At 41.5% G+C, this 144,179-nt stretch overlaps 7 protein-coding genes, 1 long non-coding RNA gene and 1 other non-coding gene across 9 annotated transcripts; 6 read left to right on the top strand and 3 right to left on the bottom strand.

Annotated features, from left to right (window-relative positions):
- Positions 1-12,020: 12,020 nt before the first annotated feature.
- LOC134218473 (uncharacterized) lies at positions 12,021-26,112 on the top strand. Its single transcript, XM_062697488.1, has 4 exons — positions 12,021-12,618; positions 22,357-22,510; positions 22,592-22,713; positions 22,771-26,112. Exons 1-4 carry the CDS (start codon positions 12,184-12,186, stop codon positions 23,767-23,769), a joined length of 1,710 nt encoding a protein of 569 aa, XP_062553472.1. The 5' UTR covers positions 12,021-12,183; the 3' UTR covers positions 23,770-26,112.
- A 10,841-nt stretch (positions 26,113-36,953) lies between these two features.
- LOC134218472 (uncharacterized) lies at positions 36,954-38,442 on the top strand. Its single transcript, XM_062697487.1, has 2 exons — positions 36,954-37,095; positions 37,158-38,442. The coding sequence occupies exons 1-2, from the start codon at positions 37,093-37,095 to the stop codon at positions 38,340-38,342; spliced, it is 1,188 nt and encodes a 395-aa protein (XP_062553471.1). The 5' UTR covers positions 36,954-37,092; the 3' UTR covers positions 38,343-38,442.
- Positions 38,443-51,486: 13,044 nt separating this feature from the next.
- On the top strand, positions 51,487-53,657 carry LOC134214274 (cytochrome P450 302a1, mitochondrial). The gene is made up of 7 exons (XM_062693680.1): positions 51,487-51,690; positions 51,768-51,850; positions 51,903-52,146; positions 52,210-52,394; positions 52,475-52,990; positions 53,060-53,382; positions 53,453-53,657. The coding sequence occupies exons 1-7, from the start codon at positions 51,605-51,607 to the stop codon at positions 53,567-53,569; spliced, it is 1,554 nt and encodes a 517-aa protein (XP_062549664.1). The 5' UTR covers positions 51,487-51,604; the 3' UTR covers positions 53,570-53,657.
- A 19,641-nt stretch (positions 53,658-73,298) lies between these two features.
- LOC134214273 (general transcription factor IIE subunit 2) lies at positions 73,299-74,629 on the bottom strand. Its single transcript, XM_062693678.1, has 3 exons — positions 74,428-74,629; positions 74,250-74,348; positions 73,299-74,188 (listed from the first exon to the last, which is right to left on the bottom strand). The coding sequence occupies exons 1-3, from the start codon at positions 74,487-74,489 to the stop codon at positions 73,462-73,464; spliced, it is 888 nt and encodes a 295-aa protein (XP_062549662.1). The 5' UTR covers positions 74,490-74,629; the 3' UTR covers positions 73,299-73,461.
- Positions 74,630-77,492: 2,863 nt separating this feature from the next.
- On the bottom strand, positions 77,493-96,118 carry LOC134214272 (uncharacterized). Its single transcript, XR_009979721.1, has 4 exons — positions 95,945-96,118; positions 95,649-95,888; positions 95,145-95,362; positions 77,493-77,887 (listed from the first exon to the last, which is right to left on the bottom strand). It is a non-coding gene; the product is annotated as an uncharacterized LOC134214272 (long non-coding RNA).
- Positions 96,119-103,280: 7,162 nt separating this feature from the next.
- LOC134208928 (large ribosomal subunit protein eL14) lies at positions 103,281-105,950 on the top strand. The gene is made up of 4 exons (XM_062684889.1): positions 103,281-103,325; positions 103,400-103,552; positions 103,759-103,953; positions 105,562-105,950. The coding sequence occupies exons 1-4, from the start codon at positions 103,281-103,283 to the stop codon at positions 105,796-105,798; spliced, it is 630 nt and encodes a 209-aa protein (XP_062540873.1). The 3' UTR covers positions 105,799-105,950.
- An 8,710-nt stretch (positions 105,951-114,660) lies between these two features.
- On the top strand, positions 114,661-114,736 carry Trnaa-agc (transfer RNA alanine (anticodon AGC)). Its single transcript has one exon. It is a non-coding gene; the product is annotated as a tRNA-Ala (tRNA).
- Positions 114,737-115,069: 333 nt separating this feature from the next.
- LOC134214271 (retinaldehyde-binding protein 1-like) lies at positions 115,070-116,356 on the bottom strand. The gene is made up of 2 exons (XM_062693677.1): positions 115,562-116,356; positions 115,070-115,411 (listed from the first exon to the last, which is right to left on the bottom strand). Exons 1-2 carry the CDS (start codon positions 116,246-116,248, stop codon positions 115,148-115,150), a joined length of 951 nt encoding a protein of 316 aa, XP_062549661.1. The 5' UTR covers positions 116,249-116,356; the 3' UTR covers positions 115,070-115,147.
- A 13,065-nt stretch (positions 116,357-129,421) lies between these two features.
- Positions 129,422-130,914, top strand: LOC134214270 (clavesin-2-like). Its single transcript, XM_062693676.1, has 2 exons — positions 129,422-130,236; positions 130,314-130,914. The coding sequence occupies exons 1-2, from the start codon at positions 129,436-129,438 to the stop codon at positions 130,545-130,547; spliced, it is 1,035 nt and encodes a 344-aa protein (XP_062549660.1). The 5' UTR covers positions 129,422-129,435; the 3' UTR covers positions 130,548-130,914.
- The last annotated feature ends 13,265 nt before the right edge of the window (positions 130,915-144,179 follow it).

Genomic DNA, 144,179 nt, shown 5'->3' with positions numbered 1-144,179 from the left:
TGTTCGAAAGGCTTCAAATCACGACTTTAGTGTTACCCTTGGAGCAAATTTGCACGACACGCCGAAATTAAACTAAAGCATACTGCTTGACCGTCGTGTTAATCGCTCGACGGTCAGCATTCTTTTGCGAGGGACATTGCAATGCTTTTGAACCAACAAGATCTTCAAGAGCCCAGTCAAAAACTGGTATACCTACCAATCACAGTTTAACATCACGTCATTTGAGAGACATAAGTGCAGCATGTTAACAGTTTGATGCAGATTCGAAACAACTTTTACTTTTCCAGAGACGACATAATCAAATTTAACGATATAAGAAAAGAAAAAACCGGATGATTTTCGATTCTAGGTAAATTTATTAAAATTAGACTGTTTTAATGATGCCCAATCAATCTCTATCGGTAACGTACATTATTCTTCAGAAAACAGCGATTTAGTATTTTTATATTCCAAAATTAGGGTTTCGTTCCACATTGGAGCGCCTGCTGTAGCAATGCTGCAACGACCTTCAGCACAACGAGTAGGAAACCTACCATCGGTCGTTTCAAATCGCTAGGTAGGAGAGCAAGCGCCATAAATCACTTCTTCCGCGTGGTTTCGCTTGTTCGCACATACAATGATTGGGCTGATCTTTTTCCCTACGTAGTTACGGTTCTTAATTGGGTGTCAAAGCGTTTACGGTGCACTGGCTTACCGGATTGAATCGATGAATGTATAATTTATGCTAAATTATGGCAAAACTGTAATCCACGCAAATAACTTTCTTGGAGCGCATGGCCTACGCATTTAGGCAATCGGTAGTTAAATATATTCACGAATGAAACAATAACAATAGCAATAGATTGCCTACGAAATAAGATCAGAGCCTGGTATATTTGGAGCTAATCATTTGAGGAAAACATTTGAATTTGTTGTTCCGACATTAATTGTTTCATGCATGCTCATGCTAAATACTCGCAAATGAATAATTATTATTATTTGGAGCAACTCCTAGAGGAACATTTTATCTACTCTCTCGTTTTTAGATTTCTTCGATACAGATCAATAGTTTTTGACGAAACTCAACGCCCTGGGGCACTTCCAGTTCAATTTGCGATTTCTTGGAAGCCGCCCTTTTGAAAGGAGGCTTCCGAGCCTCTTGAAAGGAGGCTTCCGAGCCTCTTGAAAGGAGGCTTCCGAGCCTCTTGAAAGGAGGCTTCCGAGCCTCTTGAAAGGAGGCTTCCGAGCCTCTTGAAAGGAGGCTTCCGAGCCTCTTGAAAGGAGGCTTGCGAGCCTCTTGAAAGGAGGCTTCTTAGCCTTTTGAATGAAGGCTTCTGAGGCTCTTGAAAGGAGACTTCCGAGCCTCTTGAATGGAGGCTTTCGAGCCTGTTGAAAGGAGGCTTCCGAGCCTCTTGAAAGGAGGCTTCAGAGCCTCTTGAAAAGAGGCTTCCAGCCTCTTGAAAGGAGGCTTCTGAGCCTCTTGAAAGGAGGCTTCCAGCCTCTTGAAAGGAGGCTTCTGAGCCTCTTGAAAGGAGGCTTCTGAGCCTCTTGAAAGGAGGCTTCTGAGGCCTCTTGAAAGGAGGCTTCTGAGCCTCTTGAAAGGAGGCTTCTGAGCCTCTTGAAAGGAGGCTTCTGAGCCTCTTGAAAGGAGGCTTCTGAGCCTCTTGAAAGGAGGCTCTGAGCCTCTTGAAAGGAGGCTTCCGAGCCTCTTGAAAGGAGGCTTCCGAGCCTCTTGAAAGGAGGCTTCCGAGCCTCTTGAAAGGGGGCTTTCGAGCCTCTTGAAAGGGGGCTTTCGAGCCTCTTGAAAGGGGGCTTTCGAGCCTCTTGAAAGGGGGCTTCCGAGCCTCTTGAAAGGGGGCTTCTGAGCCTCTTGAAAGGAGACTCCTGAGCCTCTTGAAAGGAGTCTTCCGAGCCTCTTGAAAAGAGTTATCCGAGCCTCTTGAAAGAAGGCTTCCGAACCTCTTGAAAGGGGGCTTCCGAGCCTCTTGGAAGGGGGCTTTCGAGCCTCTTGAAAGGGGGCTTTCGAGCCTCTTGAAAGGGGGCTTCCGGGCTCTTGAAAGGAGGCTCTGAGCCTCTTGAAAGGAGGCTTCCGAGCCTCTTGAAAGGAGGCCTGAGCCTCTTGAAAGGAGGCTTCTGAGCCTCTTGAAAGGAGGCTTCTGAGCCTCTTGAAAGGAGGCTTCTGAGCCTCTTGAAAGGAGGCTTCTGAGCCTCTTGAAAGGAGGCTTCTGAGCCTCTTGAAAGGAGGCTTCCGAGCCTCTTGAAAGGAGGCTTCTGAGCCTCTTGAAAGGAGGCTTGAGCCTCTTGAAAGGAGGCTCTGAGCCTCTTGAAAGGAGGCTTCTGAGCCTCTTGAAAGGAGGCTTCCGAGCCTCTTGAAAGGAGGCTTCCTGAGCCTCTTGAAAGGAGGCTTGAGCCTCTTGAAAGGAGGCTTGAGCCTCTTGAAAGGAGGCTTCCAGGCCTCTTGAAAGGAGGCTTCTGAGCCTCTTGAAAGGAGGCTTCTGAGCCTCTTGAAAGGAGGCTTCCGAGCCTCTTGAAAGGAGGCTTCCGAGCCTCTTGAAAGGAGGCTTCCGAGCCTCTTGAAAGGAGGCTTCCGAGCCTCTTGAAAGGAGGCTTCCGAGCCTCTTGAAAGGAGGCTTCCGAGCCTCTTGAAAGGAGGCTCCTGAGCCTCTTGAAAGGAGGCTTCCGAGCCTCTTGAAAGGAGGCTTCCGAGCCTCTTGAAAGGAGGCTTCCGAGCCTCTTGAAAGGAGGCTTCCGAGCCTCTTGAAAGGAGGCTTCCGAGCCTCTTGAAAGGAGGCTTCCCAGCCTCTTCAAAGGAGGCTTCCCAGCCTCTTCAAAGGAGGCTTCCGAGGAAGTTTACCCCGCTTTAAAGAGGGGTGCCAAGACTCTTGCATCGGAGCAAGTCAGTTTGTCGACAAAAAGCCATTATGTCTCTCAAAAGGGGCTTCTTAACCTTTAGGCCCGATGCCCACGTAGCGTCTTTTCAACGCAACGTGCACGCAGCGTTGAAATAACGCAAGTGTGCATCGATGCAATGACGCTTTATTACCACTTTTTCCCGATGCAGACCTGCGTCTTTTTAACGTAACGTAAAACTAATTTTTGTTCAGATTATTTGTTTTCACTTAATTCATTGATCTCAAAAGGTTCTGACGACGCCACTTTAGAAACTCTGGGAAATTCCTACCTCAAGAATTCATTCTACAGAAATCCTCCGGAATACTCATACAGAAATTTTTAGGAAAGGTCCAAAAGATCATGACATTTCCTCTGGTACAAAGATTGGAGAATCCTTCTTCTTAAGATGAATTCTTCCTTCAGGAATTTTGAAGAATCCATCCTCCGAGGATCCTGGCGAATTACTCACCTTAGCCCAGAAATTACTTTAGGAATTTCTCTCTTACGAATATGAGGAAATTCCTTCTCCTTGTGTTCTGAAGAATTCTTCGGCAGGACTTCTAAAAAGTTCCTTCTACAAGAAGCCCTATAGGGGGTCCCGTAGCGTAGTTGGCTACACGTTCGCCTTACAAGCGGATGGTCATGGGTTCGATTCCCAGCCCCTCCACCAAACCCTCGTCAGTCGCCGGATGCGCAGCCCATGCGGTAGCGTATTGGGGAACGCGTCATACCGTACGGCTGCCTGATGACGACTGACAAATTGTTCTTCTCGGAGGCATTCCTCCAACGGACCCGGCTTAATGGCAACCGAACAATGCAACGATCATTGGATGCACGACATGGACAAACGGACACAATGGACTCACGATGAGATGGACTGGCAACGACAACAATAATGAGCAATGGAAATCTAAAAATAGATTCTGTGTGGATTCTGTACGGCAGAATACCACAGTAGATCTCGGCACAGTAGCGGTTAAGTAACACAGAGTGCCTAACAAATAAAGGAAGGAATAAAAAAAAAAAAGAAGCCCTATAAAATTTTTATCCACGAATTCTGGAGGGGTTTTATTCTCTCAGATTTTTAATTCACTCCATTCCATATCTATGAGTATTAGGGATTCACTTATCAAGAAGTTCTGAGGAATGAATAATACGTGTTTTAGAATTTCTAGATAGGATAGACCTGGAAAATTTCCTTCATCAGTTCCTGAACATTTCTGTAGGATTTTCACGAATTTTATCATGGGATGTTTTTCGTTGGCATCCACCATTTGTAAATGGCCGTATCGCAGTAGCACTTCCACAGTTATTAATTGTTTTTAAGTCGATTCAACATTTTTGCATTATTGTGTCATAAAACTAACACGATGATGTTTAATTGCATAGGGAAGTACCAAAGCAGCCTACAACGTACCATGAATTGAAACCAGTTACCTTATGTATGGCCTTGCTTTGTAGCCGCCAGACTAAGGAAGGCATAATTCGAGATTTTTGCTTGTACTTTCATTACACACCCTACCGGACGATTACTGAAGAAATTCACTGAAGGAAACTGTAAGAACATTCCTGATAAAATATTTGAAGGAACCTGAAATAAATCTTCTCATGGTATTCCTGAAGGAATACTTAACAGTCACAATGGTCGGATTCGTAAAATTTCACGACATAAATCGATAACTCGAAAACCATCAGTGCTAGAGTTTTGACGTCTTCAGAAGAAATGATGTACAAGAAGAGATCAATTTTTGGTGTAGGTTGTCATTAGGGTGGCCTTTCGGTGAATTTTTTTTGGAAATATATTTTTTTACCCTTTTGAGTTAGGAGTTCATATAATTCTACAAAGTTGTAGATAATTTAATTCTAAGCATTTTTGCTTAATAAACATTTATTTCATCTGATATAGGTAATGTTTTATGTCAAAATTACTAAATTTAGATAGGGTGGTCCCGAAAAAAATAGTTTTAGCGTCCACTTTCATCAATTTAGAATATTTTCAAAAACTGTCTTAGCATCGCTTTACGGTCTTTGGATGGCGCATCTTTTGGTTACATAAGACAGCTGATAGCTTCATGTTCAAGCATATTATAAGCGTTTTTTCATAAAAAAGTTATATTTTTCTGAGCATTCTACTGCAGCTAGTAGCAAATATTAGCAAAAATTTCAATCGTAATCTGAAAGTATACATGCAGGCCCAACAAATCCATAGTATTTCATTTGTCCATGTTTATCCACTTTTGTTTGATAATCATATTGATTTTTGTATGAAAAATCAGCTATTCCATGGGAATCACAAATACCATATCTCTGATTTTCGCAATATTTGGTACAATAATTCTTTTTTGAAAATAAATAAACTCACTTTTTAATTTTTTCCGATTTCGATTTGGAAAAAATTATTTTTTTAAACATAATTTTTGAACTACTGGACCAATTATCAATGCTCATGGAATCACATGTAGTCATTGGCGACCCTCACTTAGAAACTGTGAAAATGAAATTATTCTGTGAATTAGCCATGAAAAACCAACTTGAATTTTATGATTTTGTATTTCGCCGCAAAAGTAGCGCACTTAAGCATTTATTTCATGAAAACACCTTGAAAATCGTTCCAGTAGTTAAAATGCCAAAATGAATTTTTCGACTTCTTTTCCACACGAGTTGATTTAAAATATTTTAGATAAAGAACGATTCTTTCTGGGCTTTGTGGCCGTGCGTTTAGCGTCGTCAATTGTCTAGAGGCAGACCGCATCGTGCTTTCGTGCTGTGCGGTTCTTTCTCTCTTTGCGGAAGGAAGTTTTTAATACTACCCGAAGCTATTTTAATTTCAACGGTGCTTCTTAGCGCTATTTGTACCCACTGATCCCGTTACGATCTTTGCAAGGACCCGTGCCTTCGTTTTACGTTGGACCCGTTTGCGGAAGTAAAATTCCGACAAGCGGTGGTAATCCTGCAGGGACACCGTTCTGGGAAAAAACCTCTTAGAAGGTCACGTCTCCACGCTCAGCAATGAGTATTAACAAAAACAAGTGGAAGGGGAAATCTCTGAATTCTCCACTTCCTTTAACGAAACAAGGTTTCAAGACCGTCCTGCCCAAGCGCGGAAAAATAGAAGGAAGCTGGAGAATTCAGATATTCCTTCTAACTCTAATATCGGAAATAATTCTTCTCCAATCGAACTGAGCAATCAGTTCGATTTGATTAATGATGATATTGAGCAAATCGAATCTACCTCTAGCCCAGGTGATTCGATTCATGCGAAAAGCAAAGGATTCCGCCAATTGTGGTATCTGTTGCCGAGTTTTCTGGCTTCCGGAATGAGATTTTGAGTAACCTTCAGGGGATCAAGGTTTCATTTCAGATTGCTAGGAAGGGTGACTGCCGCGTTTTGCCGGGATCCTTTGACGATCGCAAACGTCTTCTTCACTATTTAACTGAGAAGCGCCACAAATTCTTCACATACGACGACAAAACTGAGCGATTGTTCAAAGTCGTCTTGAAAGGTCTCCCCAGTGATGACAAATCACTGGATGAGATTAAATTGATATTTCTCAATTACTTGGATTTTCACCAGTCCAAGTAATTAAGATGAAAAAGAAATCTCACTCTGGTACTTCCCAGAGGGCATTTCTCAAGAATTTTATTTAGTTCATTTTAACAAAAGTGAACTAAATAATATGAAAAAGTTGGAAAAGGCCTGTATTATGTCCCATGTCCGTGTTACATGGGAACATTTCCGCAGACCTGGGGAAATTTCCAAAACCCTACCCAGTGCCGTAAGTGCCAAAAGTGGGGTCATGGAACCAAACATTGTCACATGGATGCTAAATGCATGATTTGTGGTGGAACCTCTCACGCCAAGGACGCATGTCCTGTGAGAGAAGATTCCAATAAATTTAAATGTGCAAATTGTGGGGGCAATCATAAATCCAATTTCTGGGAATGCCCTTCACGCAAAAAAGTTTTGAATTCCCGTGCAAAATTGATGACGGGAAATTCCAATCGGATCCCAGATTCGACGGGTAGAAATTTTTCAAACGCTCAAATTTCGAAACCAGTTACCGGTCGAGCAATTCATACCCACCACAATTCACAAACAAATTTTGCCGCTCGTCAACGGGTAGCAAGCACTTCAGTAAATTCCAATTTTTCCAATGTACCTACGTATGCAAACATCGCTGCTGGTAGACCAAATTTCTCTTCTCAAAATGAGGTTTATACCCATGTCCCAACGGAAAATAACGGTCATGTTGCCGATTCAGGTAGCATAACTGCTTCCGATTTTGATTTTTTAACTGAACAATTGCATCACATGATTGATGCAATGTTCAAAGCAAATACCATTCCTGAAGCTATTCAGGTTGGTATAAAGTACACACAAAAAATTGTTATCGGACTCCGTTTCAATGGATCCAAATAATTGTGTGAAAGTTCTAAATTGGAATGCCCGCTCTCTAAAGGGTAAGGAAGATGAATTATTCAACTTCCTTTCAGTTCATAATGTGCATATTGCCATTATAACTGAAACGTATTTAAAACCAGGACTCTCCATTAAAAGAGATCCAAACTATTTTATCTACAGAAATGATCGTCTTGACAGCGCCTGTGGTGGGGTCGCCATTGTCATTAATAGACGTATCAAACATAAATTATTGATACGGGAGTTTCTGTTGTAACAAATTTTGGACAATTTTCCTTCATTGCAGCCTACTTGCCTTTCCAATGCAATGGGCAGCAACAGAATTTGTTGAAAGCTGATCTTCAAATTCTGACTCGCAACAAATCAAAATTCTTCGTAATTGGTGACTTCAATGCCAAACACCGTTCATGGAATAATGCTCAAAGCAATTCCAATGGTAAAATTTTATTTGAAGATTGTTCTGCGGGATATTATACTATTCAATATCCCAATGGACCAACTTGTTTTTCTTCCAGTCGAAATCCTTCTACAATTGATTTAGTTTTAACGGATTCAAGTCAGCTGTGTGGCCAATTGGTAACTCATGCTGACTTTGACTCTGATCACCTTCCTGTGACGTTTGAAATCTCACAAGAAGCCATTTATAATCCAATCAGCTCTACTTTTAATTATCATAGAGCTGATTGGGATTTATATAAAACGTATATCGAAAGGAATTTTGATGTTGATATTCCTCTCGATACCAAAAGTGATATTGACAATGCTCTCGTATCTTTGACAAATTTAATTGTCGAAGCCAGAGGCATTGCAATTCCGAAATGTGAAGTTAAATTCAACTCCATTATTATTGACGACGATCTTCAGCTACTGATCCGTCTTAAAAATGTGAGAAGAAGGCAATACCAAAGAACTCGCGATCCCGCGTTGAAAGTTATTTGGCGAGATTTGCAAAATGAAATTAGAAAACGTTTCGCTATTCTGAGAAATACCAACTTTGAGAATAATGTCTCGAAGTTGGATCCCAGTTCGAAACCCTTTTGGAAATTAACGAAAATTCTTAAAAAACCTCAAAAGCCTATTCCAGCGCTTAAAGAGGGAAATAAAATTTTATTAACAAATGGCGAAAAGGCTCAAAAACTTGCTCAGCAGTTCGAGAGTGCCCATAATTTTAGTCTAGGTCTCACTAGTCCAATTGAGGATCAGGTTACACGGAGCTTCGAAGACATTCTCAATCAAGAGAATGTTTTTGACCCTTCGTTGGGAACCAATTTGGATGAAGTGAGATCTATTACTAGAAAATTTAAAAATATGAAAGCCCCGGGTGATGATGGTATTTTCTACATACTTATCAAAAAACTTCCTGAGAGCTCTTTATCCTTTTTGGTTAATTTATTTAACAAATGTTTTCAATTGGCATACTTTCCAGATAAATGGAAAAACGCCAAAGTTGTTCCAATTTTGAAGCCGGATAAAAATCCAACTGAGGCTTCCAGTTATCGCCTAATCAGTTTGCTTTCTTCAATAAGCAAACTGTTTGAAAAGATTATTTTAAATAGAATGATGGTTCATATTAATGACAATTCTATTTTTGCTGATGAGCAATTTGGTTTTCGCCATGGGCATTCAACCACTCATCAGTTATTAAGAGTTACGAACTTAATTCGGCTCAACAAATCTGAAGGATATTCGACTGGAGTTGCTCTTCTTGATATAGAGAAAGCATTTGACAGTGTTTGGCATGAAGGTTTGATTGTAAAATTGATGAATTTTAATTTTCCTCTGTACATCATTAAACTGATCCAAAATTATTTATCAGATCGCTCGCTGCAGGTAAACTATCAGAATACTAAATCTGATAGATTACCTGTAAGGGCTGGTGTCCCCCAAGGCAGCATACTGGGGCCCATATTGTATAACATTTTTACATCTGACTTACCTGATTTACCACCAGGGTGTCAAAAATCTTTGTTTGCAGATGACACGGGCCTCTCAGCCAAAGGGCGAAGCCTTCGTGTCATTTGTAGTAGATTGCAAAAAAGTTTGGATATTTTCTCCACTTACTTGCAAAAATGGAAAATCTCCCTGAATGCGTCCAAAATTCAGCAGTTTTCCCACATAAGCCGAGAGCTTCTTATTTGAAACCTTCTAGCAGACATATTGTCACTATGAATGGGGTTCCAATTAATTGGTCTAGCGAAGCTAAATATTTAGGACTTTAACTTTTAAAAATCACATTGAAGGCCTTCAAGCCAAATGTAACAAATATATTAAGTGCCTATATCCACTTATAAACAGAAAATCAAAACTTTGTCTTAAGAACAAACTTTTGATTTACAAACAAATTTTTAGACCTGCCATGTTGTATGCTGTGCCAATATGGGCTAGTTGCTGCAATACCAGAAAGAAGGCACTCCAGAGGATTCAAAATAAAATTTTGAAAATGATTCTGAAGTTGCCTCCGTGGTATAGTACCAATGAACTTCATAGAATTTCTAATATTGAGACATTGCAACAAATGTCCAACAAAATAATTTCCAATTTTAGACAAAAATCGTTGCAATCTTCTATTGCAACGATTAACTCCTTGTACCCTTAGTATAAAATAGGTTAAGTTTAGTTTAAGTTGAAAACATTGTAAATCCTACATGGTTCAATTCAACCAGAGGAAAAAATTCCAACTGCCAGAGGCAATTGAAATGTATTAATAATAACTAAAAGCGTAACATAGCAAATAAGGATGATAGTGTTAAGAAAACACGGAACACCTAGTCTAAGAGATGAATGCATGTATTAGATAATTAGCAAATAAAATTAGTTAAAAAAAAAAAAAAAAAAAAAAAAAAAAAAAATTGTCTAGAGGCATGGACTACGAAGGGTGGACTCGATTCCCGCCTCGGTAAAAAGGAAACTTTCCGTGATCGAAAAATTCTCCACCCCAATGGGTATTATGTGTCCTGTCAGTTGTCTAGGTGTTAAGTGTTCAGTCTGTACGACCCCTGGTCGAAGACGGTGTACTTGTCTTTTATTCTGCCAAATATTGTGAAAATCCAAAAGATGATATATGTGTTTCACCCTAATTTTTCGTACAAAAATAATACTATCGTCAAACAAAAGTGGACAAAGATGTACAAATGAAATACTATGGATTTGATGGGCCTGCATGTATATTTTCAGATTACGATTGAAATTTTTGCTAATATTTGCTACTAGCTGCAGTAGAATGCTCAGAAAAATATCACTTTTTCATGAAAAAACGCTAATAATATGCTTGAAATGAAGGTATCAACCATCTTATGTGACAAAAAGATGCGTCATGCAAAGATCGTGAAGCGATGCTAAGACAGTTTTTGAAAATATTCTGAATTGATGAAAGTGAAAGCTAAAAACTATTTTTCCGTCACCCACCGACGAAATGTTTGAAAGATAATTTTGAGCCGCCGCCGCCGCCGATAGCGACCGTTGCGTGGCGCCTGCTAAGTCGGCGCCGCTATTGCATTCACGCCACTGGTTCAAAGCAGATCGGCGCACAGATCTATCCCAGACGAGTGATTTACAGCTCGCCCACTGGAAATCCGTCGATGCTTCGGACCGCTAGTGCAAAAAAAAAACAATATACTGCTAGAAATCAAGTCCTTACTATATAGAGATGAGCCAGCCTAGGGCTGAAAATCTCTTTAATAAAGATAAAAAAAAGTCCTTACTATTTATTCCTTTTAGTTTTAAACTTGAAATTCTTCCGTAAAAAAATCAATGAATTTAAAAAAAACTTCTACAGAATGTTACGATGTTATTAAAATGATTCTGAGCCGTTCTAAAATGCTCAGCAATAATATTCAATTAGATTTTACATAAATATTCTTCTACAAACGCCTTATAAAAATATAGAAACTCATCCAATCCTCAATGGTACATTGGTCGTTTTCAGATTAGACATATGCAATCTGCTTCAATTAACACACTCCCCCATCTTGAGTGACGGTTTGCTAGACTTCCAATAATCACCAGCCGGATTACCATTCGGTGGTTGATGGTTTGTATCAAACACAATGCCTCCAACGCTACATAACTTGTTCGCATTCACACGCGCTCAAAAGCATCAAATTGGCCGTATCAAGCGATTGAATTGTTCACCACATAACAGCTGTTCTGCGAGCCCACTACATATTATAATAAGTACGATGCATTGTGATGCATTTGCTTTTATCTTTATTGGGCATTTTGCCTAACCAATCGCATCCATCGATTAACGTTTCGTTCATTCTTATTCCACCGCATGAAGGCCTGCAAGGGTGGTGCCCCCGAGGCGTTCCAGTCCAGCGTGCCGACCTTGCCACTGCGATTGAAATGAAGCTCAACACGTGCCGTTTACCGGTGGCGTTGGGTTACCATGGGAAACGTGCAGCCAGCCCCGGTGCCTGCCACACGTCATCGCACTATGGAACCGATAGAGCTAAAAAGGACTGATACCACAAGGAATTGAATACATTACATTGGTATCAAAGTTTATTTATTTAGTTATGATTCAATAGTCAAAGCTTGGTGTAGAATCAGACTGAGGAAAGCATCTCATCTAATGCGAATACTTCTTATACACGTAACAGAAACATGCAATCCAATTAAAATACAGTCTACTTATAAAAACCTATCAATCGTTTTTCAATATCAGCTTGATTACCAAAGATATTCCAAATAGAATCATTTCAACCAAGAAAAACTGAATGGATTTTTTTCTTTCATTTGCAATATCTGACCCATAGTGCAATGTCATGGTTACGTGGGTGATTGACTCTCTATCCGTTGTTTATGTCCGTTGTTTATTTGGATAGATCGATTTCGGAAGCACAAACCAATTTCAGCATTCTCGCCTAACCTTAGATTAAAGTCAATTTAGCATGAGCTCTTCCGGAATGTCCTCAACAACTCCCGGTAAAGGGCCAAAGAAGAAACCACTGCCCTATTTTATGCAGCGATCGGAAGACACGGTTCTCCCGTCGTTTCAGAATCGCCGCACCTTGGCGGACCACGTGAAGGACAACATGCTATGCGCCGGGCGAAAGTCGTACTTCCAGCGCATTGTTTACGTGGGTCGACATCCAAAAATTTCGGCCATGTCAATCCGCGACCAGTTTTTGAAGGTGATCAAAGAGATGCAAGAGAAGACCACTGTCGACATCAAGCTATTTGGGCTAATGATCAACTTCGATGGGTACTCGATGCACATGGTTGAAAGTGCAGAGGAGACCATCGGCGAGTACATGCGATATCTGGCTGCCAGCGATCTCTTTGAATGTAGCCGAGTGGTGTTGGTGTATAACAACATTAATCAGGTAAGTGTGAAAGCATTAAAGCACTTGTTTTTTAATGCGGATATGTTGCAATGCCGAGGGGATGGTGCTCATAACGAATGTGTGTTACCGTTTCTATTGAAGAGATTTTTTCGCAAATTGGTTTGGAGATTCGCCGATTATTTGAATGATTTGACATTGACCGTGATCGACACGAAGGATCCCAACGTGGTTCAGAAAACCATAAACGGTTTCATGGTGCAGCTGTACACGCTCTGCAAAATGGTGCGAGCCGAGGAGTTGGACGAAAGTAATTGCATGAATTAAACGTTCGAAGGATTTTCTAATACTTTATTTTTTAGGATCAGCCTTCAAGTCACTTTACCTAGATGAAAACTATGAAGAGCACACACCAGATGCAGCGGTATTAGAGTACCTTTTGAATGTGAAATGTCTGTTTACTGTACAAGAATATGGACAATTTTATGGGGTCATACCGGACGTTTCAACTTTCAAGGATAAGGTTTGGCCCATACCACACGATTTGACACCCTACGATGTGTTTGATATTGGGAAGTATGAAATTAATATCACTTTTGGGAATTGAATTTTGTATTCAAACATCGTGAAAATGATTGTATGTGTAAATCATTATCGTATAATGTATTGCTGAAAACATATTTTTGTAGTATGTTTATCCGAAATCCAAATTACAATTTTAGTGCTTGAAAGATGTGTTTTCGTTTTTTTTTTTTCGATGAAGTAATTGTAAAACATTACTTTTGCACTCTGAACTAAACTCTTCTAGGCGATTGCCAGCTAAAGTCTAAGTCGTAGATCTAGCAATGACGAAGCTGTGCTGTAATTTCTGAAGATTTTTTTTTTCAATAATCTACTAAGCAAATTTCTAGACGATAAGATACAATTAAAATTTCGTAGCGTTTAAAACTGCTTGACTATTATTTGACGGATTAATCACTACCACTTAACTCATTAAATTATAGTTTTTACTATTGACACCAACTTATCAATGAACCGATACGCCATAATTGCCCCACCATTTCCTAAAGTCTGGCACCGCCAGTGATGATCTGATGTTAATGCGTTCAAAAGATATCTCGTATGCGGCAATGACTAACTGCGAGGAAGGCAATTTTACCGCTAGCTGGATCAAGCACGGTTCATGCAAGTAGGGTAGAATATGAGATCAGGCCGTTTAAATAAATTTAAATTTCTAATCCAGAAACAGATTGAAGAGATCAATTGCATGTGTAATCTGGGAGAGACACAGTTTCTTTTAACCCTTTCAGGCCCACGAGGTGAAATATGACCCCAACAGAAAAAAAGGATGTATAAAATCGCATGATGGATAAAAGTATATTGGTAGATGGTTAAAAGCGGATTGTACTGTTTTGAGAAAAAATATTTTTATTCAAACGTATCTGGAGAGCTACTGTGATGTACGAAAAACTATTTTAAATCTTCCTTGGGCGTCATAGGCCACCCAGACTATCCTTGAGCTCAGGACTTGAAATCTACAGCTGCAAAAAAAGCTTTTTCTCGTTACTCAAAGTTTATATGAGTATTCAACCATGAACACGGTCCACGAACACACATCCTATACAAGGTAAGAAGAATATCGCAAAGTGTTCTGGGATATTGCGGATTATTCAAACTATTCTTGAGTTCGGGACTTGAGATCTACAGCTGCAAGAAAATCTTTTTTTCAGTACTCAAAGCTTCAATATGCATTCAGTTATATCCATTATACCTCCTGGGAGGTCATCAGATATCGTAAGATAGTTTTGATATATTCTGCATCATCTAAACTTTTCAGGACTACAGCTGCTTTGAAGGCTTCTTTCGTTGCTCAAAGCTTCGTTATGTAACCAACAACGTGCTTAACATCTTTTGTAAGACCAAAAGACATTGTAAGTTGTAAGATAGTTTTTGTATATTCTGAATTGTCCGAATTTTGCTTGAGGTCAGGACATGCGATCAACAGTTTTGATTGAACCGTCTAAGACGAATTAAGTACTCTCCATTTAACTCCACCAATTATTTTCGATATCTTTGCAGATACGTATTTCGACCACAACAGTGTGGTCGTCTTCAGTGTCTCGTACTTGACTCGAGTCACAGTTGTGGTCGAAATACGTATCTGCAAAGATATCGATAATAATTGGTGGAATTAAATGGAGAGTACTTAATTCGTCTTAGACGGTTGAATACATTCCACTAAAAGAGCTTAATATATTTTTCTGAGTTTTGATTGTATTTTTATGAAAAACGATACTGAAGGCTGAAAACACATGTTTGGAGCATCAGAGTATTTATGAAATATGCAAAAAATTCCACTGCCTACCGGTGATTGTAGTGTTTTTCGCAACTCAAAGTTTTGATACGTGTTAATTCATTTCCATTACATCTCCTAGAAGTTATTTTCCTTGTAAATATATATTAGCTGATTGTTTGGATATACTGTACTGCCGTGAATCGCATATCTGTCCCATCTTCGCTGGGTTTCCTATGCATATGGGACAAATATGCGATTCATGGCAGTGTAGGTCTTTAAAAGTTTTTCGTTACATAAATTTTATATATGTTTTCATTCATGTATTACATCTCCTGGAAGGTCAACAGGTATCTGAAGACAGTTTTGGAATATTGTAGGTCATCAAAACTGCCTTTTAGCACAGATCCTACGATCTTAAGGACACTCCTCACGGAATCCAGATTTAGAAGTGCTCGCGTTTTCAAAGGCACACCACTCAATACGGAAGCAACGCACAACTATCATTTTTATTATTTCTGCTTTGTTACGTCGCAGCATGCATGAAATAATAAAAATTACAATTGTGCGTTACTTCCGTAGTAACACGGCATACAAAAAAAAAAAGATTGTACCCCGTTTGGCATAGTCATTTCGCATAATGTCGTTTGGCATAATGGCCGTTTGGCATAACGGCCGTTTGGCATAATGGTCGTTTGGCATAAGGTCATTTGGCATAATTGTCATTTGCGCTGTGTAATGGATAAGTAAGATTTGTTGAGCCATTCAGTTACGTGGTTTCCTTCATATGGGCATTACAGGATAATAGGGAACAGAATTGTACAGCGTGACAAATTAAGAATAAAGAAGCTTCCTGTCAAAACGGGACCATTTGAAATGATGACGCATTTACCAGCAAGATAGATCAGCATTAAATTAAATTGACATTAGATTTTTTTCATGTAAGGGCAAGGCAGAAAACTTTCCAATTTATTTTTTTATGAGCAAACGGTTTCTAAAAAAGGATCATATCTCCCCTTGCATTGAACCGAGCGAACCAAATGCTTGAATTGAAAGAAGGGATCATTATTTCCTTTTCCTTAAGCCGAGCAAATACCTGTATTGAAGGAAGAAATCATATCGTCTCTTGCCGTCTGCCGGGCAAATGCACCTTTTGAAAGGAGGGAAATATCTTCCCGTGTCTTAAACCAAGCAAATTTCTGAATTGAAAGAAAAAACCATTTCGACTCTATGACATCACCCATATATCCATTACCCATAATGCTATTATCCCAAAGACCACTACCCCGAACGCCATTACCCCGAATGCCATCACCTCGAGTGGGACACTACCCCGAATGCAAGTACCCCCAGCAGTCATGATTTCAAGTTTACAGTTTATCTTTTGAAATTTGCCGGTGATAAACCTTACTGTGACAAGAAGGGCATGACGACGAGACCCTAGAATGAGAAAATCACTTATGTTCGTCGAATATGCTTGTTCCTCCCATGGCGTTATACCTTGTAAACGCGATCATTTGAAGGAGGTTCCATCTCTTCTGTTCATCTCATACCGGGCAAACGAGTTTTTTAATTGCAACCATTTTCAACTCTGTTTGCTTTAAACCGAGCAAATGCGTTCATTAAAAGAAGGCATTATTAACTAAGTTCGCTTCGACTCTACGACACTACCCATAATTCCATTACCCATAATGCCATTACCCCGAATGAGTCACTACCCCGAATGCCATTACCCCTAATGGGACACTACCCCGAATTAGACATTATTTCAAGTTTATATATATTATACATATGAATGAACAATAATTGGAACTGAAACTGTTTCAAGCAGTACAGAACTAAGTATGTATTCTTACTCCATAAGATTCCGATGGCACTCTTCAAGAGTCCTGAACGGCAGGGGGAGATCATGCAGCACGTTTTCATGCACAATGCAGAGAGTTGGAGGCAATTGCGGTCCACGTCAGCATGGCACGTCAGCTAGGGCATCAAGGTAAAAGTTGTTCCTAGGTCGCTGTAGTAAAAGCAACGGATTCTGGATGAAGCGTGGTCTGAATGTCAGAATCGACGAGTGGGTGAGAAAGAGTGAGTAAGTGAGTAAGAATGAGTGTGTGAATGAGCGAGTAAATGAGTAAATGAGTGAATGATTGAGAGTAAATGAGTGAGTAAAAGTGGATGAGTGAGTAAGAGTAGTAAAGTAAGTAAGAGTGGATGAATGAATGAAAGTGAGTGAGTGAGTTATAATTAGTGAGACAGAGGAAGTGAGTGAGTAAGGGGGTGTGTGTATGAGAGTGAGAGAGAAAGGGAGATTTTGTTTGTCTTCGGGAAGTTGCGTTGACTTAAAGATCATCATCTCGGTTTACCTCACTTTTAAAAAGGCAGTATTTCCTCTGTGTGCCTTATCGCGGTATAAGTACGTTCATTGAAAGGAGGTGTCATCTCCTCTGTCTGTCTTATACCGGGCAAACACGTCCATCTAAAGAAGGCATCATCTCCTCTGTCTGCTTTGTACCGGGCAAACACGTCCATTTTAAGAATGCATCATCTCCTCTGTCTGCCTTATACCGAGCAAACGCGTTCATTTAAAGAAGGCATCATCCCCTCTGTCTGCCTTATACCTGGGAAACGCGTTCATTTAAAAAAGGTCATATTTGCCCTGTACGCCTTATACCGGGCAAACACGTCCATTTGAAGAATGCATCATCTCCTCTGTCTGCCTTATACCGGCCAAACACGTCCATTTGAAAAAGGCATAATCTCCTCTGTCTGCTTTATATCGGGCAAACGCGTCCATTGAAAGAATGCATCATCCCTATCTGCCTTATACCGGCCAAACACGTCCATTTGAAAAAGGCATCATCTCCTCTGTCTGCCGTATACCGGACAAACACGTCCATTTAAAGAAGACATCATCTCCTCTGTCTGTCTTATACCGGGCAAACACGTCCATTTAAAGAAGGCATCATCTCCTCTGTCTGCCTTATACCGGGCAAACTCGTTCATTTAAAGAAAGCATCATCTACTCTGTCCGCCTTATACCGGGAAAACGCGTTCTGCTGAAAAAAGGATCTCTTACTTATCTCTCGTAGAATAGTACTTTTCCAGGTCATAATAACAGGAATGACAGTTAAAGCTAATTAGAAGTAAAATCAAAACTGTTGGTTAAACTGGTTGGTTAAAAAACTGTTGCGATTCATCGATATCTGTTGGTGTTGAACATAATAATAGAATACTACAGATTCTTAATGTTTTCGGGGCAATTGCCTTTCGGGGTAATGGATTTCGGGGTAGTGTCCCGTTCGGGGTGATGGTTTTCGGGGAACTGTCCCATTCGGGGTAGTGGCCGTCGGGGTAATGGCATTCGGGGTAGTGGGGTGGAGCCGTTCGCTTCATATCGGGCAAATGTATTCATCTCAACAAGGCATTATCATCTCTGTTCGCGTTAATCCGAAAAAAGAGTTTGTTTAAAGAAGGCATTATCTCCTATGTTCGCCTTATACCGGGGAAATTAAGGGTATGCGATAACACTTTTTTTTTCTGACGAAACGAAACGAAACGAAATTAGAAATGCTATTGTTGGTTCGAATCGAAACGAAACGAAATACAGATTTATTTCCGGGACTTCGAAACGAAACGAAATCGAGGTCCATTTGATTCGAAATTTTACAAAACGAAACGAAATTGATTTTTTTTCCGCGGAATTTTTCCATCAAGAAAAATAATTTTGTAAAAAATTGTTACTTAAATGCCATAGGAAGAGTCAAGCTTTATTTTAAAAAAGGACATAAGTAACAGATCGGTTTTGAACTTCTTCACCATTTTCGAAAGTATGCCCCTTACCATAAAAAACGTAAAAATATTCATCGCTTAATATTTCCAACAGATTTCAGTAAAAATAAAAAAGCCGATTTTTTAACTACAATCAATATATTTTATATTGATTAGATCTGTTCACCATATTGAAATGTATTACAAATTCAAAGTGCCACCCCTCCATTTCAATCAACATCTTGAATAAAGTCTCCAGAAAAATTTTCAATCGAATTCATTTTCTTTTTCTAAATTTTTACCGATGTCCGTTGGAAATATTAGGCGAGCATTTTGTTTGGCTATGGTGAGGGGCATTTTTCATCCACCACTTTTCTCTATGAAGTTAACTTTAAAAGATAAACGAAAATCGTGACTGCTAGACGAAAAGCTTTCTTCGTTTCATCCCTTCACCTCTCACTCACTTTTTGTGAGCAATTAGGAAAAATGTATGGTGCGCTATAGTGGGAGTCGAACCTTTAAGAATAATAGCCGTGGGATGCATTTACTCTAGCAACACCATTACGCTATCTGTGTGTAGGCATTAGGTTACAGTGCCAATTGTCCCGGATTATGCGGGACAGTCTTCGGTTCAGCCTTCTTGCCTCACATTGCCTGGCGCCCCGGAAAACGTTCTTCATTCCATGATGAATCTGTAAAGCCTGGAGATTCAACCCATTGGAAATGGAATGTTAACCTTTTCCGGGACTCCCTTGGTCCTGGATCACCTGGATCGCCGATCTTGTGAATGACAAGCGTGGTTTTTTCGAAGGTGTTGTACTTTTTACAACGATGCGAGTCCCGGAAGGGCATATGGAAATGTGCACATTGATTTGGGTTTATTTTGGTGTTTTGGTTTTGAGCTTTCTGAAAAAATAAGAATGCCACACAACCGTCACATGCTACAAAAACTCGCTTATGGTAATCTGATACAAGTACAAAAGAAAATATAATCCGAGAAGCAGCTCCACCAACAAGCTATGATTAAACGCTTCGAAATCGCTCATTTGCCGTTAGGGATAATTTTTTTTTGCATAGCTGTTGAGAACCAGTGCAAAAGCAACATCAGTACCGGTACCCACAGTAATTGTAGCTTCTTCTAAAACAAAAATTATCAACAAGCATTCTCCCCAAATCCGTTCATTTTTGTTTCAGTTTGAGCAAAACGCTAAGGCACAAATTGTTCTGCTAATAGTTACTATCTTATATTTATTGTATCTATTGAGACAAAAATATAAATGAAATGGAAGGAAGAAGAAATGTTGGTTTTAAACTTATGTATTTTCTGCAAGAAGACACATAAAAAATTGATGAATTTTTAACATTTATTTTAAAAAGGCTATTCAACCCTCCCCTCCCCTAATTGGAAATCTATATTTTTTTAATTTCTACATAGATAAAAAACTTTGTCAGTTTTAACCAGATCGGAAAACATCAACATAAGTAGGGTCGAAGTTTGTGACAGTGCTGCAGAAAGTTTGATTTTCTTCGATGTTCTCGAGTTGGCGTTTCTGAATTATATATGAAATGAAAGCTCTTTAGTTCCTTTATTTCCATTCGATTTTAGTTTTTCCTCCTAGATTATTTTCTTCGGAAAAACGATTTTTTTTATCGAAAAAGTCCATTTTCTCCTAAAGTAAACAATTCTATAATTATATATTAACCACTTGGTATAAAGTACTAATTGCGTACAGAAAGCGTGCAAAATTTAAACAAAATCGGTCAGTCACCGCCAATTTTTTTTTATTTTGTCAATTTTTTAACATCAAGTTTTGAAGGGCCGTTTTACTTCACTTCCCCTCAATGAAAAAATCTGATAATTTGCAAAACAAATTCATTCAAACTGAAAATTTTCAAAAAAAAAATCATTTTAATCGGAGAACATCGATACAAGAGGGAGTCGCGCTTCTCGCGAACTATCTCATAAGCAAAAATACCCTAAACCTTTTCAGAATTAGGGTAGAGAACCATTTGGGCAGCACTCCCTATTCCCGTCAGCAACGTTCATTACTCGAGCGCACTCAGGGGACTGAAGAGAAGGCTAATACGCCTACCCACCATACATTCAATATGGCGTACAATGTTTTTGTTTTAATTAATTTTGTTTAATTCATGATAACAAAACTTCGGAAGTATCGACGAGCTATTTTTCGACATAAAGAAGCCATACAAACACAAAAGGTTCGATGTACCTCAACTAATTGCAAGTTTTCGCCAGGAGAAGTTAATTGCCGATAATTAGCACTAACTGCGTACGAACCAATCACCCAAAATGAGCGCTGCATTCGGGTATACTACCCAGAAATTGGGTACTAAAAACAGAAGTGCCAAAAACAATGTTGGGTAGAGTGCCGTTGTACCGCGGATGACAGGCCTTTCACCCTCCTGAGCGCACTACAACTGAATTATTCGTTTTTTAGTACATTGTTAGTTTCTGTCGATATCTAGTGATGTACGAACAATCAAGCCATTTGGTTGGAACGCGGTCGAGTTATTAACGATACGGACGGTAATAGGGGGTGCTGCCCAAATGGTCCCGCTTCCTATATATACTTAAAAAATCTCGCTTAACTTTTCGAAAGGACCTAAGTAACATTTTTTTCATGAATTAATTTGAATACTGCAATCAATAGCTTTCATGTTGTTCTGTTGATTGCGCTATTCAAATTAATTCACGAAAAAAATGGTACTTAGGTCCTTTTGGAAAGTTAAGCGAGAAATCTTTCAATCAATATTATAACAAAACCAACATAGGGAACACTCCCAGTAACAACGAAGATTGCCAACAAATCTTATTCTGATTCTAAAGGCCAACAAATCTTATTCTGATTCTAAAGGCCAACAAATCTCATTATATTTTTTAAAAAAAGTTTTTCAAAATTCCGTCTGTAGATAATGAGATAACGAAACCTCAAACTTAGATTACACATTTATCTAGGAACTTATATCAGAAGACAAGTCGACACAGCGTTTTGAAGGCAATTTCACATAATTTGTTCGATTTTTAATAATTTAATTAACTTCAGCAATATATCGGCATCTGACTCGATAAATACAAGCCATAGAAGCGGATCTAGCCTAAACTGCATTTATTACTTAATCTTATCGCCCACCCGTTTCAATCTAGAATCTTATTCAAATCCCACAGCAACCGCTTTGAGTAGAGGAACGTGACACCATAGCATTAATTTTTAATCAAGTCCAGTGATTGCTGGGGCGGTAGTATTAATCGTAAATCTACTGGTTCGCCAAGTTTGCTCTTATTTCGTTTTATGAGTTGCGAGTACTCCAACTTGATCCCTCCCAATGCGGTGCGTTGTCCATCGTTTGTCAGTTGGTATTTCCTTGCGCGTGCAAACATCTTGCTCGCAGCTGAGCGGCCAACCAAGACCAGTTGTCTAGCAGACAGCTGGAGGGAGCAACCTTCCATAAACGGGCACAGTTTCGCAAATATGAAAAAAGCGATACTATTCCGCTTACATCAGCAGTAAATCATTTCTTTCCGTTCTGACGACGGCCGCGAGGTTATCGGCACCACTTTTTTGGCAGAATCGCCACGCACATTCCTGCTACAAATGGTGCGAGGACAGTTGTATCGATCAACTCCCACGAACAAATTGTCTTTGACAATGATACTTAAATCTAATGTTCATTTTTTTTTTATTCTTTTCAATAAACAGATCTACCAAGATGGGGTAAATGCGTCTTGGGGTAGTCCGGATAGCAACCAATACCACATCCAAACGGACGAAGGACCTGAACGGTATTTCAGATATCAAACCGACAACGGGCAGTTTAGAAAGGAAAAACGACTGCAAGATGGCACAGTGATCGGTACGTACAAGGATGTTGCCGTAGTCAAAATGGAAGGTAGGTGCAATTATTGATGCCTTTGATTATATTTTGTTCATTCAGGAACTGATGCCTGGATAGATGCATCCGGTTACTTGCGCCAGAAGGACTACATCGCAGACGACAAGGGCTATCGGATATTGAAGTCAAAAACGGTGTATGTCGGAAGAGAACTGCCGATTCAGGTATATACAAGAATAAGCAAATGTACAATTCTTATGAACAATTATCTCATGTTCTAGGATGCCATTAAATCCGTCAAGAATCGGCCCGCTGATTCGGGTATCCTTGCACCTCATGGACCACCGTATCGCCCTTCTCATCCACCAGAGCCTGTGGCCATTGTGCCTTCCACTCCATCACCGATAGCCTCTCCCGTTACCCCAGGCCTCAAAGCTGTATTCATAAGGCCTCATTCGCAGCCCGTTAGCACAAACTATCTGCCGGCAAATATTGCACGCGATCAATATATTCCGCCCAGCAGACACTATTCCACTAACACGCAGAGGCCTGACGTGTACGTGCCCTCAAGCACTCCGTATCCACCACTGGCAGGAAACGATCTGATTTCCTCGCCAATTGCCGTCTACGCGCCAGTTTCAACGCCTTCACCACTGGCTGATCGATCTCAAGCACATCTGCCTCCCCTAGTCATATACAACTCCGATCCAAAACGACCGAACGACTACGATCATCAGACGCCACGACCAGAAGAACCCATCTACCAGCTCAGTAATGATCTACTACCTCCGAAACATTTCATCCCCGCTCCAGTTTACCACCGTAGGCGTATCACTCAAGACAGGAGGCGACCAATCTACTTAGAACCCATCAGCATAACATCCGCAGCACCGTTCATAGAACGGGCAACTCCCGCTCCTAAACCGTTGGTGGTTCCTATCTCCGACAACAATCTGGAATCCCAGCCAACCTTCAACCGTGATTATTTGGAGCCTCCGCCCAGCTATGGCCAGCGATATTCATCAAACCGTCGGGCCGACCACCAATACGATGGCGTATCGGTAACCAACAATGGCTTCCAATACTACCTGCCGAGGCAGTACCACGAGGAAGCCAACTCCGGAAGCTCCACCCGAGAGGGTAGCTTTGGATACATTGATCCCTTTGGAATTCGCCGGGTGGTTTACTACAACACTGGCCCAGGTAAGGGATTTGTCCATCGGAAAAATAATCGATTCGTGGGCTTCGACTCGACGCCTTACGACCCGCGACCACTGTGAAAAGAGGATGGAGGGACCGAGGGAGGGATCACCTCCACTTAGCCGCCAGAGCAACCGTTTTACGCTTCAACTAAATAATTTATTAGCAAAATGTCGCCCCATTGACTGCTTACAGTCGTTGCCGCGATGGTGTGACTCGTTTCAATCATTAACCATTCAAAGTAGATGAACGATTACCAGTTCGCTCGAGACGCATATGTCGCCTGTCTGCCAGGGGGAGGGGTTGGCTGGTCAGCCAACGCTGAGAACTTTGTTCAGTTTGCAGACACGGCTTTCCCAAGGATTAACGGGGGCGACTGAAGTAGAGCAAACAGTTCTCGGACGCAAATCAAATTACGAGCTGCCGCTAACCGGCTCTAGTTGCACTAAAAAAGTGGACTCGATGCTGACCTCCCCCGCAGGCTGCGGATATGCGATCATAGTGGAAGCTTGTGATGATGTACGCAGAATGTAAGAGAGTTGGCACCATTAGTTCATCAAGACAACTCAAACTATATTATCGAAAAATCCCTCGGTACTTCAATACAGATGATTAAAAAAATCTGACAGCATGCGTTGCCATTTCATATTTAATTTTGGTTGCAATTAGTACCGATCGTTATCATACTGTTTTGTGTTCGGATTGCCAATTTTCGCATGATATTGAATGAGCCCCTGAGACTGGTCCACATTTGTTTGTAAGAAAATTTGAAATCTTTTTTCAACAATGCTTTCTGCTATTCCTTTCCTCTTGTTATTTTTTTCTTTCTTTTTTGACCGAGGAAAAATCAAAACTCAAACTCATCATTCGAATATGTATTCTATGTGGTTGACGCTTCCAACATAAAATTATTGGAGAATGATCAATCGGAAACGTTAATTTTTATTTTACGGGCCAGTCTGCTACCAATCAATGCCCACACAGAGAGCATTGCAACGTATTATGGCATTCGGCGCTCCCGCGGTCAATGCGGAAACATTGAGGTCAAACGGAACCTACAATCAGATCTTGTGGACCATAACCAGATATTCTTCTTACGGGCAGGTAGAGCAATTGGAAAATAACCTTCACCATGAAAATCAAAGTGTGGCTACCGGACCGGCACACTGCAACGTACGCGATTTCTATGTTCAATGCTGCCCCCACGGTTTTCGAGCACCCTACAATTAACTTTATGGGCTCATTGACAAAATGACCTCATACGAGTGGCGGCGCCTATCTTCCCATTCTCAGACATACTCGACCAAAGCCCCATCGATGTTTTTTTTTCTGTGACTCACCGGATTCAAGCATTCCCCCAGCCAGTGCGCGGGTGTTCAGGTTTGTTCGTTCGATTCTTTCAATTCGATTTGTAATTATTGTTCTGTTCTTAAACATGCGATCATTTCCCGGATACATGCGATCGTATCGGAAGTTTCGATCCCCGCGGTCACATTCAGAAATATGGAATCATTCCAATTCAATGACTTCTCCCTTCTACGGTGAGGGTTGAATTGGTGAATCGATTCGATATAAATATTCAGCTCCGGTGATTTGAAATTCGAATTTCACGATTGAAGTGCAATTTGTTCTCCCGGTTAATCGATAGTGGATCGATTGAACCTTGAGTTAGTTCAATGTAGCTTCGATGATTGTATCATAGCGTTCGATTGATAGCTATATAGTACCAAATCATTTTGTCATTTATGCGGATGAGCAGCTTCCATATGTCTCTAAGCAATTACCACTTATAGGTCATACAAGCATCCCAAATTAGCTTGAAATTTGAACCACTTTGAACTCTCCTTACCTAATCTTTATAAATCTGCTGCTGGAATTGGGTTGAGTTGAATAATTTAATGGTTACAAATCATTCTGTAGTTCTTATAATAGTTGACGATACATTAATTACATAGAAGTTTTCACAGTAGCAACCTTTTCTGACCTTTTAAAGTCTTTCTTTTCCTCAAAGGCCTTCGTAATTAGTGCATGATGCATAAATGATTAAATGATTCTATCCGCCATAATCATAGCTTTAAGTATATGAAAAATGGGGATTTAATGCATTCTTACAGCAAAGAAGATTAGAATATATTCGCAAATAATCCGTAAGGTTAGTGCAATGAATTATCTTAAAATTACAAACGATTCTATAGTGTTAGGATGTGCTTAGTTCCTCCACTATTGGATAATTTACCCTACAGAATAGTTAGAAAATCTGGCATTCGCTAGTTGGGTGATTACTTCAGTGAGTACCTACCGATAACAGAAGTTCAAAAAGGATGGGAAGAAAAACTAGCGGCAGCTGCCCTGCCCCAGTCACATATCTATCCCATACCGTTTTTCCGCAATAGAGATAATGTTCCAAATCACATTTTTCATATAAACATTCTTTAGTTTTGTGCAGTCAGGTCATGAATATTCTTAATGGGACTGTTATGCGCGGGTGCTTTCAATACATGATGCACAAGACTTGGTATTTTTTACACCCAAAACGCAATTTGTATTATGATTTATGTGTGTACATTCAAAATGAACACTTTTCATTAGTTTAAGTCAAAATTAATTAAAAGTAAAATGTGACTATTTTGAGAGTTAGTGCAGTGCAGTACACATTGATACGTCTCGTTATCCATCATGGCCTACCTCGGTCTCTTTAACCACTCTCGGTACAGTTTCGTGGCACTGACCACTATGTTTTTAATATTTGTCGTTCCGTTTCGGTAACTTCCAGATCTTGTGAACTTGAATGCTGGCACGTTTTACCTTTTTTTTACAACTAATGGTAACGCCTTCCTCAACGCATCGCGAACCGAAAGGTTCAGCAAACGCTATTTAGATCAGACTCAAAACCGAACTGGCCTTCACCAGCAGTCTGACCTTCATTGAGTTATTGGAGTCTCATCGAATAACTTTACCACCGAGATATCTTCGATTCATTCTCGATCTATCTGTGGGAAAAACTTCCCAGGAGGATCAATATGATTCCTGGTAGATCAGCTCTTGCTCCGATGCCATCGCAACGAACAATCCACAGATTGTGTTCTGTTGGTGATGGCTGTTTATTCAGATTTCTATGAATTACTACTTTTCCCTTCAGTAATCCAAAATCTTTAACTTATTAATTTGTTTACACTTAAATTATTTTGCCGACCACAGCAAAATTTTCCCCGAAATTACAAGATCTCGGTAATTTTTTTACCGAAACTCAGTTATTCTTTTACCAAAATTTCGCCATAACTTTACTGAAATTCGGCAAAGTTGACATTTTACCGAGATCTCGGTAACGATTACCGATGACTCGATAACTTTACCGATAACTTTACCGAGATTCGTCGAAATCATTGACGAGATCCCGGCTGTTGGATTCTCGGCATTCTTTAAATTTTGAATTTTAAGTGTGTTCAAATCCTTTGATATTTGGCGTAGTTCTAGGAATTAGAGGTGTGCGCCGCCACCGGCAGTTTTTAGCATCACGCCGCCGTCGACATTTTTGCATTAACGTGCCGCCGTTTCACGCCACTGATCTATAATAATTATTTTCCACGCAGATTCAAATTTTGCAGAAGTCCATCGAATTTCCCGATTGATATCCCCAAAACATCCAGTTGAAACTTCGGAGAATTTTTTGTGAATATAATTCCTTCCAAATTCCATTTCCCGTTGGAATTTCAAAAACTTTCCACAAAAGATAAGCCGAAGAATTTTCCGCTGAAGTCCACGGATTTTTTTTCGAAATTCTGGAAATATTCTCGTTGAAATCCCGAATAAATTTCCGTAAAAATTTGGAAGAATTCTCCGTGGAAATTCTTGAGTATTTTTAGTATTTTACCGAGTATTTTCCATTGAAATCTGAAGAATTTCTTGACGAAATCAAATCCTTGAATGGAGAAGGACCGTTTGGCCGAAAATCATTTGGCTGAAGGCCAAACGATCGATAGTTGTTTGGTCGAATGTGATTTGGCTGAACAAACCATTGGGCCGAAAGTCAATTGGCCAAAATTTCATTTGACTGAAATGGACATACGACCAAAAAGGATTATTTTACCGATAAAGTCATTTATCCGAATAGGTCAAACGGGTCGACCTTTTTGGCCAAATCATCCATTGGCAATGGCATTTTCGGCCATATGTCACTTTTAGTCAAACTATTTTTGACCTAATATCTCACCGTTTCGGTCAACTGAATGGAATTCGGCTAAATGACAATCAACCAAGTGGCATTCGAACAAATGGCCTTCGACGAATGACTTTCAGTCAAACAACGGGAAGTGCCATATGGCAGAAAGTTGTTTAGCCGACTGGTCATTTGGCAAAAAAAATCGTTTGGCCGTATAGGTCATTTGACTTAAAATGCCGTTTGGCAGAAAGGGCCATTTGGCTGAAATGGACATATTTACTACCGGAAATGTCGTTCGGTCGAACTGGTCCTTTGGTCGAAAAAGTCGTTTTGCAGAAAGAACCACGATGGTAACTGATTATAAAGGACCATTTGACTGAAAATGTTGTTTTCCCGAAAGGGTTGGCCATATTACCCATTCAGCAACTAACATTTTGAAATGGCATTGTCAGCTACTTGACCTATTCGATCAAACGACCTGTTGAGGCAAATTGCTTTTTCAGGCCGTATGTCGCTTTTGACCAAATGACATTTTCGGTCAAAGCGTTTTCGAACAATAACCATTTCGGCCCAACTTTCATTTTGCCGAATGTCTCGCGACCATATGATTCTTCCTATTTTTGAACGATTTCCCGTGGATTTTCCGAAGATTTTTTAATGCTTCTTCTTCTTCTATAGTTCTACATTCCAACTGGAATTTGGCCTACTTTTCAACTTAGTATTCTATTAGCATTTCCTCAGTTATTAATTGGATGCTTTTCTATGCAAGACAATGGATACGTGAGGCAAGACAATGGATACACTATGCCCAGGGTGTCGAGAATGTTTTCAACCAGAAAACATCCTAGACCAGACCGAGAATCGAACTCGCCATATCCGGATTGACAATCCTGCGCCTTTGCTCGCAAGGCTACTGGAGACCCCAATACAAATAATTTCCCGTAATATCTAAAAAAAACCTTAAAAATAAAATAAAAATCCCGTGCGAATAACAAAAATATTCCCATGGAACCTCTAAAACAATTTTCCTTTAAATTGTTGAAATTCAAAGAATTTCTTCCACATTCTAAACAATTTCTCGCGAAAACTCCATTGGAAATTTCAAAGTTTTTTCGGGAAATGTCAAATAATAACTAATGGAAATTTCAAGGAATCTTCGAGAAAAAAAATCAAAATAATATTTTTAAAAAATTTGAGGAATATCCTGAGGAAGGAATATTTTTCCGGCGAAATACAAATGATTTTCCTGTTAATGTATTTGTCTAAAGGAAAGATCCATTAATTACGTAACGCAAATATTGGCCATTTTCACACCCCCCTCCCCCTCTCCCCTCTATGTCAAACTTTTTTTATGAAACATCTGAAATATTTGTATGGATCGTCACACTTCTGAGCGTTACGTAATTTATGGATGTTTCCAAAATCATGACGAACTTCGCCGCCGACGATTTTCGGGCCGGCGCACACCTCTAAATAGACGATATTCAAAATACTGTATGGATTTTTGTCACCGTTGCATATGATTATTTATTTGCTTATGGGATGATCAGCGATAAACAAACGCCAATGAAAGATCGAAATAGTACGCAAGGGAGCACTAGACTGAAACTGCTTTGAAAATTCTGCTAGCTATATGATCAACAGTTAATTGATAAGTCAGCTTTCTTTTGCCAAACGTTATGGATTGAAATCCTTTGAACGGTTCGGATAATGTTGTGACGACATTATTACCGAGACTTGCTGCAGGAAGCTGCGCATTGCGATCGGTCGAACTTTCGTGCGTCCTAATCTCGATCCAACCCAATTGAGCTCAATAAAAGTTACGAGACTCAGTCCAAATTTTCCAGTATTGCTGTTTACAGTCAGAATATCTAAGATAACAGAGTAGTTACAAAAACTGGAAGCGTCTGCAAAATGCAATGGATGTATCTGAAAATAGAAAAAAAGTAAGCTACAAGAGCCGTTTTTGAATGATTTTAACATTTGACTTCCAGACTGTCCCAGTCGCAACTTCTAGGCTCCTAGGCCGAAGACTACAAGACTGAAAGTTGTTTGCCCGAACATGTCATTTGATCGAACAAACCATTGAACAAACCAAACCCCATCTGATCGAAATGGACATACGGCCGAAAATGTCGTTCGGCTGAATACCGTGAGGCATCAAAATTCGTACACGCGAAAAAAAGCGTTCATGAATTCGAGAACTAACGAATTCACGGTGTATTTTTTTCGGGAACAACAGTCACGGATTCGGGAATACAGTCACGTTTTCTGGAACGTTCTGGAATCACTGGTGTTCCCGAATCCATGAATTAAATCACGGTGTATTTTTGCTGGTTCATGAATTTGGGAACGCTTTTTTTTGCGTGTACACCTTAGCACTTCAATATACGTAAAAAAAACTAGAAAATACGATTCGATGGCAAATAAAACATTCGTCGTTGAAAGAGTTGCACAAGGGCCTCTATTGTTTAAGTGTTCCACGTAAGCATTGCAAACGTCGAAAAACGTGATCAAATCTATACAGTAAAAATGAAATGGTCTGTGTTCGTATCCGCGTAATTCGAAAACGGTTGGATGGATTTTCTTCATTCCTTCAGCAGTTACGTTCGTTATAGTTCCCGACGGGTTTATATGATATTTCCTCAAGTAAAAATCATAAAAGTAAAGTTGAGTAAATCGTGAAAAACTAAAATAAAGATTCGTAAGGGAATTTCGCATAAGCAGTTCACAACGCGCATTTTCGCCTACTATGCAGGACAACGTCTGCCGGGTCGACTAGTAATGAATAAAATGAACACCTCCTTAACCGAAATCCGTCAATAGTGGAATCAAAGGATCAAAATTTCTACAGCTATTCAATGATTAAATATTTAATGTAGAGCAGACCGATTGACTAGTGGTCGTTAGGGTCCTAATACACGCTCCGACATGTTGTACAACTTTGACTCCACCCCCCGGAAATTTGGTTCGCTCGGATTAAAGTCGGACCGTCTGTGGACAAATTGTACGACTGTTTGACAGTACAACTTGCCCACAGACGGTCCGACTTTACTCCGACCGAACCAAATTTCCTGGGGGTGGAGTCAAAGTTGTACCACGGTATACAGACAACAAGGTAGGCTCGTAAGAAAAATGACACTTCAAGAATGACGCATATTTTATCGCCACATGTTGGAGTACAAAAGTAAGCATGCTGAGACCGTAGAGCATCGTCTCGGTTCAGCTTGTGCGAAGATAGTACTTACGTCACATGTTTACATTCAAACTGAATGTTTACATGCGTGCTGAGCCTGCCTTGTTTTTTTGTATGCCGTGAAGTTGTACATGTCGGAGCGTGTATGGGGCCCCTTAGACAGAAAAACCATATAAACCGTTCAGCAAGTGGCATTTTCGGCCATAAGGCCCATCGGATAAATAACATATATGACCAAATTGCCATTTCTGTCAAATGATCATTTCGGCCAAACGTCTTGTCTTGTCCCTGGGCATAAAAGTATCATAATAAATTGTTCTGCGCTAATTCTCGCGAAAAGTGAGTGAAAAGTTAAAGTGATTAAATGAAAAACTAATTTCGTCTAATAGGATTTTCGTGTAACTTTCAAAGCTAGCTCCAGAGACAAGATTGATGGATGATGGATGATGAGGAGTATCATCATAAACAACGGAAAAAGATTCTCGCTTGGCCCAAAAACGATTGCTTTGGTCTCATCGAAATCCTGAATTCAACAGAACTGTTTTGTGGCAAACAATATCTTTTTTCAGATTTGATGCCACTAAGAGTTTGTTTTTAGCAATATTGTTTGTCGACTTGAGCCGAATCAAGTACGAGACACTGCCTTACTCTTGAGGTCGAAATACGTATCTGTTAAAGTTACAATTAAGTGGTGAAATTAAATGGGATAGTACTAACTAGTCCTATGATATGGGAAGACACTTCACTGAAAGTTCCAAACAATTTTCTTATCCTTCGGGATTCTCCTAATAGCCACAAATGTTTTTTCACATTACATCATGTTTTGACTTGTTTATTGAAACATATTTTAACATTTAAAAAAGTGCTTCATAGGCTCCAGCTTGCGCTTTTTCGGTCTTATAATAGTAAAAGCTGAACACACAAAACTGCTCTGCATTTGTCGTACATAAGCTATATTATATCCTAAGGAATTAATTGCGTTACTTGGGAAATAACCCTTTCTGCCTAACGACCATTTCGGTCAACGAAAACGGTGCCAAACGACCCGTTGATCCGTTGAAGCAAACGGATTTTAAAGCCAAATTAAAGGTTATATACTTTCTATAGGGCCGAAAACCTCATTAATAAAGACAATAAAAAAAAAAAAAAAAAAATACTTTCTATAGGCCGAATGTATTTGATGTATTCCTCGCTTAACTTTTCAAAAGGACCTAAGTAACATTTTTTTCATGAATTAATTTGAGTACTGCAATCGAAAGCTTTCATGTTTTTATTTTGATTGCGCTATTCAAATTAATTCATGAAAAAAATTTTACTTAGGTCCTTTTGAAAAGTTAAGCGAGATTTGATCTAATAATCGTTTCGTCCAAATGTTAAACTGTTCAGTGGTGCAACCAGAAAATTGGTCTGGAGAGGGTTTTTCAATTCAAATGCTTCATTTCTGATACTTATTCAAACCTTGGTTCCCGCGTCTCTCAAATACCTACCATCATCCAATATCGTTGAGTTTTCTCAGCTTCTTGAAGTTAAGCTTGCTCCGGTTGCTACTCCATTATGACAAAGTCAGCTGATATTGGACAGCGACCCAACCGATGTTTGCTTGGAACTAGCATTCATCTTCAAATGTGCAATTTTAGCAATTACAGTTAATATCTATATAATAAAAATGAAATGGTCTGTGTTCGTATCCGCATAACTCAAAAACGGCTGGATGGATTTTCTTCATTCCTTCAGCAAATATGTTCATTACCGTTTCCGACGGGTTTATATGATATTTCCTCAGGGGAAAATCACAAGTAAGGTTGAGTAAATCGAGAAAAACTAAAATTAAGATACGTATGGAAATTTGACAAGGGCAGTTCTCGCCTACTATGCAGGACAACGTCTGCCGGGTCAACTAGTATATGATAGAAATAGCAGCCGCATGGAAGACCATTTTCAGTTCTAGCGATTGCTAGAACATGAGAAATATAGAGAAAGATACATATTAGAAAAATGGAACGTATGACACAGAAGTGGTAGCCATATGACTACCAAGTCCGTTCTTAAAGTTTTTTCAGCTTCCTTCTAGAAACTGAAATAACACGCCATAGATCGTGTTCCAATCTTCGCAAATTTTTGAAGTTCAGACACACTTGTTCCAACCGTTATAGTGCAAGATCATCGCTGTTTAATAAGAATGCTATAAATTGAAAAGAAATAATTTCGTATACTCTCCTTCTTTTTGAAAAATGGAGGATTTTTTTTATTTTAATACATATTGAATTATTTTTGCCTTTCTCGTACAACTAAGTTGTACCGAAAGGCTATCATTTCACTCCAAATTCGAACTTTTGATAGAAGTCCCGGAGACCCATAGTGTTATATACCATTAGACTCAGCTCGATGAGCTGAACAAATGTCTGTCTGTCCGTGTGTGCGTGTGTGTGTGTGTGTGTATGTGTGTGCGTGTGTGTGTGCACAAAATGCCATAAAAAACATTAGCCAAATTTTCACATAGAAACTCTTAACCGATTTTCTTGCAACAAGTTGTATCCGACAGAGACTAAAACGCTGTTGATCACTATTGAATTTCATAATAATTGAAAATTGCAAAAAATAGATAATATTAAAATAGTGATGAGACATAGTCACATAGAACATTAATGTGTTATGAAAAATGCCTTGCATCTATGAATATTTCTCCCATTAAGAGTTTCATCGTACTATAAAGATGCTCGTGTTGCACGCATTTAGGCGTAGGTATGCTCTTCCTTCAGTTTCATAGTACTATGAAGTTGTCCGAAAGTCAAAATTCGAACATAGGAAATTCGATAAACTTTTGGCAGCGCCATCTGTCGTCTACTAGTGTAAATTTTCTATCATAACATTAGACGGTGTAACTGTTTTGCCTTTCTTGTACATCATCGAGGTGTAAGCGTAAAGGCTACATTTATTACCTTTTTGCGCGAGAAAGGCGCCATCACCGCTAGGTGGATTAATCTGGGTTTTATTTGAGAAACCACAGTTGCCCATTTTCGAAATGTATTGCCAGGAATCAGGAAAAGCTGTTTTCGATCAAAATGTCATATTTTTTATTTCATCGAGTTTATGAACCACTCACCAAATATATTTGAAACATGACAGTAAAGGCAAAACCAAATCAAGTTTACAGTTACTTTAAATTTAAACTAACTGAACCATTATTGTGCCTTGCAAGTTGCAACAAAATGACAACTTTCGTGATCATTTTCCAAGGCTCTCAAAGATTTGAAAAATATATCCGCAGTACAAATAGCACGTGCTCACCGAAAGTCGAAAAATTGCCTGTACCTTCCAAAAATATTCATAAAGTTTCCGGTTTGTAATTGAAAGGCCTTACTGATTAGTTGGATTGAGCGGTGCAGCAAACAATTTTTTTAATATATGTAATAGGGATTGTACGAAATACTTTCCCATGGAAACTTCAAAATGTTTAAGTGAAAATATTAAAAAAAAATCAAATGGATATTTTAGGAAACTTAAAAAAAAATCTTAAGAAAGTTCATTCTCCTGGTCATATATTTACAAAAAAAAATTAAGAAATAAACGCAATAAAATCGCCACGTCGATTCACGTTGCCGCCGCCGCCGACTAAAATGGTTTTCGGTGTGACACCGAAAACGCAGCCAACACCGACCAAAATTAAGACAAACGCCGTCTTCGACTCTTTTTGCATCAGCGCACACCACTAGCTTCGTTGCAGCATCAAGGTGTCAAAAACCTGAAAAATGGAAAGTCAGCAAATTTCAATTTGGCCCTAAAATATTAGTTCCAAATTCGTGAACCAGCAAAAGCACACCGTGATTTAACTCACATGTAATGTTAACTTTTCCAGAACGTTCCAGAAAACGTGACTGTTGATCCCGAAACCGTGATTTAAAATACATTGTGATTTTATTTGGGATTTTCTCATTTTGCGAATTAAACTTAAATAAGATGCCTTTCACAAGTGAGTTTGCTCTGCGGTATTGTGTTATTCGATAATTATTTCACTGTCAATTTTGAGTTTAATTTGCGATTTATTCGGGAAATAAGACAGACCTTAGTTCAAGAATTTGTGAACCCTTTTCACGTGCAGTCAGGGAATTTTGATTGCAGTTAGGTAATACATCACAACACTGTTATTTAATTGTGTTCAACGATTCGGCCTACCTCAGGGACTCAATTTGTTTATATGATTGAGTCCCTGAGGATGGTCCCAAATCCCAAACAGACCGAAACGTGGGAAAAAATTAAATAATAGTGTTCTGATTTTGTCAAGACAGAAAATCCATCCCCGAAATAATGAACGGCAGTCGAAAAATAATAGTTAGGGAAAAAATCACAAAACTTAATATTGAAATTCATAGTGGAATATTAAAATTTTTGCTTCTTGTAGATTATATCATGAAATTTTGGTCAAAACAGTGTTCGGAGCTTCCTAGCTGAGTTTCGAAAAGACTCCTTCTATACAGCGAATGTACGAAATACATTTTTGAGTTACACTAAAAAAATATTTTTCGGAAACAGCTACAATTTTTGTTGAAGAAATATTTTATCTATAAAGTACTTGCGGAATCGGAGGTGTTTTAGGGAACAGTTGAACATAGTTAAACGCCTCCCTAGGTTTCAAAGCTTTACGATAATGTCTCTTGGTCTACATGAACATTTGTTAAATTCGAAGTTCATAGTCGACAGAAGCAAAGGACCTTGATGTGCTCAAACGAAGAAATTCGCAATTATGCATCACGACATTGCAGTAGTCTGAAAAGTTTTTCTGCTTTAACTGTAAGTGCTCAACGGATTGTGTGAACTGTGAACTTATTTTTATATCCTCTGGAAGGACGAAATAACGCTTGCAATACGTGACTATTTTTAGAAGCCAATAAGGGTTTTTATCTCGTATTTATGAGAGGTTCCTCTTCTCTTCCAATTGATAGTCAATCAATATGTAGTCTCTTGAAAAAAATTTAAAAAAAATCTTCCAAGGCCTTGCATTCCTAATGTAATTCGGTTGTCTCTCAACTTCAAGAGTAGCAGAAAAACATAACATTGAACGGTGCTATCAATATATTAGAAAAGTGGCTAACGGTTTTTCCGCTCTAGTTCTGCGTACATCATCAACCCATTCGTTCTGAACTACTTTACCATTTTAAAATATGCTTCATGATCGTACATAATGCTGCCGCTTGCGAAAAAATCAATTGCCATAATGTTAAGAGTGCTTCCCCAGCAACAATTTCACTAGTATGTAAGTTTCGTGAGCATTCTTCGTAGTAGATCGATACCGAAAGCCCTTGTAGCTGTAGTTACCCGCTAATTAAAGCGTCTAATCGATTGTCTTGGACGATGTTTGATACCCGCGTGTCAATAACCGCAGCACAAACTAATTGCCATAATTTTAGGTTTTTGAACATATCCACAAACACGACTTCCAACGACGACGTGTCGAAAATTGGCATCGGCACTGATTCCAATATAATCGACGACTTGTTCTCTGATGATAGATATTCATTTGTTGCACTTATTCCTTTCTGATAAATAATTAATTTCCCACAATCAACATCAGCGCGCCTCTCACTCACCTAATCAAATGCATTCCCGTCGCAGAGAACTTCCCAAAGTCGCGTCATATTGCACCATTAATCATTCGATTCAATCAGCCCGAGCCTGCGCTTGTTAATAGATAGTCTTGTAAACTCGTTTTAGAAAGATGACACGAAATAAGTTCGTTCGAGGAACCTATTTATAACCAATAATTACCAATCTAGCATATATGCCTAAACGATAGAATTACAGCCCTTGTGAATGTGTTTCGAAAGTAGAAAAGACATTCAAGACACACACCACGCCATGACCGATAAACTGTGTGTAATAAATTATTAAATCCAGTTTCCGACTAGACTTTCTATTCCAATTGCATCCGAAATTCCTGTTTTCAATTCCCGAACATGATATAGCTTTTACGGATTGGTCTATAAATTACAAGGAGTTGTCAGAATTAGAACATATTTCGACTGGATCTGTTGTAGGGAAATCATCGTCAACATGGTGAGTGTTCTTTAGATTAGACGTGCTGCTAAATATATTGATCTTCTGTTCAACCTCCGCAGGTATCTCTGAAGATACTAACAGTTTTGACGATAATCGTCTTATCCGAAGCAGGCATCGTGAGGGTTCACAAAACTACAAGAATAACACCAGTAGGAAACTCCGTGCGCGTTGTTAAACATGTTAGAGTAGGAACCTATCCTGCACCGGTAGTTCCTCCTACCCATTATGGACCTCTTCCATGTCCGCCGCCTTCACCACCATTGCTTCCATATCCACCAGCGTTGCCTCCTACTACACACTTGCCTCTTCCACCACCACCACCTCCTACCACGCCTTCACCACCACCTCCACCGCCACCCCCACCATCGCCACCTTCAACGCCACCTCCTCCACCACCGCCACCAACAACCCTGCCACAAGACGCATATGGCCTCCCGGACTCCAACCTCTACCAAACGCAAACCACTTTTGGAGGTGGTGGTGCCCAACAGCAAGCGGTCGTTTACCCATCCGGCCCCGTCGGCAACAACAACGGACCATCGTTCAATCCTTCGTTTGCCACGCAACAGATTGAACTACAAAACAGTAACCCCTATGTTAACGGACCGGTCAACGTGATCAACTCCGCCGGAGCCGTTGCCGTTCAACAATTACCTTTTGTGAACCAGCTCACCCCGCCCTCGTTACTTGACTCGCTGGTCCCTGTTCCCTATCCGGTATCTTCTGTTTCCATCTATCAAGAATTAGGTCAAGACGGTAGCTGGCAATCAGTTGCCGGTCCGGATGGTAGCTGGCAACCACAACCAGGACAGGACGGTAACTGGCAGCCACAACCAGGACAGGATGGCAGTTGGCAACCCGATCAGCCAGGTCAGGACGGTAGTTGGCAACCGGACCCACCGGGTCAAGATGGTAGCTGGCAACCCGACCAACCAGTCCAGGGTCAGGACGGCAGCTGGCAACCAGACCAGCCAGGTCAGGGTCAGAACGGAAGTTGGCAACCAGACCAGCCAGGTCAGGGTCAGAACGGAAGTTGGCAACCAGACCAGCCAGGTCAGGGTCAGAACGGAAGTTGGCAACCAGACCAGCCAGGTCAAGGTCAGGACGGAAGCTGGAACCCGGAACCGGGACAAAATGGAAGCTGGCAGCCTGACCAACCAGAGCAACCAGGACAGGGCGGCAGCTGGCAACCAAACCCGGGCACTGGAGGGCAGCCGCATGCAGTGTATGGGGTCCCGTTTTAGTTACTAGAAAATTCAAATCAAATATATTTAGATAAATTTTTCGTATTTTTATGTGAAGCAATTCTATTCAATACGTTTCAAATAAACCAGTAACATAACACGTTTCAACAGACTTACTTGCTGTACCGAAACAAATAGGATTAATACTCAGCTGAATCATATTAATGCTGTCCAATGAGCAGCTCGAAGTACTACTTCTTCTTATAGGCATTACATCCCCACACTGGTACAGAGCCACCTCGCAGCTTAGTGTTCATTAAGCACTTCCACAGTTATTAACTCCGAGGTTTCTAAGCCATGTTACCATTTTTGCATCCGTATATCATGAGGCTAACACGATGATACTTTTATGCCCAGGGAAATCGAGACAATTTCCAATCCGAAAATTGCCTAGACCGGCACCGGGAATCGAACCCAGCCACCCTCAGCATGGTCTTGCTTTGTAGCCGCGCGTCTTACCGCACGGCTAAGGAGGGCCCGCAGCTCGAAGTTATTCCCATCCCTCTCATGTCCGTTTGTTGACAAAAAAAGAGCGAGCAGGACGGGACCAACTTCGAGCTACTTCGAGTTGCTCATTGGACAGCACTATTGTAAAAAGCTCAATACGAATATCGGTCAAATGAGCGAAAACGGTGAGCTGTTGACAGCTTGTTATGAGAAAAAGCGGATCCTTTCGCAAATATGTACCAATGTTACCCTTGAAGTCAGCAATAAGACGAGAAAGACTTGCGTGAGCTGATGAAGGGTGGGAATTAGTCAAAAGAAGCGACCGACGAAAGCAGACGGCGTGTCTCTGGTGAATGTCATGAAGAAACTGTTGAAGGCCATAGCGACAGAGGCTCCCAGTTTAATATTGAAGTTATTGCATGTAAAGCCGATCGTTTTTTTTTTAACTAATTTTATTTGCTAATTATCTAATACATGCATTCATCTCTTTGACTAGGTGTTCCGTGCTTTCTTAACACTATCATCCTTATTTGCTATGTTACAGTTTTAGTTATTATTAATACATTTCAATTGCCTTTGGCAGTTAGAATTTTTCCTCTGGTTGAAATAAACCATGTAGGAATTACAATGTTTTCAACTTAAACTAAACTTAACCTAATTAATACTAAGGGTACAAGGAGTTAATCGTTGCAATAGAAGATCGCAACGATTTTTGTCTAAAATTGGAAATTATTTTGTTGGACTTTTGTTGCAATGTCTCAATATTAGAAATTCTATGAAGTTCATTGGTACTATACCACGGAGGCAACTTCAGAATCATTTTCAGAATTTTATTTTGAATCCTCTGAAGTGCCTTCTTTCTGGTATTGCAGCAACTAGTCCATATTGGCACAGCATACAACATGGCAGGTATAAAAATTTGTTTGTAAATCAAAAGTTTGTTTTTAAGTCAAAGTTTTGATTTTCTGTTTATAAGTGGATATAGACACTTAATATATTTGTTACATTTGGCTTGAAGGCCTTCAATGTGATTTTTAAAAGTTAATTTTTGATCTAGCAGAAGTCCTAAATATTTAGCTTCGCTAGACCAATTAATTGGAACCCCATTCATAGTGACAATATGTCTGCTAGAAGGTTTCAAATAAGAAGCTCTCGGCTTATGTGGGAAAATTATAAGCTGAGTTTTGGAAATTTTCCATTTTTGCAAGTAAGTGGAGAAAATATCCAAACTTTTTTGCAATCTACTACAAATGACACGAAGGCTTCGCCCTTTGGCTGAGAGACCTGTGTCATCTGCAAACAGAGATTTTTGACACCCTGATGGTAAATCAGGTAAGTCAGAAGTAAAAATGTTATACAATATGGGCCCCAGTATGCTGCCTTGGGGGACACCAGCCCTTACAGGTAATCTATCAGATTTAGAATTCTGATAGTTTACCTGCAGTGAGCGATCTGATAAATAATTTTGGATCAGTTTAATAATGTACAGAGGAAAATTAAAATTCATCAATTTTACAATCAAACCTTCATGCCAAACACTGTCAAATGCTTTCTCTATATCAAGAAGAGCAACTCCAGTCGAATATCCTTCAGATTTGTTGAGCCGAATTAAGTTCGTAACTCTTAATAACTGATGAGTGGTTGAATGCCCATGGCGGCGAAACCATGCAAAAATAGAATTGTCATTAATATGAACCATCATTCTATTTAAAATAATCTTTTCAAACAGTTTGCTTATTGAAGAAAGCAAACTGATTGGGCGATAACTAGAAGCCTCAGCTGGATTTTTGTCCGGCTTCAAAATTGGAACAACTTTGGCGTTTTTCCATTTATCTGGGAAGTATGCCAATTGAAAACATTTGTTAAATAAATTAACCAAAAAGGATAAAGAGCTCTCAGGAAGTTTTTTGATTAGTATGTAGAAAATACCAGCATCACCCGGGACTTTCATATTTTTAAATTTTCTAGTAATAGATCTCACTTCATCCAAATTAGTTCCCAACGAAGGGTCAAAAACATTATCTTGGTTGAGAATGTCTTCGAAGCTTCGTGTAACCTGATCCTCAATTGGACTAGTGAGACCTAGACTAAAATTATGGGCACTCTCGAACTGCTGAGCAAGTTTTTGAGCCTTTTCGCCATTTGTTAATAAAATTTTATTTCCCTCTTTAAGCGCTGGAATTGGCTTTTGAGGTTTTTAAGAATTTTCGTTAATTTCCAAAAGGGTTTCGAACTGGGATCCAACTTCGAGACATTATTCTCAAAGTTGGTATTTCTCAGAATAGCGAAACGTTTTTTAATTTCATTTTGCAAATCTCGCCAAATAACTTTCAACGCGGGATCGCGAGTTCTTTGGTATTGCCTTCTTCTCACATTTTTAAGACGGATCAGTAGCTGAAGATCGTCGTCAATAATAATGGAGTTGAATTTAATTTCACATTTAGGAATTGCAATGCCTCTGGCTTCGACAATTAAATTTGTCAAAGATACGAGCGCATTGTCAATATCACTTTTGGTATCGAGAGGAATATCAACATCAAAATTCCTATCGATATATGTTTTATATAAATCCCAATCAGCTCTATGATAATTAAAAGTAGAGCTGATTGGATTATAAATGGCTTCTTGTGAGATATCAAATGTCACAGGAAGGTGATCAGAGTCAAAGTCAGCATGAGTTACCAATTGGCCACACAGCTGACTTGAATCCGTTAAAACCAAATCAATTGTCGAAAGATTTCGAGTGGATGAAAAACAAGTTGGGCCATTGGGATATTCAATAGTATAATATCCCGCAGAACAATCTTCAAATAAAATGTTGCCGTTGGAATTGCTTTGAGCATTATTCCATGAACGGTGATGGCATTGAAGTCACCAATTACGAAGAATTTTGATTTGTTGCGAGTCAGAAATTGAAGATCAGCTTTCAACAAATTCTTTTGCTGCCCATTGCATTGAAAAGGCAAATAGGCTGCAATGAAGGAAAATTGACCAAAATTTGTTTCAACAGAAACTCCCAAGGTTTCAAAAACTTTGGTTTCAAACGAAGAAAATAATTTATGTTTGATACGTCTATTAATGACAATGGCGACCCCACCACAGGCGCTGTCAAGACGATCATTTCTGTAGATAAAATAATTTGGATCTCTTTTAATGGAGAGTCCGGGCTTTAAATAAGTTTCTGTTATAATGGCAATATGCACATTATGAACTGTTAGGAAGTTGAATAATTCATCTTCCTTACCCTTCAGAGAGCGGGCATTCCAATTTAGAACTTTCACACAATTATTTAGATCCATTAAAACGGAGTCCGGGCACGGCAAATGCTGGGTAAAGCGTACCATTGGTACTTCGCGTACCTGAAGGAATAAAATAGACCCCATCTCGCGGCCCTTAGCCTCTTACCCAGCAACTCCTATCCCTACCTCCCCGCGGTGCTGGCCGGGATACGAGCAACCTTAGGGAAGATCGGGTAACCAACCCCGGTGGGAACTATGGTCGTATGCTGACAGGGAAGGGGGGTTTGCTCCTCTCCGGAGGTGCAAATCTTATTGAGCGTCTGTTCTCCATGTCAGGATCGGCTCACAACAGCGTCTGTTCTCCATGTTAGGGGCGGCTGATCATCGTCCGAGTGCCAGCGAGGGACTCTAAGTGAAACTGTGCACCATGGTCCACCGGAAATAAGGAGGAATGGTCCTCCGGAAATTTAGGGGGTTTGGTGTCAGGCCCTGCAAGCCAGCCTTTAAAAAATCATAAGCAACGAACAATCAACAAGAGAGTACGGACCGGAACCATCGGCGAAGACCACTGCGACGAAAAGGGACTAGCGATTGGAAACTCGGTTCGTGGAACTGCAAATCTCTCAACTTCATCGGGAGCACACGCATACTCGCCGATGAGCTCAAGGACCGTGGATTCGGCATCGTAGCGTTGCAGGAGGTTTGTTGGAAGGGATCAATGGTGCGAACGTTTAGAGGTAATCATACCATCTACCAGAGCTGCGGCAACACACATGAGCTGGGAACAGCTTTAATAGTGATGGGCGATATGCAAAGGCGCGTGATCGGGTGGTGGCCGATCAATGAAAGAATGTGCAGGTTGAGGATCAAAGGCCGGTTCTTCAACTTCAGCATAATCAACGTCCATAGCCCACACTCCGGAAGCACTGATGATGATAAGGACGCATTCTACGCGCAGCTGGAACGTGAGTACGACAGCTGCCCAAGCCACGATGTCAAAATCATCATAGGAGATTTAAACGCTCAGGTTGGCCAAGAGGAGGAGTTTAGACCGACTATTGGAAAGTTCAGCGCTTACCGGCTGACGAACGAAAACGGCCTACGACTAATTGATTTCGCCGCCTCCAAGAATATGGCCATTCGCAGCACCTACTTCCAACACAGCCTCCCGTATCGGTACACCTGGAGATCACCACTGCAGACAGAATCACAAATCGACCACGTTCTGATTGATGGACGGCACTTCTCCGACATTATCGACGTCAGGACATATCGTGGCGCTAACATTGACTCTGACCACTATCTGGTGATGGTTAAACTGCTCCCAAAACTATCCGTCATCAACAATGTTCGGTACCGACGACCGCCGCGGTACGACCTAGAGCGACTGAAGCAACCTGATGTCGCCACTGCATACGCGCAGCATCTCGAGGCAGCGTTGCCGGAAGAGGGTGAGCTCGATGGGGCCCCTCTTGAGGACTGCTGGAGTACAGTTAAAGCAGCCATTAACGACGCAGCGGAGAACAACGTCGGGTATATGGATCGAAGTCGACGGAACGATTGGTTCGACGAAGAGTGCAGACAGATTCTGGAGGAGAAGGACGCAGCGCGGGCGGTCGCGCTGCAGCAAGGTACCCGGCAGAACGTGGAACGTTATAGACGGAAGCGGAGACAGCAGACCCGCCTTTTTCAGGAGAAGAAACGCCGCCTGGAAGAAGCGGAGTGCGAGGAGATGGAACAGCTGTGCCGTTCTCAAGATACACGCAAGTTCTATCAGAAGCTCAACACATCCCGCAAAGGCTTCGTGCCGCGAGCCGAAATGTGCCGGGATAAGGATGGGAGCATCTTGACGGACGAACGTGTGGTGATCGAAAGGTGAAAGCAGCACTACGAGGAACATCTGAATGGCGCTGAGAATACAGGCAGTGAAAGTCAAGGCAGCGGAGGAGATGACTACGTCAGTTCAGCGGACGATGGAAGCCAACCAGTCCCCACCTTGAGGGAAGTTAAGGATGCCATTCAACAGCTAAAGACCAATAAAGCAGCTGGTAAGGATGGTATCGGGCTGAAGCTCATCAAGATGGGCCCGGAAAAAGCTGGCCACTTGCCTGCACAAACTGATAGTCAGAATCTGGGAAACCGAACAGCTACCGGAGGAGTGCAAGGAATGGGTTATATGCCCCATCTACAAGAAAGGCGACAAACTGGAGTGTGAGAACTTTCGAGCGATCACCATCCTTAATGCCGCCTACAAAGTGATATCCCAGATCATCTTCCGTCGTCTGTCACCATTAGTGAACTTGTTCGTGGGAAGTTATCAAGCCGGCTTCGTTGACGGGCGCTCGACAACGGACCAGATCTTTACTGTACGGCAAATCCTTCAAAAATGCCGTGAATACCAGGTCCCAACGCACCATCTGTTCGTTGATTTCAAGGCGGCATACGACAGTATAGACCGCGTAGAGCTATGGAAAATTATGGACGAGAACAGCTTCCCTGGGAAGCTTACCAGACTGATCAAAGCAACGGTGGATGGTGTGCAAAACTGTGTGAAGATTTCGGGCGAACATTCCAGTTCGTTCGAATCGCGCCGGGGACTAAGACAAGGTGCCTGTTGTTCAACATTGCGCAAGAAGGTGTCATGCGGAGAACCGGGTGTAACAGCCGGGGTACGATTTTCAACAGATCCAGTCAATTTATTAGCTTCGCGAATGACATGGACATTGTCGGCCGAACATTTGCAAAGGTGGCAGAACTGTACACCCGCCTGAAACGTGAAGCAACAAAAGTTGGACTGGTGGTGAATGCGTCAAAGACAAAGTACATGCTTGTGGGCGGAACCGAGCGCGACAGGGCCCGCCTGGGAAGCAGTGTTACGATAGACGGGGATACCTTCGAGGTGGTCGAGGAATTCGTCTACCTCGGATCCTTGCTAACGGCTGACAACAACGTTAGTCGTGAAATACGAAGGCGCATCATCTGTGGAAGTCGGGCCTACTACGTGCTCCAGAAGAAACTTCGCCACGGCACCAAATGTGTCATGTACAATACGCTAATAAGACCGGTTGTCCTCTACGGACATGAAACATGGACAATGCTCGAGGAGGACTTGCAAGCACTCGGAGTATTCGAGAGACGGGTGCTTAGGACCATCTTTGGCGGTGTGCAAGAAGACGGTGTGTGGCGGCGAAGAATGAACCATGAGCTCGCCCAACTCTACGGCGAACCCAGTATCCAGAAGGTAGCTAAAGCCGGAAGGGTACGATGGACAGGACATGTTGCAAGAATTCTGGACAGCAACCCTGCAAAGATGGTGTTCGCTTCCGATCCGGCAGGTACGAGACGGCGTGGAGCGCAGCGAGCGAGATGGGCAGACCAGGTGCAGAACGACTTGGCGAGCGTGGGGCGTATCCGGGGATGGAGAGATGCGGCCTCGAACCGTGCATTGTGGCGTCAAATTGTTGATTCAGTGTTATCTGTTTAGATGTTAACTAAATAAATGAATGAAAACGGAGTCCGATAACAATTTTTTGTGTGTACTTTATACCAACCTGAACAGCTTCTGGTATGGTATTTGCTTTGAACATTGCATCAATCATGTGATGCAATTGTGCAGTTAAAAAATCAAAATCGGAAGCAGTCGTGCTACCTGAATCGGCAACATGATCATTAAATTAATGATTTCGTGTGTGTTACTTCTACGTGAAGTTAAACGATTTACAATGATATGGAAATGCTAATATCATCTTCCAAACTTGGACGTACATGTTCATGATAGCATTAGAGGCGAAAGTATAGAATTGATAGTTCCGTTAGGATACGGCAGGCATGAAGAATGTTTTTATAGAAGTCGATTTGAAAGCGAGCGGAGGGCAATATTTGTGATGGCATATATCGCACGACCTTCCTTCTGCCAAGCTCCCGTATGAAGGGGAGGAAGAATATCAGTGTGGAAGCTGATATATCTCCACTGGCAAAAGGAAGGTGGTTTGACTTTAACTCATATGCCATCGCGTGCGGAAGGATTTGCTATCGACGAGTACTGTCTCAAATTTCTAATATGACATCAGCATTTAGTCGAATAGGATTTTTATTGCACAGTTCTGTTTTCTCATTGCGTCCGTCTCGTCGCAACCAACAGCTGCCTCGGAGAGAACAAAGCAGAAACACTGCTGCTGTACCGTCGACCAATAACAGCTGAATTGATGGATGCCCCCACTTTCAAAGTACACTAAATTAATTAACACGAAATCATTAATTTAGTGTACTTCCCTCGGTCATCCATCAACATAATCGACATATGCTGAACAACAATGCATGACCATTATTTTCTGTTGGGACATGGGTATAAACCTCATTTTGAAAAGAGAAATTTTGTCTACCAGCAGCGATGTTTGCATACGTAGGTACATTCGAAAAATTGGAATTAACTGAAGTGCTTGCTACCCGTTGACGAGCGGCAAAATTTGTTTGTGAATTGTGGTGGGTATGAATTGCTCGACCGGTAACTGGTTTCGAAATTTGAGCGTTTGAAAAATTTCTACCCGTCGAATCTGGGATCCGATTGGAATTTCCCGTCATCAATTTTGCACGGGAATTCAAAACTTTTTTGCGTGAAGGGCATTCCCAGAAATTGGATTTATGATTGCCCCCACAATTTGCACATTTGAATTTATTGGAATCTTCTCTCACAGGACATGCGTCCTTGGCGTGAGAGGTTCCACCACAAATCATGCATTTAGCATCCATGTGACAATGTTTGGTTCCATGACCCCATTTTTGGCACTTACGGCACTGGGTAAGCTAAAGCCGGAAGGGTACGATGGGCAGGACATGTTGCAAGAATGCCGGACAGCAACCCTGCAAAGATGGCGTTCGCTTCCGATCCGGCAGGTACGAGACGGCGTGGAGCGCAGCGAGCGAGATGGGCAGACCAGGTGCAGAACGACTTGGCGAGCGTGGGGCGTATCCGAGGATGGAGAGATGCGGCCTCGAACCGTGCATTGTGGCGTCAAATTGTTGATTCAGTGTTATCTGTTTAGATGTTAACTAAATAAATGAAATGAATGGCACTGGGTGGGGTTTTGGAAATTTCCCCCAAGCCTGCGGAAATGTTCCCATGTAACACGGACATGGGAAATAATACAGGCCTTTTCCAAACTTTTCATATTATTTAGTTCAATTTTGTTAAAATGAACTAAATAAAATTCTTGAGAAATGCCCCTCTGGGAAGTACTGGAGTGGGATTTCTTTTTCATCTTAATTACTTGGACTGGTGAAAATCCAAGTAATTGAGAAATTTCAATTTTAATCTCATCCAGTGATTTATCATCACTGGGGAGACCTTTCAAGACGACTTTGAACAATCGCTCAGTTTTGTCGTCGTATGTGAAGAATTTATGGCGCTTCTCAGTTAAATACTGAAGAAGACGTTTGCGATCGTCAAAGAATCCCGGCAAAACGCGGCAGTCACCCTTCCTAGCAATCTGAAATAAAACCTTGATCCCCTGAAGGTTACTCAAAATCTCATTCCGGAAGCCAGAAAACTCGGCAACAGATACCACAATTGGCGGAATCCTTTGCTTTTTCGCATGAATCGAATCACCTGGGCTAGAGGTATATTCGATTTGTTCAATTTCATCATTAATCAAATCGAACTGATTGCTCAGTTCGATTGGAGAAGAATTATTTCCGATATTAGAGTTAGAAGGAATATCTGAATTCTCCAGCTTCCTTCTATTTTTTCCGCGCTTTGGCAGGACGGTCTTGAAACCTTGTTTCTTTGAAGGAAGTGGAGAATTCAGAGACTCCCCTTCCTCTTGTTTTTATTAATGCTCATGGCTGAGCGTGGAGACGTGACCTTCTAAGAGGTTTTTTCCCAGAACGGTGTCCCTGCAGGATTACCACCGCTTGTCGGAATTTTACTTCCGCAAACGGGTCCAACGTAAAACGAAGGCACGGGTCCTTGCAAAGATCGTAACGGGATCAGTGGGTACAAATAGCGCTAAGAAGCACCGTTGAAATTAAAATAGCTTCGGGTAGTATAAAAACTTCCTTCCGCAAAGAGAGAAAGAACCGCACAGCACGAAAGCACGATGCGGTCTGTTTATATTTTTGTAATTTTGCTTCGATCTCATCGCTCGCTGGTTGATTAGATTTTAACTCCGTCATGAACATGGATGGCGAGTATCAGATAGAAATGTGTGTCACCTACCTGACACCGGACGAAGTAGTTTTTGAATTGGAGATCAGAAATCTGATGAAGGATCGAGAGCGTAGTTTGAGCGTGAACCGTAGGAAGCTCAAAAATGCATTGCGTGAAGAAGCGTGGTAAACACCACAGATATTTTCATACAAAAGAGATCCGAAAATTGAAATTGCCATTTGTAGGGAGAGGTTAGAACGCGTCTTTGATAATTTGAACGATGGTTCGCTCGATAAAGAGATGTCAAAGACAGCGCTCTTGCACCTGTATCATCGTTTGAAACTTTTCAAACGGACATATGGTGTCAGCAATTATGCTAATGATGCGAATTGGTTATTTTCTAAGGTGATACAAACATATGTATCATTTTTCAATGAAAATGCGATTTTTTCTCCATTCCCCGTCACTGTACAGAGCACTATAGCGGTGGATCTGCAGGGGGCGGCTAGTTTGACTGCTCAATCAGCAGCACAAACACATGATTTGATTACTTTGGATCAAACAAACCCAACAACGTCCGGGGGTGAAAGAACACCAAGGACGTCGGAGTTAGTTGAAACACGATCTAACCATATTCTCTCTACTACGGAAAATGATCCACTTATGAATTTTCAAAATCTAGCGATCGAAACTGCTGTTTCGAAAACTAACATTACTTCTATTAGTACTGCCTCGATGCCACTGATGGTGGCATGAACATGACATGGGCTACACCACGGTACCAGGTCGCATCAAGAGTGCAATCAAGACAAGTGAGGTTCGATACGGTTCGCGATCTGCCAAGTGATCTACGGGTAATGGCAAGAAATATGACGGAAAACACAACAAGTGCAGCGAATACAGTTAGCTACATTAGTGCGACAAATGCCAGCAGTGTTTCGGGAGCAATAATCCAGCCTGTGGACGTCAGCTATCCTGAACAACAACCAGCTTACAGCATGTGCACAATACCACAGCAGACTTTACCCAACGCCATACCTAGTGTTTCCACACTGATGACACACTGATGAAAATTAGCGGTATGCTGCAGTCCACAGTTTGCACAGGATAGTTGCTCCTTTGGAAGCTTGACGGTCTTGTCCTCACGGCCGGCAGTTAGCGGGCAGTCCACTGTTTTGTGCACATCACCACATTTGACACATCGTGGCTGACGGAAGCACTGCATTGATCCATGTCCAAACATCTGGCAATTCCGACACTGAACTGGTCCCTTTGTTCTGGCGGAAAAGAAATCCCACCTGATGATACAGTGATTTACCGACTTTATTTTCCTGAGTGCATTCAATTGAATGCTCCCTTTGTTGAAGTAGAGTAGGTATAGCGCGTGGTCATCGTTACGTTTTTGCTTGAGCGTCATTTTTCGGATTTCCTTTGGAAACACTTCGACTTCCTTGAGGGCTTCGGAGATTTCATCGACGGTCATATCAGGGAGACCCGTTAAAACGATTTTTGTCATACGGTCCTCATCCCGCACATAGGTGAAAAAACTGGCTTTCTGTTGTTTCAAGTAGGAAACAAGCTTGCAGTGATCGTCTTTTGAGTACAAAAAGACATTGACTCCAGTAGATGTTCGTTTGACATTGAACATTGAAACTCCTGCTTTAAGGGCGATTCCCTGGACAGTAGAGATATTGGTCTCTGTAATTGTGACCAGTGGAATCTTCTCCTTACCATTCTTCGCAGATTGCTTCTGGGTGCTGGGTAGCGCAGTGGGATCACTGTGAGCCAATGTGGCGAACGAGTTTGCGGTAGCAAAATTGTAACCAAAATTGAGGTTGGAGCTTTGATGACACGTGGAGAGTGGTTTATCCATGATCGAAAACTTAATCAAGGAATCAGAATTCCGAGAATCCGTGAGGGGGCGACGTTTTTGGTGAGGTCCATTTGGTTCCTCACAGCCTGATGTAGCAACGGAACTATTCCGTTTATGACCAGCGGCTGCCGGTGATGGATCGATGCTGCGAGTTTAACAGTCGATAAGAAATCAAGAGGAACAATAGAGAAACGAAACAATATCTCAAGTACAAAGCACTGTGGATAATACGTCCGATCACACCGAGAGTAGAAATGAAACTGTTTGACATACAAAATAATGCATGGCAATCCGTTCTCTGCTGAAAGTGCACGTGTTGGATAACATGTGGCGTTCGTCGTCGTTTCGGCATCGTGGAGTAAAATATAACGCGCCCCCATCGTAGCATTTCGGTTGCCTCATATCACATGTCGCCTGTAAAAATTCCGTGCATATTTTACGATTATGTATTTATACTCAATCGTTAAATTTGTACTAAACATATGACAAATGCACATAATTCAAGTATTTGTATAAGAATGACAAGAAATCTATTAAGAGTTCAAATGTTACGGACAAAATTGCTACCTGTACAGTGCGCAGGTTGCACATGCGGACGCGACGCCTCTGACCTATGCTAAATATTGCTTTTTGTTGTTGAAACAATTCGATGAAAGTTGGAAGATGCGAAATTCGATGGGGCTCTATACTGCCGTAATCTGAAAAAGTGACGTATGCGCCATTTTCCAAAAATGGTGTAAACGAGTAGTACTCATCGAGCTCTTTAACAGAAAAATGACAAACATGCATGTTGTAAATTGGCTTGGCGCTTACGGCGCTTCTCAGATTACGGCAGTATAGTTAATATCACTTGAGTGAGGCGGAAAATGACTTTTGAGTGATTTGCGCAGTCTGGTGGCTTCGTTATTAGATTATGAAATTTTGGTCAAGTTAGATAGTATTTTTCTATCTATTTATTTTTTTTTATCTATTTTTCTATCTATTTACCGATCCCTAATCTAAAGATCCCAAAAATATTTAATTAATTTGAAGCTTATCTAAATCCCTTCCGAACGAGATGAGTTTTTCATACAATTTAAGTAAGTTATCTCCTAAATTTCGAACATCATGTGAACAGATCTGGACTGCGTTTACAACTTATTAGCATGATTCTACTCGAATAATTCCATCGTCTCACATTTCATTGCTTATCGATCATCGTTGGTTACGTTGGTTACCAACTGATGAAAAATTCAAAAGCCTGACTTACCTACCAACCACCACTGACACCGAGTTGAATGGATGAGCTGGTCAGCTGGTAGTTTATCAGTGATTCATGTGTAAGTAGATGCCGCTTATTCGATTCAGTTCTGGACAGCGTGCATACATCCGTGAAAGTAAAATGGTGTTGGTCATTCTTCACTTCTGTTTTGAGCATTATTTCATGCGGATAGCTTCTCAGCGCTGATCAATTTAGTCGCCGGTTGGGTATGTGTCCGATCGAGTTTGGTGCTCTTTATCGCTCGTTCGATGTTGCAAGAATTTCAATTTCAAGTTACTAGACTAGGCATTTTTTTCAATGAATATGATCTTATCCTCGGCAAAATCGAAACTTAAAAGTGTTACTTCGATCACTTCAAGATCATGTGCAGTCAGTAGTGTGGAGTTTGTATTTGTTGATAATAACTATAATTGTTGAAAATGTATAAATATGTATTCAATATTTTTTGTCATGTTATTAGATCCGCAAAGCCGTATAACGATATCCCAGGTCCTCGCGGCCCATTTGGACTTGGTAATATCTATCAGTACATTCCTGGAATTGGTAAGTGAGGTGTCAGATCTGTACATCGATGACACTGCCAGAATACTTTTAGGAAATTATAGCTTCGATGCCTTACATGAGTCCGGTAAAGATAAGTACGAAAAATATGGCCCCATTGTGCGAGAAACGATGGTGCCCGGTCAAGACATCGTTTGGTTGTATGACCCAAACGACATTGCGGCGGTGCTGAACGACAAAACGCCCGGAATCTATCCTTCGCGCAGAAGTCACACCGCGCTGGCCAAATACCGAAGAGATCGTCCCAATGTGTATCGAACGGCTGGTTTGTTAGCGACGTGAGATTTGCATTTGCGTAATTTGAAATTCAAAATCCTTCAGTTTGTTTTGTGTACTTTCAGCAATGGAATCGAATGGTGGAAGATACGATCGGAGTTGCAAAAAGGTTTGAGCTCTCCGCAGAGTGTGAGAAACTTCTTGTCTTTGACAGATAAAGTTACCCGAGAGTTCGTTGCCAGCATGAAAACAACCACAAAGGATTGTATTCCCGATTTCATGCCCGCTATATCAAGACTTAATTTGGAATGTAGGATTCGGTTAACATTACTACTGATAATTGAATATTTCATTGAAAAACTATTATTTGTGATACGTTATCCCTTTCAGTGGTCTGTTTGATGGCTTTCGATGTTCGATTGGAAAGTTTTTCAGATGAACAAATGAAACCGAATTCTTTATCTTCACGGTTGATGGAATCTGCCGAGATTACCAACCAAAGTATCCTGCCAACCGACCAGGGCTTCCAACTGTGGAAATACTTCGAGACCCCGGCTTATCGAAAACTTCGGAAAGCACAAGAGTTTATGGAAAAGACCGCCGTTGAGCTCGTATCGGAAAAATTACTCTATTTCGATGAAGATCAACAGAAACTTGCATCGGGAAGCCACCGATCGCGATCACTCCTAGAAGAATATTTGCGAAATCCTAATCTCGAGTTGAATGACATCATCGGCATGGCCGCTGATCTACTTTTGGCCGGAGTGCATACCACTTCGTACACGACAGCGTTTGCACTGTACCATTTATGTCTCAATCCGGACGCTCAAGACAAACTTTATCAAGAAGCTTGCAGAATCCTGCCTGACCCATGGGAATGTCAAATAGAAGCTTCCGCGCTAAACTGTATGTAATCTCAGACAAACTCTCAATACACATCTTCAACTGTATTTCAAAACTATTCACCGTTCACAGCTGAAGCGTCGTACTGTCGCGCCGTGTTGAAGGAATCTCTTCGTCTCAATCCAATATCGATCGGGGTCGGACGAATCCTAAACAAGGATGCCGTACTCGGAGGTTACCGCGTGCCGAAAGGGACCGTCGTGGTGACCCAAAATCTGGTATCTTGTCGCCAGGAACAGTATTTCAAGAATGCCAGTAAATTCATTCCGGAGAGATGGATGCGCAAAACTAAAGAGGACGTCAATCCTCACCTGGTATTGCCATTTGGGCATGGCATGCGGTCGTGTATTGCCCGCCGAATGGCAGAGCAGAACATGTTGGTGCTGCTGTTGAGGGTATGAAAGAGTATATTCAATATAATCCTATTTCAGACGTGAATGAAAATGATTCTTTTGAATTTTTTAGTTGATTCGATCGTACGAGATTGATTGGAAAGGTCATGTTCCAATGAATATCAAGACTAAGTTGATCAACCAACCGGATCAGCCGATTCAAATTAAATTCGTTTCACGAAAATCGTGATTGATTGTTTGCGTTGTTCAAGTGTAACACTGAGTAGAATGATTCCTGAACATTTATAACAAATATTAAAAGAAACTTTTAAAAACTCTTTAAAGTGTTTGTGTATTTTATTTGTATTTTGTTCATTATACCATAGACACCGGGTGGGCTATTAAATAGAGAGTAGACCTCTAAGAGCTAAGATGGCGGCCCCATCACGGCGGATAAGGACCTGAGACCAAACCTACAGTTTGCAAAAGCTGATAAATAACATTTACATCGACATTAAATGTTAGTTGGGTACCAAAGATGGTCAATAACAAATACATCAAAAACAAGAGATGATGTTGTCGTTTTTCATAACAACGAGCATTTTTCGATCTAGTACCCATTTCAATTTTCCTTTCATTCCTCGATCTTTCCTTATCTCGATGGTCCCTTCAATATCGAGATGTGGAGAGGCGACTGTACTACTCTACGGTTGAATTTTAAACTTCACAATTTTTCAACATATTTGTTTCCAATCCTCGAACAAGTTTATAGAAGACGGCAACTTTCTAAATCCCACAGATCCCGAGATATCGAAGAACTGATATCTGATATACAGTAGCGCCTCCTTGCGGATGGATTCTAAATTATTCAGTTTCTCAACATATTGGTTTCCAATCCTCGAACAATTTTGTAGAAGACGGAAACTTCCTAAATCCCATAGATCCCGAGATATCAAACCAAACTGGTATTTTCATATACACTAGCGCCGCTAAGTGGGAGAATTCCAAATCATTTTTTTCTTGACCCATAGAGCCGCATGGAATTAAAGATGGATTTAGAGTTTTTTTTCACTACTCCAGGGTTGTAAGACTTGTTATAAGAAACATCGCTCCATTTATTGAGAAAGTTGACTATTTTCACCGGTGTTCCGTTGGTTCCGTATCTTCCGGAGGACCAGCAGAAGATCCATTGGGATTAAAAAGTAGAAGGCTGTATTAAAGACACGACTGCAAATTGAACGTAGAATTACGTATAGTTCCATAGTGGAAGCGAAATTCATTTATTTTGTGCATTTCATTACGGATGGATATAGCCGAAATAGCTTAGCTTAGCTTAGCTTTGACTGACTACACATATCTATGGTTGCTACTCCGTGATTGACCAGAATCAGTGAAATTGCACAAAGAATCAACTGAATGATTGACTGGGATTGTTCAAGCATTCTCAGTGTGCAAGTTTCAGTGACTCCAAAATTAAAATGATCAATAACGGCGCCGGCCGCGTCCTTGTAGTCAGTTAGGAAGAAGGAAGGAATATTAGTAGGTGGTTTTTGCTATTTGAAGACCGTGTTTACCTCTGCGTCTCCACAAAAACCACAGGAAGGATTATCAGTTAATTAGTAGGCATCGTTGGATCTGGATTCACTCTGATAAGCGATACGACCGTGCCATTCTTTATACACAGTGATTTTACCTAGCCATGAATCGGGCGCGAAAAGTAGTACAAACTAACTACCGGCCTACCGGGCGCGCAATGCAGAACACAATATTTCGGCCGATCGCGACATCGTTCTGCTGTCCGAAACAAGAGAAATCACGCAGTGAACTGATTTTTATTATCGGCCGCGCAAAGCAGAACACAATATTTCGGCCGATCGCGCCATCGTTCTGCTGTCCGAAACAAGAGAAATCTCGCACTGAACTGATTTTTATTACCGGCCGCGCAAAGCAGAACACAATATTTCGGCCGATCGCGCCATCGTTCTGCAGTCCGAAACAAGAGAAATCTCGCACTTAACTAATTTTTATTACCGGCCGCGCAAAGCAGAACACAATATTTCGGCCGATCGTGCCATCGTTCTGCTGTCCGAAACAAGAGAAACCTCGCACTGAACTGATTTTTATTACCGGCCGCGCAATGCAGAACACAATATTTCGGCCGATCGCGCCATCGTTCTGCAGTCCGAAACAAGAGAAATCTCGCACTTAACTAATTTTTATTACCGGCCGCGCAAAGCAGAACACAATATTTCGGCCGATCGCGCCATCGTTCTGCTGTCCGAAACAAGAGAAATCTCGCATTGAACTGATTTTTATTACCGGCCGCGCAATGCAGAACACAATATTTCGGCCGATCGCGCCATCGTTCTGCTGTTCGAAACAAGAGAAATCTCGCACTGAACTCAACGGATGGATATAGACGAATCCAAGTAAAAATAAGAAGAAAACACACAACGGTGTTAACTTTGACAGATCCTACAGCACAGCATAGGGAGATCATTTTAAAATGCTTATAATAAATTCTAGACAAAATGTAATTAAAATCTGATTAATGTATGATACGGAAAAAGTTCCGAACTGTATGATAGACACATTTTTGGAAAATATTCAAAAAATTGAGATAAGCTTCCAGATATGTAATTCAGAACTTTTTCCGTACCGTACATCAATCAGATTTTAATTACACTTTGTCTAGAATTTATTATAAGCATTTTAAAATGATCTCCCTATGCTGTGCTGTAGGATCTGTCAAAGTTAACACCATCGTGTGTTTTCTTCTTATTTTTACTTGGATTCGTCTATAGCCGAAATATAGGCAATTTACTGTGAAAGTGAAATTTAAACACTACCTGTCGAAATTGGATTTTCAATAGTTCATTCATTTCATTTATTCAGTTAACATCTAAACAGATAACACTGAATCAACAATTTGACGCCACAATGCACGGTTCGAGGCCGCATCTCTCCATCCTCGGATACGCCCCACGCTCGCCAAGTCGTTTTGCACCTGGTCTGCCCATCTCGCTCGCTGCGCTCCACGCCGTCTCGTACCTGCCGGATCGGAAGCGAACACCATCTTTGCAGGGTTGCTGTCCGGCATTCTTGCAACATGTCCTGCCCATCGTACCCTTCCGGCTTTAGCTACCTTCTGGATACTGGGTTCGCCGTAGAGTTGGACGAGCTCATGGTTCATTCTTCACCGCCACACACCGTCTTCTTGCACACCGCCAAAGATGGTCCTAAGCACCCGTCTCTCGAATACTCCGAGTGCTTGCAAGTCCTCCTCGAGCATTGTCCATGTTTCATGTCCGTAGAGGACAACCGGTCTTATAAGCGTCTTGTACATGACACATTTGGTGCGGTGGCGAATCTTTTTCGACCGCAGTTTCTTCTGGAGCCCGTAGTAGGCCCGACTTCCACAGATGATGCTCCTTCGTATTTCACGACTAACATTGTTATCAGCCGTTAGCAAGGATCCGAGGTAGACGAATTTCTCGACCACCTCGAAGGTATCCCCGTCTATCGTAACACTGCTTCCCAGGCGGGCCCTGTCGCGCTCGGTTCCGCCCACAAGCATGTATTTTGTCTTTGACGCATTCACCACCAGTCCAACTTTTGTTGCTTCACGTTTCAGGCTGGTGTACAGTTCTGCCACCTTTGCAAATGTTCGGCCGACAATGTCCATGTCATCCGCGAAGCAAATAAATTGACTGGATCTGTTGAAAATCTTACCCCGGCTGTTACACCCGGCTCTTCGCATGACACCTTCTAGCGCAATGTTGAACAACAGGCCCGAAAGTCCATCACCTTGTCTTAGTCCCCGGCGAGATTCGAACGAACTGGAGTGTTCGCCCGAAATCTTCACACAGTTTTGCACACCATCCACCGTTGCTTTGATCAGTCTGGTAAGCTTCCCAGGGAAGCTGTTCTCGTCCATAATTTTCCATAGCTCTACGCGGTCTATACTGTCGTATGCCGCCTTGAAATCAACGAACAGATGGTGCGTTGGGACCTGGTATTCACGGCATTTTTGAAGGATTTGCCGTACAGTAAAGATCTGGTCCGTTGTCGAGCGGCCGTCAACGAAGCCGGCTTGATAATTTCCCACGAACTCGTTCACTAATGGTGACAGACGACGGAAGATGATCTGGGATATCACTTTGTAGGCGGCATTAAGGATGGTGATCGCTCGAAAGTTCTCACACTCCAGCTTGTCACCTTTCTTGTAGATGGGGCATATAACCCCTTCCTTCCACTCCTCCGGTAGCTGTTCGGTTTCCCAGATTCTGACAATCAGTTTGTGCAGGAAAGTGGCCAGCTTTTCCGGGCCCATCTTGATGAGCTCAGCTCCGATACCATCCTTACCAGCTGCTTTATTGGTCTTTAGCTGTTGAATGGCATCCTTAACTTCCCTCAAGGTGGGGGCTGGTTGGCTTCCATCGTCCGCTGAACTGACGTAGTCATCTCCTCCGCTGCTTTGACTTTCACTGCCTGTACTCTCCGCGCCATTCAGATGTTCCTCGTAGTGCTGCTTCCACCTTTCGATCACCACACGTTCGTCCGTCAAGATGCTCCCATCCTTATCCCGGCACATTTCGGCTCGCGGCACGAAGCCTTTGCGGGATGTGTTGAGCTTCTGATAGAACTTGCGTGTATCTTGAGAACGGCACAGCTGTTCCATCTCCTCGCACTCCGCTTCTTCCAGGCGGCGTTTCTTCTCCTGAAAAGGCGGGTCTGCTGTCTCCGCTTCCGTCTATAACGTTCCACGTTCTGCCGGGTACCTTGCTGCAGCGCGACCGCCCGCGCTGCGTCCTTCTCCTCCAGAATCTGTCTGCACTCTTCGTCGAACCAATCGTTCCGTCGACTTCGACCCATATACCCGACGTTGTTCTCCACTGCGTCGTTAATGGCTGCTTTGACTGTATTCCAGCAGTCCTCAAGAGGGGCCCCATCGAGCTCACCCTCTTCCGGCAACGCTACCTCGAGATGCTGCACGTATGCAGTGGCGACATCAGGTTGCTTCAGTCGCTCTAGGTCGTACCGCGGCGGTCGTCGGTACCGAACATTGTTGATGACGGATAGTTTTGGTCGCAGTTTAACCATTACCAGATAGTGGTCAGAGTCGATGTTAGCGCCACGATATGTCCTGACGTCGATAATGTCGGAGAAGTGCCGTCCATCAATCAGAACGTGGTCGATTTGTGATTCTGTCTGCAGTGGCGATCTCCAGGTGTAGGATGGAGATCTTCCAAGTCGGCCCTTTGCACCACCGAAGGTGTACAGGATTCATAAGTAAAAGTAAGTATTGTAAACAAATGATTTAATGCTTTTAACTATTTTCAAGGTGTACAGGATTCATAAGTAAAAGTAAGTATTGTAAACAAATGCATTAAATCATTTGTTTACAATACTTACTTTTACTTATGAATCCTGTACACCTCCGGTGGTGCAAAGGGCCAACTTGGAAGATCTCCATCCTGAGCGTTGCCCAGCTATCGCTTTAACCGCTTGCCAGGTTAGATTTCGGTCGACTTCTTTTATTTCTTTATTGAGGCTTCACCGCCAAGAGCCTCTGCTGCGATGACCTGCTGGGTTCTAGTCTAATGCTTGTTTAAAGATTTCGTTTTCGCCCCTACCGATTTCGTTTTCGCTGGCCGACCCAGCCCCAATTCCGATCCCGACTTTCTGTTGCTATCTGTTGCTGGTGACAACGACGATGAAGCTCGTTGTTTGAGATCCAGTTGTGAGGCCCCCAGGTCCGAATTATATACCGCAGGCATCTGTTGATGAACACCTGCAGCCGTTGAGTGTTCTTCACTGATACACACCATGTTTCGCTAGCGTATAACAGCACAGATTTCACGTTAGAGTTGAAAATTCGTATTTTGGTGCTTATCTGCCTGTTTTTCGAGATATTTCTTAAACTCGCAAAGGCAGCCCTTGCTTTCTTGATCCGTGCGCGTATGTCGATCTTGGTACCGCCGTCTGACGCCATTTGGCTACCAAGATTGGAAGCCACTGTGAAACTGGAAGAAGTCACCGTGTTTACATCCAACGGTTTGGTTTTGTTAACGTTGATGTCTAAACCTGCCGAAAAGGAGCGCTCGGCAAGGTCGTTGAGCTTACTCTGCATATCAGAGCGCCGTTGCGCGAGGAGTGCAAAGTCATCGAAGTCGTTTAGGTGCTCTATGGTTATAGGCTGCCATAACAGCCCGCGGTTTGGTTCACGGTCAATCGCATCTACCAGAATCTCGTCGATTACGATGAGGAACCGTACGGTGATAGAATACATCCTTGCCTCACACCAGCTGCGACCCGGATAGGGTCGGACAAGACCCCATCGTGCAGCACACTAGGATAATTTTGCATAGAACTTTGAGAACGGTACACAGCAACATAATGCCTCGCCAGTTATCGCATACAGTCAGGTTACCCTTTTTGGGCACCTTCACTAAGAAACCTTGCATCCAGTCGACCGGAAAAGTTGCGGTGTCCCTGATATTACGAAATGAACGATGCAGTAGCTCAGCGGATGTCATGGGGTCAGCTTTGAGCATCTCGGCTGATATGCGATCGACCCCTGGGGCTTTATTCGATTTTATGCCTTGGATGGCTGTTTGAATCTCTAGCAGTGATGGAGCTTCGGTATTGACGCGTGTTATACGTCGGATCCTAGGCAAACCATGCCGAGGTGGTGATGGCTTGGCTTGGCAGTTCGCCCAGATTGTTCTCGCTAGTAGCGATGAAGGCATTCTTGATGGCGGTCCATTGCTCTTCCACGCTGCCACCTTCCGGAATATCTGCAGCACGCGTCTCCAGTTCTTCAACGAAGGACCGTTTCACCGTGGCATCTTCCAGTCGGCGTGTGTTGAATCGTCGTCCAACTCTTTCCTCCTGCCGACGAATCCGCGCAATGCGCAGGTGTGGAGGAGGTGATTGTAGTATTGGAGATTAAGTAAATAAAAAAAAAATATAACAAAGCATAAGTTCCTTTAAACATACTTGATAACTCTTAAAAAAATAGTTTGGGGCTAACTATAAATCTTCTCATATCTCAAACTCTTGAATGTATGGTGTAACCAAGCTATGAAAGCTCTGTGCGTATTGCTGGGAATCAATCGTGAAGTAGGTAATTAAATGTCATCTAATGCAAGTCGATGGCATTAATAGTAAAATATGGCAACAAGGTACGAATGATATGCATGAAGCGTTAACTCATCACTAACGGACCATGACTCATATGTCTATGAATATGAGAAAAATGACCGAACGGATTTGTCATTCCAGTTCGAGACAGCAACACGTACGGACGTGTTTTTTGCTCGCGCATTTTTTCGAAGTGTTTTTTCTCGTTCTTTCGCTGTTTACGTTTTCGCTTGTCGCGTTGGCGTTATTTTCTCCCGGACCCGTCATGGGAGACTCGGTGGCCGATTCGGTCGCTGGAAAAGTGCCTAAGCGCACTGCTCTTGGAGGCGCGGGTAACCCCTCCAAGCAGCTTTTGCAAAGCAACGTGTTCTCGCCGTTGCCGCTTGATGGAAGAAGCAGCAATCGCAGCTGCCGCAGGTGCAACCGGAGCGGAAGTAGAAGTGCCCGCCCGTGTTTGTGAAGGGCGATCCGCCGGATTTACGCCCAAAAATTCGCCAGCTGATCGCTAAGGGGCTGAAATGTACTTTTCGGCTCTGCAGCGAAGGCGTGAAAGTGATGCCGGCCAACAGGGACCATCATCAATCCGTCGTGGAGTTCCTCGAGGTCCACAAGTATGAGTACTACACTCATGACCACCCCGGCACGAAGCCGCTCAAGGCTTTGCTGCGAGGACTTCACGACATGAAGGAGGAAGAGCTCCAAGCAGAGCTTGAAAGTTGCGGACTGAAGCCAGTAGCCGTCCACAAGATCGCTCGTCACGACAAGGCGAGGAAATATCGCGACCAGCTTTACCTGATCCATCTGGAGCACGGCTCCACTACCTGGAAGGACCTGAAGCTGGTTGGCGTTATAAATTACACCGTCGTTGACTGGGAGCGATATCGGCCAGTGCACCGCGATGTCACGCAATGCACCAACTGCTTCAATTTCGGGCACGGCACCAGAAACTGCCGCATGAAGCCGCGCTGCAACAAGTGTGGCGAACCCCATCCGACTGACGAGTGCGACAAAATGGAGGTGGCCGATCCCAAGTGCGCCAACTGTGGCGACAAACATCGGGCCACCACAAAGGGCTGCCCAAAGCGAGCCGAGTTCCTGGAAATCCGGAAGAAGGCTTCCACCAGGACCATTCCTTCAACGAGGTGAACTTTCCAGCTATCCCGGCTCCCCGTCGTGTGATTCCAATACTCCCACCGCTACAGCCGCACAAGCGACTGGCAGCGGCAGCTGCATCGGTCCAAGCTCCAGCATCGTCGGCACCACCCACCAGCGAATGGCCCCCGCTTCCTCCTCCTGGGTTCCGTCGGCAGTCGGAAAACGAAGCCGTCCCACCGGAAGAATCAGCCCCGCTGTACACTCCGGAGCAACTGATGCCGATCTTCGCGCAGCTCGCCACTCGACTGCGCGGCTGCAAAACCCGATTCGACCAGGTCTTCACACTTGGCATGTTCATCATTGAAAATGGCTGCTAGGGTGGGCCTGGTCAACTGGAACGCTTGCTCGCTAAAGAGCAAAACAATCGAGCTGAAGGATTTCCTTGAGGAGAAGGAAATAGACGTGGCGTTCATCACCGAAACGCACCTAAAACCGGAGGTGAACATCAACATCCCGGACTTCCACATCGTGCGACTCGACCGGCCGACCAGGGGAGGTGGTGTGGCCATCGCTCTTCGCTACAACATCAACTGTCGTCTGCTTCCAAGCTTCCAGCTCAGTGTCATCGAGGCCATCGGTGTCGAAATCACCACTTCGGTCGGCACAATCGCGCTCATCGCGGCGTACTGTCCAACGCAAGCCAAAGCCGGCGATGGATCATCGGCTGCCCTTCGGAGGGACATCGTCAAGCTGACGCGGAGGCAAGGCCAGTATATCATTGCCGGCGACTTGAATGCCAAACATCAAGCCTGGGGCAACAGTCGCGGCAATCGAAACGGCACCATCTGGAGCAACGACATGGAGGAAGGCCACTACACGATCCTGAGCCCGGATTCCCCCACTCGGCTGAGTCGGTCCGGTGCCCACGCAACGCTCGACCTCTACGTAACAAACCTGAGTGACCACGTCTCGCAGCCGGTTGTATACCAGGAGCTCAGTTCGGATCACTATCCGGTGGTGGCGGAACTGGGCTCCTCGGTCAATCGGCACCAGCAGTTACGGCGGAACTACCACCGAGTGAACTGGCAGCGTTTCCAGCAGTGCGTCGATAACACCGTTGACTACGAGGTGCGTCCGGAGACGCCGGAAAGTATCGACCGCCAGCTGTGCGCTATCGAGGAGGCGATCACGGCGGCCCGAGAGCAACACGTACCGACGGCTCGGCAGGTAAGCAACTCCTTAAACATCGATACACTCACCAAAGGTTTGATTCGATTGCGGAATGTCACTCGCAGGCAGTTTCAGCGTACTGGACTGCCTGAGCTTAAGGCACGCTGCAATCGAATCACAAAAATTATCAAGGCCAGAATGGTGGACCTCAAAAATAACGACTTCTCGAATAAGATCCGCACTCTCCCAGATTATGCTAAGCCGTTCTGGAAAATGACCAAAATTCTAAAATCCAAGCCTCGGCCCATTCCACCTTTGATCCCACTAGACAATAATGGCTCGAAGGATCGCTTGACAACTCCTGCAGAGAAGGTCGCTGAAATAGGTCGTCACTTCGTCAGCTCACACAATCTTGGGCAGAACATCACCAGTCCTCACGAAGCAGCCGTCAACGAGCATGCAAACAACATCCATTTGATTCCCAACGACTTCTCGGAGGAGTTGGAGATCTCAGCTGGCGAATTGACGGCCTATATCAAATCGTCGAAGAACATGAAGGCCCCAGGCTTCGACAGCATCCTGAATCTCGAGCTCAAACACATGAGTGCTCCGTTCTTTGAGCACCTCTCACTGATCTTTAATCAGTGTCTCCGGCTCAGCTACTTCCCATCGTCCTGGAAGTCAGCGAAAGTCATCCCCATCCGGAAGCCTGGGAAGGATCCTTCCTCTCCCAAATGTTATCGACCCATCAGCCTTCTCTCAGGGTTATCCAAGCTATTCGAAAAAGCTATTCATCACCGGTTACTTGAGTCTGTTGAAAATCTCAACATCTTGCTCGAGGAACAGTTTGGTTTCCGACGCGGTCGATCAACTGTACACCAACTGATCTGAGTTACCAACGTCCTCAGACGGAACAAATTTGTCTCGAAAACATCCGCCATGGCCTTACTCGATGTCGAGAAGGCATTTGACAATGTATGGCATGATGGCCTGGTGTACAAACTACAACGCTACAATCTTCCCAGCTACCTGGTGAAAATCATCAACAATTACCTGTCGGCAAGGACATTTCGGGTCTCAATCAGCGGAGCGAGTTCCAATGCGCACAACATCGTCGCAGGCGTCCCCCAGGGCAGTATCCTCGGGCCCCTGCTTTTCAATCTGTTCACCTCCGACATGCCAGAACCTCCAGAAGGCGGCATTCTGTCTCTGTTCGCAGATGACACATCCATCGTCTACAACGGTAGAGTGATCAGAGCGCTAGTGGCAAAACTCCAACGAGGCCTGGATGCCCTGACAGAGTACCTCACCAGCTGGAAGATCTGTATCAACGCGGCGAAGACCCAGGTCATCATTTTCCCCACTCCAAATCCCCTAAACTTGTTCCGCCTGGGGACTGTAAAATCATCCTCAATGGCACGACTGTGGAATGGGCCAATGAGGCCGACTACCTTGGCTTGACCCTCGACAGCAAGCTTATTTTCAGGCAGCAGGTTGACAAAACGGTGACAAAGTGTAACGTCTTGTTGAAACTACTGTACCCTTTGATCAACCGCCGGTCGTCATTGTCCCTGAAAAATAAGCTTGCTGTCTACAAGCAAATCATCCTCCCTGTGATCGAATACGGCATGCCGGTCTGGGAGAGCTGCGCTAAAACCCACCACCTCAAACTTCAACGGGTCCAAAACAAATTCCTGAGGATGATCCTCAACACCCTCCCAGGACAAGAACATCCGAGGTCCACCGTCTGGCCGGAATAAAAACCTTACATGAACGCTTTGGTGAGTGTAAAGAAAAGTTTAGGGTCCGTTGCTTGCACTCGGACCAACAAGCGCTTAGGGCGCTAGTTCCAATCTAGGTTATCAAATTTTTATTGTAAATATTAGTGTACATAGTAGTTAGGTTATCAAATTTTAAAAAACACACTAGCGCCTGCTGAAGGCCGTCATGATACATTATATTTTAAAAATTAAGTAGAAACATAAAAATAATAATAATAATAATAATTAAAATTGAAGTTGGAGGGCCAGGCCGGCCGATCACTGTACATGTTAAAAATAATTGTAGAACAAAAATTGTGTAAATAAAGAAGAATTTTACTACTACTACCAAGGATGTTAACGATCATTCAGTAATTTGCGTTCGATCATTTAGTAGTTTGTCAATAACACATTCCAGAAGCTGAATTTCAAAATATGTTGTATGGTGGACTTCTAGTGCGAAGGTTTTTCTACAACTCTGCCTAATGGTTCGTTGTTTGAATTCCACTAATAACGGAGTTATAGCTATAGTTTCAGTAACTTAGACTAAATGATAACACAATTCCAATCATTTAGTTTGAGTTACTGCAACTAGCGCTCTAACTCCGTTAATAGTTGAATTCTAATAACGAACCATTAGGCAAAGTTGTAGAAAAACCTTCGCACTAGAAGTCCACCATACAACCTATTTTGAAATTCAGTCTCTGGAATGTGTTATTGACAAACTACTAAATGATCGAACGCAAATTATTGAATGATCGTTAACATCCTTGACTACTACTACTACGAACAGATTTGAATAGTTGGCAAATGTGTGGAAACGCATCGACCAGGGCTACACTACTTTAACGTAGTGCCCATCCCGTGACCAGGACCTACAGGAGTAGGTCCAAGTAGCAGCGGAATTCCCGGTGACATTGGTAGACAGTGAGTAAGCGGGTGGCACCGCCCTCTGCTGATCGAAATGTCACTGGAGGAAGCAGATTCTCGTGGACAATTCGAGTAGAAAGCACTGCTCTCTACTTGAATTGTCGTTCGGAGGTGACAGCATTCGCTCCGATGGCGAGTAGCGGGTGGTACCATTCCGTCAATCGGAGCTTGGAAGTTCCGGTCACGACAATGGCGCAAAAAAAAGGTAGGTTTGGTAGGCTCTCCGGTGGAGATAGACGGAGAGCCAAGAAAAAGAAATAGACTCCGGTAGAAGTAGACGGAGGTCTTAGAATAAACAAGGCTCTCTGGTGGAAATAGACGGAGAGTCAAGGAAAACTAAAAGACCCCGGTGGTAGAAGACGGAGGTCTAAAGATAAAGAAGACTCTCCGGTGGAGATAGACGGAGAGTCGAGAAATTAAAAAAAAAGTGTCTGCTGGAGACAGAAAGAGTGTTAAGAATAAAAATTTAATTGGATATGTAATTAGATTGGGTATTAGATTTGGAAATCAAATATTTTCCATAAGTTTTATATGCAAAGATGTAACGACAAAGTTATTTGGATTGAATTAGATTTGTAATTGCATTTAAGAATGGATTTAGAGTATGATTTATATTGCATAATATTAAGATAAATTTTGAATTAAAATTGAATCGGGTTTGAAAATAGATTTGAATGTGTTTCAGTGGATTGGAAATTAAACTTAGAATTGAATGTGGATTGTATTATATTGAATTTGGATTGGATTTGGTTTTGTTTTGCTTGGAATTGGATTTGGATTGGATTTGGATTAAATTTGGATTGGATTTGGGTTGGATTTGGATTGGAATTGGATTGAATTTAGATTGGATTTGGATTGAATTTGGATTGGATTTGGATTTAGATTGGGACTGGATTTGTATTGAATTTGGGTTGCATTAGATCGAATTTGGTTTGCCTTAGATTGGATTTGATTTGGAATTGAATTGGATTTGGATTTAATATGGATTGTATTAGATCGAATTTGGATTGGATTTGGTTTGCATTGGATTGGATTTAGATTTGGATTTGGACTGGATTTGGATTGGATTCATATTGGATTTGGATTGGATTTGCAATGTATTTGAATTGGATTTGCAATAGATTTAAATTTAATTAATAAAATAAAATATTGATGAACATATGAAATCAAAATGAATTAGAAAGTTTTGGATTTGGATTGTATTAAAATTTGATTGGATTGGATTGGATTTGGATTTGAATTTAATTTATATTGGATTTGGATTGGATTTCAATTGGATTTATTTTTTAGGTTTGCATTAGATTTACATTGGATTGTTTTGAATTTTTTTTATTTGGATTGGATTTGGACTGGATTTGAATTGGATTCGGATTGAATTTGGATTGGATTTGATTTGGATTGGTTTAGGATCAGATTTGGATTGGATTTGGATTAGATTTGGATTCGATTTGGGTTGGATTTGGAGTGGATTTGGAGTGCATTTGGATTAGATTTGGATTGGATTTGTATTGAATTTCGATTGTATTATATTGAATTAGGATTGGATTTGGTTTTGATTTGCTTTGAATTGGATTTGAATTGGAATTGGATTGGATTTGGATTAGATTTGGATTGGATTTGGATTGGATATGGATTGGATTTGAATTGAATTTAGATTGGATTTGGGTTGGATTTGGATTGGATTTAGATTGGGACTGGATTTGGATTGAATTTGGATTGTATTAAATCGAGCTTGTATTGGATTTGGTTTGCCTTAAATTGGATTTGAATTGGAATTGAATTGGATTTGTATTTAATTTGGATTGTATTAGATCGAATTTGGATTGGATTTGGTTTGCATTGGATTGGATTTGTATTTGTACTGGATTTGGATTGGATTCGTATTGGATTTGAATTAGATTAGCAATGGATTTCAATTGGATTTGCATAGGATTAAGATTGGATTCGGATAGGATTTAGATAGGTTGGATTTTGATTGTATTTGGATTGGATTCTGATTGGATTTATATTTGAATTTGATTTGGATTGAATTTGGATTGGATTTGGGTTGGATTTGAATTGGATTTGGATTGGATTTGAATTGAATTTGGATTGGATTTGGATTTAGATTGGGACTGGAATTGGATTGAATTTGGATTGCATTAGATCGAATTTGAATTGGATTTGGTTTGCCTTAGATTGGATTTGATTTGGAATTGAATTGGATTTGGATTTAATTTGGATTGTATTAAATCGAATTTGGATTGGATTTGGTTTGCATTGAATTGGATTTGTATTTGGACTGGATTTGGATTGGATTCGTATTGGATTTGAATTAGATTTGCAATGGATTTGAATTAGATTTGCAATAGATTTAAATTTAATTTGGATTAGATTCGTATTGGACTTGCATTGAAGTTGATTAAAATTTGGATTTGCATAAGATTAAGATTGGATTCGGATAGGAATTAGATAGATTGGATTTTGATTGTATTCTGATTGGATTCGGATTGGATTTATATTTGAATTTGATTTGGAATTGAGTTGGATTAGATGAGGATTGGATTTGGATTGGATTTGGATTGAATTTGAATTGGATTTTGGTTGGATTTGGATTGAATTTGGATTGAATTTGGATTGGATTTGGATTTAGATTGGGACTGGATTTGGATTGCATCAGATCAAATTTGTATTGGATTTGGTTTGCCTTAGATTGGATTTGATTTGGATTTAATTTGGATTGAATTAGATCGAATTTGGATTGGATTTGGTTTGCATTGGATTGAATTTAGATTTGGATTTGTACTGGATTTGGATTGGATTTGGATTGGATTCATATTGAATTTGGATTGGATTTGCAATGGATTTGAATTGGATTTGCAATAGATTTAAATTTAATTAATAAAATAAAATATTGATGAACATATGAAATCAAAATGAATTAGAAGTTTTGGATTTGGATTGTATTAAATTTTGATTGGATTGGATTGGATTTGGATTTGAATTGGATTTAAATTTAATTTATATTCTTTTTGGATTGGATTTCAATTGGATTTATTTTTTAGGTTTGCATTAGATTTGCATTGGATTTGTTTTGAATTTTTTTTATTTGGATTGGATTTGGACTGGATTTGAATTGGATTCGGATTGTATTAGATTGAATTTGGTTTGCCTTGAATTGGATTTGAATTGGAATTGGATTGGACTCAGGTTGGATTTGGATTCGATTTGGATTGGATTTGAATTGGATTTGGATTGGTTTAGGATCAGATTTGGATTAGAATTGGATTGGATTTGGATTAGATTTGGATTCGATTTGGATTGGATTTGGAGTGGATTTGGAGTTGGAGTGCATTTGTATTAGATTTGGATTGGATTTGTATTGGATTTAGATTGTATTATATTGAATTTGGATTGGATTTGGTTTCGATTTGCTTTGAATTGGATTTGAATTGGAATTTTATTGCATTTGGATTAGATTTGGATAAGATTTGGATTGGATTTGGATTGGATGTGGATTTGAATTCAATTTGGATTGGATTTGTGTTGGATTTGGATTGGATTTAGATTGGGACTGGATTTGGATTGAATTTGGATTTTATTAAATCGAATTTGTATTGGATTTGGTTTGCCTTAAATTGGATTTGAATTGGAATTGAATTGGATTTGTATTTAATTTGGATTGTATTAGATCGAATTTGGATTGGATTTGGTTTGCATTGGATTGGATTTGTATTTGGACTGGATTTGGATTGGATTCGTATTGGATTTGAATAAAATTTGCAATGGATTTCAATTGGATTTGCAATAGATTTAAATTTAATTTGAATTAGATTCGTATTGGATTTGCATTGAAGTTGGTTAAAATTTGGATTATGCAGATTAAGCATTGGATTCGGATAGGATTTAGATAGGTTGGATTTTGATTGTATTTTGATTGGATTTATATTTGAATTTGATTTGGAATTGGACTGGATTTGGACTGAATTTGGATTGTATTAAATTGAATTTGGATTGGATTTGGTTTGCCTTGGATTGGGTTGGATTTAATTGAATTTTGATTTGGATTTGAATTGGATTTGGATTGGATTTTGATTGAATTTGGATTGGATTCGTATTGGATTTGGATTGTATTAGATTGGGACTGGATTTGGTTTGGATTTGTATTGAATTTGGATTTAGATTGATTTGCATTCAGATAAGATATAGATGAACATTAGAAATCGAAATGAATTAGAAGCTCTGGATTTGGATTGTATTAAATTTGATTGGATTGGATTTGGATTGAATTTGGGATGTATTAGACTGAATTTGTTTTGGATTAAGTTTGCCTTAGATTAGACTTGTATTGGAATTGGATTGGATTTGGATTTCGATTGGATTTGGATTTAAATTGGTTTGCATTAGAACGAATTTGGATTGGATTTGGATTTAGATTAAATTTGGGTTTACTTTTAATTGAATTTGGATTGGTTTTGGATAGGATATCGATTGGATTTGGTATTTGGTTTGAAATCGAGTGTTGATGGCCAATTTGAAGTTTAACTGCTGTTGAGTTGGAAATTAAAAAATATATTTAACGACTGGATTTGATTTACTAAAAGTTTTGATATGTTGAATTTGGATTGAAATTGATGTTGAATTGGATGTGAATGATAAGAAAATTCTAAGTGCATTTGGATTTAATTCTGATTAATATAGGATTTCAAATGAATGAAATTTTTTACTAAGGATTGATTCAAAGAGTAGAGGTGAGCGGGATTGTAGTATTGGAGATTAAGTAAATAAAAAAAAATATAACAAAGCATAAGTTCCTTTAAACATACTTGATAACTCTTAAAAAAATAGTTTGGGGCTAACTATAAATCTTCTCATATCTCAAACTCTTGAATGTATGGTGTAACCAAGCTATGAAAGCTCTGTGCGTATTGCTGGGAATCAACCGTGAAGTAGGCAATTAAATGTCATCTAATGCAAGTCGATGGCATTAATAGTAAAATATGGCAACAAGGTACGAATGATATGCATGAAGCGTTAACTCATCACTAACGGACCATGACTCATATGTCTATGAATATGAGAAAAATGATCGAACAGATTTGAATAGTTGGCAGATGTGAGGAAACGCATCGACCAGGGCTACACTACTTTAACGTAGTGCCCATCACGGGACCAGGACCTACAGGAGTAGGTCCAAGTAGCAGCGGAATTCCCGGTGACATTGGTAGACAGTGAGTAAGCGGGTGGCACCGCCCTCTGCTGATCGAAATGTCACTGGAGGAAGCAGATTCTCGTGGACAATTCGAGTAGAAAGCACTGCTCTCTACTTGAATTGTCGTTCGGAGGTGACAGCATTCGCTCCGATGGCGAGTAGCGGGTGGTACCATTCCGTCAATCGGAGCTTGGAAGTTCCGGTCACGACAGTGATGATCAGACGCGATATCGGCAATACGTTTATTCCGTACTCCGTTTCCATTTTCGGCTGATGCAGATGTGGTCGATTTGATTTTCTGTAAAGCAGACCCACGTGGCCTTGTGAACCGAGGGAAGAGCGATCCCCCGATCACCAAGTCGTTATTACCACAAAATTCTGCGAACAGCTCTCCGTTTTCGCTCATTTCTCCGAGACCATGGCGTCCCATAATGCGCTCATGGTTCGAATTGTCGGATCCAATCTTCGCATTGAAGTCGCCCAAACAGATCTTGATATCACCCTTCGGAATTCTATCTACGACAACATTGAGTTGACTGTAGAAGTTCACTTTGTCTTGCAGGTCGGCAGCATCGGTTGGCGCATAACATTGGATTATAGTAAGGTTTCGGACCAGTGTTCTAAATCTGGCAACGATTATCCTTTCACTTATAGGTTCCCACTTCATAAGCGCAGAGTGTGCCTGAGTGCTTAGTAGGAAGCCAACTCCGCGATGCCGGGGAGCGTGTTCACCTCGTAAACCAGTGTATAGCAGAACTTGTCCCGACGGCGTTCTGTGTTCTCCAAAGTTTGGCCAACGGACTTCACTCAGTCCCAGGATCTCAAGCTTCATTCGCCGTGCCTCATTGGCAAATTGTGCCAATTTACCCTGCTGTTTACAATAGCTGTATAAAATCTTAGAGAGTTAACTGTTCGATTCATACCAAAATCTCCAGAATCCGTTGAAAAACGACTTAACGTTTAAATATCCACTAGTTTCAGTTGAAAACCGAAGTGAGTTCAAACGACAATCAAGCTTTCTTCTATTTTCAGATATCGCTACTCCGCGATGCTAGTAAATATGTCCTATGTCCATTTGCATCGTCTAACGCCACGTGCTAGCAGGCAGCGTAAAAAGACGCGACTCAGCAAGAACTAAATCGGTTAATGGTAAGTTGGAAAAAGTATGTACCGTCAACTGGGGGGAAGATGATCATTTTTAAGACAAAACATGCAATAACAATGTGTGTTTACATTTTAAATCGAAACAAATATTTTCAAACCATGTAGGGTAAAATGCCCAATAGTGGACCCCCTAGTAGCGAAATTTTGCTCTTCCTGGCATAAGGAGTGGAAATTTTCAAAATATTAATTCTGCGTGATATCTAATATCAAGCTCTGCATCTCCTCTTCACGATACATACATTAAACACGCAAATATTCGACGTTATTCGTTGAAATTAACATTTTAAAGTCTGACTGAATTCGCCCTATAGTAGACCCCCTGGGGGTCCATAATAGGAAATTGCTTCCCTATAGTCGACACTTCATTTGATTTTTATGTTCCGTTTCGGGACGTTCTTCTTTCCTATTATGGACCCTCCAAAATATTCCTATAATGGACACTCTCGTGTTTATTTTTTATAGAATTGTAAAAAATCATCTATTTTTACTTTCCATAGCGATTCCAATGCATTTAATCAAATCATAGAACTGTAAGGTAGGTTCTCCCGATGGAATTTCATAGCAAAATGTTTACATTGTGCTGTAATAATGCAAACATGGCTGGAGGGTCCACTATTGGTTGGGTGTCCACTGTTGGGCACTTTACCCTACTGCTATACGCTGCAATAATCAACAACAGTTTTCTGAAATGCGTTCGCATTTATTAAAATGAATTAAATTATCACACATTTTTTGAATTATCTGGTTTGGGGTGAAGTTGATCAAGACAGCTCTACTAAAATCATTATGACCTAGTAGTCAAAATACACTAGCACAGACAAACAGACATAACACATTGAACATTCACTCATCAAATTCATCGTCGTTCAAACACTAACGACATCTGTTGATTTTAGTTAGTTCGGCATACCACGAACCAGATGGCAGTAGTGTGCAAACGTCAAACTCGAGCAAATCCGATGCGCGCGCCACGCTTGATCGATTGGCCAACTAATGATTATTTGAAGCGACTAGTAAATCAGTGAACGATGGAAATTTGTCGAGTGTTATGTCTGTTTGTCTGTGACACTAGGTTATTTGTATGAATGTTGAATTTACTACGTAAAGAAGTCTACGAAGTCAATATTTGAAACGAAAATAACGTCATTTATGACTATCACTCTCTTTCTTCCACAAAATACATTTTCATGATTATAATCGAAAAACTCGGATTTTTACCTATCGGTAACATTACTTGAACGGAGAATATTGTTGATTACCGTTTCATTAAAAAAATTGGCACTTTTGACTGACACATCAAATGATCATCTTCCCCCCAGTTGACGGTACCTATCACAAGCTCAGCATAGCGAAGAATTTATTTTTTATCTGCAAAGTTGATCAACTAGGTAAATATCAAGCAGTAAAGCAAATAATTTGAAAGAGATGAGCCAGCATAGGGCTGCTGGAAGTATCTATGATAAAGAAAATAATAAAACGAATACCATAAAACACTTGATTGAAACACACGACCTCATGTATGCAATAAATGCCACTACGATGCAGCATACTGGGCACAGTATAAATCATCAAAAGTTTAAGAATTTCAGCTGTTCTACAATACTCTATTTTTTGTGTCACGCATTCAAAATATACCAATTTATTCAGTCAAGAATCACAGTTTCTGCCATTCAAACCAACCCATGTTCAGTTCTTCTGCTTAATCTCCTGCACCGCATTCGATTGCGTCAGCGTATTATCCTCGTACGTCTCCAGCACATCGGCCAAATGCTCGTTATCCCTCGGCTTCTTGAACTGCCGCTTCTTGGCTTGCGCCTTCTTACGCTTCGGAATGATCGGCTTCTTCGGACCGTGGTCCTGCATCGACCGGATGCCCTGCTTCTCCAAATATTCATCGATTTTGGCATCGTCCATCGCGTCCACTGTTACGGCACGCCACAACTTCTGAAAATCCTCATCGATCTGGAAGTTCGCCGACCGGTCGTTGTAGAACAGCACCTTCTTTTTATCGTTCGGTCGCGTGATGAAGACTATTTCCGAGGCGCGATTTTTTAGCACTTTTTCACAGTGCGGAAGCGATTCCTGAACATCGTCCAACAGCACCCCTCCCAGTCCTTTCAGATCGTGCTGCTTCAATAATCGCATCAGACTTTTGCCGTCCTTAATCTTGAACACCGCTTTAAACACGTAGCGACCCTCCGGCGTTACATCAATCTTGGGATTGTTCCTCAAGGCCTCGGTTTGGAGCCACGACTTCACGCTGGAGCCTATGTCTAATTGATTGGTTTCATCCAGAATATCTTCCAGAGTGAGTGGATGATCTTCCCCCTCCTGATGACGCGATCGCATGTGTTTTACAATTTTGGCAAGTACTCCAAAGCGATACTGGGAACTACCAGACATTGTCTTGTAGCTACGGGAGTTGAAAATTCAAATTAGGGTATGCCGTTCATTGGTTTCATTCAAGAACTTACTTGTTGGCATCGATTTTAGGAGGGGCAACCGATGGTCTCGGTTTTTTGATGTCCTTCGGGGCGGCATAGCTAGGTTCGGTACGGGCCTTCTTCTCGACGCTAGAAATCGTAAATAGAATCGAATTGGATGTAAATACTGACGTTGATTGCAATAAGTTGGAATAAGATTTATCCTTACGTTGGCGTAGCCATAGCCCGTCGCTTGAAGGCCTCCCGTTCACGAAGCAATGCAGGATCCATGGTTTTAGAATTTGTATACTAAATACAATATTAAATTTAAATAAAAGCCTTGAAGATATTTTCGTTTCCCAGACAGAAAAATTGAAATATCAAAACAAAAACAATACTCGCGTGATTTTTGAAAACATCGTATGACCAAAAGAGACTCTTTTTGTTTACTTTCTCTTTCGATTATTACATTTACATCGAATTTTTCAGTTTCAGCACAAATTTAAAGAAAATAGATTTATCTATTACGATGAGGTTAAAATATTGCAATAAATCCAAAACTAGCCTATTATTAGCAAAAGAGAGTGTACTGAGGGTAATGAGAGTATCTCACTTGGACTTACGACGTTTTCAAAAATCATGCTAGAATAAAATTATTTTGAGTTGAGTTCCAAATGCGTTCTCGAAAGCTATTGTGAGCAGGGTGGCCAGACCTACCGATTTCTCGGTAGTCCTACCGATTTTTGACTCACCTACCGATTCACAGACGAACGGTTAAAAACCACAGATTTTTCAAAATTCCTACCGAAAACTACCGATTTTTTAACCGGCCACACAAAAACACAGTTAACATAGTAATCTCTCTTACAAACAATTTTAAAGATTTCTGATGATTCCCAGGCAAAGTATTAAAAAAAAAGGAACAGAGTGTGCAACATTTATCTTTTGTGTCACTTTAGCCCCAAACACAGTTCAGCGGAACGGCGACAGAAACGGCAAGATTGACAGATAACATATTGACTAACTGTGACATGCTGCCGTTTCCGTCGTCGTTCCGCTGCATTGCGGAGGGGATTTAACGATATTTATGCATACTACATATTTGATAAACGGCTGTCATATTGACTACTTTGAAATATCGTCAACGGTTTTGTTCAATGTCATAAGTATATTTGAATGAAAATTTACCCTAATGTCCATGAATCAGAAGTTGTTTTGATCTAAAGAAGTAATTTTTGTCTTTTGATTTTTCTTTGAATCTGACAAGTAATTTTTTGAGATTTTTCTAATGATTTCTACATTGGTTCCAAATACTCTATTGCATCTTTGGGAAAACATACTAAAGTATTCATTTTAGTGGGTATTCAAGTTCCTGTGTAGAATAGCTAATGACTTGCTGCCAAATGAAAAGAGCTCTGAATATTTTAGATGGCATTTTATAGAAGTATCCTGTAGTCGACATTATTGTACAAGTCTACATAGTTGGCCACGCAGAAGGTGGCAGGATTTAAGGTCACTCCTGACGGAATCCAAGTTTAAAAGTGCTCGCGTTTTTGGGGGCACACCACTCGATACGGAAGCAACGCACAACTGTCATTTTTATTATTTCACGCATGCTGCGACGCAGCAAAGCTAAATCAACAAAAATGACAGTTGTGCGCCGCCTCTGAATCGAGTGGTATGCTCCCGAAAACGCGAGCACTTTGGTCAGGAGTGACCTTAAATCAAATGCTAATCCGGTATGCAGTTAGTCCATAACTTTGGAAGTACTTAGTGCTAAAAAAAGCAGTGATTCAGATTGTTCAGCGAAATTGACTTTGAATCCGAGACTTAAGCATGCATTTCCCAAGTATGCCGTTCTAGATTCATGTTTATATTTATCAGTTGAGATTCAGATACTTTAAATTATCATACCACTTATTTATATTTTCTGCAGCTTTGAACTACGAATAAATTGGATGATTTAAATATTTTGCAACTGCATTGGTATTTGAATGTGCAAATAATTCTTTAGACGAATCGACTTTACATTTAAAAGACTTATCTGAGCAGCAAAATAACTAATATTTTTATTGAAATAGATTTTCAATATAAATGGAACAGTGTTGAAAAAAACATGAACTTTCGATCAAAATCACGAAATCGATAACAAACCACTGAAGAAGTTTTCAAGTAGAAAACGAAGTACGTATCTGTTGGTATAAAGTTGATTATATTGGAAGTAAATGGAATAATCGTAAAATTTTATAACTGTAAAGTAGATCCAGTTGAAAACCGAACTGAGCTAATGCGACAATCGCAATTTATCCCATTTCCGGATGTCGTGCGCATCGCGAGTAGTGCGCATCTATGCCATAGCCGTGCGCCATCATGCGCACCACTCGCGATGCAGTTGCAGCATTTGGAAATGGGAGAAAATGCGATTGTCGCTGCTCAGTACTACAATATGAACTTTGTTCTACTTTGTTTCTGGTTTATCTTGAAAAACTGTTAGAAATTTAAAAATGAATCTGAACTTGATTTGTTCAGTGAACAATAAAGCTGCAAAGCGGCAATCTCGGCAGCAATATCCTGATTGAAGGTGCGTTAATAATAAAATATTTAATGATGAAAATATCATATATTGAAAATAGTTTTAATGAGATTTCCCTACATGATGATGAGTGTGTAATGTGAAATCACTGAGCCCGTGTATCCGAGGCATCCTGGCTACGATCTAGTGATGAGATAAACAAATGGGTGTCTGTCAGTAGCCTGGAAATTACCAATCGATATGATTTGATAAATTTCTCGGCCTACCGATAACTACCGATTTTTCTACAGTCAAGCTACCGATTTATCAATAACTGATCTGGCCACCCTGCTTGTGAGTGTCTGATCTGACGTTCTGAATCAACTGTGGCTACCACTTTAGGCCTTAACACGCTCGTCCGAGCGAACTCAAATTTGGGTCAATTTAGATCATAATCGAACCTCGAAAAAAAACCGGCTCAAAAGGGCCTATCAAATATTACGTAACGCAATAGGGGTTACCAAGGAAATTGTAATTCCGTCTCTACACAGCAAAAAAAGTTGTTGAATATTACATCGAAATCGCTGCAACCCATTGAATCCATCGGCTGTTGAATATTACACTGCGCGATGTACACAAGAACCTTCTGTGTAAAGAATAGGAGCGATGTAATTTTGTCTCGATGTAATAAATTAGACGACGTAATTCATGCAATGTAAATGTATATAATGTAAAACAGTACTCGAAAATTTGTGATTTTCTTTCATGAAGTTAGTGTTTCATTTAATTTTATTGTAAATATATATTTATTAAAAAAAATTGAAAAAACATAATTAATTAAAATTGGAACTGGCGTTGTGAACTTGATGGTTTTGCTACATCAACGGTCTCCTTTCCACACAGAGAGGGGTCCATTAGTGGCATGGCAGCATTATTTTTTTCATCCAGCCTAATGCCGGAGTGTCCTCTACAGTATATAACAGTCGTATCCATTCAACGCGGTCCATGGCTGTAAGCACCATCCAATCAGTCTATGAATGGTCCGTAAATCCGTCCGCCTTCCACCTGATCGATCCATCAATGATGCTTGAGGTTATACCTTTAGTTGAATTCAGTGACCTTCACGGACACGGACGCACTTATTCAGTCCGTAGATTCGGATTAGACATTCGGTGTCCTATAAGAGAAAAATGATTAATTACAGTTACCATAGAGAATTTTATGTTTAAACATTTTCTGCAGCTAATCTGCTAACGCTACATAACCAAATTTTATCAATATTGGTGCACTTCAAAAGAAATTGTCCTGCTGGATTCTTTAGAGAATTCTTTGTGAGGTACCGAATAAAATCCTTCTAAGATTCAAAATAGAATCGTTCTGAGATTCCGAAGAAAATCTTCTGGAGTTCCAAAGAATATTCTTCTTGATTTCTGAAAAAAAGATTCTGAGATTCCGAGCGGAGTTCTTCGGTGTCATTCCTGGGAATCCTTCTGGGATCCCAAAGAGAATCTTTTTGGTATTCCAAATCTGGTCTCTCTGGTATTCAAAAAAAAATCTCAGATTCCAAACCTAATTCTTCTGTCATTCGTATCAGAAACCTAGGGGGATTCCGAAAAGGATTCCGAAGGGAATCCTTCTTAGATTACATACAATGAAATTAATATGAAATTCCGAATGGAATCCTTCTACGATTACAAAGGGAATCCTTGTGGATTCTTGAAATTCCGAACGTAATTGTTCCGGAATCCCGAAGGGGAGAATCTTTCTTGTATTCCGATTACAATTTTTCTGATATTCCGAACGGAATCCTTTTGGGGTTCATCGATGACTACAGTAAGTATACGGTGGTCTATTTGATGCGTCAAAAATCCGAAGCGCTCGAGAAAGTCAAGGAGTACGTCGAAATGGCCAAGACGCAGTTCGGAAAGAAACCCAAGATTTTGCGGTCCGATCGTGGTGGTGAGTACACCGGCAAGAAGTTTCAAGGGTTCCTCAAGCAAAACGGCATTGTTGGTCAACTAACAGCACCGTATTCCCCACAGCAAAATGGTGTGGCCAAACGGAAGAATCGGCACCTTGTCGAAATGGCCAGGTGCTTGCTCATCCACGGTAACCTGAACAACCGTTTCTGGGGAGAAGCGGTAATGACGGCCAACTACATGCAGAACAGACTGCCGTCGCGCACCATACGAACGGTGGCACGGAAAGAAGCCCAATCTCGGACACATCCAGCGGTTTGGCGTGGACGCGTACTGTCTTGTGCCAAATGCGAAGCGCGGGAAGCTGAATCAGAAGGCTATTAAGCAAAGATTCGTCGAATACAGCGAGGTGTCAAAGGCGTACCGCCTGGTCCACGAAGCAACAGGGAAGGTAACTATAAGTCGAGATGTTAAATTTTTGAATTCTTGCGGGGCCGGTCCAGGCCGGGTGGAAGAATATCTGGTTGTTCCATCGATCACTTTCCAACGGATGAATAAATCGAATCCGATGACGACGAGGTCTGGGATGTCCCAGATGAACTAGATGAGTAAATCGATGATGAAGTTGAGCCGCAATTCGGCGGCGCGAGTGCGACGGTAGATACGCCTCGAGGATCGATGAGACTCAACCTTGATGTAATGCCAAAGCGGTATGCTTGCAGTGCACAAACTTCGGTTCAGAAGGAGCCTGAAACATTGAAGCAAGCGCTGTCCAGTCCGAACAGCACCGAGTGGCGCAAAGTGATGAAGGAAGAACTGGCGTCAATGCAAGCGAACGATGCCTGGGATTCGATCGACCTGCCGGTCGGAAGCCGCGCCATCGGATGCAAATGGGTGATCTTTCTGAAGCGGGACGAAAATGGTAATGTAGCTCGTTACAAAGCCAGGTGGTGGCGCAGGGGTTCAACCAACGACACGGAACGGATTATGGAGAAGTTTTTGCACCCGTTGTGCGACACGCCACGTTTCGCACTTTGATGTCTGTAGCTGCCAAGAAGAAGATGTGTGTCAAGCAATTCGACGTCAAAACGGCGTTCTTGAACGGCAACCTTGAGGAGGAGATCTCCATGAAGCAGCCTTCAGGGTTTGTCGTCAGCGGCGAGGAAAGCAAGGTATGCCGTTTGAAGAAATCCTTGTATGGGCTTAAGCAAGCGGCCCGTGCCTGGAATCAGCGTCTTCATGCGGTTCTGCGAGGCAGATCCCTGCCTGTATAGGAAACGAGTCAGTAGCAAGTGGTGCTACGTTCTCGTCTATGTTGATGATCTCATCGTGGCCAGTGAAGATGACTGCATCATTGGTGCGTTGAATCGTTGTCCGTTCTGTCGGCCTACAGGACGCAAAAGTGTCCACCGTGCCAATCGATCCTGGATATTGTAAGATAGAAGAGGACGGCAATCTGCTCCCAAACAATTTGGAGTGCCAGAAAGTAGTTGGACAGTTACTGTATATCGTAGTCAACAGCAAACCTGACATCGCAGCGGCAATCTCGATCCTGAGTCGCAAGGTGAGTTGTCCAACACAACGTGACTGGGGCGAGCTGAAGCGAACGCTACTTGAAGAGAACGGCGGACTTAAAGATTCGTTTGAGCAGCAGCGGTGATTCGTCCGGTCTGATCGGTTTCGACGATGCCGATTGGGCGGAATGTCGCACCGATCGGAAATACAACAGCGGGTACGTGTTCCAGTACTGTGGAGGCACAATATCGTGGGCTTGCCGGAAGCAAACCTGTGTCCCCTTGTCTACAGCAGAAGCGGAGTTTGTAGCCCTTTCCGAAGCATCCCAGGAGGCGGTTTGGCTGCAAAGATTGTTGGAGGACCTAGGTGAAAGAACGAAGATATTAGTACATGAAGATAACCAGAGCTGTTTGAAGATGCTGGACTCCGAAAAGTTCAGCAACCGTACGAAGCATATTTCGACTAAATATCACTATGCCTGAAAACGAAATTAGCTGTTCGCTACGAGTACTGTTCGACCGAAAGGATGGCAGCGGATCTGCTAACAAAGCCAATCTCGAGGTTGCGGTTGGAGGTACTTCGGCAGCAAAGTGGCCTGCACAGTAGCGTTGAGGAGGAGTGTCGAGAGTATGCAACGCAGCATGTTAACAGCAATCGAAGCAACCCATGCTTTTGAATTTTTATTTTGAATTTCTTTAGTTTGATACTGAGTAATAAAGACGTTTTCTAATTGTAGTCTTCAGTACTTTTCAAGTACAGTCCGATTTGCTCCCACTTGCGACAACAGGATCCCGAATGAACATTCTTCTGAGGTTCCGAATGGAATTCTTCTGCGATTTAAAAGAGAATCCTTTTGGGGTTCAAAACGAATCTCTCTGGGATTCCAAAGAAAATTCTTCAAGGATTTCATAAATAATCCTTCTGAGATTCAGAAGGGGATCGATTTTGGATTCCGACGAAAATCCTTCTGGGGTTACAGAGATTTTTTACAGAGAAATCCTTTAGTGATTCCAAGAGGGAATTCCTTGGGGATTTCAAGGAGGCATCTCTTGGGGATTCCAAAGGGCATCCCTTATTTTATTTATTATCAGACTAAGGCCGGAGTGGCCTGTGCTGCACATAAAAGTCTTCTCCATTCAGCTCGGTCCATGGCTGCACTTCGCCAACCACGCAGTCTGCGGAGGGTCCGCAAATCGTCCTCCACCTGATCGATCCACCTTGCCCGCTGTGCACCTCGCCTTCTTGTTCCCGTCGGATCGTTGTCGAGAACCATTTTCACCGGATTACTGTCCGACATTCTGGCTACGTGCCCGGCCCACCGCAGTCTTCAGATTTTCGCGGTGTGAACGATGGATGTTTCTCCCAACAGCTGATGCAACTCGTGGTTCATTCGCCTCCTCCACGTACCGTCCGCCATCTGCACCCCACCATAGGTGGTGCGCAACACTTTCCTTTCAAAAACTCTCAGTGCGCGTTGGTCCTCCACGAGCATCGTCCAGATCTCGTGCCCGTAGAGAACTACCGGTCTTATAAGCGTTTTGTAGATAGTCAGTTTGGTACGGCGGCGAACTCTATTCGATCGGAGCGTCTTACGGAGTCCAAAGTACGTACGATTTCCAGCCACTATGCGCCTCCGAATTTCTCTGCTGGTATCGTTATCGGCGGTCACCAGTGAGCCCAAGTACACGAATTCTTCAACCACCTCGATTTCGTCACCACCGATAGAAACTCGTGGTGGGTGGCTTACATTGACCTCTCTTGAGCCTCTTCCTATCATGTACTTCGTCTTCGACGCATTGATGACTAGTCCAATCCGTTTAGCTTCGCATTTCAGTCTGATGTAGGCTTCCTCCATCCTCTCAAAGTTACGTGCCATGATATCAATGTCGTCGGCGAAACCAAATAACTGGACGGACTTCGTGAAAATCGTACCACTCGTGTCAATCCCTGCCCTTCGTATTACTCCCTCCAAAGCGATGTTGAATAGCAGTGCTTACTACGGTGCTTACTTCTACTCGCTTGTTTCGCTTAATGCTTAGGTACAAGGAATGTAAAATAACAACATTGCCAATGACAACGACATTATCCTTTCTTGTAAATGTTGGGACAAACTCAACTCGCAATAAGCGTTTGTCCCAAACTGCAACAGAATAGGACAATTATCGCCTGCCACGCATTTTGAGAAGTTGTCGGTTTCCGATGATGTTTTTGGTTAAATTAGTATCAGTTATCATAGATTAGACATAAACTTAACCATCTGTTGACATGGTTTGCGTTTTACTTCTGAAATAAGCAAGTTATCGCAGTTTGAAAAGTTTACAACAATTACCTCTCCATGTTTGTTGCAAATAAAATGGAACGCAACAATGTCTTTATCCTCTGCAGATGGAGACAAAGAGTTATCGCTATTCTCTTTTGTCGCTTGTTTTTCGCATTTTTCAGCGACAATTACATTCCTTGCTTAGGTATAAACTTGAAGAGCCAGGAGCTAAGCACCGTAGTAAATTTACCTAGATAAGTACCTAGATAAATTATTATACCTACGCATAGTATAAATAGTGTAAGCTGCGATCATTTTTTTCAAGTCGAGTCAAGTACGAGACACTAAAGACGGCCTTACTGTTGAAGTCGAAATACGTATCTGTCAAGATACAATTAAGTGGTGGAATTCAATGGGATTGTATTAACTCGTCTTATGACAAGTGAAGACATTCCACTAAAAAGCTCAAAATAAAATAAAGTATTCGGTTTGGAAACCCGAATGAATTCGTTCCGAGATACGGTTCGGATTTCCAAAAGCATTCCGTTCGAAAACACATAAAGATTCCATTTCGCAGAAGGATTTCCAGTATTATTTTCTTCATAAATTCAATAGGATTTGGTTAATTATTGGACCCTGAGGAAGTCTACGTGGAATCCCTAAAATAATCCCATGGAATCCTTAAAGGATTTCTTATGGAATCGCTAAAAAATTCCATGTAATCCTTTAAAATATCCTGTTTGGATCTCTAAAGGTTTCTTCGTGAAATCTCTTGAGGATTCCTTATTAATTTATTTATTTATTTATTACCAAATTATGGCTGGAGTGTGCAATACATAAAAGTCTTCCCCGATGTCCTTTACTAACGATGAGGACATTGCAAAAGCCTTGGTTGATCTGATAGATAACGTGGACTGAACTCGAGAACGTTTTGGAGAACCTTGAACCACTCGTATTTCTGAAAATTGAGCACTGACTTGACGTTCAGAATGACTAAACTTGATTGGATATTCAGAATTATCAAACAATGCGGTATAGCATTATAATCAAGGAATTTAGGTTTACATAATTAACATATGCTTATTGAACCGGATTGGATACATAGCAACAATGAGGACGACAAGGCAAAAGCTTTGGTTGATCTGATAGACAACGTAGACTGAACTCGAAAATGTTTTGAAATACCTTGAGCATCTCGTATTCATGAGAATTGGGTTCTTCATTACGCATAATGCTTGTTAAACCGGATTGGATATATATCGACGATGAGGACATTGCAAAGGCTTGGCTGAGCTGGTAGATAGCGTGGAATGAACTTGAGAACATTTTTGAGTACCTTGAGCAACTTGTATCCAAGGAAATTAAATTTTTCATGATGCACATATTCTTATTGAACCGGATGGGGTATACATATACCAACGATGAGGACATTGCAAAAGCCTTGGTTGATCTGATAGATACCGTGGCCTGATCTCGAGAACGTTTTGGAGAACCTTGAACCACTCGTATTTCTGAAAATTGAGCACTGACTTGGCGTTCAGGATGACTAAACTTGATTGGATATTCAGAACAATCAAACAATGCGGTATAGCATTCAAAATTTTAATATTCATTTGTATGCTTTCAGAGGCGAAATCTTCGAGAGCGTTTTGGAGTCCCTTGAGCAACTCGTCTTCTTCTTCTTCTTATTGACATTACATCCCCACACTGGGACAGAGCCGCCTCGCAGCTTAGTGTTCATTCAGCACTTCCACAATTATTGACTGCAAGGTTCTAAGCCAAGTAACCATTTTTGCATTCGTATATCATGAGGCTAACACTATGATACTTTTATGCCCAGGAAAGTCGAGACAATTTCCAATCCGAAAATTTCAAGAAAACAAAATTTCAGAACATTGCTTATCTAGATAGACGTATTTCAACACTTTAGTTCATTACATGATTAATCTAAATCTAGGTCGCTAGGCTCATCGTTCTGATGCAAAAATTATGAAAGAGTAAAAGTGTTAAACTGACACATAAAATTCAGATTTTTTCATTAAGTTATTTTTGATTTACTTATACAGTCCCTTCCCGATTTTGGCAACACGACCTGATTTTAAAGTTGCCAAAATGGGGTGTTGCCAAAAACGGGAAAAAAATTTCATACAAAATTTCAATTTTTTTTTGTTTGCATGATTGAAGCTAAATACGTAGAAAATGTACTAGAAAGTATGTGGAGTGTGTTTAAGTGATGCACGTGCATTATAATTGACATTTTTGCGATATTATTCATAACTCGGAGGTTGTAGTTCGAACAAAATTGAATCAAACTCAAGAATGGTAATCAAACGATAATGTATCTAACTAGCCAATTTCATAATACAAATTGAATAATAAATAATATTTGGAATTGAAAATAGCGTCGACCACGTCCTTACATAAATTTGTGGTGATAAAAAAAAACGTTTCTATTGTAGGCAAACTTTCTTGTGGTCGGTGTGATTAAGAGTAAAGTTCTGTACAATTTTCGCTGACATTATGGGAAAAATAAATGCAAAGCATAAGACATTCCATTGTTTTAGAAAATGGTAACGTAAATCTGCATTCTCCAAATTGGTCAAGCCAAGTGTATCCAATATAGTGTGAGTATGGGTTAACTACACTCGACTACACTGCCACTAACCGCAAGTCGAGCACATCTGTATATGGGCCTCCATATACAGATGTGCTCGACTTGCGATTAGCGGCAGTACAGTTCACTTTCATTATTATGTGTACTTGGGCTCACTTGACCTCCGATAACGATACCAGCAGACAAATTCGGAGACGCAACGTGGCGGAAAAGCGTACGTACTTTGGATTCCAAAAAACAATCCGATCGTATAGAGTTCGCCGCCATACCAAACAGACTCCCTCATTAAACAGGTGGCGGTAGTCCTCCTTGGACACGAGTCCTGGACAATGCTTGTGGAGGACCAACCCGCACTTGGAGTAAAAATTGTTCTACACAACGATCCGACAGGCACAAGAAGGCGAGGTGTGCATAGCGATCAAGGTGGATCGATCAGGTTGAAGAAGATTTACGGACACTCCGTAGACTTTTTTTTTTTTTCCTAAACAATGGAGGGGGAATCTGCTCAACAGACATCCTGGGTTGACCAGGAAGTGCTGGGTTAGGGGCCACCTCCAATGAGGGAGGCAGGACTGCATCCCCGACCAGCTAAACCGTTTCCATTGCCGCCAAGCCCATCGTCCCTTCGGTACAACCAGAAAGTAATGCTTCAAAGGGGGGCCAGTGCATAACGCACCCTCGAGGTTAGCTGCGTGTCCTTGCAGCATCGAACATCGTGACTCGCTTTTTTAGAAGAGCACCATGGTGTCGTGCCAGCGCATTGCCGGCTTTCCATGTGGCCTTACCACGCCCTATGTCCTCGGAAGGTGGGCAGGGTCGACTTCGCGCCTGCTTCCCTCTGCACGACTGGTATCAAGAATGATGATGCCGCGTGCACCCCAAATTGACCTTTCTGCGATAGGGCCTATTCGCCAGCACACAGAGGGACTTGCCGACGCGGTGCCTACGCCTGCCCCAGCCTTGACGAGGACCCCTTTCCGTCCTCGGGCTCGGAACCCGCCCGGTTGACCGACGCCGCGAAAGCGACGATACCATGTTGTTCTTCACGCGGCCATTTGTTCGATAAAAGGATCGAGTTCGACCACAGGGCACCGGTATGACCCATGAAGCCAACTCCGAACCCTTGGACCACCTCTTATTTGCGCCTGAACTAGCCATTCCTCGAGTCCACGCGCCACCTTCTGTGTAGCTCCGAGACGATTTGGACGATAGCCGATAAAACGGCGTTCCAGCCAACTTCATCTTTACACATCCTCCGGACTAGGTTGTCTGGGGTAGTGTCCAGACCACATGTGGCAAGCATGTGGTCACGCATTGTGCGAAAACGCGGGCACACGAACAACACGTGTTCCGCCGTTTCCTCTAAACCAACGCACACCGGACACTCGGGCGAGGCCGAGTGTCCGAACCGGTGTAGGTACTGTCTGAAGCAACCATGGCCTGTAAGGACCTGGGTCAGGTGGAAAGTGATTTCCCCATGGCGCCTCTTGACCCACGTACCTATCTCCGGTATCAACCTATGAGTCCATCTACCCTTAGTGGAACTGTCCCACGCACGCTGCCATTTGACCATTGAGGCCAACCTGACAGTCCTACGGATGCCTCTCGTGCCGCGCATTTCGAAGCACTCTATGTCTTCACCGATAACTATGTCGATAGGCATCATACCGGTGATGACGCAAAGTGCATCGTGCGACACGGTACGGTACGCGCTCGCAACTCTTAGGCACATGAGCCTATACGTACTTTCTAACTTCGTTCTGTAGCAGTTAATACGCAGGGCCGTGCCCCAAGCTGGCCCCCCATACCTCAGTAGACTGCGTGAATGGTAACGTACAGCAATGGATGGAGACGACTGTTATGTACCGCAAAGGCCACTCCGGCCTTAGGCTGAATAAGTAATAATAAAACCACATGTGACGCATCACTCGCCTATCGAAGCAGCTAGAATTACGCCAGCGATCTCATGGGAACTTCACAGGAGGTACTCCACTTCTGATACTTCGCCATCACAAACAGAACACTCGAGAGCAAGCATTAGAAGTGTGAGTGAGCATTGTGAGCATTGATCTATTGCAATCGTAGCATCCACAGCCAATGAGTGAACTGCCTCGCTCAGATGGATACCAAACCATGAGTAGGAGCTATCGTTGTTGTGATAAACAATGAGCGTGGTGAGGCATCCATGTAAGCTACGATTTGCTGTGTGAAATGCTTCATTTTTCCATAACGGCGATAGAGACTCATTTACACAGAAATCATCGAGAGTGTTTGTGAATAAAAAGTCCAAATAGCAATTTTGTCGATTTTTCACATGATTGATTTGATTCAAGCCTAAACATGCAGTTTTTTCAAAAATAAATTGTAAAGTCTCATTTTCACCGACAACTGGCAGCAAAATACTTTCATTCTCAGAATCTGGAATGAAGTCTGCATTACGTTGGTTGAAATCGCCGTAAATGTGAACTTTGAATTCAGGAGGAAAATGGGAAATAATTTCATCGGCATTATGGAAGAACTTTTCATATGAGGATTTACAAGCTTGATCTGGAGGAAAGTACACTGTTGCAAAAATGTGAGTTTCACCATCAATATGCGTTTTACCCACACATGCTCAAATTCATTAAATTTGGTAGAATCAATGAGCTCCGAATTATGTTTTGAGGAAATTGCGATGAGAACACCTCCGCCAGACATTCTTTGCGCTAAGACGAGATCTCGGTCATCTCTAAAAACATTATAATCACTACCAAAAACTTCCTCGCTTTTAACGCTTTCTGACCAACTTGTTTCAGTTCCTAAAATAACCGAGAAAGAGGAACTCAAAATTTGTTTATGTATTTCGTTCATTTTGATAGCACTTTTCATACGATTGAAGTTCTGACAGTATACAAGTAGTTCTGTTGCCTGTGCGTTTGATGAAGTTTTTGGTAGTTCGTCAATACCATTACAATTTTCTACGACTTCCTCCAATGAGTGCGTTAAGTTGATCGGAAGTACTATTTGTTGGTCACATTCTGCATCTCCCGACTGCGTCAATTCCTTTAAAAACCCGTCTGTTGGCAGGAGCATGAAGAACCATTGCTTTCCTCTAAGGAGTTCGTCAATTCTGGCAAAAACACTGACAGACACAGGGCCTCGGCGATGGAGATATTGCGTTGGTTGTTCTTGAATGGTTAGCAGCAAAGTATGGATTTAACACCTCTCCTCTCCGAAAAGCGATGGTTGGGCGGTACGGGTGTTGGCGGTCGCGAAAAGTGTTCCTTAGCCGCCGCGAGCAGCTCTCTATCGCGCGGAAGTATAGGTGTATGGCTGTTTTTGTTTGTCACTGCGCCACGGTGGGTAGTATGGTGGTGTTGATCAGTCTTATTGTTACAATAATTCCGTTTATGTTTCTGCTTATCACGCGATCTGTCTGTTTTTTCTGCTTCTGTCGACGAATGCATGCATCAAACTCCGACCAGTCCCGTTTCCATATCCACCTCCCTTTCCAGCGCCATAGTGGGTCATAATCGCGCGGTTCCTTGTACTTTGCGTGGAAATTTAATTCGTCACGTGTCTTTTCTGGAATGGGGCGAGGCAGATTCAAATCAGGTTGATTATTTGATTCGAGGGACTGTAGACCATTAGTGTTTTTAGGTTCGGCAGCCAATTCCGTTTCGAGCGATTGCAGTGGGCTCTCGTTGTGGCATCCCATGATGTTGGTTGAAAGCGTTTTCAATTCATCTAGAATGTCAGTCCCCAGCCACGGGTTGGAGCACATGGTTACTGTAGAAGATAAATCCAGGGTGAGGCTACTAATTCGCCTCATTTCTTCGTTTAAAATTTTCATTTCTTTGGAAATGTCAGTTCTCATCGACTCCACTGAATTTGTTATAGTCACTTGTGCCATGGACATATCCAACGATTGATTAATTACAGAATTTCCAATAGAATCGTTGATCTTCTTGGATGTCAGCAATTTTTTTATTTCGCCCAGGTGAGCTTCGAGTCGATCAATGGCTTCATGAATTATGCCATCGCTTGTATTATTTACCGCTGCGCGATGAATCACTTCAGTGTTTTTATTAATTTGGTCTGCCAATTGCTCCTGTTGTTGCACTAGTGCATTGAATTCAAAGCTACCAGTAACAAGATTTTGGCATGGGGCACAAGGCACATAGGCTTCCATTGGTGAGCGATGAAGATCATTAAACGGTGAATCATCGGACGTCCAATTTCAAAGCTCTTAGGAAGCTCATAATTTGCCCCGCGGCAGAACATCAAGTTGGCTTAGATTAACCCGATTTTTTTCTCATGATCTGATTTTTTTCAATGTCTGCTCGAGAGCCTTACATGTTACCAAACTCTTACCATTACTGTTGAACTGTTGGCAAGCATGCTGGAATCAAAAGGCTCGTTATGCAATTGACACATCAGGAAACTGGAAAAGCCAACAGTGTTCTGATATTAATCGCTAGACAAATTTGCATCAATTTTAAACAATAAGACTCTTTGAAATAAATGGTTGCTTATTATCTGAACGGGAATGCAGCAGAAAGACGGATAAAATGATAAAATGATAGTTTCTCGGCTGATATCAGAAAGAGGCGCATAATGAGCAAAACGACTTGATGGCTATAAAGCGCATTTAGAAAATCGAATGTACTAATCACTAGCAATTAAACCTACTGGGGTTTGCTTGCTCCTGGATCACTCATGCAGTATCGGTTGCATTCCATGTAAACAGCGGACTTCGCTTAATAGGTGTTGTACTATGTACAACGGTGTGAGTCAGCTTGTTGACGACAAAATCAGTGAGAATGCCAAAAAATACGACAATCTACGGTGGGCTGGTTATATAAGGGAAGGGTGAATAGGAACATGAAAAACGAGAATTAAAAAAACAGAAAAGTTTAATAGAAATTGTTTGCAATGAGCGGTGATACGAGTGGTGATTCATTATTTCAGTGAAAGTGCCCACTATTCGTACAGAGCCCATAATACGCATATAAACCTTTAACGGTAAAACGGTAATGGTTTTGTTTATCCTATTACACATTAATAAAAAGGTTTTAGCTCTAAAAAGTGAGAAAAAAAAATTTCGAGGTTGTTGCCAAAATCGGGAAGAAAATGTTGCCAAAAACGGGTGTTGCCAAAATCGGGGGTAGACAAAAACGGGTGTTGCCAAAATCGGGATGGGACTGTATGTTGAACTCTCCAATCTAAGGCAAATATTAATAACTCCTAATTTTCGTCCGATTAACCTGACATTTTTATGTATCAAAGGATATAAGAATATTGTAATGTGATTTGTGTTTTCCGTATTTCATTCTATATAACAACCTATCCTATCCTACCTGTGGTCACGCGTTAGCTTCGCTACCTCCCGTTGGCGCGAAATTACCGAGTTTAAAGAGCTACCTGATAAATATGCCGGGACATACAATCAGTCTGCCTAGCAGCCGATTCACTGTGAATCGGTAAAGGTGCACTGAAGTGCTCCAAATATGATATGATACACATATGAATATTATTTTCAGTGACGTCAACCCCCGTTGACCTTGACTTGGGAATTTTTTGACCGGAATCGCAGGATGTCCAGAACAATTTTCTTCGGAATTTCAAAAGGATTTGGTTTGTAATCCTAGAAAAAATCCGTACAGCTTTGCAAAAGGTATATTTTTTCAGAAACCCAGAAAAATTCCTTTCAAAATCCGAAAACGATCCGAACATTAACATAATTCATTTCAAAATTCATCGCAATAAAAGGATTTCGTACGGTATCCCAGAAAGTTTTTCTTCGCAGTCAGACTATTTTTCTTCGAAATCGCTGAACGATTCTATTCTAAATACCGTGTTGTGCCCTTATTCCGTTCACCTAAGACAATACGCTATGTCTAAAAGCTCTAAAAAATAGCCGTTTAGTATTTTGAAGCTGCAATTTCACTACATAGTGTCATTTGCTATATACAATTGAAAATAAAATATGTTGGGATGCATTCATAGACTTAGGCTCCACTACACTACAAAAAAATCAATAATTTTTAACATGTGTAACGACACATAAAACAACCAGAAACCATTCGTTATACATTTTATTAAGGCTCTATGACCTTCAAAATATACATATACCCTTAAAAAGCCTGAGTTATGGAGAACAATTGCATTCACTTTCAAAATATATGTGGCGACTAATAGTCAAAAACCATAACATCTCACACATAAAACTTAAAATGTTGGAACATGTCTTTGATACCAGCTCGGTGCCGGCGCGGCGGTACGAATCATGAGAAGTGCGAGAAGAAAAAAATGGCGAGTAGACGCTCGTTGATCAATTTCATGTGCGCTGAAAATGAATATTTTTGCAGGTAGGCTTCATAGTATTTAATGAATTCAATCTTTATTCAACCTATAAACATTTTCTGTTTTCTTCGTACATCAGGATGCAGTGCGAGTGGAATAAAGGCGTTAAATATCAGTGATCCAGATGCAGCGCGAAAGGACAAAAGACGATAGACAACAATAAGTGATTCCGATGGAAGGCGAGCGGACTGAGTTTGAGTGACGACTACTAGATGCAGCGCTAGTGGACAACTTGGAAGCATCCGGCGGCTTGGCGAAAATAAGCACCATTTATCTGTTCCTGTTAGGTTTGATCTCGCAGTTCTATTATACGCTATGGCCCCAGGAGTAGCGGGGACGGAAATGGCAGTCACAGGTTCTAAAGAATTGGTATGCCCCATGGGGCAACTGTTAAACCTTTCACTGTCTATTGCATTGTGTTCGAATCTTGTGGAATAAATTACGTAATGAAAAATCGAGTATGTAGTGAGTTCTGATTTATATTTTTATTTTATATTTTGTATATTTTGAAGGTTAATATTTTAATATATGTATATTGAATATTATAAATAAATCGTATTAAAGAAATGCATTCAATTTTATCTACAAATATAATAATACGAATTGATAATCATAAATAAATTATATGTGTCGTCGCTTATACATTTTCCATAAGTCCCACACATAAAATGGATTAGATTGAAGCTATTGCAAAAATCTATATCGCTCACACATAAACTATATACAGATTTTTTCCACAGTGTAGTAAAAAAATCATTGACAAATTATGTGGTCCTAATTCCAATCATCTGAAATGGCATTGTTCCTAATTCCGTTCATTCGTGTTCCTAATTCCAATCACCCGAAAAAACATTTGATTTCTTGAAGATGCTAATACCAGGCATCATTTTTCTCACAAATCCATCTTTTCATTTATTATAATATTGCAAATAAAAAGCTTAAAATGTAATTTCCTTCCAAATTTAAAATACAATGAATGATATTTCCTTAGTATAGCCAAGTTGACTTTTTTTTCGTTTGTTTCACTTACTATTCGAGATATATTCAACATGAACATTGATGCTAGCTGCCCAGTTGCATCAGGTACCACAGAGAAGGCCAGATACTATTCATTATCGGAGTTTTACTCCTTATCCTCAACGTAATTTTGACTAGAGCCTGGATACTAGGCCTTTAATTCTGACCTGAACCTTCCAAAACAATGTCTCTGTTTGTTTATAATTGTTCGTACCACTGTTTCGTTGAAATTGAATATTCTTTAAAGTTCCGGTTCTTTATAGTACCGGATAACCCTACTTCTACGAAGTATTCACGAATTTCGGTAAAACATAACCTTATTTGCAGCTCAGAGAGGGCAGTATTTTTTTTATAGAAATTCGCCAAGAAATTTCCGGATAAAGCTTTTAAACAAAACGCCACAATTATGGATTGTGCTGTTTAAAACTGTCCGTATTCTCCGGAAACCCTTTCTTAACATTGTCCAGCATTCACTTTATAAATCATCATTAAATCATTAACTGAAAAAACTGTATTTTCCCGGCACGAGTTGAAAAAGGTCCCATAACCTGTCGTTAACGGAATTCCTTTCGGTCTGCCTGCTTGCGGGATAGAATTTCAAATGTTCACCATTCACCACTCATATGGCTTCATGTACGATGTACCTTTTCTCGCTCATAGATTAGATTCTCAAACACAGAACTTTCGGAATCCATCCTCCAAACCCAATGAACGGAATAAGGAACGAGTAGATTTAGATGTACCCTTATTCCGGTCAAGATATTTTTCACTTTTCAGCATTTTCTATCGGGAAAATACAGGCAACAATTTGGTAATACGCTATAATGTTACCTGTTTTGTCTTGTTATGCTGCTGTGTTTGAAATCCGGGACAAATTTTCACTTAAAAATGCTTAAATATTATGACAGACGTTCTTAGCAAGTGGGTTAATGAAAACAGTCAAAATGGCGCTCGTAGTGACGACCAACAAATTTTGTTTAAATTTTCACTATTAATCGCTAAAAATGACGCTGGTTTTCATTTCATTTCATGCATACATAACCATAGAAAAGTATAAGGATATTTTTCTGCTGTTTGTAGACAAAAACTCTTTATTATTTATCATTTTGTCTTGCGTGAACGGAATTAGGCGCTGATTGGAATAAGGGCACAGCACGGTACTAGGATTCCGTTCAAACTTCTAAAAACATTGGAAACCCAACTATCTCGTTCAAAATCCTGAGACACCTTCTGTAATCCCAGAGGGATGCCGTTCGGAAATCATTCAAATCATGTTTGGAATATCATCGAAATCTAACTGATTAAAAGATGCCGTTCGATATCCCAGGTGGATTCTTTTCTCAACCTCAAAAAAAAAAAAATCTTTTGAAATCACTGAAGAATTTCGTCCGGAAAAACAGAAGGATGCCGTTCGGAATCCAAAAAGATTCCCATGCGAAGTCCAAGAATAATTTCCCTAGGAATTGCAGGATTCCGTTTGGTATCACAGGATTATCTTACACTACAAAAAAATCAATAATTTTTAACATGTGTAACGACACATAAAACAACCAGAAACCATTCGTTATACATTTTATTAAGGCTCTATGATCTTCAAAAATATACATATACCCTTAAAAAGCCTGAGTTATGGAGAACAATTGCATTCACTTTCAAAAATATATGTGGCGACTAATAGTCAAAAACCATAACATCTCACACATAAAACTTAAAATGTTGGAACATGTCTTTGATACCAGCTCCGTGCCGGCGCGGCGGTACGAATCATGAGAAGTGCGAGAAGAAAAAAATGGCGAGTAGACGCCTGTTGATCAATTTCGCTGAACCGAAAATGAATATTTTTGCAGGTAGGCTTCATAGTATTTAATGAATTCAATCTTTATTCAACCTATAAACATTTTCTGTTTTCTTCGTACATCAGGATGCAGTGCGAGTGGAATAAAGGCGTTAAATATCAGTGATCCAGATGCAGCGCGAAAGGACAAAAGACGATAGACAACAATAAGTGATTCCGATGGAAGGCGAGCGGACTGAGTTTGAGTGACGACTACTAGATGCAGCGCTAGTGGACAACTTGGAAGCATCCGGCGGCTTGGCGAAAATAAGCACCATTTATCTGTTCCTGTTAGGTTTGATCTCGCAGTTATATTATACGATATGGCCCCAGGAGTAGCGGGACGGAAATGGCAGTCACAGGTTAGAAAGAATTGGTATGCCCCATGGGGCAACTGTTAAACCTTTCACTGTCTATTGCATTGTGTTCGAATCTTGTGGAATAAATTACGTAATGAAAAAATCGAGTATGTAGTGAGTTCTGATTTATATTTTTATTTTATATTTTGTATATTTTGAAGGTTAATATTTTAATATATGTATATTGAATATTATAAATAAATCGTATTAAAGAAATGCATTCAATTTTATCTACAAATATAATAATACGAATTGATAATCATAAATAAATTATATGTGTCGTCGCTTATACATTTTCCATAAGTCCCACACATAAAATGGATTAGATTGAAGCTATTGCAAAAATCTATATCGCTCACACATAAACTATATACAGATTTTTTCCACAGTGTAGAAAATCGGAATAGATACTGTTCGGAATCTCAGAAGGAAGCTATTGTGAATCCAACCAGGATTACGTTCGGTATCTTAGATTACGGTCCGAATCGCAGAAAAATAACATCGATCGGATTGCTCGGGGGCTGTTATTTCCCGATAGATCAAGTGGAATGAATTAATTATTAGTTCTTACCAGACATTTGTGCTGCCCCAATACATGACTCCTTGATGCAGTAAAAACTTTTCAGTTCCACCGGGAATGAAGCTCCATCCTTGTATCATCAGAAGCAGTTACGGTAATGCAAATCTAGGAGCTAATCGTAGTTGTTTCTCATGATTCCAAAAAAAATCCGGGGTCGACATAAGCTTGAAGACTTGTTAGCTCTATCTCTTGCAGTTGAACAAACGGTGCTGAAACATAGGGAAATAAATACTCATCAGTAAATGTCTACACTTTGTTGATAGGTATATTTATAGGTATGTACATTGTACATATACAACAATCGAAACGGCATGCCGCGGCAGTGGGAAGGGATTTTTTTGTCACAGAATAGTTTGATGTTCATAATGAATTTTCAGGTCAAATTTAAATACAAATGGTAAAAACAAATCCGACCAATAAAAGGACATCTGCCAAAGAAGCTGTTTACTTTATGAACCTTAATTTGGATTTTGTTTCAGAAAATATCGTAATTACCTACTTACTCCCTGAGCGATGCTTTTTGTAGTTGTTCCACAATTCGGAACCGCACGGCTAATAGTGACGACGGACGGATAAGAAAATAATAGGTGCGCAGCAAGTTGGATCGATCAGATGGAAGATTATTTGCAGACCCTCCGTAGACTATACGTGGTTGACGACGAGCAGCAATGGACAAGCCGAACGGAATGAAGACTTGTTGACCGGCCACTCCGGCCTCAGTTGAAAGAAATAAGCCTGGAACAAAATACAAATTAGCCATTGTTTAATGAATATAAGAAAAAGATACTTACGTTTTTACAGCCCCACATATTTTGGCAAATACGTGCTTATACATATTTTATTAGGTATACTTTTTTGTACAAGCAATTTGCTTTTTTAAAATTTTCTCCGCGAATCAAGAAACACGCGAAACTTGATTAAATTTCAAGATGGCACCTCAACTGTTTGATTTCCCTGGTCTGTCGAAGTTGTGAAGTGCAGCCAGATTTATTATTGCAGTATCATTCAGTGCAATATTACATCAGTTTTATGTAATGACACATACGCATGTTTGAATCAGTTGGTTGCACATGTTTCTGTGTAATATTATCACTGTTTGCATGTTTATATTACACGAATGTAACGTAACGCCAAATGGGGATTTTGTTCATGTGTAATTTAAAGGCGATGTAAAATTACATAAAATTAATGTAAGTTTGTGTCTGTTTTTCGCATTTACATAGCTTTTTTGGTACATCGTTTAAATTACGTCGATGTGTTTTACATTTTTATTTGCTGTGTACTCAAATTTTGATTAGTTCAAGACAAAATTTTCAAAACGACTTATCTGCTTTTGTAAACAAAGATTCAAACGACGATTTGACTAATCTGATAGCTCTCCCACGCAAACCAACACCACTAATAGGTAGGTGAAGGTTTCCGCTACCTGTTGATGGTGTTAGTTTGCGTGGGAGAGCCATCAGATTCGTCAAATCGTCGTTTGAATCTTTGTTTACAAAAGCAGATGAGTCGTTTTGAAAATTTTGTCTTGAGTTCCACTTTTTACGAAAATTGAGTAAGATTTTCGTGAGAAAAAAAAGTGACGGCAATACAATTTCACTCAGTCTCTGAGTGATTTGAAACGGGTGTGCAGTCCAATTGAGTGTGAACTGCGCAATACAAGATTAGCGATCAAAATCGGTGAAATAAATCACCGAAGTCCGAATCTCCTTTTAAAGGCTACCTTAAAGGTAGCCTCACACCTCGGGAATTTGGTCCGAGGATTTTTTCCCCATGTATTTTTGCATATGCGATGTTTTCGGGATTTAGGCACGGAAAACCAAAATCCCGGCCCCATTTAAAATGCACGGGGACCAAAATCCGGCGGGAAATTTTCCCGATGTGTAATACTAATGACACACTGGTGGTATTCGTACCATGGTACAAGTTGTACCACTAGTGTGTCACCTTGTACCATGCTGGTACAACGTGGAAAACCATGGTACAATATGTACTAGGGTATATAACCGTGGTACTTGTACCACCAGTGTGTCTTTAGTATAAGGTACACTGCCAAAAATATCTATATAAGATATATGTGTCGCCGTTATAAATTTTTGCAATAGTTCCACCCTAATATATTCGATATAGAACCACACATAAATTAAATAATTGCTAATTCGATACCACACATAAAGTTTATTTGGATATATATTTTATTAGTAGTTCGCGTGGAGAATGGTTATGTGTGCGCTGATATACATCATAAGTTAAATCTATGGATTTTTGCCAATAAATATGTGTGGATTTTTAGTAGTGTAGCCTTAAAGGCCACCTTACACCTCGGGAATTTGGTCCGAGGATTTTTTGCCCATGTATTTTTGCATATGCGATGTTTTCGGGATTTGGGCACGGAAAATCAAAATCCCGACCCCATTTAAAGGCTGCCTCACACCTCGGGAAAATTTTCCGCCGGAATTTGGTCCCCGTGTATTTTAAAAGGGGCCGGGATTTTGATTTTCCGTGTCCAAATCCCAAAAACATTGGATATACAAAAATGCATGGGGAAAAATCCGCGGACCAAATTCCCGAGGTGTAAGGTGGCCTTTAAGGCTTCGTGAATCAAAATCGAATTAAACCTAAAAGTGACAGTTCAAAAATTTCCAAATAACCTTGCTCGCAGAGCAAGATTACTTTTGACAGATATTGAAAATTTTTGATAGATGTTTTGTTGGTCTTGCTGGGTAGCACCAGCCATTCTTATGAGCGGGGGATTTCATAATTTCCGAACTGTCACTTTTAAGTTTAATTCGATTTTAATTCACGAATCGCACCAAAGCCTTAAAATGCACGGGGACCAAAATCCGGCGGAAAATTTTCCCGAGATGTAAGGTGGCCTTAAAGGCCACCTTACACCTCGGGAATTTGGTCCGCGGATTTTTTCCCCATGTATTTTTGCATATGCGATGTTTTCGGGATTTGGGCACGGAAAATCAAAATCCCGGCCCCCTTTAAAATACACGGGGACCAAAATCCGGCGGAAAATTTTCCCGAGGTGTAAGGTAGCCTCACACCTCGGGAATTTAGTCCACGGATTTTTTCCCCATGTTTTTTGCATATGCGAATGCGATGTTTTCGGAATTTGGGCATGGAAAATAAAAATCCCGGCTCCCTCTAGAATACACGGTGACCAAATTTCGGCGGAAAATTTTCCAGAGGTGTAAAGGTAGCCTCACACCTCGGGAATTTGGTCCGCGGAGTTTTTCTCCATTTTATTTTTACATATGCGTTGTTTTCTTAATTTGGGCACGAAAAATCAAAATCCCGTCCCCATTTAAAATTCACGGAGACCAAAATCCGTCGAAAAATTTTCCCGATGTGTAAAGGCTATCTTACACAGGGGACTGAAGAGAAGGCTCATACGCCTACTCACCATTCATTCAATATGGCGTACAGTGTTTTTATCGAAATCAATCGATTCAATTTGGGCGAAGTATGAGCTTGCGAGAGTTATGCGTGAAGAGATTTAGCGCGCTCTTGTATGAATCTCTGAAAATATGCCACGAATCAATAGAACTGTTTACGCTAGCCGAACAGCACTTTAGCAGGTTGAAATCGCTGTTATTTTGCCTGTCTTGGTACAGTGATCACCACTTCACTATCCAAGCCGTTCCTGGGTGGACGTTAGGCAGAATAACAGCGATTTCAACAATGCTTGTTCTCTCATATGGCCCTCTGCTAATCTTCAGTTTCTATTCATTTCACACTTGCCGCTCGCTTGCGGTGTCAATCGAATCTTTATCTTCATTACTTTCATCTACTCCCTTTCGCTTTGAGTAGTATAATTATCACCGAAAAAAGCCAATAAATTAATTTCGATAAAGTCACGCGGTGATCAAAGCTTTCCTAATTGTACAGTGTTTTTGTTTAAATTCCGTTTAATTCATGATAACAAAACTTCGGAAGTATTGACGAGCTATTTTCAACACAAATATCATAAAGAGTCTCGGCTCCGTTAAGTGTCATACACGCCTGAGCCTGTCAAATAAATGCAATATATAAAAAAAATATTTTTCAACACAAGGAAGCCATATAAACACAAAAGGTTCGATGAACCTCAACTAATTGCATGTTTTCGCCAGAAGAAGTTAATTGCCGATAACTACTCACTAACTGCCGAGCTAACTGCGTACACAGAAAAAAAAATCCATGGTATTGCCGATTTCACCAATTTGAAGAGTTATGTGTAGATTGTGATTTGCCCGCTTCTTTTTCTCACACCCACTCTCATTTCGGGTTGATCGATTTTTGTTACTGAAATTTACCCAATTATAACCCATTACTCGTTAGTCATATGTAAGCGTGTACACTAAATCGATTCCCGCCATGATTTGACGTCTATTTGTTTTCAGATTGAGCACTCACACACAAATATTATACACGGAAAATCAAACTTTTTTGAGTGTATTGAGTGTGAGAAAAAGATGACTGTGAGAAAAAAAATCTCGCAGAACTCTTAGGCCGGTCGCAATGCTGTTGGGTTTTGTATGACGTGTTTGGAAATCAAACTAGAACTGAAACTAGCAGTTCGCAACGCAGAGTTGCAGTTTTATTTTTCGAGCACTTTTTGAAACTGATTTGCAACTGCTCGACTGGTTTGTTGCAAATAAAACCTGATTTGAAACTTGAATGAAACTGAGTTTCAAATTTATTTAATTGTGTTTGTTTGTTTGAGATGATTGACAAACTCATTGTTGTTCGTATGCGAGGTAAAAACTACCGCGAAAAATGTTAGTTTGTTTTATTTTTGTTTATGAAAAAATAAAACCAAGTTGCATTTCGCTTACAACTCTGCGTTGCGGGCACCAAGTTGTAGTTCTATTTTGACAGTTCTAAATTTTATAACATCAAGCAGTACCAAACTGAAACTGCAACTTCAGCATTGGGACCGGCCTTAGGCCGGTCGCAATGCTGTTGGGTTTTGTATGGCGTGTCTGGAAATCAAACTAGAACTGAAACTAGCAGTTCGCAACGCAGAGTTGCAGTTTTATTTTTCGAGCACTTTTTGAAACTGATTTGCAACTGCTCGACTGGTTTGTTGCAAATAAAACCTGATTTGAAACTTGAATGAAACTGAGTTTCAAATTTATTTAATTGTGTTTGTTAGTTTAAGATGATGAACAAACTCATTGTTGTTCGTATGCGAGGTAAAAACTACCGCGAAAAATGTTAGTTTGTTTTATTTTTGTTTTATGAAGAAATAAAACCAAGTTGCATTTCGCTTACAACTCTGCGTTGCGGGCACCAAGTTGTAGTTCTATTTTGACAGTTATAAATTTTATAACATCAAGCAGTACCAAACTGAAACTGCAACTTCAGCATTGGGACCGGCCTTATAAAGTGCAAAAAGCGCAATATAAATTACTATTTTGTAGACTACGCCATGTTTTTAAAACAACCACAAATTTTCAGTTTCCGCCGGAATTTGGTCCCCGTGCATTTTAAACTGGGAGCTGCGGACTCGATCGAATCCAATTTTCAAGATATTTTGCTTGAAACTCGCAAATTTCCTCGCAAATTTCCAAATTTCCCCAAATCCCGAAAACATCGCATATGTAAAAACGCATAGGGAAAAAATCCGCGGACCAAATTTCCGAGGTGTGAGGCTACCTTACACTGTTAGATGACTTTACCCATTAATGGGTACTGTGTTATTGTTGATATTATTCCCACCGTGAAAAATTCACCCATTTTCTTGAAAAAGCGCCACTACCCATTTTAATGAGTAGTGGCGCTTTTTGAAGAAAATGGGTGAATTTTTCACGGTGGGAATAATATCAACAATAACACAGTACCCATTAATGGGTAAAGTCATCTAACCGTGTAACCCTCGGAATAGTAGTTTCGACCGCAACATTTTTTTGCGTGTATGAACCAATCACCCAAAATGAGTGCTGAATTCGGGTATACACTGAGGAAAATGGACGTACGATTTTCAATCAAACGCCTTATGAAAATTTGCCACAAGAAATCGGAATGAATTTTAATATGTTGCCTTATGAATGATGATTTTCATGTGAAAAAAAGTGAAGTGTGGCAGACTGGGTTCGAATCATGGACGTCGGGGTCGGGAGGCCGGTATGTAGACCACACGTCCATCGACGCTTGATTACTCGGGAAGGTAATTGCGTATAAAAAGCACTGTTGGCGGAATAATCAGTCGAAGATTCATAAAACACCAGTTATGAATTTCGATAGGCCAGTTCGCTACCCAGTATACTACCCAAAAACTGGGTACCAAAAACAGAAGTACCAAAAACGATGTTGGGTAGAGGGCCATTGTACCGCGGATGACAGGCGTTTCACCCTCCTGACCTTGGGAAAATTTTCAGCCGGATTTTGGTCCCCGTGCATTTTAAATGGGGCCGGGATTTTGATTTTCCGTGCCCAAATCGCGAAAACATCGCATATCGGGACTGATTTGAAATTTGGAACTCGCTTGCGATTCGGTATAGGGACAGGGAGAGCATCGCGCTTGAATTTCTCCGACAGAATCACATCACTGTAGAAAAAATCTGTATATAGTTTATGTGTGAGCGATATAGATTTTTGCAATAGCTTCAGTCTAATTCATTTTATGTGTGGGACTTATGAAAAATGTATAAGCGACGACACATATAATTTATTTATGATTATCAATTCATATTATTATGTTTGTAGATAAAATCGAGGATAAAATTGAATGCATTTCTTTAATACGATTTATTTATAATATTCAATATACATATATTGAAATATTAACCTTCAAAATATACAAAACATGAGATGAAAATATAAATCAGAACTCACTACATACTCGATTTTTTTATTATGTAATTTATTACACAAGTAGCGAACACAATGCAATAGACAGTAAAAGGTTTAACAGTTGCCCCATGGGGCATACCAATTCTTTAGAACCTGTGACTGCCATTTCCGTTCCGCTACTCCTGGGGCCATAGCGTATAATATAACTGCGAGATCAAACCTAACAGGAACAGATAAATGGTGCTTATTTTCGCCAAGCCGCCGGATGCTTCCAAGTTGTCCACTAGCGCTGCATCTAGTAGTCGTCACTCAAACTCAGTCCGCTCGCCTTCCATCGGAATCACTTATTGTTGTCTATCGTCTTTTGTCCTTTCGCGCTGCATCTGGATCACTGATATTTAACGCCTTTATTCCACTCGCACTGCATCCTGATGTATGAAGAAAACAGAAAATGTTTATAGGTTGAATAAAGATTGAATTCATTAAATACTATGAAGCCTACCTGCAAAAATATTCATTTTCGGCACAGCGAAATTGATCAACAGGCGTCTACTCGCCATTTTTTTTCTTCTCGCACTTCTCATGATTCGTACCGCCGCGCCGGCACGGAGCTGGTATCAAAGACATGTTCCAACATTTTAAGTTTTATGTGAGATGTTATGGTTTTGACTATTAGTCGCCACATATATTTTTGAAAGTGAATGCAATTGTTCTCCATAACTCAGGCTTTTTAAGGGTATATGTATATTTTTGAAGATCATAGAGCCTTAATAAAATGTATAACGAATAGTTTCTGGTTGTTTTATGTGTCGTTACACATGTTAAAAATTATTGATTTTTTCGTAGTGATCGCTTCGCTCGCACTCGCCGAAAAATGAGGGGGGCTCTTTAAAATCGCGTTTTTTTGCGTTACGTAATATTTGAACGGACCCTTAGAATAAGCCACCCACAAAAAGCCTTTTCGGTTTGACAGCTTACGAACGTCAAACGACGCGATGTTACTTCGCGTTCGTTAGGTTGGCAGCAATCATCGAGCATTCTCTTTCTTTCCGGTCCAAAATGGTAAGCGAGCAAGTTCTGCTGTCGATTCGCTCGTATCAAAATTGTGTTGAAAATGGGTGAATAACGGTTCACACCGAAGTGCAACTGATTCCGTTGTGAAGTAACTGCGCCGGATTGCTGGAGGACCGGTGCGGAATGGTGCTGTTTTGCGGCTGATAATGGAAATTTGTTGTTTAACGATGGACGGGATTGCGGTGAAGTAATGAAGGCAAGAAGTGTTCGTTTGGTTGGCTGCAGATTAAGTCCTTGTGCCATGTGTTTACCTGCGGTATTTGGATCATGAATGGAAGTAACGAAGTGGTTTCCAAAACTTCGATTCAGTGCGTAGCACCAGCAGGCGAGTTCTTCACAACGGAAAACGGCACTGTGATGAATTACGAGCAAATCATAATGCATAGCAAACGACAAGGAAGTTAGTTGCTCTAATTTGTGTTTTTGTTGTGTTCCAGACCTTCACACGTTTTGTGGAGACTGGCCGCGTGGCCAAATGCGCTAGTGGAAAATACAAGGGAAAACTTGTCGCTATCGTCAATGTGATTGACCAGAATCGGGTAAGTTTTTGCTCTGGTAGCCGAATTAAACTTTTGTTTTGTTAGCGTGATGAAGTTATCCCACAGTGGAAACTTGAAGATTAGGAAGAGCCGCCTGACTCATATATGAAGCCAAATCTTCCATTACTGAAAACCTGTGTTTAGAACAATTTGAATGAATTCAATATTCAATGACTACATTAACGGATTCGCGTGTTTGCTTGTAGGTACTCATCGATGGCCCATTAACTGGCGTTCCTCGTCAGCAATATCCCGTGAACCACCTCCATCTGACCAAGTATCGGGTGAAGTTCCCGTACACCGCCAAGAGCAAGGTGGTCCGCAAGGCTCTGGAAGCCTTCAACCTGAAGGAAAAATTCGCGAGCACCAGATGGCAGGAACGTTCCGCCGCCAAGGCTAAGGTGAGTGTTTTCAAAGCAAATAATATTAAGCTTATAGGATTGGGTTTTTAAATGATGAATTTTTAATAATAATTTCATTGATAGGAAAGGCCGACTGATTCAAACATGAAGCCACTTAATTCTGAAAAAATCTTTGAAGGTAGCGACGCTCAACTTTTTATTTTTAAATAATCAATCATCCGTGTATAAGAGCACCACAAGGGAGTCCTCATCGCTATCCTTATTATGCTTTTTTGTGTGCTACTTTAGCGTAGTACTCCAACGCTCCAATTCATAAAAGTATTTAGCAACGTGCTGTACAGTGAATTTTCTTTTTTGATGTTTGGGTTTTCTTCATGCATCCTTTGGAATTTCCTGCGGAATGTTTTACTAAAAGTTGAAGGGTAATCCCTCCAAACATTTGTTCTATAGATTGCTCTCAGATATTTCCTAAAAAAACTTGTTGAAATGTTCCAGGAATGGAAACTCCCGGAAGAATTGTGAGGAGATGTGAGGAAACCGTCTTCAAAGACACAACGAACTCTTCAGGGATGGCTGAAAGAACTTCTCAGAAATTTTCGATGAATTCTCAATGAAAATCATAGAAATACGGAATAACAAACATCATTTTTGGAGAAATTCATAAAGAAATTCTTAGATGAACTCACAGGATTTCTGAAAAAAAAAAACATTTGTAACTATCCCTAGTAGAATTTGTTAAGGAATTTTTAAAAATCTTTCAAAGGGATACGTGGCTGAATAGGATAGGGTGCGAGTCAACAATTGGCAATTGGCTTTGACTACCTTCCGTGCTTAGAAGTTAGCGACATATTAAAAACAGCAGTTTGTTAACCCTTTATAAGGCAGTGACAACTATATTGTCACCAACAAATTATTTGTTTTTCTGTTTATTAACAAAAGCTCTACTTATTATTCCCCATGACAGTAATAGTATTAGTTTTTGGATTTTTGCCGAAATTGTTGGAAACAAAAGCACAAAAAAATATTTCACTTAAAATGCGTTTTCGACTAAAAAATGTAACGTGCCTTGTTTTGATTTGTTTTACGTAAAACCTAATTTTTAAAAATCTTTTATTTATTTTTGTTGCCTGTTTTCCCGCTTGCATGGCAGTGGCAAATATATTGCCACCAATGTTGTACCGCTTGCCTGGCAGTGGCAACTATATTGCCACCAATTTTTCAATGTTTCTGAACTATTTAATGCATAACAAACATACATTTGAGTTTAATACCATGTCAACATTGTGTCCTATTGTTGTTTTTGTTAATTTATTGTTTAGATTCGTCTGCCTTATAAAGGGTAATGAGAGCCCAACCATTGCTTTCGTTCCTTGTCTCAAATTCTCCTCGAAAATATCATTACTGTCCGGAATACTTGTTGATACATTCTCTGGTGTTTTTTTTAAAAACAATTTCCCAAACAGGAAAAAACATCAAGCTCGATGTTTGCAAAACTATTAAAGATTATCGATGCATACGGCGTAGTTGTATATTTTTAATATCAAACTGTTGAGAGTCGCTACTTTTAAACTCACATTTTGAACAATCATTTGCTTCATTATAAGCATAACGACTAATCTCTTTTTTCATCCATTTTCCCACCACCAGCGTTGCAACCTGTCCGACTTCGATCGGTTCAAGTTGCGTCTGGCCCGGTCCGAGCGCAACCGCATCGTCAGCACCCAGTACAAGAAGCTGAAGAAGGAGGTCGTCAACAACGGTATGCTGTTCGGTAAGCCAGTCAAGGGCACGAAACCACTGCCGAAGCGACGCAATCCCATCCCCAAGAAGGAAGGCAAGAAGAAGCGCGTCCGGAAGAACAAGAAGGTCCCGGCCAAGAAGTAAAGTTTACGCTGCTTCTGACGCTTAACAAAAGGGAGTGATTAAAATAATACGTGCGAATGTGTGTTCCGAAGAATTGGGAGAAGAAATATACCTAATTGCTAAAAAGTAAACAAAACTACGTTAAAATAAGATGGAAGATTATGTTCTAAGAATTTTATTTATTTATCTCATTTTATCCCTTGTGTGACTCGTACGCAGAAAACAGACATTTGCGCTTCCTTAAATTCAAAGGAATGAATCCTTTTGATAACCGTCACTTTAGGAAAAATCCAGGGAAAAATTACTTTGAGTATGGTCATAGGCCAGGGTTTGAATCCAAAGGAGAATGAGAAAGTCTCTCACTTATCATGTCTGTATACACTCTCGATAGGTCATACCGTGAAAGACGTTTTTCGGTAGCTGTAATGATAATGAACTGATTCGGGGGGCTACAGCCCATGATAAATTTCTTTTAATAAGCCCCAATTGCGGGGGGCACCGGTTCTAATGATACATTTCAACTTGCTTTACACAGCTGTGCGAAAAAAATATGGTCCCCAACATAAAATGAGCGAGAACAAAGCGTTCGGTGGGGGCCGCCTATCCGAATCAGTTTTTTTTTCAACTTGTAATACAAGTGTGATTGTTTTGTTTTCATGGCTTGTTATAACTCGAAGAGGTTTTTGCCTCTCTTTTATCGTTGTTCGTTATCTATCGAGAGCGATTTCTGCAAACCCTGTCATAGGCATATCAGGGGTTAGTGGAATTTATACTATTGCAAACTGCTTGGAACTGTATTCTGTGCATAACCAAATACAGCAACAGTTGGCTAACGCTAACTGGGAGCTCTGGGACAAATACCAGTTTAAAAGCTGTTATCCATAATGCAACGTACACACCAGTCAAGCAGTTTGAAGAACATTGACTCCGCTCCCAAGAAATCGCTTTGGTTGCTGCTTTGTTTGAACGTGTGTGAAGTTGTTCGAACAACCATTTGACAGTTGGCGGCTCGGTTGGAAAAAATTAAAACGGTTTGATTTTGGTTTGAGTTGTCGGGGTTGGAGTCACGGTTCGCCGACCATCGACCGTGTTTAAATGTGCCCGACCGTTGAGACCCTCTAAGGACGAAGGTTCCTTTTTCCCAATTAAGTATGGAAGACAGGTGGCTAACTTAAATTGCACCTGTGAAGGACGCTACTAGTAACGACTTAGCAAAATGACTGTCAGTTACGTGATTATCACCGCCGGCCAGTAATGAAACAATATGGAAGGGTTTTATCATCACTGGTCAAGCGACCAAATTTTCCCTCAAAACCAATCGCGTCGGATTTCAGAGTTGCCCGGTTGGTTTCGGAGTAACCTCCCCAGTAGAAAAATAATACAAAAATAAACTAAGACGAAACGTACTACATTAAATAATTACCGTCAGTTTCACTTCATCGGGACAGCAAATAGCAAATAGATTACAAATATTGTTGGCCTGTAGTGTTTATTGAAACATTTCGTAGGGATTCAGTGCTCCGCCTTCTCCCCCTGTATCGTACATATTGTTTTCACTGTTTGCCTATCTCTTCGCTTCTACAGTTCTATATACCTTTCCCATTGATGCCTACTCGGTCTGTCCTTAGGGTCCTTAGCCTCCTATCGTGTGTGCTCTCTTGGGTTGGTTCACTCAGCAAAACGTGCAATGTTCGTTCGCTACGCAATCGCCTCAACTATTGTGCATACGATCTTAAGCGGCCCTCAACATATTCTCACGGCAGAGCTAGCAACGGAATATGGCTATGTTGCGGCGGGAAACCACATGCGCATGGATTATGTTCGGAAAGAGTACTCACTTTGAGAATGGACGACTTACACTTACGGACGATGGTAAAGTTACACGCTGATCGCCGGCGGGTCGGCTGCTTGCCTAGATGCTGATGCTGCTACGGTTGGTATCGAATCACCGTTCGCCGGCAGGTTGGCGGCTTGCCTAACTGGTAATGCTGCGACTACGGTTGTCGACTACGGATGGCTTTGTCTCCGGATCGGAAACTTACGGTCTCATTTGCGCGACGCGGCATGTGGGTCGATGTCCGTCGGTCGTCACCAACGGAGGAAAAACGGTTGCCTTATCCTCTTCTACTTCTCTTCTTCGGTGATTCCCTGCCTATGGCGCGTTGATTGGCGATCGCGTCCCTCTTCCGGCGTGCCCCGAAAAAACATTACAATCAAAAAGTTTTTCTCGTTCGTTTTCGACTGTTTCGCACGCGTCGGCGTATTTCTCTCCCGGACCGATCCGGTCGCTGGCACGGTGTTGAAGCGCACCGCCAAAGGAGGCGAAGGAAACCCCTTCGATATTATTTTATCAAGCAACGTGTTCTCGTCGCTGTCAATCGACGATCCCGGCAATCCACGGAAGAAGCGCAAGAGCAGGTGCAATCAGAGCGGAAGAAGAAGTCCCCGCCTGTGTTCGTAAAGGACGAAACCGCCCAAGGCTTTGCTGCGTGGGCTCTACGACATGGATGAGAAGGAACTCATCACCGAACTGGAGGGTTGTTGCCTCAAACCTGTCGCCGTCCACAAAATCGCTCGCCATCGACAGGCGAGAAAATACCGAGAACAGCTTTGCCTGATCCATCTGGAGCATGGCTCCTTCACCTTCAAGGATCTGAAGGTGGTCGGAGTGATTAACTACACCGTTGTCGGCTGGGAGCGATACCGGTCGGTGCACCGTGACATGATACAGTGCACCAAATGTCACAACTTCGGGAATTGCCACATGGCTGCGCGCTGCAACAAGTATGGCGAACTGCATCCGACGGATAAGTGCGACAAGATGGAGGTGGCCGATCCAAACTCCGAAACGCGCGGAGTTCCTGGAAATCCGAAGGAAAGCATCCACCAAAGCCCATCGGAAGAGAAATCGTGCTCCAGTGATCGACGAGGTGAACCTTCCTTCTATCATGGCTCCCCGACGAGCGGTACCAGTACTTCCACCGTTGCAGCCACACTGGCGACTGGCCGCAGCAGCATCGATTCAAGTCCCAGCACCCCCAGCTCCACCCTCCTGCGAATGGCCCCCGCTTCCTCCTGGATTCCGTCGGCTATCCCGCCGGAAGAACCTGCTCCGCTCTACACTCCGGAGCAGCTGATTCCGATCTTTGCACAGCTCTCCACTCGGCTGCGCGGCTGCAAAACCCGTTTTGAACAGGTCTTAACTCTTGGCATGTTCATTATTGAAAATGGCTGCTAGGGTGGGCCTGGTCAATTGAAACGCTTGCTCGCTCAAAATCAAAAGCATCGAACTGGCTGATTTCCTCGAGGAGAAGGATATCGACGTGGCGTTTGTAGTAATATATAGTCTAAACATTTAAAATATAAATTCTCAATATACCCAAATATTGTTTTGTAATTAAAATGATAATCGTAATAGAAAAAGAAAAATCGAATCAATTTTGGGAAGCGCCCATTTCTATATGACAAAAAAAAAACGTCATACGACGTGACATCAGATCCGAACGATTGATGCGTCTACCCATCACTAATGTAACATGTTCATGATGGACATACATACGGGTACACGTACCACGGCTTTCTCGGTTTTTCGGCAGATGCTGACTGAAAGCATCCGGATGGAGAATGCTCCGCTCTGACATGGGTAAGCGGGTGGCGCCGCCCCCATTAGTCGGAGCGTGGGAGCTACAGAACAACCGTTCTGTGCAGGAGGACTGCTCCGTTCCGACGCGGGTAAGCGGGTGGCACCGCCCCTGCTAGTCGGAACGTGGGAGCTACAGAACAACCGTTCTGTGCAGGAGGATTGCTCCGTTCCGACGCGGGTAAGCGGGTGGCACCGCCCCTGTTGGTCGGAACGTGGGAGCTACAGAACAACCGTTCTGTGCAGGAGGATTGCTCCGTTCCGACGCGGGTAAGCGGGTGGAACCGCCCCTGTTAGTCGGAACGTGGGAGCCAACAAACAATTGTTACGGCTGAACGGTCCGGTTACGACAGCGTTCATTACTGAAACCGGAGATGAGCGTCCACATCTCAAACTTCAGCATCGCGTGACTTGACCGCCCGTCCAGGGGAGGTGTTGTGGCCATCGCTCTTCGCTACAACATCAACTCTCGCCTGCTGCCAAGCTTCCAGCTGAGTATGATCGAGCCTATCGGTGTCGAAGTGACCACTTCCGTCGGCACAATCGCACTCATCGCGGCGTACTGTCCAATGCAAGCCAAAGCCGGTGATGGATCATCGGCTGCCCTTCGGAGGGACATCAGCTTACGCGGAGGCAAGACCAGTATATCATTACGGGCGACCTGAATGCCAAACATCAAGCCTGGGGCAACAATCGCGGCACCATCTGAAGCAACGACATAGAGGAAGGCCACTACACGATCTCGAGCCCGGATTCCCCCACTCGGCTGAGTCGGTCCGGTGTTCACGCAACCCTCGACATATACATAACCAACATGAACGACCACATCTCGCAGCCAGTCGTCCAGGAGCTCAGCTCGGATCACTACCCGGTGGTGGCGGAAGTGGGCTCCTTGGTTAATCGTCATCAGCTGTCCCGGCAAAACTATCATCGAGTCGACTGGGGCGACAACGTCGACTACGAGGTGCGGCCTCAAACGCCTGAAGCAATCGATCGGGAGCTGCGTTCCATAGAGGAGGCGATCTCGGTGGCCCGGGAACAACATGTACCGAAAGCTCGGCAGTTAAGCAACACCCTGACCATCGATACACTCACCAAAGATTTGATTCGATTGCGAAGTGTCACTCGAAGGCAGTTTCAGTGTACTCGACTGCCTGAGTTTAATGGAACGTACACACGGTCAAGCAGTTTGACCAACATTGACTCCACCTCTCGTTTATTCAAACATCTATCAAGTTTTACCAACAGCGACACGAACAATCTATTTATTCGTCCAACATTATCACACACGAACGAACGAAGCACCAACTCGAGCACCAACCATCAACAAATATATGGGGGTTTGTGCAACTTCACTACAAATGCTCAAACATGTTCGGCGAACCTTGACTCCGCCCTCGTCAACTCAAACCAAAATCAAACCGTTTTAATTTTTTCCAACCGAGCCGCCAACTGTCAAATGATTGTTCGAACAACTTCACACACGTTCAAACAAAGCAGCAACCGAAGCGTTTTCTTGGGGGCGTAGTCAATGTTCGTCAAACTGCTTGACTGGTGTGTACGTTGCATAAGGCACGTTGCAATCGAATCACAAAAATTATCCAGACCAGAATGGTGAACCTCAGAAATAACGATTTCTCGAATAAGATCCACCCTCTCCCATACTGTGCTAAGCCGTTCTGGAAAATGACCAAAATACTTAAATCTAAGCCTCGGCCTTTGATCCCTTTAGACAACAATGTCTCTACCGCTTGCTTGATAACTCCTGCAGAGAAGGTCGCTGAAATAGGTCGTCATTTCGCACAATCTCGGACAGAACATCGTCAGCCCACACGAAGCAGCCGTTAATGAGCATGCAAACAACATTCATCTGACTCCCAACGACTTCTCGGAGGAGTTGGAGATCTCAGCTGGTGAATTGACGGCCTATATAAAATCATCGAAAAACATGAAGGCCCCAGACAGCATCCTGAATCTCGAACTTCAACATATGAGTGCTCCGTTCTTCGAGCACCTTTCGCTGATCTTTAATCAGTGTCTCCGGCTCAGCTGCTTTCCATCGTCCTGGAATTCAGCGAAAGTCATCCCCATCCGGAAGCCTGGGAAGAACCCTTCCTCCCCCAAAAGTTATCGTCCCATCAGCCTTCTCTCAGGGTTATCCAAGCTATTCATCACCGGTTACTTGAGTCTGCCGAAAATCTCAACATCTTGCTCGAGGAACAGTTTGGTTTCCGACGCGGTCGATCAACCGTTCACCAAATGACCCGAGCTACCAACGTCCTCAGACGGAACAAGTTTTCCTCAAAAACCACCGCTATGGCCTAACTCGATGTTGACAAGGCGTTTGACAATGTATGGCATGATGGCCTGGTGTACAAACTACAATGCTACAATCTTCCCGGCTACCTGGTGAAAATCATTAACAATTCTCGCTTAAATTTTCAATAGGACCTAAGTAACATTTTTTTCGTGAATTAATTTGAATAGCGCAATCAACAGAACAACATGAAAGCTATTGATTGCAGTATTCAAATTATTTCATGAAAAAAATGTTACTTAGGTCCTTTTGAAAAGTTAAGCGAGAATTATCTGTCGGCAAGGACATTCCGGGTCTCAATCAGCAGAGCGAGTTCTAATGCGCACAACATCGTCGCAGGCGTCCCCCAGGGCAGTATCCTCGGGCCCCGGCTTTCAATCTGTTCACTTCCGACATGCCAGAACCTCCAGAAGGCGGCATTCTATCTCTGTTCGCAGATGACACCTCCATCTTTTACAACGGTAGGGGGTCTTACATTAATTACGAAAGCACTTATGGGGGGAGGGGGTCTGCCTATTTCTTACGCTCCATGTAAATAAAAAATATTTGTTTGGGAAAAATCTTACATGGGGGGAGGGGTGGTTGAAAAACCCAGACAAAATGCTTACGTAATTAGTGTAGAATAATCAGACCGGACCATGGATTCGGCATCGTAGCGCTGCAGGACGTTTGTTGTAAGGGATCAATGGTGCGAACGTTTAGAGGTAATCATACCATCTACCAGAGCTGCGGCAACACAAACGAGCTGGGAACAACTTTTATAGTGATGGGCGATATGCAAAGGCGAAAGGCGAGTGATCTGATGGTGGCCGATCAATGAAAGAATGTGCAGGTTGAGAATCAAAGGCCGGTTCTTCAACTTCAGTATAATCAACGTCCATAGCCCACACTCCGGAAGCACTGATGATGATATGGGCGCATTCTACACGCAGCTCGAACGTGAGTACGACAGCTGCCCATGCCACGACGTCAAAATCATTGGTTGGTCAAGAGGAGTTTAGACCGACTATTGGGAAGTTCAGCGCTCACCGGTTGACCAACGAAAACGGCCTACGACTGATTGATTTCGCCGCCTTCAAGAATATGTCCATTCGCAGCACCTACTTCCAACACAGCCTCCCGTATCGGTACACCTGGAGATCACCACTGCAGACAGAATCACAAATCGACCACATTCTGATTGATGGACGGCACTTCTCCGACATTATCGACGTCAGGACATATCGTGGGGCTAACATCGACTCTGACCACTATCTGGTGATGGTTAAACTGCGCCCAAAACTATCCGTCATTAACAATGTTCTGTACCGACGACCGCCGCAGTACGACCTAGAGCGACTGAAGCAACCTGATGTCACCACTGCATACGCGCAGAATCTCGAGGCAGCGTTGCCGGAAGAGGGTGAGCTCGATGGGGCCCCTCTTGAGGACTGCCGGAATACAGTTAAAGCAGCCATTAACGACGCAGCGGAGAACAACGTCGGGTATGTGAGACAAAGTCGACGGAACGATTGGTTCGACGAAGAGTGCAGACAGATTCTGGAGGAGAAGGACGCAGCGCGGGCTGTCACGCTGTACGGCAAATCTTTCAAAAATGCCGTGAATACCAGGTCCCAACGCATCATTTGTTCGTTGATTTCAAGGCGGCAAACCACAGTATAGACCGCGTAGAGCTATGGAAAATTATGGACGAGAACAGCTTCGCTGGGAAGCTTACCAGACTGATCAAAACAACGGTGGATGGTGTGCAAAACTGTGTGAAGATTTCGGGCGAACACTCCAATTCGTTCAAAACACGCCGGGGACTAAGACAAGGTGATGGACTTTCGTGCCTGTTGTTCAACATTGCGCTAGAAGGTGTCATGCGGAGAGCCGGGTGTAACAGCCGGGGTACGATTTTCAACAGATCCAGTCAATTTATTTGTTTTACGGATGACAAGAACACTGTCGGCCGAACATTTGCAAAGGTGGTAGAATTGTACACCCGCCTGAAACGTGAAGCAACAAAAGTTGGACTGGTGGTGAATGCGTCAAAAACAAAGTACATGCTTGTGGGCGGAATCGAGCGCGACAGGGCCCGCCTGGGAAGCAGTGTTACGATAGACGGGGATACCTTCGAGGTGGTCGAGGAATTCGTCTACTTTGGACCGGTTGTCCGCTACGGACATAAAACATGGACAATGCTCGAGGAGGACTTGCAAGCACTCGGAGTATTCGAGAGACGGGTGCTTAGGATCATCTTTGGCGGTGTGTAAGAATACAGTGTGTGGCGGCGAAGAATGAACCACGAGCTCGCCCAGATCCACGGGGAACTCTGCATCTAGAAGGTAGCTAAAGGGTACGATGGGCAGGACATGTTACAAGAAAGCCGGACAGCAACCCTGCAAAGATGGTGTTCGCTTCCGATCCGGTAGGTACGAGATGGCGTGGAGCGCATCGAGCGAGATGGGCAGACCAGGTGCAAAACGACTTGGCGAGCGTGGGGCGTACTCGAGGATGGAGAGATGCGGCCTCGAACCGTGTATTGTGGCGTCAAATAGTTGATTCAGTGTTATTTGTTTAGATGTAGACTAAATAAATGAATAAAATGAGGTTGACAAGACGGTGACGAAATATTACGTTTTGTTGTAACTACTGTACCCTTTGATCAACCGTCGGTCATCATTGTCCCCTCCCAGAACACGAATTTTTGAGGTCCACCGTACGGCCGGTATTAAAACTCTACACGAGCGCTTTGGTGAGTGTAAGGAAAGGTTTAGGGCCCGTTGCTTACAATTGGATCAGGCGACCATATGTATTTGTATGCACCGCGCTCCGATTGAATAAGCAAACTAATGATGGCCGTTATGTAAGCTCACAGTACATCTTCGTGTAAATCTTCCTGCAATAGATCTCAAAAAATCAAAACTGCGAAGGCCAACGGAGGTCCTTCGTAGCTTAGTTGGTTAAAGCACCAGTCTAGCGTACTGGAGGGTCATGGGTTCGAGTCCCATCGAAGGGAAAGTGGTTACTCCAATACATTTTCCAAATCAATATCTTTCACATAACGTACATATTCACATATGAGTTTTCACAACATTGTAAATGAAAGAGAACAACTTTCAACGATACATAAAAACCAACGTAAGTTTAGATCTTAAATATGTTTGAGTCTCAATATATTTAAGCGTATTAGAGATTCGGTCAGATGTAATTTTCACAATTTTTAAGAGTGTTTCTATTGAACCGAATCAAGGATGAAGGACCAACCTCTTGAAATGTTAAAAATGATTAGAGTTTTCAATTATAGTTATTCAACAAAACTTGTATGGTTTTATTTTTATTTTGAGACGATAAGATTATAAAGTTATGTTTATCATGTTCAGTCTACACTGGGTTAATAATACAATTATAATTGATTAAGCAGTATTCTTTCAGTCCACATTAAGTTTTCGAAACGTGCCAATCATTCCGGTATCGATTTCTCCGCTGGAACCTGTGGAATAATTACTACATAGGTCAGAGTAATGCTCCAGGTCAATTTCCATCTCATCCAAACTTAGGAGGAATTCACGCTTCTCCTCCAAATGCTTCATCATCAGGCGATTACATGCATCCACATCAATTGGACCACCGTATTCTTGGGGCCAAAGCGACTCCTGCAGATGCCGCTTTGCTTCCAAAACCGATGCGTGACACTGAATAAAAATAAAAATAAATTGAATTGTTCAGTAGTAATCTACTCTATATAGGTATGTAATAACAAAGCCCCAGTTCAGAAATTGCTTTTATTAATATTAGTGTAGTCAGAACCCTCAGGTCAGATAGAAGCATGGATAGAAACATACCAGAATTCGATCTCGTACTTTTGAGCTGACAAATGAAAGTGCCAAATTCGCAAGAGTGACCGCAAATTTAGGCAAGTTGACTCCATGAATCTCCCGAATTCTCAACGGCATCGTTTTGGTCAGCATGGCCATCATCGGGTTAAAATCAGCTATGTTGAAAATTCCCAAAAACTTCATTGTCATGTCAGTATGATCCTCCCAAACGCGCACACCGCCGATTTGGAATTCTTCCTCTTCGCTCATTATCTCCAGCATCATCATAATAAACCGCAAAATAGTCGAGCTCGTGTTGACCTCGGTATCGTACCGACTTATACGGATCAGTATGATAGTTCTGCCGTTTTCATCTCGCCCGAGCGCCGTCAGTGGGGCGTCTGATAGGATTGCCTGCATTGATGGGTCTTGTGGATCTAACTTGTGGAACCACTGGGGAAATTTCTGACGAGCGACCAGGTACCGTTCTATCGCTTCTCCCGCCTGATGAACAACAAACTTTCTATATCGCAGAAATTTGAGCAAGAAAGTGGCATCTGTTCGGCACTTTTTGATGTGGGGGTTCTTCTCGATCCATTCCTTCAGCTGATTCATAGCCTGATGTCGCACGTTGTCATCTTCCCTAAGCTCGTCTTTAGCCAGTGTTCGAAACTGATCAGACAGTTGACAATTGTATTGATCAGCACTCATCATCGTGATAATTTTAAATTATGCAAATCAACCTGTTAGTTCAGTTAAATTGCGATATGCAAGACCAACAAACAACCACTACTAGCGAGCAATTTCTAAAACGTACTGAGAGATGAAATTCGCCATTCTATACTCATGTTCTTGATGCTTTTGAGTGGGTTACAGCGCATTTGAAGAGAATCTACTAAGCAAATCTCGCATCGCAAAGCAGATTACAGTGATCAGCAGCGATGAGCGCAGTTACGTTAATTCCATCACGTTAATTACAATAAATATTATGCAATTATGAGAGGATCGAACTGAAGGTTAGTTTTTAATACTACCTGAAGCTATTTCAATTTCAACAGTACTTCTCAGTGCTCATTGTACCTTCTGATCCCGTTACGATCTTTGTTTGGACCCGTGCCTTCGTTTTACAAGCGGTGGTAATTCTTCGTCGGTGGTAATCCTGCAAGGACACCGTTCTGGAAAAAAAACCTCTAAGAATGTCACGTATCTACGCTCAGAAATGAACATTAACAAAAACAATAAGATGAGGGAATCTCTGAATTCTCTACTTCCTTTAAAGAAACAAGGTTTCAAGACCATCCTGCCAAAGCGTGGAAAAAATAGAAGATAGCATGAGAGTGTTTTAGATATTCCTTCTCACTCTAACATTGAAAATAATTCCTCTATCAAACTGGAGCAATCAGTTGCAGTGTGACACTAAATTCAACTTCATTATTATTGACGACGATCTTCAGCTTCTGATGAGTCTTAAGAATGTGAGGCGAAGGCAATACCAAATAAATTTGAAAGTTATTTGGCGAGATTTGCAAAATAAAATTAAAAAATCGCTTTGCTTTTCTGAGGAATACCAATTTTAAGAATAATGTATCAAAGTTGGATCCCAGTTCGAAACCCTTTTGGAAATAAACAAAAATTCTTGGAAAACCTTAAAAGCCAATTCCAGCGCTTAAAGATGGAAGTAACATTTTATTAACAAATGGCGAAAAGGCTCAAAAACTTGCTCAGCTGTTTGAAAGTGCCCATAATTTTAGTCTAGTTCTCACTAGTCCTATTGAGCATCAGGTTACAAGGAGCTTCGAAGACATTCTCAATCAAGAGAATGTTTTTGACACTTCATTGGGAACTAATTTGGATGAAGTGAGGTCTATTACTATAGAATTTAAAAATATGAAAGCCCCAGGTGATGATGGTATTTTCTATATACTTATCAAAAAACTTCATGAGAGCTCTTTATCCTTTTCAGTTAATTTATTTAATAAAAGTTTTTATTTGGCCCAGATATGTACTGATCAAGTAGAGCATGCCTGCCCAACCTTTTCAAGTGAAGGGTCAATTCTTAGAATTAGCACTTGCTGGAGGGCCAGAAAATATTCGGTACATAACTTAATATTTTCATAAAATATTTTCAAAATAATTATTGTTTTGTTTTCTTCACTTGTCATAAGACGAGTTTATACAATCCCATTGAATTCCACCACCTAATTGTATCTTGACAGATACGTATTTCGACCTCAACAGTAAGGCCGTCTTCAGTGTCTTGTACTTGACTCGACTTCTCTCGACTTCTTGTCTGTCATTGCTGATGCTCCATCAAACGTAAGCTCGCTTAAGTTTTCGATGGAGAAAAAAAATCCTTTGCACAGGTCTTACCAGCCGTCAGGTTTTTTTTTTCGTTAGTTATTCTTGGCATTGGGATCAAAGCTGCCAAGCTCTTATGAAGACAGCCACAGGTTCAGGTCAGTATTTTGATCGTTTGGGAGAGATTAGATTAGCGGCTTTTTCACGTAACGTTCAAGTCTTCTGCAAGAATTTTTACTATTCACCATTTTCCGCGCAAACTAATGCTAGGGACACGGCAGGTATTTCCGACCATCGTCATAGGGGCTAAAATCAATTAAAAGCAACGTCATTTTGCTAGAACTCCACTATAGTAGAACGTTTCGCCTATGCTTACGATTGGGTACGGATGAATTTGGCAAAAAAGCTTCTATTTTATTGATGTTTGAGACTATGACGATAAAACGAAAATGCCTGCCTTAACCCTACCTCAAAATTTTGTAGCCAAATTTTCTTATTTGTGTTACCGGGAAAATAATAAAATACAGTCGACTCTATATATCTCGATATCTCTCCCTCGAAGGTTTCTTCATTCCCTTCAATCTACATTCGTTTGGACTTTATTCATCTCGATGATTTCCCTATCTCGATATATCTTTATCTCAATGTGTTCTGATACGATTTTGTTCAGGATTCACTCTCCTTATGTCGAAATGTTCAAATTGTAGGGCTACTAGACTATCTTTGGACATTAACAAACACATCAACAACAGGAAACGAAATTTGTTTTGTGGTTGTTTTTCATAGCAACGAGCATTTTTGGATCTAGTACCCATTTCAATTTTCCTTCCATTCCTCGATCTCTCTCTATTTCGATGGTCCCATCAATATCGAGATACGGAGAGGCGACTGTATTCATAGAAAATTCTTTAAGAAAACTGATGAGTTTTTCGATTTTTTCAATTTACGCTTTTAATTTTTATTTCCCACCCCCTTCATTATCGAAAGGTCAATGGGACGAAAGAAGAAATAAATGAAAATTTGAATTGATTGAGCTTTGATTCTTGAAGTTCTATAGAATATGATATATCAACTGCGCCCTTTCAAATTTCATATTTCATAGTATGCTTGTATTCAGATTATATTGAAGATAATGACGCTATTAGCATTTGAAATCTCTTCTAATTTCATGACGGTCTCGAATTTGGATAATTTCGTTTTACACCCTATCCCAGCCTTCCCCTTAGACGTAGTTTACGTTAAAAAATTGTTTTGCTTTTCAATATTTTTGGAAAGTTGAAGGAAAAATAAAAAAAAATTGTAACGGCCTAATTTAATTCCTTCCTACAATGTTCGGGTCAATATGACCCGAATCGCACTTTCAAATAATTAGGGTAACTGTACCGATTTTGGCCAATTTTGCGAATAACTCCAAAAATAAAGATATTCGCGAGGGTTTTATTAGTTCCAAAAAGAGATATTTCCCTTACGATTCAACGCTGCTTTCAACAGATTGATTATTTTGGAAAAATATGTATTTTTCAGGGTTGGCCAAATTAGGCACTAAGTTGGCCAAAACCGGTGCACTTTATTCATTTATTCAGACTAAGGCCGAAGCGGCATGTGCGGTATATGAGAGTCTTCTCTATTCGGCTCGGTCCATGGCTACACGTCGCCAACCACGCAGTCTACGGAGGGTCCGCAAGTCATCTTCCACCTGATCGATCCACCTTGCCCGCTGCGCACCTCGCCTTCTTGTGCCCGTTGGTTCGTTGTCGAGAACCATTTTCACCGGGTTACTGTCCGACATTCTGGCTACGTGCCCGGCCCACCGCAGTCGTCCGATTTTCGCGGTGTGAACGATGGCTGCTGATGCAACTCGTGATTCATTCGCCTCCTCCACGTACCGTCCGCCATCTACACCCTACCATACACGCTAAAAATGAACTACTCAAAATTGAGTCGAATCCGACTCATTTTCATTAAAAACGGGACAACTCAAAATTTGAGTAAAAGATACTACTTCAATAAAATGATGATTGCACTTAAACTAGGAGTCTGTTTGTCGTAAAATGCACTTAGATAGATAGATAAACTTGATTCGCATCTGTCGTATTAAAAATTGATGGAAGGCCAAGCTTAACTTTCGCGAAATCATCATTTTATTGAAGTAGTATCTTTTACTCAAATTTTGAGTTGTCCCGTTTTTAATGAAAATGAGTCGGATTCGACTCAATTTTGAGTAGTTCATTTTTAGCGTGTAGATGGTACGCAGCACTTTCCTTTCGAAAACTCCAAGTGCGCGTTGGTCCTCCACGAGCATCGTCCAGGTCTCGTTTCCGTAGAGGACTACCGGTCTAATGAGCGTTTTGTAGATTGTCAGTTTGGTACGGCGGCGAACTCTATTCGATCGGAGCGTTTTGCGGAGTCCAAAGTACGTACGATTTCCTACCATGATGCGTCTCCGAATTTCTCTGCTGGTATCGTTATCGGCGGTCACCAGTGTGCCCAAGTACACGAATTTTTCAACCACCTCGATTTCGTCACCACCGATAGAAACTCGTGGTGGGTGGCTTACATTGTCCTCTCTTGAGCCTCCTCCTACCATGTACTTCGTCTTCGACGTGTTGATGACTAGTCCAATCCGTTTGGCTTCGCTTTTCAGTCTGATGTAGGTGTGGGATATACGATTGATATCAGAAAATCAGCAGTGATTCAAATCGTTCGGGGCTGTCAGTTTGAATATGAATCTGAAACATTAATTTTCTCAGCAGCTGTTCTTCTTCTTCTTCTTCTTATTGGCATTACATCCCCACACTGGGACAGAGCCGCCTCGCAGCTTAGTGTTCATTGAGCACTTCCACAGTTATTAACTGCGAGGTTTCTAAGCCAAGTTACCATTTTTGCATTCGTATATCATGAGGCTAACACGATGATACTTTTATGCCCAGGGAAGTCGAGATAATTTCCAATCCGAGAATTGCCTAGACCGGCACCGGGAATCGAACCCAGCCACCCTCAGCATGGTCTTGCTTAGTAACCGCGCGTCTTACCGCACGGCTAAGGAGGGCCCCAGCAGCTGTTCTAGATTCAGTTTTTATACCAGTCAACTGTCAAAAAATAAAACTGGTATAACGCTCCGTTCTATTTTCTGCAGATTTGAACCACGATTGAATCACGAGATTCAAATATTTTTCAATTGTTTTGGTGTATGGTTGCGTCATTTTATATACAGATCACCACTTTGCAATTTCGGCGCCTTTCTTGGCAGTAACATAATGATTTCAATTAATTGAATATTTGAAAAACATGAATAGAACACTGCTGGGGAAACCAGCGAGTTTGTTCTATTTTGCTCCAGATTCAAAATAGAATAGTGATCGAAAATTTAGAATGAAACTGAATGAATCCAAGCGTCACCACTTATCACACTTTTTGTAGATGGGACACACGACATGGGCTGCGAAATTGTGAGTTGACATCCGGGAAGGGGCGCCTAACATAGCTCTGGTCCTCACAAGTTCCAATACTCACGCTTCCACGGGTCTTCCGATGACAATTGACCGCCAGCTAAGGGTTGCGTACTTAGCTGGTAGTGCAGCCTGGGCACTGTTGTCCTTCTGACATCAGCTAGAGTGAGAGGGTGCGTACTGTGGGGTCTGCCTAGGATGTGGTGGGGTTCGACAGTGGGCTCTGTTGAACTTTTATAAAAAGCTGCATGTGTCCCCAAGCAGGCCCTATCAAAGCGACCGTGTGCCGCTCAAAGCGCACTAGCCTAGTCCCGGTGTTGGGTGGGACTTTAAACAAATTTGACCCGACTGATCGAGCGTCTGTCCACCAAGGAGGTGCGGCTCCAACAGCGTCTGTTCTGGCATCCAGCGGCTGAGTATGAAATTCTATTCCCCGGAAGCTATACCTAAGATGGCAGCCCCATCCCGGTGGATAGGGAACCTTGGGCCAACAACCTACTGTTCCCGAAACATCAATTTGTTCGAGAATCCGATAATGAAAGAATACGGACTGATTTTACGGCGACGACTCTTAGCGCGAAACAACGGACACGAATTGGAACATGGAACGTTTTAACCCTAGCCCAGCAGGGTAAATTGGCACAACTTGCCAATGAGGCACGCCGCATGAAGCTTGAGATCCTGGGACTGAGTGAAGTCCGTTGGCCAAACTTTGGAGAACTCAGAACGCCGTCGGGACAAGTTCTGCTATACTCTGGTTTACGAGGTGAACACGCTCCCCGGCATCGCGGAGTTGGCTTCCTACTAAGCGCTCAGGCACACTCTGCACTTATGAAGTGGGAACCTATAAGTGAAAGGATAATCGTTGCCAGATTTAGAACACGGGTCCGAAACCTTACTATAATCCAATGTTATGCGCCAACCGATGCTGCTGATCTGCAAGACAAAGAGAACTTCTACAGTCAACTCAATGCCGTCGTAGATAGAATTCCGAAGGGTGATATCAAGATCTGTTTGACTTTAATGCGAAGATCGGATCCGACAACTCGAACCATGAGCGCATTATGGGACGCCATGGTCTCGGAGAAATGAGCGAAAACGGAGAGCTGTTCGCAGAATTTTGTGGTAATAACGACATGGTGATCGGGGGATCGCTCTTCCCTCATCGACCGGTTCACAAGGTCACGTGGGTCTCCCGTGACGGCTTTACAGAAAATCAAATCGACCACATCTGCATCAGCCGAAAATGGAAACGGAGCCTTCCTGATGTACGGAATAAACGTAGTGCCGATGTCGCGTCTGATCATCACCTCCTCATCGGCGAAATACGCCTGCGCATTGCGCGGATTCGTCGGCAGGAGGAAAGAGTTGGACGACGATTCAACACACGCCGACTGGAAGATGCCACGGTGAAACGGTCCTTCGTTGAAGAGCTGGAGACGCGTGCTGCAGATATTCCGGAAGGTGGCAGCGTGGAAGACCAATGGACCGCCATCAAGAATGCCTTCATCGCCACCAGCGAGAACAATCTGGGCGAACTACGCACCCAGAGAAAACAATGGATCACCGATGAGACCTGGAGGAAGATAGAGGAGCGAAGAGAAGCCAAAGCCGCGATAGAGCGATCGAAAACCAGAGGAGCCAAAGTCTTAGCCCGTCAACGATACACGGTTCTTGAGAAGGAAGTAAAACGCTCATGTCGACGGGACAAGCGAGCGTGGGCAGACTCTCTGGCCGACGAAGGAGAGAGAGCCGCCGCAACCGGTGACATTCGCCTCCTCTACGATATCTCACGACGCTTAAGCGGGGCGAAGATGAATGCAATGATGCCTGTGAAAGACGCGAATGATCAGTTATTGACCGACCCAACTGACCAGCTGAAACGCTGGTTCGAGCACTTCGAACAACTTTTTCAAGTGCCAACCAGGCCATCACCACCTCGGCATGATCTGCCTAGGATCCGACGTATAACACGTGTCAATACCGAAGCTCCATCACTGCTAGAGATTCAAACAGCCATCCAAAGCATGAAATCGAATAAAGCCCCAGGGGTCGACCGCATATCAGCCGAGATGCTCAAAGCTGACCCCATGACATCCGCTCAACTACTGCATCGTTTATTTCGTAATATCTGGGACACCGCAACTTTCCCGGTCGACTGGATGCAAGGTATCTTAGTGGAGGTGCCCAAAAAGGGTGACCTGACTGTATGCGATAACTGGCGAGGCATTATGTTGCTGTGTACCGTTCTCAAAGTTCTATGCAAAATTATCCTAGCCCGGATTCAGGAGAAGATCGATGCGACTCTCCGGCGGCAGCAGGCTGGATTCCGTGCAGGAAGATCCTGTGTGGACCATATTGTCACGCTCCGCATCATTCTGGAGCAGGTCAACGAATTCCAAGAGTCCCTTTACTTGGTATTCATTGACTACGAAAAAGCTTTCGACCGTCTCAATCACGAGAATATGTGGGGCGCCCTGAGACGCAAGGGGTTCCTGAGAAAATCATCGGCCTCATCGAAGCACAATACGAGGCCTTTTCGTGTAGAGTGCTGCACAATGGGGTCCTGTCCGACCCTATCCGGGTCGTAGCTGGTGTGAGGCAAGGATGTATTCTATCACCGTTACTGTTCCTCATCGTAATCGATGAGATTCTGGTAGATGCGATTGACCGTGAACCAAACCGCGGGCTGTTATGGCAGCCTATAACCATGGAGCACCTAAACGACTTCGAATTGGCGGATGACGTTGCACTACTCGCGCAACGGCGCTCTGATATGCAGAGTAAGCTCAACGACCTTGCCGATCGCTCCTCCTCGGCAGGTTTAGTCATCATCCTCAACAAAACCAAATCGTTGGATGTAAACACGGTGACTCCTTCCAGTTTCACAGTAGCCGGGCAACCAGTGGAGAATGTTGAAAGCTTCCAATATCTTGGTAGCCAAATGGCGTCAGACGGCGGTACCAAGATCGACATAGGCGCACGGATCAAGAAAGCAAGGGCTGCCTTTGCGAGTTTAAGAAATATCTGGAAAACAGGCAGATAAGTGAACGCATCAAAATACGAATTTTCAACTCTAACGTGAAATCTGTGCTGTTATACGCTAGCGAAACATGGTGTGTATCAGTGGAGAACACTCAACGGCTGCAGGTGTTCATTAACAGATGCCTGCGGTATATAATTCGGGCCTGGTGGCCTCACAACTGGATCTCAAACAACGAGCTCCATCGTCGTTGTCACCAGAGGCCGATAGCAACTGAAATTCGGGATCGGAAGTGGGGCTGGGTCGGCCACACTCTACGTAGGGGCGGAAACGAAATCTGTAAGCAAGCATTAGACTGGAACCCAGCGGGACATCGCAGCAGAGGCAGACCCAGAGGCTCATGGCGGCGAAGCCTCAATAAAGAAATAAAAGAAGTCGACCGAAATCTAACCTGGCAACAGGTTAAAGCGATAGCCGGGCATCGCTCAGGATGGAGATCTTTCAAGTCGGCCCTTTGCACCACCGGAGGTGTACAGGATTCATAAAGTAAAGTAAAAACACACGACATCTTCCATCCACTCCTGCGGCAGAACCTCATCAACCCAAACCTTGGTAATCACTCAGTGCAGCGCTCTGTTCAGTGCCTCACCACCGTGTTTAAACAGCTCTCCTGGTAGTTGGTCAACTTCAGGGGCTTTGTTGTTTTTGAGCCGGTCGATCTCCTCCTGGATTTCCTGGAGATTCGGAGCCGGAAGTCGCATGCCTTGCGTGCGTGCTCCTAGGTTCATTACCATACCGCCACCGTTGTCTGCCATATCGCCATTCAGGTGCTCTTCGTAGTGCTTCCGCCACCGTTGGATCACCTCACACTCGTTTGTAAGAAGATTCCCGTTTAAGTCCTTACACATATCGGGCTGTGGCACGTTGCCCTTACGTGAACGGTTTAACTTATCATAGAACTTTCGTGCGTTATTAGTGCAGTACAATTCCTCCGTCTCTCCACGGTCTCGATCTTCCAGCTGGCGTTTTTTCCTCCGAAAAATCGAGTTTTGTCTGTTCCGCGTCCGTTTGTATCGTGCCTCGTTCGCCCTCGTGCGGTGTTGCAGCAACCTCGCCCATGCTGCATTCTTCTCCTCAACTTACTGCTCACATTCGCCGTCATACCAGTCTTTTCTCTGATCCGGGGCCACCGTGCCTAGTGCAGCGGTTGCGGTGCTTCCAATGGCGTATCGAATATCTCTCCAGCCATCTTCAAGAGATGTTGCGCCTAGCTGCTCTTCCGTTGGGAGTGCCACTTCCAGCTGCTGCGTGTATTCTTGTGCTATTCTACTGTCTTGTAGCCGCCCAATTTTTAGCCGCGGTGGACGACTCCGACGCGTGTTTTGTTCACCGTCGAGAGTTTTGAGCACAGACATACTGCAACGAGGTAGTGGTCGGATACAATATTGGCACTGCGATAAGTGCGTACGTTCGTGATGTCAGAGAAGAATTTACCGTCAATTAGAACGTGGTCGATTTGGTTTTCCGTTACTTGATTAGGTGATTTCGATGTGGCCTTGTGGATATTCTTGTGGGGGAAGAATGTGCTTCGGACTACCATTCCGCAGCAGGCTGCATAGTTTATGCATCGTTGGCCGTCGTTGTTCGATACGGTATGCAGACTATCCGGTCCGATGACCGGTCTATTCATTTCCTCCCTTTCTACCTGAGCGTTCATTTTACCGATGACGATTTTGACGTACCGCAGTATGTCTGCACCAGCTGTGCATAGAACGCTTACACGGATACAAATTTCATCCATTTGAATCAAAAATATTCATGTTTGTTTGCAAACAGATAACTATGTTTAAATCAAACATCAAATCAAACATAATAACAATAACGAAATATTATTGTTTCAACAATACTGTTGGAAATGAGCTTTTGAGAAAGCTCAAGTGATGTCAATTTACACATTTGAAAACATTCTAAGGAAGATATTTATGAATTTTTCAACACGGTTTCTTTGATATGAAATTGTATGAAAGGTTCGACACTTCATCTCGCTTCATCCCATAGCTTTCATTTTCATCCCACACGGACACAAAACAATTCACATTGAATCAAAAATATCGCTTGTTATTTTCAAATACATATTTATTTTCAAGTTTACCTTGCATATTATTATTTCGACAAGAAATGTCTTGCTGATTTTAACAAGAAAATATCATTGTTTTAACTATCCTGTGAAATTGAGCTTTCCCGAAAAGATAATTACAGAGAATAATTTAAAAAATGTCTCATTGATTGATGTGAGCAAACGGGCTTTATCAAAACATGCATGATTATTATCTATATCTAAACACCAGACATCGTAATACAGAGGGTAAAATATATGATTATTTTCAACATGTAATTACATTTCGTGGATGGATGCAAACAGCATCCCAAGCAACCAGAAGTTCGGATAAGAAGGGCTATTTTGGCTTAATCAGCTCTCATTTTAAGTAATTTTTTGTATGTAACGGAACTTTAAGTGAACTCTCTGTCCTCTGTCCCCTTTCTTATGTGAACTGTTCATGGCTAATCTTGAAAAGGATTTGAAGGAAAAAGGGGCCATTCCTGAGCGATGGTGGAGATATGTAGATGATATCTTCAGCATCATTAGGAAAGACGCACTTCCATCAATCCTAGAAGCCATTAATAGTGCACATAGGGATATCAAGTTCACTTGTGAACAAGAGAAAGACGGAAAATTGCCCTTTTTTGATATTTTAATAGTTAGAGAATCAAACCAGATGAATTTTGAAATTTACAGAAAACCCACACACACACAAAGAGTTATACCCAACACTTCAAACCATTCACACCAACACAAAGCAGCCGCATTCCAACACATGATACATAGACTCGAGACTTTTCCACTTAGCGTCACAGGGAAACAGAAAGAATTAAATTACATTTTTGAAACAGCTAGACTAAACGGATACTCAACTAGAACTATTCAAGCTATTATAGACAAACATAGAAAACCCCAGTACAGAAAATCATTAACTACATTATCACCAATAACAAATTAATTGCGACGAGTATTCGTTAATTTTGACCATAATATAACCAGATCATTACGCTCTAGAAAAATTGGTATCGAATTAGTTTTCAGTAGCAGGAACAACCAACTGAAGACACTACTTGGAAGCACAAAAGATCCCGTTGACGCATTAGGAAAATCTGGAGTTTATAAAATATCATGCCCACACTGTGACAAAATCTACATAGGACAGACAAAACGAACACTAGACACGAGGTTCAAAGAACATTTGGCAGAAGTAACTAAAGCAAACAAAGACACTGAAAAAGGTATACATTATCATTTCAAATCTAAAGTAGCCGAACATATATTTAACGAAGATCATCAATTAACCAAAGACAACATATCACTTCTCAGACAAATACAAAATCCTTGGAAACTTGACGTAGCGGAAAGCTTAGAAATTTACAAACAAAAACAAATAAACTTACTTAACAAAGATCAAGGAAACGGATATACCTGGCTGTTTAGATTACTACCCACGGGACGACGACGAATCGGTACAAGCGACATGCCCTAATTTTTACCTACAGTTCTACCTACACACCATATTTAAAGTTAATGAGCAATGTTTTTCTCCAGTCGATAACAAACACTGAAGAAGTTTCCAAGTAGGAAACGAAATACGTATCTGCTTGTTGATACATAAAAAAGTTAATAGTGGAAGTAAATGGAAGAATAATAGTCTTTTAACCTTTCCTATAATCTTACTAGGTTTCTTAAGATTCGAAAAAAGACTCGGCAAATCCTAAGATTTCAATAGAGGTAACTAAACTGTAAATGAGAAAGAATATTTCGAATGGATGTATAAAAATCCATAGTTTTCATTTCCTGAGCAGGAGAAATTAGCTCAACAGGAAATTAGCAGGAGAAATTAGTTGATTCTGTTATTCATACCATACACTCTGTTATGAACTAGCCTTGCATAGAAGGTAAAATACCAAAAAATGATATGCAAAATACTTTAGGCATAACATGCTTAGGTATTTCAATACAAAACGCATCACAAATTATTATTCGTTTGATATTGAAATACCTAAGCATGTTATACCTAAAGCAATTTGCATATATTTGCAATATATTGAGTTTTGGTACCTCTTATGCAAGGCTATAGCTATAGTTCATACCTATTTCTGTTATCGAGGTTGTCGCTCCGGCTTGAGTTTTGCAAAGCAAATATTTTTTTAAAGTATTAAAGTTTGTTTTGGGAATTCCTCTAGATGTATGAATTAGCTATCTGGTGGGCCAACTTGCGGATAGTGTTGAGCGGAAACGATAATTTTTCTGCGTTTGACTGTAAGAATAGAAAAATTGGAAAAGGTGGGTCACACCGCGCCAGTTGCGCCAATGGGTAGATCCTTTAGGTCTGAACTCCAGAATACTTTGGAGAACGTAGCGATTACAGAATATGGCCGATCATCAATCTGAGGTCAGTTTCGGAAAGTTTATGAGTTGGCGATTATTTTGGGTATGTAAACATGTAAATTTGGCAGAGAAATGCCGGAGATATTGCTAAGTTACAAACGTTTTATTCTTAGTTATCTACAGTTGATTTATTACATGTTGTTGAATATTGAAAACATTTTGCAACATCTATATCGAACTCTATTAGAAGAGGTGATCAACAGTAAAAGGGTCTAACTTTGCAAAGCTCTTGCTTTTTATATGGGCATAGTGCATTTTTACATATTTACAAAAATTACATCTGATTGGCAAATGGATAGATATAATATCGTTTTGCCATTCTCATTTCAATTTTTAAGCTTTAAATTATATCACCCACATCTTCATTATGTTACTATTGCATATATTTGTTACTTCTTACATACATTAAAACCTACTTAATGGAGCACTACTGCACAAGAAGTAATAATGCATCCACAAAAATGCATACAAACGCTCAGTATAAGCAAAAGCAAAAACATTTGCTAAGCCGGTTGCAATTTACCTTCATACCAATCCACGCCACGTTCGTTACAAACAACAAACGTCTGTAAAACGCTTACACTGACTATAAGTTGCGAATCGCCTATGTTACGTCGGCTGGGCTCGTCATTTCTTCCGCATTGAAGTCGCCACCACATCATATGGACAGAGCTTTATGAAGCTCTTTTTGCAAGCTACTAGTTTGCTGCCGACCACACGCCCTGAATCATCCATTGCAGTCGTAGTCATGGCCAGTAACGAATCAGTCGGTTTTAGTGTGGAAAAGTGTCCCAAAGAATATCCGTCCTACCGTTGTAGTCTGAGTGAACGGGAACAAAAACAAGCAAAAGAACAACTGGGGGAAGATGACTTTGTACGGGATCAAACTTTGCAAAAAATGCGGGAATGGATTGCCTTCCATCCGCACATCCAAAAATGTCGAACAGATTCCATATTCCTGCTGCGGTTTCTAAGGGCAAGGAAATTCAACTTGACAGAGGCATGTGAAACCTTGGAACGATACCTTTCGATGCGCCAAGTGTTCAGAATCTGGTTTGAGAATTTGGACCCCGAAGATAAGTACATGAAACAGCTTCTGGCTGCTGAAGGAGCCCTACCACTGGGGATAGACAACCGTGGTCGGATGGTTGGATTGGTCAAGGTTCGCAACTTTGATGCCACTAAGTACACGTGTCACCATTTGGGTCGATTCACTCATATGGCGCTGGAGGCTTTTTATGACGACGAACAGGTTCAGATTGGAGGAGGAGTAGCGGTCATCGATTGTCAAGATGCCACAATGGCCCATTTCACGTTGTTTAAACTTTCCGATATTAGAAATTTTATGGAGTGCCTAAAGTATGCACTTCCTGTGCGTGTCCAGGAAGTCCATCTCATCGGTCTACCGCGCATCGGAGCTGCGATCGGTGATCTCATTCTCAATTTCGCCAGTGCCGAGATGAAGCGTAGAATCAGTGTAAGTTGTTATTGTTGATGTTTTTGTTAGATTGATGAGTGATGATGAGATAACCGTTGTGATGATTTATTCAACAGTTTCACTCAAACCTGTCTGACGCCTTGAAGTTGCTGGATGTGAATCTGATGCCGGTGGAATACGGTGGAACTCAAACTGCGAGGGAGATTACCGAACGGTTGAGGAAACGATTGATAGCCAGCAGGCAAATGCTACTGCAATTAGATGAATTAGAAATTGATGGAGCGCCCTATGCTGGATTCTGGAATCAAGGCAAAGATGAAGACGTGGAGTTTGGAATGGAAATTGACTGAGTAAAAATGTGATAAATATGACCAAATTTAATATGTAATTGGCCAGTGATGTACAGATTTCAATAGTAAAATAAAATGAAGATTTTGAAAATGAATTATGGTAAGCACTAAGTGATAGTCAGGAAAACCCAGAATATTCGCTGTGGCATTCCAAACTTTCTCGATCGACTACTTTGTAACAAGTAAACAGCTTTGAACAGGGAGCTGATTAGGTTATGTTTGGGGCGTTCATGACCTCGTCCATCGTCCAGTGACCTTCCATCTAACCTAATCCAATGGCCTCATTAGGCCACCCCGCAATGGCTGTCCAAAAGACTTTTCTGTGGTCCTTTGGTGGTGAGATATTGTACCACAGATTGTACTGAGCTCAATGAAGGGAACTATTCAGTTAATTCTTTCGTGCTACCTGTCGTTGAAATTTCTGAAAAATCTTGCTTTCCTAAGAATGTTCCGTGGATATTCCGAAGAATTGCCAGTAAACATTTTTGATAATTTAGTGAAAAATCTTTGAATTTCCTGTTCTCTAGGAGGAACTACTGGAGGATTTTCTTGAGGAATCCGGAAGGAATTCTCGAAGGAACTCCCGGAGGAATTTTCAGAGGAACTACTGGAGGGTCTGCCGGTGAAACTCCCAGAGGAATTCTTGGAGGAACTGCCGGTAGAAATCCTTTCCGGAGGAACTCGTTGAAGAGATGTGATGAGCATAATAGATGAAATCAGATCCAGTATTAATAACATTAATAACAATAACTTCAGATATTATCAAATGTCTAGAATGATAAACCAAATTAAACAAATTAATGCTAAAAATGGAGGAAGACTGATAAGAGTACAAGCTGGCGAGATAGGACTGCTTGTTATGATTATGATTCGTGATCAGATTATTGGATTTGATTACAAATTTGAAAAACAATGATATTCAAAAGAATATTAAATATAAATTTTTTATGGGAATGTGAGATTCGGTACGGGTATCAAACTTGCATTTGAACACTTTCAAATGCATGAATTTGAACGACATTTCTTTATGACGACCTCAGTTTTAGAACAAGTAAGCTGTGATTAATATTATCCAAAAGATTTTTTGACTTTGAGTTGACAGAAATTAGAATTTTGACTTTTAGTTGACATAAATTTCGAGATCAGCAGATGAGATTTGATGATAGTTAGAATTTGTACTTTGTGAAGTTTTAGATGTTTGATTATTCTGTTTCTGATTTTGATGCTTGATGGATGTTATGTGCATGAAAACCTCAACCCACGATAGCAATTTCGAGATCAGCAGATGAGATTTGATGATAGTTATGTACTTCGAAAAGTTTAGGATGCTTGATTATTATTTTTCTTATTTTGATGCTTGACGGATGTTATGAACCTGAAAACCTCAACCCACGATAGCAGTAGATGAGACTTGATGATAGTTATAATAAGTAGTTTTTTTGTTATTCCGGAGCGAGATGGACTCCGAGGCATTTTTAATTCCGGATAGAGAGGGACTTCGATGAGTTTTTGTTATTGTGGAGCGAGAAAGACTCCAAGGAACGGGCTTGGTAGTCATATGGCTACTGCTGCTGCCTCATACGCAGGAGGTCATGGGTACAATCCCAGGTCCGTTCTATTCTTCTACTTTGTATCTTTCTCAATATTTTTCATGTTCTAGCAATCGCTAGAACTGGTAATGGACTACCATTCCGTTTCCATTTTCAATGCTATACTCAACTTGACTATTCTAGTAATAGCTGCTTGAATTGGAAATGAACTAAAAAGCTCGTTTCCTACATCCAATAAGAAATTGTATCAGTTGCTTTCTCCTATCTGTCACATAGGCAGCTCGTTAACCAACACGAACCTCTGCCTCTCGAACCTAACCCAAAAATTCCAAAAAATTCCGCATGAACTCGTGGCAAGTGCAGAGGAATATTCGGCTTGCAGTGGGCGAGTGATTGCATCATCATTTCCTTCCCTTTCCCTACATTGACTTGCATTCTGACGTGGCAGGCGGCAGTGTAACCTAACAAATGAGATCACCAGTACTTGTACATTGAAGATGAATGCTAGTCCCAAGCAAATATCTGTTGGTTCTCTGTGCAAGAACAACTGATCTGGTTATAATGGAGCAGCAACTACGGGCAGTCCATCAAGCTCAAGCTTGTGGAGCGAGAAAGACTCCAAGGCTACTTTTGTAATTCCGGAGCGAGAGGGACTCCGACGAGTTTTTAGTTATTCCGGAGGGTAATATACTTCGAGGCAACTTTTTAATTTCTGGAGCGAGAGGGACTCCGACGAGTTTTATTATTCCGTAGCGAGAAAGACTCCGAAGCATCTTTTATAATTCCGGAGCGAAAGGGACTCCGACGAGTTTCGTTATACCGAAGGGAAATGTACTCCGAGGCATCTTTTGTAATTCCGAACCAAAAGGGATTCCGGAGAGTTTTTGTTATTCCGAATCGAGAAGGCTTCCGCTGCAACTTTTGTAATTCAGGAGCGAGAGAGACTCCAACGAGTTATGTTATTTCGGAGATAGAAGGACTCCGAGGCATCATTTGTAATTTCGGAGCGAGAGGGGCTCCGACGACTTTTTGTTATTCCGAAGCGAGAAGGACTCCGAGGCATCTTTTGTAATTCCGTAGCAAGAGGGACTCCGAAGAGTTTTTGTTATTCCGGAGAGAGATGTACTCCGAGTCATTTTTGCAATTCCGGAGCAAAGGGTATCTGACGAGTTTTTGTTATTCCGGAGCGAGAAGGACTGCGAGGCATCTTTTGTAATTCCGGAGCGAAAGAGACTCCAACGAGTTTTTATTATTTCGGAGATAGAAGGACTCCAAGGCATCTTTTGTAATTTCGGAGCGAGAGGGGCTTCGACGACTTTTTGTTATTCCGGAGCGAGAAGGACTCCGAGACAACTTTTGTAATACCGGAGCGAGTGGGTCTCCGACAAGTTTTTCTCATTCCGGAGAGAGAAAAGGACTCCGAGGTATCTTTTATAATTCCGGAGCGAGAGGAGCTCCGACGAGTTTTGTTATTCCGGAACGATATAGCATCCTAGGCAACTTTTATCATTCCGGAGCGAGAGAGACTCCGACGAGTTTTTGTTATTTCGGAGAGAGAAGAACTGCGAGGCATATTTTATAATTCCGGAGCGGGAGGGGCTCCGGCGACTTTTTGTTATTCCAGAGCGAGAGAGACTCTGATGTGTTTTTGTTATTCTGGAGTGAGAAGGACTCCGAGGCAACTTTTGTAATTCCGGAGCGAGAGAGACTCCTATGAGTTTTTGTTATTCCGGAGGGAGATGTACTCAGAGGCATCTTTTGTAATACCGGAGCGAGAAGGACTCCAAGGCAACGGAATTAGAAGGACGTCAAGACTCCGAGATTTTTCATCATTACCGGAGTTGTACTTCAAGGCATTTTTGTTAATCCGAAGCGTGCGGGACCTTGTCAGATTTTTGTCATTCCAGAGCGGATTTTGGATGGACTAGGATGATTGATCGAACAATATTGATATTTGTCTCAAGTTAAAGTGAATTGATTTTGAGATTGCGATTGATAAACGTAACATATAATAATCCTACCTAAATATTATTATGGAACAGGAATTATTTATTCAATATCATACGGAGAAATTTCTGGAGGTACTCCTGGAAGAATTCCCGGAGGAACTCCCTGATGAACTCATGGAAGAACTGCTGGAGGAACTTCCTGGAGAAAGCCTAAATGAATTCCTGAAAAAAACCTGGTAGAGTTTCTCTAAGAAATTCCATTCTAAGAATTCCCTGAGAAACTCCATGAGGAATTCCCGGAAGAACTCCCGGAGGAATTAGTTAAGAATTTTCCTTTTGAAAGATTCAAAAAAATATATTTTATAAAATATATTATGTTTATTAAATTATGCTGCGTCTGTGATTTGGGTGGTCTGTTGATAACTCGGGTCTGGCAATCAATATTGGTTCCGAGAAAGTGATGATATGGCGTGAGCCATGAATTAACGGGAATCGGTTGCGAATGTGGGATTTTGCTGATAAAGCGGCTCGTGTTTGCAGTTAATTAAGAATTGGGTCACGTCGTTGCTAACTCCTCCCTTCTTAAATGACTTCGTCCTCGAATTCTACAAGTTGATTGTCCGTAACGGTGTTGGCGTGTTGAAAAATGGTTCGAGTTCAGATAATTCTTCTTGATCTTCAGTAGATGGTTTTGTTGAGGGTAGTGATGGTGTTCCTTTATCATGATGGCCTCTGCATGCTTATCAAATGTAACCTTTACGTTCGTCTTCTGTTTCCTCCTGAAAAGATAATAGAACGCAGCTACTGAGCTTCCTATTATAATTACCGTTGAGAATCCAATGCCTCCGAATATGTTGAGTTTCCAGGTAAGAGAATGATTTTGAAGTTTTAGCGTTTCCAGCGCCTCTCGATGGTCTAAGGTAAGTTTCCGTAAGTAGGTGGTTCGTCAATGGTGTATATTTCTTCTACGTGTAATCCTGTAGTTGGATGATATGTTCTTCTAGGTATGGTGATGTCATAGTTGGAATATAGTTCGCCGTTGATATTTATTTATTTATCATCAGACTAAGGCCGGAGTGGCCTGTGCTGCACATAAAAGACTTCTCCATTCAGCTCGGTCCATGGCTGCACTTCCCCAACCACGCAGTCTGCGGAGGGTCCGCAAGTCGTCCTCCACCTGATCGATCCACCTTGCCCGCTGTGCACCTCGCCTTCTTGTTCCCGTCGGATCGTTGTCGAGAACCATTTTCACCGGATTACTGTCCGACATTCTGGCTACGTGCCCGGCCCACCGCAGTCTTCCGATTTTCGCGGTGTGTACGATGGATGGTTCTCCCAACAGCTGATGCAACTCGTGGTTCATTCGCCTCCTCCACGTACCGTCCGCCATCTGCACCCCACCATAGATGGTACGCAACACTTTCCTTTCGAAAACTCCCAGTGCGCGTTGGTCCTCCATGAGCATCGTCCAGGTCTCGTGTCCGTAGAGAACTACCGGTCTTATAAGCGTTTTATAGATAGTCAGTTTGGTACGGCGGCGAACTCTATTCGATCGGAGCGTCTTGCGGAGCCAAAGTACGTACGATTTCCAGCCACTATGCGTCTCCGAATTTCTCTGCTGGTATCGTTATCGGCGGTCACCAGTGAGCCCAAGTACACGAATTCTACAACCACCTCGATTTCGTCACCACCGATAGAAACTCGTGGTGGGTGGCTCACATTGACCTCTCTTGAGCCTCTTCCTATCATGTACTTTGTCTTCGACGTGTTGATGACTAGTCCAATCCGTTTAGCTTCGCTTTTCAGTCTGATGTAGGCTTCCTCCATCCTCTCAAAGTTACGTGCCATGATATCAATGTCGTCGGCGAAACCAAATAACTGGACGGACTTCGTGAAAATCGTACCACTCGTGTCAATCCCTGTCCTTCGTATTACTCCCTCCAAAGCGATGTTGAATAGCAGACACGAAAGACCATCACCTTGCCGTAACCCTCTACGGGTTTCGAAGGGACTCGAGAATGCCCCTGAAACTCGAACTCGATGATATGGGTATGGTTGAGCATTACCTGGGCTTTTGATCGTGAGAGCAATTCTTCGAATGATGAAATCAGCATGTAATGATTTTCTAAGAAAGAAGAAATTCTCTTGAAATCGTTCATGGACAGTAGTTTGCTGCTAGGTATTCCATGTTTTGTCATCAGTATCGCTTCCTCTAAAGTTTCCACTTGTGATTGTAGAGAATCTAGGTTTGAAAGAACTATTAGCTGGTTGATTTCTATAGAGTAGTTTTTAGTACGTTCGTTTTCGATTTTAAGGACTTGATTAGTTATATCTGTAATTTCTTGAATTCGTTGATCGATTGCTTTATCGATGAAAACCTGCTTATTATTCTGGAAGATAAGCGCGTTGATTGATGAATTGATGACTCGAAGATCCTCAGCATCTGGGCTTCCGGCAATCCATTTCCAAACTGTTCCGATTGTGTCCCATCTTTTTTGTCTTACAATAAATGGTTTTAGTTTCAGGAAAGTTTCGTATAATTTTTGGTTTTTTATTTGAATTAATTCGTTCAAAGTGTTAGCTGAAGGGTAACTTTGTATATCAATATTTACATTAGAAATTGTGTTACCAATTTGAACAAGATCAACAGGATGTACTATGCGGATGTATCCGGTTTTCACTTTAGCTTCTCCGATGGGTATAATAGCCAAGGGGTTGTTTGTTAGATCATGAATTTGGATTCTAGCCTGTATGATGGCGATTTTGAAAAGATACAAAAATAGGTTTTCAATGATTATTATTTTCCTCAAATTGCATTTGTGTATCTTTCTATTGTTTGAATCTATGATGTATGTATTATGATCTTCTTTAACTTTTATCATATTATATTTGCTTTTTCTTTTATTACTGGTTTTGTTTTTTTCGTATGCATAGCTGTTTGGTTCGTAATTTTGATATGTTTTTGGTACAATGTTTTCATCTTTCTGTTTGAAGAGTTTTGTTACCTTTTCGTTATTTTTATCTCGTGATTTCGCTATTTCTTCGTATGTCGCACTTTCAGTGGTTTCTCCAATATAAATATTTTTTGGGGTATTCTTAATGAATGAATGTATCGAGTTGTTATACTTATGTGCGGCTTCTTGAAGTGGAGTGACATCTCTCTACTTGTCCGTTGGTTTCTGATCGATTTACAACATCGATATTTGAACACCTAAATTTAGTATAAGTTGTTCCATTACATTTGAAACGAAAGAACTTTCATTGTCAATTACTATTATGGCAGGGAGATCCCAATCGTATAAGAGTTGTAATAATACATCTTTTATGTCGGAAATAGCTTTTGATTTGATAGGTCTAATTTTCAAATATTTTGAGAATTTATCCATTGAAGATATGAACAGGAAGTTGGCGTTATACAGAAAAATGTCTAGATGTACAATTTCTCCTGGGTATTTAGGTATGGGTGTTTTTATAGGAATAAATTTCTGTGGTTTTCTTTCGTATTTTTCCATTTTGCATGTTTCACAAGTTTTTACGTATGTTGAAGCTATTTTATGTATTCCAGGGAAAAAATATTTTTTTATTATCTGTGACGAGTTTTCTTTAGCATTTCGGTGTGCAAAATTGTGTACATTTTTTACTTCCTCTAATTGCCTTTCTTCTTCCGTAATGTCTTCGACTTTTGATTGAGAAAATCTAGCTCTGACGGTTTTTGGGTTAAATTGTGATTTATAAATTTCTTGGATGATTCCCATAGTAGGTTCGTCGGTTAGAATTCCATTGAGTACTCCTGGGTTTAAATGCCTTTGGAGTTTTGTTTTTAAGAAGTCTACTGAGAAATTTGGTTCTGTAAAAATGTGTCTAACGCCAAAACGGACAGCTAAACGAGAATACAAATCTAAACGCTATCACGTGCTGACTTCGGATGAATTCATACAGGAATTTGAGCAGAAGGAAGAAGACAAAAGGCGCGCCGAGGAAGAAAAAGAGAATCGTAAAGTTATCCGAATGCAACGGAAGGTAGAAGCAGAAACGAAAAAGAACAAGAAACAAGAAGAGAAGAAGTTGAAACAAGATATGAAGGATAAAGCTCGCAAGAAGAAGGCTTAGATAGCATCGTGGTGAGCTCATGTTTATTATCCCGCATTTGATATATTTTCATTCATATGTTACCATGAATTGTTATAACTGAGTTATAAATAAACGTTGAAATCGATTCTAGACTATTATTTATTCTTCTTTTTGTACAAGTTTAATGCTTGTTTGCCATTCTTTAAATATATTCATTTGGGGTGGCGAAAATTGACTCCCAGGAGTGGCGAAAATTAAAAACAGGTGGCGATAATTAAAACAAATACGTACATTAAATTAAACATGATTTTTATCGAATAGTTACAATTTAATATTGAAACTCAAAGGAATACGCATAAAAAAGGTTTACTTTGTATAATGTATTGATTTTTTTCGAAGTTTTCACTAAATCCTTTATGTTATAATCAAATATCGGCAAATATTCGTTTGGGGTGGCGAAATATAGTACTTCTACCCTATATTTTTCAAATGGGACATTAAACTCGTAAGATGAATTTGGTCCGATCTGAAAAATTAATTGATTTCGAAAAACATTGATTGGTGCTTCCGTTGAAGGTATGTAGGAACTGTCATCATCTTCGGCCGAATGTTGTGTGGGGGTTAATGAGTTGATTTGAATGCGTGATAATGCATCGGCTACTACGTTGGACTTTCCTGGTTTATAACACATTTCATAATCGTGTTCTTCTAAGAAGGATTTCCATCGTTTTAGCTTCGCGTTATTGTTTTTAGGTGAGAGAGTGAATGTCAGTGGTAAATGATTAGTAAATATTTTTAGTTTGGCTCCATATATGAAGTTCCTTAAGGTTTGGAGAGCCCATACAACTCCAAGCATCTCCTTTTCATTCGTTGCGTAGTTTTCCTCGGTCCTGGAAAGAGTCCTTGAAATAAATGTTATTGGTCTTTCTCCATCGTTGAATTGTTGTGATAGCACAGCTCCAAGTGCTATGTCTGACGCATCTGTTGTAAGGATGAAGGGCTTATCGAAATCTGGAAAAGCTAGAACATCATTAGAAGATAATATTTCTTTCAATACGTTGAATGAATTTCGCGCTTCTTCGTCTAGACTGATAGAAAAGTTTTTTGACTGATTTTTGGAGATCTGGCGATGGCCATCCTCCCCTCTTAAGAGTTTTGTTAAGGGTTTTGCGGTCTTTGCATAATCCTTAACAAATCGCCTATAATAGCCTGAAAGACCTAAAAAGGCTCGTAAGTCTTTTAAGTTCTTCGGCTCTGGATATTTTCGAATACATTCTACTTTCTTCATGTTGGGTTTTAATCCGTTTTCTGAAACAATGAAGCCGAGGAATTCAACTTCGGTTCTAAGAAATTCGGATTTATCCGGTTGAATCTTAAAGTTGGCATTTCTGAGAGTTTCGAAAATGGTTTTCAGGTTCTTTAGGTGCTCTTCGAATGTTTTTCCGAAGATAATTATGTCGTCGATATAAACGTGACATATTTTACCTAGGTGTTCTCTTAAAATATCGTCCATTACTCTCTGAAAAATGGCTGGGGCATTTTTTAGTCCGAACGGTAGACGAACAAATTCGTATTTGCCGTTGTTGATTGAAAAAGCTGTTTTTTCGATGTCCTTTCCTGACATTGGGATTTGGTGAAATCCTGAAGCCAAATCCAAAGTCGTAAAAAACTTGTTTTTGCCTAAGTTGGCCAAAACTGTGGAGGTATCAGGGATGGGATACCTATCACTGATGGTTTTTGAATTTAATTTCCTGTAATCAATTACCATTCGATATTTTTTTTCGTTTGAGGCGTCCATTTTTTTGGGACTATCCACACTGGGGAATTATATGGCGATCGAGACTGTCTTATAATTCCATCTTTTAATAATTTTTCTACTTGTCTTTTAACTCCATGTTTTAAAGCTTGAGGGTATGGATATGATTTGCTGTAAATGGGAGCTTCATCGGTAGTTCTAATGTCTGCTTTAACTCTGGTTGTGAATGGTAACTTTTCATAGGGGGGTTGGAATAAGTCTTGAAAATTTTTCAGAAGTTTATCAAGTTCGGTTTTCTGGTGTAATTCTAAGTGATCATTTCGAATTTGAATTTTGTTAACTTCCTGTAGTTTGTATTGGAGCAGAGGAATAACAAATTCATTATGAAGAATAAGTTTTTCTTTGGAGGTGTCTATGACGGCTTTCAGTTCCTTTAAAGTGTCGTGACCTATGATGGCATCGAAAGATTTTAATTTATCCATGTGGAAAAATTTCACTTCTAATTCAGAGTAAGGTCTGAAGAATTTAGCTATTGAGAATTTATCAATTTTGATATCTCCGCCAACAGATGAAACCAAAAATGGTTTTCTGACGTCGTGAGATATTCTTGCAAACTTAGGGTGAATAAAATTTTTATTCGACCCTGTGTCGATCAGTATTTTTAGTGGTTCTCCGGATCTACCATAGAATAAGAAATATGGCAGAGTAGAGTTTATCCTAAAAAATTAAGTTCTGCCTCTTCTTCGACTTCTTCCATTGGTGCGTTATTCATTTCCTGTTGGGCCTCGACCGTTTTCAAATATCTTTCGAATGTTTGCGTTGGCTCGGGGTAGTATTCTTCGTCTTCAGATGGCACGAAATCTGATCTCTCGTTGACTGGGTCATCAATATCGTCATTGATGTATTGGTAATTTCCTGTGGGCACGTGGAATAATCTAGGACGTTTAAGTGGGGGTTTTTGTTGATTGGATAGTTGGGGTCTGTTTGAGTAATTGACGTTTGCCGTCCGCATAGATACATCCGTATCTATAGGGTCTGGAGCTCTAAAGGGATTTCTTTGTAAAACTTGAGGTGGTTGCATGAAGGATTGTCTTGGGGGTGCATGTGGGAAAGGCAGATAATTCCTCGATGTTGACGGCATCTGCTGACTAATGAATGGTGCTTGTTTTGGAGGATAGTAATTAAAACGTGGATGAACAATTGGTCGCATCGGTACCCTAGGTGGATGGTTTGGTCTGAGTGGCAAGGTTGGCATCATATTTCTGGGTTTCGCATGTAATTCTGGAATTTTATGACTAGTAATGTTTTTCCGGTATTCGATATTTTGGAAACTAATACAATATGAATATGCGTGAGCCAGTGATTCTGGCTCGTAGTTTTTCAAAAAACGGCCTATGTCTCCGACTAGTCCACGGATGAAGGCGTCAATAGCTTTTCGATTATATGTGTCAATCATGGCCTTTTTAGCTTCGGGGTGTGAGAAGCGACTATCTGTACATATGGAATTGGCAATCAAGGATAGGATTCTATTGACCCTATCGTAGTATCGGTCGTAGGTGTCTCCTTTTTGCTGACTACACATTAATTGATAGTCTAAGGTTTCCAAGTCTCTCTTTTCACTATAGTAGGTGGTTAGAGTCTTTTTGATCATTTTTCAATTCATATTAACATTAGATGCAACAAGTGCATCGTTTGCTTCTCCTTTTATCTTTCTCCTAATGGATTTACATAAGACGTGGTATTTATTCTTATATTCGATTGTACTCCTAGCGGTAGGAGTGTATTATTGTACAAGTGTTTCTGCATCTTGGATGAAGAAACTAAGTTCATTGGGATCACCGGTAAAAGATGGTAGTCCCTTGACTAGGTCGGGAATGTCCTCTATCGAGTCTGGGCTTATAGGAGACCCATCGGCTCTTACGAGGTAAAGTGGAGGATCTGAGTAATCTTCCTGATTTGAGGCTGTCGTTGCCTCTAGAGTATCAATTCTGGCAGTTAACTGTCTAATCTGGTCAATAAATTGATCCATTTTTGATGATAAATTCAAGCGATCGTTTAACGTGCGATTTCTCACGTAATTTATAATTAAAAAGAGTGGGGATAATTTATTACAGAGATAATGTGATGTATTTAGTGGTTTTTGATATGTATACACTTACACTTAGCACTTTTATTTTAAACTATTTCACTTTTCACTTTTGTTCTTTCTGAATTGGTATGATAAATATTTTGCTATTAGTTTACTTACAGTATAAATCTGGACATCTCCTAGGGACTCCAAAAGATTGTGGGATTGAAGCCTGTCGCTCTTCGTGGCTCTAACGTGGAAGATGTCGATGGCTGTGGAACGCGTGTCCAATTGATGAATCCTATTACTTCCTATTACCCAACTCCGCCGGGTACGGTAGAGACTCGTTGGGTTGGGACCAGAAGCGTGTCTTCTTCCTTCTCGGTACGGTAGCGTGATCCTTTTCAGCCAAGGCGAGTGGTTAGCCGTCCTGGTCTACTGGTGGCGCTGGTCCGTACGGCTGCGTGATGCGATCCGGATAAGATTCGGAGTGAAGTCAGGCGTTGTGATATCCTCTAACAGATCACTTGGTTCCTGGTGATATGGTTTTTCTTTCGACTTAGCGTCCACGCAACTCTAACGTTGTGGATCAACTAAGTTGTCTCTAAGTCACTAAACTTCACTTTTTACTTGCACAACTCCTGGTCCCTATTCGGGCGCCAGTTAAGAATTTTCCTTTTGGAAGATTCAAAAAAATATATTTTGAGCCAGAGCTCTTTCTTTATTCAAGGTTCACTTAAGACTAATTTACAAATCATCTTATTGCTATGAGGTTAGTTCTAGATGGGAACTGCAGTGCGGGAATAATCGGATGTTTAAGTTTATTAAATTATGCTGCGTCTGTGATTTGGGTGGTCTGGTGATAACTCGGGTCTGGCAATCAATATTGGTTCCGAGAAAGTGATGATATGGCGTGAGCCATGAGTTAACGGGAATCGGTTGCGAATGTGGGATTTTGCTGATAAAGCGGCTCGTGTTTGCAGTTAATTAAGAATCGGGTCACGTCGTTGCTAACTAATTTTCGAAGGATTTCCCGGAGGAACTCTCGGAGGAATACCCGGAGGAACTCTTGGAGGAATTCCTGGAGAAATTCCGGAGAAATTCCAAAGGAACTCCCGGAAGAATTCCCTGAGGACCTCCGGAAGGAATTCCCGGAGGATCTCCCGAAGGAATTATCGGAGGGTCTCCCGGAAAAATTTCCGGAGGAATTCCCAGAGGAACTTCCGTAGGAACTCCAGGAGGAACTCCCGGAGGAACTCACGCAAGAAGTCTCAGAGGAAGTCCTGGAGAATTTCCATAATGAATTCCTGGTGGAATTCCTAAATGATGTCCCCGATATATTCCTAGAGGAATTCCCGGATGCTTGGAATTGCTTGGAGCGTGTCATTCCAAATGAATTCCCGAATGAAATCCTGAACGAATGAAGTCATGGAGGAACTGCAGGAGGTTTATTCGGAAAATACCTGGAGGAATTCTCAGAGAAATATCTGAAGGATTTCCTAAGAGAATTCCCAGAGAAATACATGGAATGATACATATAAAAAATAATTGCCTACGTCACGGCTTTTGCAAACGTTTTATAGCGAATTAATCAACCATTCTTATAAAGTTCAATGCAATACTTGCTCTATAACTTTTGAACGCAAATACCGATTGTAATTATATTCCATAATGCTGAGTCAAATGGTATATAACATCATGGGTCTTCGAGCCTTCTATACAATTTTGGAGTGAAATGATAGCCTTTCGGTACATATTTGTTGTAAGAGAAAGGCGAAATGGCAGAATGAAGAAAGAAGAAGGAAAAATGTATAAGGAAGAAGGAAATGAAGAAGGTTATTTTTTTATCTTTATTATAGAGATTTGCAGCCCTAGGCTGGATCATCTTTTGAATGAAGAAGGTCTTCACTTCTCAGCTCAGACCTCTCTCACCACACTCCCAATCGCTAGTCACAATTTGGGGAAAACGCGGGGGACAGCTAGTCGAAAATTTGCTACTGAAGCGCTATAGACGGCATCAATTCGAACGAATTTATTGTATCTTCCTTTCTGCCGTCGCAAAGTGATTTTTGCACTTTGAAGAAAATTCGTCTCGGATCAACCTTCTCTTGTAAAAAATGGTGGTACTGAAAAGAATCGATTTATTCTCAATAATGCACCTTTTACATCCCTAACAGCAACAACACCAAAATCATATTCTATTGACAAAAATCCATTTGACTGCTACTGACGCCAACT

Source organism: Armigeres subalbatus, chromosome 2 (genome assembly GCF_024139115.2).
Source record: "Armigeres subalbatus isolate Guangzhou_Male chromosome 2, GZ_Asu_2, whole genome shotgun sequence".
NCBI classification, from domain to species: Eukaryota; Metazoa; Arthropoda; class Insecta; order Diptera; family Culicidae; genus Armigeres; species Armigeres subalbatus.
The sequence above is the reverse complement of the archived record's forward strand: the minus strand, read 5'-3'. Positions and strand labels throughout refer to the sequence as shown.

What these genes read in the sequence shown, in the direction of transcription:
- LOC134218473 (XM_062697488.1), top strand. Translation starts at nt 12,184, where the DNA reads ATGAGCTCTTCCGGAATGTCCTCAACAACTCCCGGTAAAGGGCCAAAG. An exon ending in GCAAGATGGCACAGTGATCG is followed by an intron (nt 22,511 to 22,591) that starts GTACGTACAAGG and finishes TTGTTCATTCAG; the next exon opens with GAACTGATGCCTGGATAGAT. An exon ending in GAAGAGAACTGCCGATTCAG is followed by an intron (nt 22,714 to 22,770) that starts GTATATACAAGA and finishes CTCATGTTCTAG; the next exon opens with GATGCCATTAAATCCGTCAA.
- LOC134214274 (XM_062693680.1), top strand. Translation starts at nt 51,605, where the DNA reads ATGAATATGATCTTATCCTCGGCAAAATCGAAACTTAAAAGTGTTACT. An exon ending in TCAGTACATTCCTGGAATTG is followed by an intron (nt 51,851 to 51,902) that starts GTAAGTGAGGTG and finishes GAATACTTTTAG; the next exon opens with GAAATTATAGCTTCGATGCC. An exon ending in ATCAAGACTTAATTTGGAAT is followed by an intron (nt 52,395 to 52,474) that starts GTAGGATTCGGT and finishes TATCCCTTTCAG; the next exon opens with TGGTCTGTTTGATGGCTTTC.
- LOC134214273 (XM_062693678.1), bottom strand. Translation starts at nt 74,489, where the DNA reads ATGGATCCTGCATTGCTTCGTGAACGGGAGGCCTTCAAGCGACGGGCT. An exon ending in CGGGCTATGGCTACGCCAAC is followed by an intron (nt 74,349 to 74,427) that starts GTAAGGATAAAT and finishes TACGATTTCTAG; the next exon opens with CGTCGAGAAGAAGGCCCGTA. An exon ending in CCTAAAATCGATGCCAACAA is followed by an intron (nt 74,189 to 74,249) that starts GTAAGTTCTTGA and finishes CAACTCCCGTAG; the next exon opens with CTACAAGACAATGTCTGGTA.
- LOC134208928 (XM_062684889.1), top strand. Translation starts at nt 103,281, where the DNA reads ATGAATGGAAGTAACGAAGTGGTTTCCAAAACTTCGATTCAGTGC. An exon ending in CCAAAACTTCGATTCAGTGC is followed by an intron (nt 103,326 to 103,399) that starts GTAGCACCAGCA and finishes CATAATGCATAG; the next exon opens with CAAACGACAAGGAAGTTAGT. An exon ending in GTTCCGCCGCCAAGGCTAAG is followed by an intron (nt 103,954 to 105,561) that starts GTGAGTGTTTTC and finishes TCCCACCACCAG; the next exon opens with CGTTGCAACCTGTCCGACTT.
- LOC134214271 (XM_062693677.1), bottom strand. Translation starts at nt 116,248, where the DNA reads ATGATGAGTGCTGATCAATACAATTGTCAACTGTCTGATCAGTTTCGA. An exon ending in AAGTACGAGATCGAATTCTG is followed by an intron (nt 115,412 to 115,561) that starts GTATGTTTCTAT and finishes ATTTTTATTCAG; the next exon opens with TGTCACGCATCGGTTTTGGA.
- LOC134214270 (XM_062693676.1), top strand. Translation starts at nt 129,436, where the DNA reads ATGAAGCTCTTTTTGCAAGCTACTAGTTTGCTGCCGACCACACGCCCT. An exon ending in AGATGAAGCGTAGAATCAGT is followed by an intron (nt 130,237 to 130,313) that starts GTAAGTTGTTAT and finishes TTTATTCAACAG; the next exon opens with TTTCACTCAAACCTGTCTGA.